Source organism: Saccoglossus kowalevskii, chromosome 15, assembly GCF_978046115.1.
Source record: "Saccoglossus kowalevskii chromosome 15, keSacKowa6.1, whole genome shotgun sequence".
Lineage (NCBI taxonomy): Eukaryota > Metazoa > Hemichordata > Enteropneusta > Harrimaniidae > Saccoglossus > Saccoglossus kowalevskii.
The window spans coordinates 11,478,002-11,601,326 of record NC_140655.1 but is presented as its reverse complement, the minus strand read 5'-3'; the positions used below and the strand labels follow the sequence as shown (position 1 = coordinate 11,601,326).

General features: G+C 36.1%; 6 protein-coding genes and 2 long non-coding RNA genes across 10 annotated transcripts; 5 read left to right on the top strand and 3 right to left on the bottom strand.

The window, feature by feature from the left end:
* The first annotated feature begins 2,761 nt into the window (after positions 1–2,761).
* Positions 2,762–6,746, top strand: LOC102801794 (uncharacterized). The gene is made up of 2 exons (XR_438443.2): positions 2,762–3,178; positions 6,280–6,746. It is a non-coding gene; the product is annotated as an uncharacterized LOC102801794 (long non-coding RNA).
* Positions 6,747–7,906: 1,160 nt separating this feature from the next.
* Positions 7,907–25,682, bottom strand: LOC100371123 (degenerin unc-8-like). Of its 3 annotated transcripts, XM_002737620.4 has the most exons (14): positions 25,494–25,682; positions 22,500–22,828; positions 20,666–20,785; positions 19,201–19,356; positions 18,451–18,585; positions 17,739–18,024; positions 16,943–17,031; positions 16,465–16,631; positions 15,720–15,782; positions 14,965–15,073; positions 14,683–14,755; positions 13,875–14,006; positions 12,320–12,395; positions 7,907–11,317 (listed from the first exon to the last, which is right to left on the bottom strand). In XM_002737620.4, exons 2-14 carry the CDS (start codon positions 22,798–22,800, stop codon positions 11,144–11,146), a joined length of 1,881 nt encoding a protein of 626 aa, XP_002737666.1. In that variant the 5' UTR covers positions 22,801–22,828; positions 25,494–25,682; the 3' UTR covers positions 7,907–11,143. The 3 variants fall into 3 exon arrangements, with proteins under 3 accessions (XP_002737666.1, XP_085346582.1, XP_085346581.1); XM_085490456.1 differs by lacking the exons at positions 22,500–22,828; positions 25,494–25,682 and adding an exon at positions 22,254–22,283; XM_085490455.1 differs by lacking the exons at positions 22,500–22,828; positions 25,494–25,682 and adding an exon at positions 21,518–21,535.
* Positions 25,683–28,585: 2,903 nt separating this feature from the next.
* On the top strand, positions 28,586–41,167 carry LOC100370077 (aspartate--tRNA ligase, cytoplasmic-like). The gene is made up of 15 exons (XM_002737613.4): positions 28,586–28,811; positions 29,771–29,864; positions 30,628–30,721; positions 31,045–31,137; positions 31,479–31,581; positions 31,769–31,865; positions 32,369–32,506; positions 33,634–33,745; positions 35,224–35,358; positions 36,212–36,303; positions 37,077–37,224; positions 38,493–38,547; positions 38,860–38,983; positions 39,429–39,540; positions 39,659–41,167. The coding sequence occupies exons 1-15, from the start codon at positions 28,774–28,776 to the stop codon at positions 39,820–39,822; spliced, it is 1,599 nt and encodes a 532-aa protein (XP_002737659.1). The 5' UTR covers positions 28,586–28,773; the 3' UTR covers positions 39,823–41,167.
* Positions 41,168–47,680: 6,513 nt separating this feature from the next.
* LOC100370971 (E3 ubiquitin-protein ligase TRAIP-like) lies at positions 47,681–59,913 on the bottom strand. The gene is made up of 11 exons (XM_006820005.3): positions 59,778–59,913; positions 55,641–55,748; positions 54,488–54,626; positions 52,656–52,823; positions 52,052–52,146; positions 51,515–51,628; positions 51,309–51,396; positions 50,808–50,986; positions 49,722–49,923; positions 49,163–49,315; positions 47,681–47,873 (listed from the first exon to the last, which is right to left on the bottom strand). Exons 2-11 carry the CDS (start codon positions 55,736–55,738, stop codon positions 47,763–47,765), a joined length of 1,347 nt encoding a protein of 448 aa, XP_006820068.2. The 5' UTR covers positions 55,739–55,748; positions 59,778–59,913; the 3' UTR covers positions 47,681–47,762.
* A 1,064-nt stretch (positions 59,914–60,977) lies between these two features.
* On the bottom strand, positions 60,978–89,604 carry LOC100370819 (28S rRNA (cytosine-C(5))-methyltransferase-like). The gene is made up of 17 exons (XM_006820004.3): positions 89,417–89,604; positions 85,169–85,211; positions 83,431–83,552; positions 81,544–81,923; positions 78,751–78,902; positions 77,971–78,056; positions 77,420–77,513; positions 75,162–75,267; positions 74,467–74,556; positions 73,930–74,017; positions 69,968–70,108; positions 68,582–68,721; positions 68,073–68,162; positions 65,490–65,612; positions 65,173–65,270; positions 63,761–63,888; positions 60,978–62,344 (listed from the first exon to the last, which is right to left on the bottom strand). Exons 1-17 carry the CDS (start codon positions 89,514–89,516, stop codon positions 62,253–62,255), a joined length of 2,073 nt encoding a protein of 690 aa, XP_006820067.2. The 5' UTR covers positions 89,517–89,604; the 3' UTR covers positions 60,978–62,252.
* Positions 80,174–81,145, top strand: LOC146733929 (uncharacterized). Its single transcript, XR_014926566.1, has 2 exons — positions 80,174–80,306; positions 80,889–81,145. It is a non-coding gene; the product is annotated as an uncharacterized LOC146733929 (long non-coding RNA).
* A 199-nt stretch (positions 89,605–89,803) lies between the features above and the next one.
* LOC100370672 (leucine-rich repeat-containing protein 47-like) lies at positions 89,804–98,372 on the top strand. The gene is made up of 5 exons (XM_002737617.4): positions 89,804–90,786; positions 91,332–91,448; positions 94,402–94,520; positions 95,001–95,103; positions 96,210–98,372. Exons 1-5 carry the CDS (start codon positions 89,818–89,820, stop codon positions 96,516–96,518), a joined length of 1,617 nt encoding a protein of 538 aa, XP_002737663.2. The 5' UTR covers positions 89,804–89,817; the 3' UTR covers positions 96,519–98,372.
* Positions 98,373–98,713: 341 nt separating this feature from the next.
* LOC100370521 (thrombospondin type-1 domain-containing protein 7A-like) lies at positions 98,714–114,471 on the top strand. The gene is made up of 26 exons (XM_085508423.1): positions 98,714–98,737; positions 100,622–100,646; positions 103,453–103,911; positions 104,227–104,546; positions 104,732–104,923; positions 105,292–105,477; positions 105,681–105,869; positions 106,181–106,369; positions 106,628–106,795; positions 107,063–107,242; positions 107,710–107,886; positions 108,030–108,206; positions 108,458–108,640; positions 109,074–109,256; positions 109,669–109,851; positions 110,003–110,179; positions 110,296–110,469; positions 110,581–110,766; positions 111,215–111,391; positions 111,621–111,797; positions 111,922–112,104; positions 112,268–112,444; positions 112,738–112,914; positions 113,241–113,426; positions 113,932–114,108; positions 114,265–114,471. Exons 1-26 carry the CDS (start codon positions 98,714–98,716, stop codon positions 114,469–114,471), a joined length of 4,833 nt encoding a protein of 1,610 aa, XP_085364549.1.
* Positions 114,472–123,325: the final 8,854 nt, after the last annotated feature.

Sequence of the window (123,325 nt, the reverse complement as noted above, 5' to 3'; positions counted from 1 at the left end):
TAAAAGAAATTTAGAGATTACCAAACCAGTAATGCTGTAGAAGGGAGAACTAATCAGGCTGCCAAATCACATGATTGGCCTTAGCAACTATTGTCACAGTAAGAATGACAATTTCTTGAATTTTCAAGATATATTGTTCCAGCTCACTTCGTTCACACTCCACTCGTGAAGAAATCCATGTCGTACGATTCGACAACTACGTTTAAATGTGTCGTCGTTTTTCATCTAAAATATTAGTAAAACCTCTACGAATATAATCTCAAATAATGGATGAATACAGATCACAATACCGACGCTTTGAACGGTCACGTTATTGAGACGTTTCGTCGTTTTAGAGCGCGTGGATATCTTCATATTTAATGTATGTCGACAACTGACTGACTTTAGTATAATTCTAAATTTTTTGTGATGACTTCTCGTTTGAAATACACTGAAATCACCGCTTGTGATGGGCTGATAGGTTTTTTTTTGTTCTTGTTCTGGTCTTTGACTTTTTATTCCGTTTTTGTGACTTGCACATCGAGTGTGAACAGTATTGAAGTGTAACCACGTGACTCCATGTTCAGTTTCTTCATGTTTTGAGCGCCATATTTTACCCAATTTTCTAATGTCGCGTTTTCAATTTCTTGAAGTATTCTACTATTTTACTGAACTTTGAACCAAATGAACACCATTTTTACCGGCTTGATCATTATTTGCTAATTACGAGGATGTATTTTGTTCAAAGTGACAACAGTTGATTTCATATCAAAAGGATCACGTGACATGTGCTGGCAACGACTGCAGCGTGTCACAGACCACGTGACAGACCACGATCATGTGTTCGTCGATATATGGAAATTAGTATGAGGATAACACACAACAGAAAATTGTTGTATTTATATATAAACTAATTCCGCAACTTCGTGTCATGTTTGCACGTTATAGCAATAAGCAGACCACATACTTTCCCTATCCGAGGCGTTGATCATAATAATGTCAAGTTCCAACATTGATATTATATAGGTGTCACACCATCATTAGAACGTACATCATGCCGCGGGTCACATGTACACGCCTATTTAATTAAAAAGAAATTGGTGCAAGCAATGACATGCTTTTATTTTAAACTATGTTATTTAATATGTTGCCATAATAACTAATCCTTGAATATTTGAGTGGAATTTTAGCCCAAACTATCTGATTTTAAAATGGCGAAGGCAGTGTAGTTGATTTAATCTCTGACAACTAATAATTAGTTGTCTGAGATTCAATCATGCTGTTTAATATTTGATCAAAAATAACAAAATACAACTCACTATTTTTACATTTTTGGTAGATAATATGTAAGGTAGGCCTCTTTTTCAAGTTTTCATAATATTAGGATTTGTATCAATCAGCGAGGAATGCAGTTATCACATGCCTAATATCAAATATCGCCCGCCTCTGTATCAATAGCTCACCATGGCCAAACACCCCCAATAGTCGTTTTAGCGAGGTTATGTTAAACCTCCACTCTAGGATAAACCGAGTCTAGGATAAACGCAAAATTGATTTTCCGTTCAACTGCGAGATCTCGTGAGTTGTGTGAAAGACGCGCGCCGAGCGTCTGCCGCAAAAATCGAACGATTTGATTTTGAACACGAATGTCTGTATTTCATAACTCACATCGAAAGGATTATCTTTGATAGGGGAATACTAGTATTGCGGTTGAATACGCTTACTTCATCGAAATTGAATATCATCAAACGCGTAAAGCACATTTGCCCCAAATATTTCCCCCTAAATACTTTCGCGTTTGTGGAATCCTACGTGATGTTTTTCACCACTACGACGTCCAATCTCCTTCCCATAGGTCTTTACGCTTTACGCAATAGTACATAACGCGCATCGAACGTGTAAATATCGATTTCGATTAAATCAATCGAATGCGATTGGTCTGTACAAACAATAGGTGTGGTTGACAAGGCGCGGGTCCAGGATGTTATTTGATGGGTGTTCCCCCAGGCTCTTGTAAACGAGTCAAGAGGTTATATATTTTAGCCAGTGTGATCTATTCTACTCAACCCTCAAAGATATGTCGATTATTTTTGATAAATATATAGGTGTCGTGACAAAAGCAAACAAAAAAGATTGTTTACGCCCACTAAGACTCAACGCATTTATGTTTTGTGTGCTCATTGGATTTGATTGTTAATAAGCCTTAGACCGCAAATGACCATCGAAATCTCGTTGAGCGCGAGAGAGCCACGAGACTTGTTTTTGATCCCTAATAGTTGTCCACTCTCTCCCATCATCGCGTCAACAGTTCCAATTACCATGGTTACACAGATAGTTAAACAGTGCACGTGATGACAGAAGTGAATGATACACTATTTGAGTGACATATATACAAGGTATTTGTAAGGGGTTGACCATTACCAACTCTGGGGGGGGGTAGATTTAGAGAATATAATCTGCACAGAGAATGTAAAGCAAATTAGTTAACATGTTTGCAGTTCACGCGATACAGTCCGGCATTGGATGCGTTTGTCCAAGGTACGTGTGTATATTTGCACATGTAGGTGTGTGTACGCATATTTAAGATTTCAAGATATGCAAATTACAAAAAAACGTTATTGTATAAATAAACTTATCCTTATATGTATACATGTGAAAACTTGAACAAATTAAATGATGATGGCTTGTTTGTTCAATATCACGACCTCAACACGTTGCCATGATGACGTGCATATATTCTGTGTACACTCGTAGTTGATGTGTACTAATTTAAAAGTGGTCTTCCGCCTTCAAAGTCATTATTCGCCAGTCCTCCGCGATTTAACGGCATCATAGCAGAATGGCAGCCCAACACTCTGCCGATTCAAACCAATGGACCAAGGGACTGTTTGGTTGTTTCAGCGATCTTGGTCTCTGTGTCTACACGTATTTCTGTCCGTGTCTGGTCGCTGGTCGAAACGCCGAGGTATTTGGGGAAAGCTGTGTGATTTACGGGCTCGCTGTGTTCATTCCCATTCTGAATTGCATATTTGGAGCTAAGACCCGTGAAAATATACGGGAGAAGTATTCTATCACGGGCACTAAGAACAGCGACTATCTGATACACTGTTTCTGCACGCTCTGTGCTTTGACACAAGAATCGACGGAGTTGAAGGAACACGGCGATGCCCCCAAACGAGACCTCATAGACCGAGATTAGGTGAGTACAATGAACTTACTCAAATGAACTTACTCACACACCGAAAGATAATCTGTTTAAACCTTCAGATATGCGATTGCTTTACAGTTAAATGTAAATCTATTATTCAAAACACCTGAAAATATCGATTATCTTATTGGATATACCCGTGTCCACGTCAGTAGCTTCTAATGTCGGGGTTGTTTCGCCGTGTACATTTACAATTTTTAAAAACAGTATATACGCACTAACATATTAACACATGACATCATCATCTTTCACAGTAACGCACATGTCCGCGAATTTTGTGGAGAAATTCGTCTTTGTCTTGGTTTACATGGATTTTACATGGATTAGTGACGTAAAATATTGTACTATTACACAAGTTCTAAAACTAATTTTGGCCAGTTTATACCGTCATGGCCAAAATTGGGGTGATAATCATCAAGGTACTACTAACTCTAGACACGCCTTAGTTTGTTTTGTGAGGAGGAATTGACAAGCATATATACATTTATACGCAATATATTTCAAGGATACTGCCGACTAATTCGGTTAATACTGTATTAACAGCTACATTTTAAATCACCACTATCAGAATTGGAGGTTTTGATGACGTCATGGCTTTACATTATCACACGCTAATGTAAATCTCTATTCGCAAGTAAATTCATTTCAACACAGAACACCAAAATTGAACAAAATGTGTTCTATTCTGAAAAGAAAAGAAAAAGGTCTACTCAGACGCGATACTGTGATTCTAAACCAATATTATGTCATTTTTATTTAAAAATTTAATAGATTCATTGGTACATGTTAATCAGAATTAACTTTTTATTTTTTATGGAATCTATAAGTATATCTAATTATTTTATTTAAGTTTCAGACCTTTCATAAATTAACAACCCGCATTGTAGTAATGACTAAATTTGCACATTCCCATGTCTAGTAAATAATTAGCAAATCATACAGTCAAGTATGCACTAGTTTTAAAACATCTTTAGTGCTTACCTATCATCTCTAATTTACTGGATGTCAAAACATTAGTGACATAAGTTTTTATGTTTATTTGAAAAAAAATAATCCCACCACTATTATGCTATTATTATGCAAATTGGTGTGTATATCTTTGTTTTAATTTTGACATCAAAATAATTAATCAAATAAGTACTACTTAGCAGATACTCAGCAGATCTTTACATTTTTTTCAGAGTTTGTAGATTTAATGTAGATTAACATAACAGTCACAGCGACTGTTATTAAATTCGCACATGTTATCGGACGAACAACATTTTCTGATGAAAGTGCAAAAATATAAATTTAAATTTAAAAAAAAAAGTTATCTAAAATCGCTGTGAATTTTACGTTTCTTGTTTTTATTCTACATGTTCCAAAACAGGTGGTATTCTTTTCAATTCATTCACAGTAATGATTTGCATCTTCAGTAAAAGATTTATTTACATAGCGGTCACATGACCACATGGATGTTGTATCTAATCACAGTCCCGATCTAACGTAACATCGATTTTTTAATTAGTGTGAATTACGAGATTTCATAAAATATGTAGTTGAGAACAATTCTTCTATGAAAATAATTAGTGTGAATTTATTTTTTCCGAAAACGTTGAAATGTAACAATTTGTTCAGATATAGCAGTTATATTATTACTCAAAACGAAAGGCTTCGACAGAGAAATAATTAATTGGTGCATTTATTAACCGGACACACCCTATACATAGATGTGTTCTCCTGGTGAGTTATCTTCACATGACAAACACAGTGTCAGTGGTTTTGACATGAATTACAACATCTGACAGTTTCAGTGACAATTATTTTATTGATTGATTTCCCGGGAAGTTATTTGTTTTACAGTGAATCTGATTACACTTCGGCATAGTGGTAGATCAATATTTGTTTTTTATTTTGCATCAGATGAAAACTTTTGTCTATATACAACAAAATAGCAACATTCAATTCAGTCATACGCATACCAAGAAAGCTTATTACAAATCTTAAGTTTTCTTTTGTCTAAGTTTTAAAAAATATAGTACATGAAATGTGTCTAATCTATGATTTTAAACTTTCGAAACACACAATTGTCTTCCATATTTATTTTGTCGAATGCTTGCCAACGACCATGCACACATCGTTTTTGTGTGTACAGGCCTTTATACTGTATTAGTAGAGACTGATAACATAGGGGTCTCTTCCTTATCAAATCATAGAGTCCAGAGCATTTCCTATAGATCGCACCCTCTATCGACGAAATATTTCCCTCCGTGACGTACTTAAATTGGGTGACGCAAAGGCCGTTCGAGTCGATATCGTGTGATCTCTAATCGTCCATGAATAAAAATTATATATTTGAGAGGTTTGACTATATTGTAGATGGTGAATGGATAGCCAAACACAGTTATCGATTTAAACGACATTTGGCTCGTCCATGTACGTCATTTTGACGTCAGAAAAACGCTCTGCCACTAGAGGGCGCGACTAATAAAATGATGTACTACTAACACGTACTCCAAAATACTTTAATTTTTTACTATTTTCACTGCAAGGATAATTCAGTTAAAATATAATCCTTTGAATATACATTTATTTCTATACATCCAACTCATGAAAAATCAGTAAACTTTATAAAATATAAAATAAACTTTATACACACCCAAAAAGTTTTTTTAGCGAAAAATTATCCCAGGTAAAATCAAGTATTTTACAGTATTGATCAATATATACTTAGTAGTCTAGTGGTTCGTATCACGTACTTTTGAAAGCGGTTAAACCTCGGCTATGTGTTACGAATTTCAAGGTTAAAAGAACATGCAAAGTTCAATGTTTGACCCCCGGGATAGACACCCGTACATAAACATAGTCACATTTTCGAGGTTTTGTGGCACCCCGTACACAGCTCGAAATGAAGTAACTCCGGACCCGGAGTGGAGAATGAGGTGAAGCATTTGACAAACATTTGACAAAGACGAGAAACAAAATAATTCCACATTCATTTAGCTGTGTGATGTAAAAAATGGAGAAAATGGCAATACAAGAAATGTGGCGTCATGCAGAGGTGCGGAAAACCCAAACAACATTTTTACATATTTTTATGAATTGTATTTCAGGTTTCTGAGTGAATGATGGAGTATCGATATATTGGTCAACACGCACTTAACTAGAAGATGAAATCGTTATCATGGTGACTTTACTTGGGTATGAAGAGCTGCTCGCATACAACTTTCTGTGTGACACACTGGCACGATACTGTAACGCTATCCATATTTACACTTCGGACTCTTCGTATAGTTACCAATGACTACGACTACTAACTCTTTCTATGTTCTTCAATTTTACTCACTTAGTTTTATACATTTCATTGACGAGATTTATTGTAACCATCGATCGAGGCGTATATTGCCGTAGAGATGACGATTTCAGTATGCTACGTCACGATTTCTGTATGCTACGTCACGATTTCATTATGCTACGTCACGATTTCAGTTTGCTACGTCACGATTTCAGTATGCTACGTTATTAAACACCGTGATTGAATGTAATTACACAAAATATAAACTATTATCACGTTCCATTATTCAACGAGTATTCCAATACCTTTTATTATTGTACATCTGTCACCGTAACGCCATAAGTTACAGCGTGCCGTAATTTCGGGGTATTTTACGGGGTATTTTCATCCTACCACATATGGAAATGCAAATTCCAAATATAGAATGATTACGCACGTAAGCGTCCTGTAATAAAAAAAAAAACATGACTGCCACCAGTGTTTGACCGGAATCCACACAAAGAAGTTCGCTGATTCTGTTCTAAACTTTTTGAATTTCGGCATTCCCATGATGTATCCTTGGAAGGAAAAGATTGTATAATAATAAGGTTATTACAAGGATACCTCAAAGTATGCACTCAGACAGTACGCCGTCGCATCGATCTCCGCTGCGCGACGGTCGATACTCCCGCTGTACTGTCTTCGTGCATACTTTGAGGTATTCTGTATGGCTGCTCCGAAGCACACTACTCATAACTTGAGCGTACTCACAGTATTTACGTCGTTGATACATTTTAAAATCAGCGCTGGTTCAACTGTAAATTTTGCTTTGTAGAAAAACAACTTACTCCCAAAAAGTACCAGGATGTGTGACCTTTAGGGGTCATTGACGTGTTCGCGGTGTGAAAAATAGATATTTAAAAATAAATATTTATTTCCACAGAGTAGTATGATCCAATTGTAGTGACATATTTACACCAGAACAAACACACATCCAGGCGTTATTAAACTAGTATGATAATCAACTATCAAGATCATGCAGGCATGTGACATGTATTCATTTACATACTAACTCAAAACGGGAAAATGAAATGGGATTTCATCCTAAAAGGTAATATTGAACAACTGACACTGAATGACCACAAATATACATAGGTTTAAAATATGATCGAATGCGATGCGAAAAAAAAAAGAAATGCCAAAGTTGTAGAACTGTTTTCGACGGTGAGTCTGTGCATCAATCACAGTGGCAGTGAGAATTATTGGAGTCGATGTGGATGCAATGTTCACTGCCAAATTCAAGTATCATTACGTTTGGCGATTTAAAACTTTTGTCTCCCTGTTCTCAAATTTCTAGATACCATTTTAGTAATAGAAAATTCAGAATTATATGGTTCGGACTGAACCGTGATATTACATGTACTTAATGTTTCGTCTCACTGCATATACAAAGTACACATCACCTGTTGTATTCACAAGCAGTTTATTTCAAATTATCAATAAACAGTAAAATGTGTACAGGTCGCAAATGTGAAGCAGGTCCATAGCAAAGAGTGTGACTTATAACTCACAATACACAAATTACCCAGGTGAGGTGTAATTTTCACGATTGTTTTTTTTTTTTTTAAATCAGCGGCTTTCTATCGTATGTTTTGTAATCCAAATGTTTCCGATACAGTGTAATTCGTGTGATACTACTGAAAAATATTACTAGTATTCAAAAATTCGAAACGTTTCCATTAAAAAAAATGTATATTTTATTACGCATACTAATATATTCCGAATGTGGCGTAAAACAAATACAATGCTTAAATGGATAACTGTAGTAAAAATAATTATTTTAATTCTGTTTTGTTATTGCAATAAAAAAGAATAAAAATTACAAACAAAGCTTAGAGTCTAAATAACATGTCAGAGTAATTATAAGAAGCGGGTGTATATAAAATAAGACTACTATATCTAATCTAAGTTATTTGACATATTCATAAGTCATAAGGGACGACCATTTATTATGTCTGGGGGAACAAAACAGGGGAGTCAGCATATTTTCCAACGGCACAAGGGGGCAGTGACTTTTTATCAAGGCTGAAGGGAGGCGAATATTTTTTCTTAAAGATTGAGACACAATATTTTTACTATACGCCTTTTTTGGAAATAAATATATATAGAGAAAGGGGGGTTACAAATTTTTAATTTTTTTCTAAAGGGGCACCCTCTTTTACAAAATGAATAATATTTTTTTAAAAAGCACCGAGAATTGCCCGACCCCCCTGAGGAATAATAAATGGTCATTCCCTAAGTAAAGCAAGATGTACTTTGTTTATTGTGTTAATGACCTTAAAGAGCAGTATAATGCGGAACTAAAAACGCATTTTTAGTTACACGGTTAGTATTAAACTAACTTATTAAACGTCTTGATAGTTTAGACTTTGAAAATGATCCTCACACTGCATAAATGCGTTTACATAAATTTGCATAGGATGTCACAACAGAATACTGCTGTAACGAAAATTCGTTTTCTATTGTTCTTACCAAAATCATAAATTATGAACCAGAAATAGAACTAGAAACAGAAGGGCAATATCACGTAAAGCTATCCGCGTTGTTTCTTTACGTGTATTCATTGTAACCTAGTTCATCGCAGCAAAACTAGTTCCATTTGTTCACAGTTTGTTTGTTTGTTTGTTTGTTTGTTCTTCTATGCAGTCGATGGTTCAGGTGGATATACATGAACAAGTCACGTGCGAAACACGTGTAGAAACAATGCATACAAGTCATGTTCTTTTCAAGAGGAACAGATATATTTAACTCGCCAAAAATAGTGAAAATAAACATCCATACACCCAAAAAGTCTTTTCAGCGAAAATTAATTCCAGCTAAAATAAAGTATTTTACAGTATTAGTATCAAATATGTACTCCCCGTTGTACAAAAATAATGCGGAAGACATCCGTGTTGTTAACTCCAGTTTAACAATACAAGTAATTTTTTTACTAAACACAAATGAAATTAGGGGAACGATACAATAAAAAAAATGAATACAAAAATTACACGAGAACGTAATTATATATAGCAGAAATCCATTACGATAACGGTAAATAACAAATTTTATATAAAAAATGATAGAATATAATAAAACACTACGACCAATATAAAATAATATCGATTTCGTTATACATATTTGACAACCGCATTGTAAACAAGAGTGTACTATATAACACAGTTGTTTCATCAGCTTATTTCAGTCATCAAAATATATAATAATTAAATTGTTTGCTGTTTTGATAATTCCATAAACTAAATTAAACCCTTCTCTGGCCCAAATTAATTTCAAGCTAAATGCATAATATTAGCATAATCATATGTCACGTTTATTTGGTTCGCTACTGTGCTTTTCGTTTGAATCGTACCCCGAATAAAAATACAATTAATGTGAACACAAACTTGATCCATGAGTTTATGGCAAAAGTTAGTATCCAAATTGGTCCCTGGTTCAGACTAGTAGACGTTGTTTTTGTGGTGTACACTAGATATTATTTTAGAGTTATGAGTACAAAGTTACAAATGTTTGAAAAAAGGCAAGAGTTTTCACAATACTCACACTCCAGGATCGGATAAGTAAATGAGGTTAAATCTGGTAGTTATTTTCTATAGTACATATATTCACAGTTATATGCCTCGTGATCACTGCTCTAAAGTGTGGTGCTTGCTTTTACCAAAAACAATACAATTTATTTCGGTATATTTCCAATATTCATGTTTACCTCTCATTTAGAATATTAATAGTTGTTATAATCGATTTCCCAAGTTTTTGGAGGTTTTCTACAAACGCCAACTTGGTTGAAGCATGCTATATTATTGTGTGCCGATGATCAGACAAGAAAAAAGTGACCCGGATGTACACAGCAAACCAGATACATACAAGTAGTAGAATCATTGGACACTTTTTGCATGGCCTCACACGTGACCAATATCTGCTTATATCACTGTCTCAGTTAGTACAGAGACCACTGTACAACTTTACTGCAGAAACATGGTTCAAGTCGTGAGTCTCTCCACTGTCACGCTCATCATGAGCGAACTAGAGTTTGAAACAGCTTTGACCAAAGAAACTCTGGTTTACTGGTTTACAAAAATGAAATTGACCACAATTCACAAATATACAAGTTCTAAAGTTGGCCTGTCTAAGACTGTATTATATACCTGCATTGATATTCATTTCGAATACGTTTACAAAATAATATTTGTCAACAATTGCATTGTAATTATGATTTCAATGGGCTCTACTATTGTTCACACACCCACTTCTCCTACTGGCCGATCAACGTTTTTTGGTCGAGTCATTGGGATGGGGTAAACTCGGTTCCAATATATTGCTGTTTACACTACTGTGATTTTGAGCCGAACCGTGAGCAGCGTAATGAAAAAATACCGCTGAGGGCAGTATAACAATCATGAACAACTAAAAATTACAGAAGGCGCGAGAAAAAGACAGAGACAGAAACTCGAGCCTACCGGAGATGCAACCCCCCCTAAAACTCGTCAAATTCGCGATATAACTTTCATAACGTTATCAATTCTTGTACGTTAACGGGAATTTTTGAAACCTCGGTCAGGTAACTAAAAGTCTAAGGTGCTTGTTGGGGTACGACAACGAGCAGTAAGACAAACAGTTGTGACGTCATCATTCTTCACATTGAGAATTTAAAAATTTGTCGTTGCATCGATGGAGTTCTTTTTGGAGGTTATTTCAACATCCTTCTTTTTCTGGGTATCACATTTTGGACCACAACAAACGTAAACCAATAACGCAATAATCATGAACAGTGACAAGTATATTGCTATGGAAACGCCGATATCTTTCATGAGCTTCTGCATCTGAAATAAATAAACAGATAAATTGTCATTACTGCGCTCTAAGAAAGTATTCTGGATTGATGTTCGGTACTTTCATGTTTGTTTTAACAAAACTGCTTGTGTTGGTGACGTTCACGCACACAAACGAAATTTAATAACAACATTGATGAAAATGAACAATTGGAATTTTACGGTATGTATACTGGACTCATTCAATTATCGTGACTTATTTTTGAAAATTGAATGTCAAATTTCACCAGACCGGCCGACGTGGATTTGGTATCGCTATTTTTGGAATTAATCATTAACATTTCCTCGTTTCTCTGCTCTGTCAAAATGAGTTACCTATGCCTTTTTCACGTAACTGTCTCATTAAAATAATAAAAAATATTACATCTAGAACAAGCACCCAAAACACGTCACAAGAGGTTTCAGTTCAAGTGCTTTCACGATACAAGTGTCACACAACTATTAGATTTGAAGTGTCGTTCAGAATTTAATAATAGTTAATACTAGTTGTATGTTCGCACTTTACTATCAAAACCACCATTCGACCACTCATGTGCCAGTGATCAGTGTTTGGGCGAGCGGTCGGTGTTTCAATGAGCGAGCGAGCGAATAAAAAAAAACGCGATTAAAATGCGGTCGGTTTCCGGTCGGACAAGACCGCATAACAAAAGAGTATACGGATCAGATGTTATCATTTAAACCCTTCCAAAGATAAACATATGCAAATATCCACGAAACGGTAGTTGTAGTCTTTTCCGCTAGCGTTTTGAAACACTAATTTAAGCAACGTTATTTCGCAATTTCGATCTTTTGTAAACCTGGGATGATGTATCAAGGTCTAATATAACCGTTTTATCAATTTTTGAAAAATCAAGAAAAAAGTGAAAATTTCCCTTCTCGCTACCTTAAGTCCGTCGACGAATCAAGTAATCTTCGAACCTATATTAATTTCAGTATGTGAGCTCACAACAACTAATCAAAGTTGCAATTACAGTGAATTACGAACTGCCTTACCGTGTATTCAGGAAAACTCGCAACGTTCTCAGAATCCATTGACCCATAGTAGGTTTCCAGTAGCAACAAGTTTCGCCTGAAAACAGTTAATATATAAAAGCATTGAAGACATTGTTGGTCACATGTATGGTGCATGGGATATGAAGTCTGGTTTATAATATGATATATGAATATGATGCGATTTATGATGCGATATATAATGCGACATATGATGCGATGTATAATGCGATATATGATGCGATATATGGTGATATATGATGCGATATATATGATATACAATGCGATATATGATGCGACATATAATGCTATATATGTGATATATGATGCGATATATGATGCGATATATATTGCGATATGTGATGCGATATATGTGATATATGATGCGATTTATAATGCGATATATGATGCGACAATGATACGACATATAATGCGATATATGTGATATATGATGCGATATATGATGCGATATATAATGCGATATATGTGATATATGATGCGATATATAATGCGATATATGATGCGACAATGATGCGATATATGTGATATATATCGATATATGATGCGATATATGGTGTGATATATAATGCGATATGTGATTTGATATATGGTGTGATATATGATGCGACATATGTCATATATATGTCCATTGACCCATAGTAGGTTTCCAGTAGCAACAAGTTTCGCCTGAAGCCAGTTAATATATAAAAGCATTAAACACATTGTTGGTCACATGTATGGTGCATGGGATATGAAGTCTGGTTTATAATATGATATATGAATATGATGCGATTTATGATGCGATATATGATGTGACATATGATGCGATGTATAATGCGATATATGATGCGGTATATGATGATATATGATGCGATATATATATATGATATATGATGCGATTTATAATGCGATATATGATGCGACAATGATGCGACATATAATGCGATATATGTGATAAATTATGCGATATATGATGCGATATATAATGCGACAATGATGCGATATATAATGCGATATATGATGCGATATGTGTGATATATGATGCGATTTATAATGCGATATATGATGCGACATATAATGCGATATATGTGATATATGATGCTATATATGATGCGATATATTATGCGATATATAATGCGACAATGATGCGATATATAATGCGATATATGTGATATATGATGCGATATATAATGCGATATATGATGCGACAATGATGCGATATATGTGATATATATCGATATATGATGCGATATATGGTGTGATACATAATTCGATATGTGATTTGATATATAGTGTGATATATGATGCAATATATGATGTGACATATGTTGCGATATACGAATTTATTTAATTGTGTGATTTTATGTAAGTGACCTAATGTGGCGTGCGTGACGTCATACTGTTTGAACTGCTTGAGAATCAAATTGATGCGGTTGTCAAGTTGATAGACCACTATGGTTCAATTAAAATTAACTATAAATCGGAATAACTTTGTAATACATAAAAGCGTCTTTTCTACATCTCTAAAAGAAGACCGATTTATCTATATCTAACTTACCGTATTGCTGTTTCGTCGTTGAGTACCTGTGACGTCACATTACTGTACCGCAATTCTTCTAACAGATGTGGAACATACGGTGATGACGGCCATGTTGCCTCTGATGTCATTTCCACCTTGTATTTAGTCTCACTGAAGAAATATAGTGAGAACATCGAATGAGATGGGGGTACATATTAGTATCCCTCAACTATCCACACAACTACGTGTAAGTGAGGCAGAAACAACATCATACACGACCATACAAACCAAACAACAAATTCATGACAATGAATACGGACCAATTAGTGAGACTGACCTCGAGAATTGACGTCTGCGGATTCGAAAAAAGTGAGGACATTCTGCTTCTCATGCGGAACCCGCCATACATCCATCTTAAATCATAATTCAACATTCCTACAAATCGCGCCCTCTGGCGGCATGGAATTTCTGAGACGTCTAAATGGTGTACTAGTGATGAAGGCAATGCCTTTCAAACCGACAACTGTATTTGGTCTAGAATTTAGTAAAATCTCTCAAAAATTCATTGATGAACAAGTACAGATCAAAACGCTATCGACGCTTTGTTATCCATTTACGTCATAGAAGCGGTTCACCGCTAGAGGGCGCAACTACATATTCGGTAACCGACAAGGAACATCATTGATATCGTTTTCATGTTTTTAACCAATGTCAAAATGTCGAGATTGTATTTTAGCTGGAAGCAAGCACGATATTTGTTCAAGGGATGTTTATTAAAATGTGATATAAAAAGCAGCGTACACCCAGAGTACACCCATGACGAGGTTGACTATGTATCCACACGTACCTGCACGGCAATGGACAGTCACATGTAACTACCCCTGTACGATGAATGTGACGAAGCAGCTGAAGACATAAATCTACATAATAATAAATAATATGCAGTTTTGGTATTAGTAACTAAATATCTGAACGATAGAAAATCTAAATCATGGGCGTCTGCCATTCATAATCTAGGATAGTTCACCACTGAGATTCACACTTCGTGTCCATACACAATTATCGACGCAATCATATTAATGAATCATAATATACCACGTGACTAAACTTATGCAAGGGACAAACTCACCTTGACGGATGTCGGTCACATCACATGGTGCAGTCTCATTAGCAATCAAGGAGTCCGTGCAACCGCAGTATTCAAGCATCTCGTATCGTAAACATTTTTCACGGCATTCCTGTGGGCCAATAAATCAGAATCTATCACACCTAGCGCCCTCTAACGACAGACGTAAGTGGGTGTAATGGTAAGCCATTCACAGGGTCGATATTTTGGTATGCTGTCTTCCGTCGGTAAAACTACTTTCTTGTAGTGAATTGTTATATTGTGAATAACGAACAACTTTACAGCCGAACAGAGCTGAATATGCTGAATGTCAGAAAACTGAACTCGAACTTGAGACAAACATCATTGTATACTGCACTATGATCTGAGGTTGATTATTATTACTGTTCTCTCACTTCCGGTTTTTAATCATATATAACACGAACGGCTGTGGACACATCCTTTTAACAACTCTGTTAGAAGACAGGATTTGCCATTTTTCTTTGCATGACATAGAAAATAAAATTAATACTCTTTCTTTTTGTATGTTCAAAATATAAAAAAAACGGCGCCGGTTTGTATGGAATTTATTTTCACTGATCTTTGACGAGTTGAAAATAAAATACAGGAAAAAAAGTATATTCGCTGGATTTTATTCTAACTGAAGCATTCCTTCGGCGAAAATAGCGAAAAAAAGTTGCAAGCGAAAATAAAGTATTTTACAGTAACTATTTTTAGTGTGAACGTGGTATTTTATATTTATCTTGGTGTATACTTACATTAACTGATGAATACTCGGCCGAACACCGCCCGAATGGTTCCGACAAACGTTTGATTTCAACCTGACAATAAAGAATAAACACACTTTAGGAAATATAACAATTATCACGTGAAATGACGATAGTTTGAAGATGGTCGGTTTGGATTGGGTGCAATCACCTCCCAGAGTTCCTTTCGGTAGGAACCGAAAAGTATCTCTGTCACAATACACCGCCATTTTGCGGTGACTGGAAACGCCACAAGATTTTTTGATTACGTGTATTCCCAACGTGTTTTTGTTATTAGAGATTTTGTTAAAATATGTTTCAGATAGCTGGCAAACAAAGGGTGAAATAAATTAATTTCATCGTGAAATAACGGTTACTAAGGTGTTACTCGGTTCTTCAAGTTGACCGTCCCGTCGATTGTCAGACGAAGAAATACATGTATAAACAAACGTAAATAACAAATGAGCTTTTTATTTTGAAAAAATACAGAATCTACAAACATCGAGTGACTGTTACATTATTACCCGTTATATGAATGTTCATTGAACATAGGTTTTATGAGAATAAAGTAATATTTGCATACGGCATTTGCGTCACTTTCCTCGTCTTTGCAAATACCTACTGCACGATTGTTTCGCCTTAATTTTCAAAAAAACATTTATTTTTTGTTATTCTAAGGCGTTTTTATTTTGTTCTACATGTTGCACTAAACACTTTTTTTTCCTTAGAAATTGTTCCAGGCATTAGGCCGGCTTACCCGTTTTATTTCTTTACTCGTTGAGACTCCAGAGCGGGCATAAAACCAGTCTGTTTCCGGAGATGGCTTTACATCCGGGTCATGGATCAATACTTTCACACCGACTTCACCGCTAGTGAACAAACCAAGGTATTCGTCTTGCTCCAGGGACAACGTCAATTTCAATCCTGCGTTATAAACGTATCATTGAGTTATTAGCCGAATGAGCGAGAACCTTCGGTTTTCATCTGGTATGTACAACGACCCATTACGAGACAGAATACTTCCGGTTGTACATCTGATGTTTACATAATTTGCATGATAATGTTAACAATTTTGAAAAAAAAAACGTGATCTTCGGAACTTGTCAATAACATGTCGATGTTTTTAGCAAAACTAGCATGCGAACGGAACAAAACACAGCATCCCGGCGACATGGGGCCATCTATAACAACAATTTAGTTTATTTTGAATGGGGAAAGAAATCAACAATTCATACCGTTTTGAGTGCCCGCCACGTTGACGGGAGATGGGCTGTTGAACGTAAAGCAGTTTCCAAGTTTATTGTCCTGGAAGACTGTAAAATCACTGAAATAAAAAACAGCACTAATAGTGAGTTGACCATCTTGGAAGTGAGACGATTAAAAAACCATGAAAGCTGTTATTTGACTGCACGTTTTTAGTTTGGGGCAACATTTTTTTCAAGGTGATGTTTGAATATTGTTTTTGTGATATTAATGATATGTGAATGATTTTAATAAATCATTTTTTCTACAATTTACCCTGTAGTAATTCTCTTTCCCACAAAAAATCCCCATAAATCCACTTTTCCCGAGTTTCTACAATGCCTCGTTCCCTATATCTTAGAGGAGATTGCGTCGTTCAAATCTTCTAGTGGATGAGTATCCCGAAATTATCATCTATCATTATTTTCGAAAATTACAAGCCACACCAACCCAGTAACTGCTCAGTTAGCAAAATATTTTTACACACTCCCATTATGTCATACGCTGTAATATGCAATTACAATTCTGCCCCCCCCCCCCACATAACTCTGGGTGGGGGAAATGTGAACTGCAACTATTCGCTTCTCGGTCGTAAACATTGTTAGGTGTTAGGTGTGTTACAGACATATGATGATGACGTATCCGAGAAAAGCGCCCTCCTACGGCGAGTCTACAACAATCAAAATAATATGGGCGAGTGTTAAGACACAGTCAAATTTTTTCTCTATTAAGTTTCCCCAACATTTGAAAAAAACATAATGACCCAACAAAATTAAATGTATATATTACCTATGTCCACACTTCCCTCCATTGTATTGACACTTTATCAGCATATCTTCAAATTGGTGACCCAAGGTCTTCAATTCTTCCGTGTTAAATTTCACCGTCTGCTCAATGACGTCATTCACGCGCGATGACCGACTTAATAACAGGGTATTAATTAGTGACAGTTTACCATCGTCGCCATAGACTGGTTCCCGATAAATGTTCTCACGAAAGTCTTCATAAAAATCATCCGAGTCGGTGAGATGCAAATAAGAATCTTCCCAGTTCGCCGAAAACAAATCGTTTGAACCTATGAAAAACATGTTTATATTTTGGATTCAGTTTGATGTGTCAGTCGAGTGGTGAGTAAAATGTCCGTATTAAGGAGGTTCAAATGGAACTGAAAGTATGTCATGTTAATTTTTCAATTGTTTATATGAGATTATTCCTTTATAACTCAAAATAAAATAATTATAAAAAGTTTTCTCCCATAATGCGAGCTAGCCTCTCTAGAGGGCGACGCCAGAGTCTATGACCCCCCCCCCCCCAGCTGAAATGATTACAGTGCAAGACACCGACAGCCCTAAATCTTGGGAGGCTGGCACCTGGCAGTAATGCAAAATTTAAATTTGGTTCAACCAGTCACAACTCCATCGCCCTCGGCGTTGAAAACTGGATAGGGTAACTGCGCCAACAGCCTTATTATGGTGAATACGTACATGAACGAGGTACTTACCAATGTCGGGATAATCACAGTTATTTTCATCTTCTCCGTTTGTTCTGCAATGTTTTATTCTATCGCACACCAAGTCCGCAGGAACACAATAGGATGTATCCGATTCAAAGCAGGTCACTCCATCACTGCCACAATCTGAAATTAAGATAGAATCCTACTCATAATTATCGAGAAAGTTGGTATGGTAAATTGTATGGTCAATGATCATTAGTGTATTGTGTACAATCATATAGCTACTGTCCCAAGACACCGTAAAATAGCATTCTTTTGCGTGTTACAGTGTCGTATATTCAAAAACTTGTCTTATATAAATTTCCTATGTCACCTGACTACAATTGAAGAATATCTCTGCCATGATAGAAACCTATGGTTAAAACAGTTATAATACTGCCAAAATAGCCACTATCGACTAAAATATATAATCATTTTATAATATAATATAATCATTTTCACGAACATTAAGCTGGTGACCCCCAATCTCAATAATAAGTCAATATTCATATATTTATTGGTAAATCAATAAATTCTGGGTATTTGCATTCATAAGTAGGCATCTACCTTGATGACATAAATTAGAAAATTTGCATTTTTTTGTAAACTGAACAATTCCTTGTGTCGCAATGCAGCTAGGAAGGCGTAAGCAAAATTAAAAACCAGTGCGCCCTCAACATCCGCATTACCACAACAACTCTATCGCTTGGTACTCTGGGAGATCCACGAGCACCAGAATTCAGTATATTTGATACTTACCCTGGTCGTAATATGTGCAGTTTCGTTCGTCACTTCCATCTCCACAGTTGTCAAAATAGTCGCATTGCTGTACAGATGAAACGCATTCTGAATTATCGCACGCAAATACGGCGTCACCACCGTCGCAGTTCAGACGACTACCACCATACGGAATAACTACAAACAAAAACAAACGTATTGCAAACATATAAACACGCACGACGAGATTCGAACGACCACGGACATTTACTGTGCCTTAAATACAGAAAATCGAATGAATAGTGTACATTTAATAGAAAACAGGGTGCACGCACCGCCATTGCTAGTTATTGCCTAGGTTGACGCGCCGGTCACCGTCGTCACACATTGTCGTGTGCAATATGGGTCCCATGCCACGTGTACAACGCGTGTACTTTAATTTATTCATCGCTGTTTTCGCTGAAGGAAAGTGAATATCACCTTCTTAAAAAACAGCCAAAATGTATTTTTATCGAAAAATAATTCCAGATAAAATAAAGTATTATACAGTATCCTATATTACGATTTTACATGTGGCGTGCGAATAAGGCGCTTCGAATAGAGCATTATGGTGATTTTACACGTGATTCGAATGATGCAGACTATACGAGAATAAAATGTTAAATATGTTTTCCTTTTTGTGTGAAACTTGCACTGCCCTTGAACGTTGTCTCCTTAACTGCGCATGTGCGTATTCTTCAGTTCTATGGCTACGTCACTGGACCATATACTAGTAGTTCAATTCTAATGCAATCTATCTAGCGTATCTAGTACAAAATTAATCTGATTAAAATCCGATGTACTTTTTTTAATTCAATTTTATATAGTTTTATTGTTCTTTTTGTTTATTTAAACACTGTTATTTTGTTTTACTTGGAGTTATTATCTCAGTCGCCTTAATTGAAGCCTATACATAAATCGGATTTTAATCAAATTGGTATCAAATCCTAACAACAGGCAGTGAATTGCAATTGACCCAATAGCATAATAGTACTTCTGGTGTCATTTACTTTGAAACACACGTGAAGCATGTCCAGACAGTGAGGATGACGAACGTCTCTAATATCATCGCCTAAGTTTAACCCCACGACAAAGACTTCCGTTTTCGATATTGTGAAATTCTTTTCTTTTATGGGGAAAAATATAGTATTTTTACCAACTAAAATCATATTTATTAAAGTCATTGTTCATACACGAGTTGTTGAACACATTACATAATTTGTAATTTAATTCAGCTTCTTTCAGTCATAATGCAAGGTATAAAGAATAAAACGATGTTTTTTTCTATGATCGGTAATTATGAAAATTATCATATGCATATGGAATACATTTCGTTATTATGAATTATTTTTAATATATTTCTGAATTTTCCTGTCAAAATCAGTTTTTTTCGCCTAAAAAGAATTTCACAATATCCAGAACAGAAAAATTTACTGTAGTATTCTTTCCGCATTGTCCCATTTCTCACCTGTGTCACTTGCACAATTTATTTCGTCTTCGCCGTTCCTACATTCCTCAACACCATTGCATTGCATGTACCATTTGACACACTCGCCACCACACTCGAAGTCGCCACTCAAACACGGACCTGTGTCATAAACAAATAAAATGTAATTATATAATAGACAGAAAAATATCATCTAATAGTCTATTTACAGATGTCTGGTGCGCGCGATACTATATCGGAGTACGTCATCAACGTCCGAAGGCTCGTTCGAAGCTGGTTCTGATGCGCACGGTCACAGCTTAATATATACAGAACAGCGTCAAAATGTATATAATTTTCTCGATTTCGCCTGTCATAAAGTGGCGTGATAAATAAATATCTGGAAGACTATTGGTTTATCTGCTATTGCATGAATAGATATACTAGACGAGTACAAAAACATGGCGGACTTAAATACGTACTCTGACAAAAAACATCACGCGACTTTGAAACCAACAAATATTCTAATTGTGGTCGTATATGTTGCATTTTCATCAGTTGCAGTGTTGAGATGTCTTCCTCTCATGGAGTGAATTTTATTATTACTTCATTAAAACATTTGCTGGGGGAGTGCCATATGATATTTTAATTTTGCTTCGTCCAAAATGTTGTTTTCAAATGTGGTTAGTTGGTGCACCTGAATATCGTGAAACGAATGAGCCTACACATAGCTGATGTAATGGACCAGTCTGAGTCCAGCCCAGACTCTCCAATGACTATATCTGTACGGAAGCCATGTCTGAGGTACTCACCCATATATGGCACCAAGTGCGAGATAGGGCCCAGGCTGTCCAATAACAATAGCTGTATGTAAGCCATGTCTGACGAACTCACCCATATATGGCATCAAGTGCGAGATAGGGCCCAGGCTGTCCAATAACAATAGCTGTATGTAAGCCATGTCTGACGAACTCACCCATATATGGCATCAAGTGCGAGATAACGCCCAGACTAGCCAATGACAATAGCTGTATGGGAGCCGTGTCTGACGTACCCACCCATATATGGCATCAAGTGCGAGATAGGGCCCAGACTGTCCAATAACAATAGCTGTATGTAAGCCATGTCTGACGTACTCACCCATATATGGCATCAAGTGCGAGATAAAGCCCAGACTAGCCAATGACAATAGCTGTATGTAAGCCGTGTCTGACGTACTCACCCATATATGGCACCAAGTGCGAGATAGGGCCCAGACTGTCCAATAACAATAGCTGTATGTAAGCCATGCCTGACGTACTCATCCATATATGGCATCAAGTGCAATATAGCCCAGACTGTCCAATAACAATAGCTGTACGGGAGCTATGCCTGACGAACTCACCCATATATGGCATCAAGTGCGAGATAAAGCTCAGACTCTCCAATGACTATATCTGTACGAGAGCCATGTCTGACGTACTCACCCGTATATGGCATCAAGTGCGAGATAGAGCCCAGACTGTCCAATAACAATAGCTGTATGTAAGCCATGTCTGACGTACTCACCCATATATGGCATCAAGTGCGAGATAGAGCCCAGACTGTCCAATAACAATAGCTGTATGTAAGCCATGTCTGACGTACTCACCCATATATGGCATCAAGTGCGAAATAGAGCCCAGACTGTCCAATAACAATAGCTGTATGTAAGCCATGTCTGACGTACTCACCCATATATGGCATCAAATGCAAAATAGAGCCCAGACTGTCCAATAACAATAGCTGTACGGGAGCTATGCCTGATGAACTCACCCATATATGGCATCAAGTGTGAAATAGAGCCCAGACTGTCCAATATCAAAAGCTGTATGGGAGCCATGTCTGACGTACTCACCCATATATGGCATCAAGTGCGAAATAGAGCCCAGACTATCCAATGACAATAGTTGCTCGTACTGGCTGTTAGCTACAGCAGACCTGCGTAATCTATTCACATTACAAACTGTAACAGATGGGAATGGTGCTTGTTCTCTTGTTACCATGACAACTTCAGTGCGACTTGGATAGCTAAGGTATGTCGTAACGATGAACACAATTTCAATAAGCGAAATAAGCGCAATGATGACCAAGAATACAGTCCAGAGTGCCCTGTAAAAGTGGTGAAAATGGTGGAATTTTCGTTCTCCGATGGCCATCTTGAAAACTATTTTTTCGCCTTTATAGCTGAAAAATATAAATATTACGTCATTCAGTATGTTAAAAATAAAGATGGTACCAAATTATGAATTATGTTCAAAATGTTACGGAATGTGATGTATCGGGGGATATCTTTAAAAAAGCAGTCCTACTACGATTAAACACGTTCCATGGCCGAATGAGGGCGCTGTAACGACCCAAAGTTCAGGGTCTCAGTTTGGAAAACCGATTTTATCGGAAAGTGATGATTGTAGAATACTTCAAATATGCTGACGGTATCGGCGATAACGTGCGTCACTGTGGATAACGAAAACATTCCCTACGGTATGAAGTGTTTTTCGATAGAGCGAGACCCACATAAGAGATTCATGAGTTACATTGATAACAGTACATGTAATTAATACTTTCATGAATCTTGTCGTGGTCTGATACATAGAAATGCCGCGACTTAGCAGAACGAACTTCTTATGGCATGACCCCCCGTGACCTCGTCACAGGGATGAAATCATCCTTCTCTATTGGATAATTTATGGTCACGTGATAAGCACGTCACAGATACGACCATTGTCCCTACAAAACATTCCAGATAGTGCCAAAATTAATGACGTCACATTTTCCTTCATGTTATTATTCAAGAAGACGGTCGAGAAACAATAAAAACTTAAACGCGTATTTCAGAGGTGTTGTACTTTGTTGGTCTTATTCGCGACGTAATTTATTAAAACCCAAGTGTAATTGTCTGATTCACAAATGACCGGGTCGAGTTACTGCTTTATGAAAGGCACTTAACGATTGGACAATATCACGATTGATATGTGCTATTTTGCTTCGGGTTGTATTTAAAGATTTACTAAACTTTTGTAATAATCTTTTAACTGGTTGCCATAGTGTTAGATCCAAAATAGCTCAGGGCAACTCGCCCGATAGAATAGCACATACACACGATGTTTTGATGTCTCGAGCTTTGATCAAATGAGCCTGCGAAAGGGCCAGTTTCAGCATTCGGTTATCAGATTACATTTTGCAAGTATGTGAAATTTCACCCCCGAACTGAGCTAAAACCATAAAATATGTTACAATTATGCTGTTTCAGTTAAAAAACGTAGGATATATTAAAGTTATATATCCTGGCTCCATTTCCCGCTTATTTTATTTTAGATTTGCTAATAGTAACCTCTGATGGGTGTTGATTATTGATCACTGTGGCAAACGTGCGTATATCCTACTTCTAGTGATAAATTATGTAAATCCAAACGCTTTTTTCGCCACATGTTCTGAAGTAGCGTCGGACATATTTATTTAAAGGGCGGTGGTCGTCGCGCCACGCATGCGCGAGAAATGGGACTCATATGAACAAAGATGGCGACTTTCACTGTTGCACAGTCCAACGAGTACAAACTGAGACGTTAATCAGCTTTAACCACGTAATTTCTTTGGTGATTGGAAGGCATCAAAGGGGTTACCGGTGGTAATTAGCGCACGTTGCGCCCAGGTCAAACACCTACTACTACATTAGAATAGCGCATTGGATTGTTGAAAAATCAATGTTTATCGACGCAAATGTCGCACATGCGCGGCGCGACGACTTCCGCCCTTTAATTTCCAAATCCCAAATTTGTACAGCGCGCGTTGAAATTTCAGATCAGTTTGGATGATGTTTCCTGTTCGCATGGGACCTATGATGAACATGACGCGACTCGACGACGACAGCCATTGTATCGTACATTCGCAAATCAAATATCCTATCACACTTTCTGACACTAGTTGATTTTTTACGATCCCCGCTCCAATGGAACATACATGTATCCAACACCATATTCGAGGTCGCCGTTTCTTGCCGAGCCTCGGCTACGCCTCTACGCGATGCAATTTGTTTACTTATCCGGACAGAGAGTTAAACACGTCCCTATTATATAGGTAGCGTATACACGCAATCGTTTGAACAATAGTCAATCATGTGAACTTGACAATAATTGGTAGATAATAAAGTTCAGCAATTATTTCGAATTTTCGGGGCAATTAAATTCTTTTACCGTGAAATTTGGTCGTGATATGGCAATGACGACCTTGAACAGTTTCGTGTAAATAGTCTATGACCACGAAATGGTCAAAGCAACCGCCACGACAACATCGTCTATTTTTAACGGGTTATCGTGAACAAATAACATGCTGGCACTTTCTCTTTAATAGCATGAAGGTTGTCTCCATGCTCATCGCGGCGACGTACGGTCTGTTAACGTGCCAGGAATAACAACACGTATAAACATGGCAAATATACTTGAAAGTGGAATACAGTTGCAGCACAGGCATCCATTGCAGTTTAGGCTGTCATTCCGAAAATTACTATCAGCGAACCGATACCAGTACCCGTTGACGAGCGATGACTGAGTCGAATTGTTTACATACATGCAAGTCTGTATTAAATCACGTGACGTCGGCCGCCCGCTTGTATGGGTACGGATCATGTAAAATAACTGCATGACTACGATAACGGAACGAGTTCCTTTTGCACCCCATCCCTAACCTTCACCTGAACCCTCCGATTCATTTGTGTATTTCCCCCCTTTAAATAACTATTGGCGTTCTTAGGTGGGGCATTCACAATTAAATTGGAGGTGCTGAACGGTAGGGGTGGGATTATAGTTGGGGTTAGGGGGTGAGCGCAAATGCAACTCTTTCCGCGATAACTTACCCAAAGTTGTGACCGAAGTGAAATTACCAATACGTTTAACTCTCGATAGCTGAACCAAATGGATCACACTTGCAACTGCAGTGTGTCCTTCAAACGACCGGGCGACTAACTCACTTAAGTATTCTGTTTGCATATGAATATAAAAACCACCTTTGCCATGCAAAACCACGTCTGAAAATAGATTACGATGTCACGTTTGTTGTTCACACTGCGCCACTTCACCCATGGGTAATTTGTATAGCAGCGCCACATTCGGTATGCAAACCCCGTAAACAAGAGTGCGCTGACCTCTACAGTGGTCGTAATAGGCTGAATAATGGATATGTGGTGAGGAAGATGAGAAAAGAGACAAGTATTTACTATTCATGACCACAGTGCGGTTTTAATGGATTTTATTCGTCTCGAATAATGTTCGTAAAGGCACCACGTGCAAAAAAAAAAAAATATACAATTTACATTTTGCAATTATGACTTTTCACGTTTCACAGCCACACTAAAGCAAATGACAGTTTTTTTATTTATATACTCAAACATGGCACTATTCATGACATATTAAAAGCTGACCACTGTTTACCCACAACTTACACACTTTATTACACATACGGTATATACCACAAGTAACATGTAGATGGACATTGTTTCCCAAAACGGGGACAATAACGTCACAGATGCGAATACAGGTTAGTATGACGTATGTCACAGAGGGACATTTTGTTAACACAAATAAATGAGGACAATGTCCGACTTTTAAAAAAAGGGTAGACATAGGATACAATTAGACTGGCCCAGTTGTGGCGACTTTTTCAGAGTAATTATAATAATAACAAACTTGGAGAAAAAAAAGTTTTGCGAAATTTGGGGTGAACGCGAGAAATTCGCGGTTTCACGGGATTTCACGTTAACACCTACAATTCGAGATATTTTTATTTAATTTAAAACTTTAAAAAGAAATGAATCGCCAATACTGTGAATATATCAAGGGTGGCACAGCAATCGGGATCCCAATATAATTATTATTTACAAAGTTACTGTTGTCTCCTTGCAGTTGTACATGTTGAGGAATGATTTCAGGTGATGACAGGTGATTTCAAGTTTTTGGCGCCAACGGCTGTCACCTCACTTTCTTTCGTCTGTGCCTGTCACCCCAAGAAACTTAACAAGTACTGCTCCCGGGGTGATTCTTAGGCTTAAAGAAAATATTTGGTGATTTTCAAGGATTGCAACTGCGTATTCAGAGGCGGGTTTTGAATGTAGACCGACCACTTTCCAGACTGCGAACAGAAAAGGTAGACATACACACTCTGTGGCTCGAAAAACTTCGGACCACTAATAATGGTCTAAGAAAAAACTGAGCTTAACAGGCCACACAAATATGGAAGTAGCTTCCGGACTTCGAACCTAACCCAATCGGCAGTTGTTCGGTAAATAATGGGCGAAGAACTCACATATCACAATTCAAATCTATTAGCTTATACTAGATACAATATAAGATGCATTCTTCATACATATAGTAACACGCGTGTCCGTTTGCAATCCCCGGATGATGATGATAATGTGTCCGTTTACAATCTTCATGTAATAGCATGTCCAATCACAACTTTCGTCTTATAACACGTGTGGCATTTTATAATCTCCAACCAATGTGTCCGTTTACAACCTCCAAATCATAAAAAAATATGGCCACTTACCATTTTCATACATTCAACAAATGTTCCATCTACGACCTCTGTATAATACACGTGTCCGTTTACAAGCTTCATACAATAACACGTATTCTCGTTTACAATCTGTGTCTACCTCTGTATAATACACGTGTCCGTTTACAATTTTCATACAATAACACGTATGCTCGTTTAGAATCTGTGTCTACATCTATATAATAGACGTGTTCGTTTACAATTTTCATACAATAACACGTATGCTCGTTTAGAATCTGTGTCTACCTCTATATAATACACGTGTCCGTTTACAATCTTCATACAATAACACGTATGCTCGTTTAGAATCTGTGTCTACCTCTATATAATAGACGTGTTCGTTTACAATTTTCATACAATAACACGTATGCTCGTTTAGAATCTGTGTCTACATCTATATAATAGACGTGTTCGTTTACAATTTTCATACAATAACACGTATGCTCGTTTAGAATCTGTGTCTACCTCCATATAATACACGTGTCCTGGCGTTTACAATATTCATGTATTTCGTCACCTGTGCATGCCAACATGCGTGTCATTGTTTACAAACAAGCGTCTACCCTTGAGCTTTTGCGTTTTAGCGTATGTTGTTATCGTCGCTTGGGACTCAATTCCCACGCGTGCGCAGGTGACGACCCTCTCGCTTTACCAATGTGAGCAAATGACTGGTAAATGTTGTATACATGTTTATAAATAATCCAGACACAATATAAATAAGTTTGTAGTTAGTCTGTTCGATCTATGGCGGTACTTGAACGCTTGGACATATATACTCTACCGTGATAGACCACAAACTACACGCTTATAAAACTAAGAGTTATGTTTCTGGTCAGTGTGCGCACCACCAAAAAAAATGGGGGCCGATCTGTTTTTTCTCCTACTGTAAACTAGTTAATATTAGCTAGAATTAATTTTCACTGAAAAGTGTTTTTTTTTTTGGAAATTTATTTTTACAAAATGTTGATGAGTTCAATATAGAAAACATATTAAATTCGCTGGATTTTACTTTCATTAAATCATCTCCTTAGCGAAAATGAATTCTAAGCAGAAATAAAGTATTTTACAGTAATTTGTCACCACACAGCGCCCTCTGTTTACGAATTGATCAAACTTACAAAGTATGTATCTTGTCAAATACATGTATAGACGTCGGGACTTCTTTATTGCTTTTTTAAAAAGTCCCGACTTTTCCAGTCTACATCGAACATTTTTGTAAATAAATAAAATACATAAACAAGAAATTTGAAAAGAAACACAATTATTACAATGATTATTATTATTTTTAATAACGTAAAATGATTGCAACAAATTCTCGACTGTCCACATTTTTGATTGGACAATAAAAACGTTGTTCATTTCTCGTAAACCAATCACAATGCTATACGGGGTCGCAGGTCAAAGAGTAACAACACAAAATAAACGAACGGTATTGTCATAATGGTCGTAGAAGGCAGTAATCACAGAAAGGTTAGAGGTCGCCATCATTGACACGCGTGCGTTGCAGTCTCCGGTTTTATCGGTTTGCACCGTAGTTTCGTCATTCTCGTTGTAGATCTAACGTCTGGCGAAGTCTGTGAGCGATGGAAGTGGAAAAAGTAGAGGTCCCAGCGCCACTAGGGTAAGTATGCAATCAGACAGAAGAGTTGTATTGAGTCGTGGAAGTGTTTTTAATTTCCATTGAAAGAGGTATCCAGACAACAGCATGTGCTTGGCTCTAGCTGCAGTTCTGCACGACCCCGGTAGTAGCTCTCGGTGTAATTTCGCGATCACCCCACGACGGAAAAACTTAACTACAGCGAATCAAAGAGATCAACGGAAATGCATCTGACTGTAAACGTAGAGTGTGTGTTTCGAAAAATAACATGACAAGGAGACTGAATAAGGGGTTCACTCATTCTGTGGGAATCGCCTTTAAATTTTTTATTTGTTTGTGATCTGAAACTGAAAGTGTTGTCAAGATGTGTATACATATTATCAATACATCAAAACAAGGTTGCTAACTTGTATTGATAAACTGGAAAAAAAGAAAGCTTTGTTTTTAACAAATCAAACAGTTACATGTACATTCCTTTTCAAGACAACTAAACATGACACATTAACAGCAGTCATTTTTTTAGATCTAATAGCGATACCGGGGGAATAGTAAATTCAAAATTGTCATCTGCTACTATAATAGTTTGCTATGGAACTCTTGGTATTTACTGTTGTTGTTCGTTTTCGTTACATTCTACATGAATAGAAAGACATTTATTTTTGTACATTTTTCTCATAAAACTGTATAATATAGACTGAGAGGAATCATATCTATTCTGTGTAGATAACACCAAATGTATCAGAAATTACTAAAATACCATCACAAAAAATAAAGGCTAACACAAGAAGAGCTATTAACCCCTTACCCACAGTCAATTAAATCAGTCCTTGAGCATTACATTTTAGGGTGATGAAATCTCAACAATATCTCATAATGTGTCTTTCACAAAGTATGTGAAATCACCTATAGAATAGAATAGAATAGGTAGGATCTCTATATACCCAGTTCATCGGTAATCGTTAAACTTTCTTATTACATTATAGCGCTGATGGGAAGCCAATTTCAAAAAAAGCGTTAAAAAAACAACAAAAAGAAGCAGAAAAAGCTGCAAAGAAAGCTGAGAGAGCTTCTGCTGCTGTAAGTATTGTTACTATCCTGATTTATATCATAATGAAACTTGTAATATCATTAATATTCAGTTCACATCACAAAGACAGAAGGGGTTCGTCCAGACATAGGACCAGGGGCCCAGTGCCTTCATATCACAGACTTGTGCCTTCTTACCTAAAGACTAAACAGTTCATAATGTCTTAATTTCTGAGGTTTCAGGACTTAAAATTACTCACTTCAGGGGTGTGCTAGAAAAAAACATGCAATTTGTTCTCAGAAATAATTATTCAGTAAATTATTATATTGATGTGATGAAAATAATAGACGTATGATGCTGTTACTGATAATATCTAGCAATACTATGTAACATGGTATTTATTGGTCATGCACATATGACAACTTCTTTAATCCTAATCTTACCAAATATAAAATCTCTGAGGGGCTAGTATAATTACACCCAGTGATCAATGTTAAAGTTTTGTTTAATTCATGAATTGTGGGATTATCTATTTGAAGATTTGCTCAAATTACTTCTTGTTGTTACTTCGAAACACCTTTCAAGAATATTGGCAAATGAAATATCAAAGAAACATTTAGATGAGAAGCTGAAATGCAGACATGATGGAAATCACTGAAACATGGTTTCCTGCACACAAATACCATGATTCAGGGAAAATGTTGTAGCTGTAAAAATTTCCCGGGGCTATGTGACTTTTACACAATTTTGTCATATTGTTTAATTTTCTAGCAGTGATGATGTAGTGTTTTAAAATTTTGTGTCTTCCACTAGGCTGCTGCGGCTGCCGAGAAAGAAAACCAGGAAGTGGACTATTCAGCCAATAAATATGCAGTATCTCCAATGATTCAGTCACAGCATAAAATGGGTATGAGTCACTTGCATTGGACTACTTACTAGAGTTATTCTGATTGGCTAATCAAGCCTAACTAATAACTGACAAACCAATCAGAGAAGATCTCTCTCACTCACTTACTTGTAACCATAGTGTATCGTAACCATGGTTATAGTTTTTTTCTCCATTTAACAAATCTGAACTCCCATTTCTGAACAATTTTGATCAAAATCTGTGAGCTTTGTTATCTTCTTTTTGATTTGTACACAATTGATTTTGAAATTACTGAATTTGTTGTTTGAAATTTAGATTTTCAAAATGAATAGTGATCGATTCTTTCAATGTTCATCCTGCAGATCGTGTAATGTTAAAGATTAAAGACTTGAACTCTACCCTAGCTGAGAAACGAGTCTGGTTACGAGCAAGGATACATACGAGCAGAAGTAAAGGTACGTGAACTCACACCGCTATAGTGAATAAAACAGTTTTTCATGCAAATCATACAAAATGCATTATCATTGTTCACAAAAACTAGTCTGGTTCAAAAAAAATTTTAATCATAGACAGAAAATTTAAAAACATAATTTTCTCCAAGAAATGCTATGACATTTTTGTTTAATTTTTTTTGGCAGGATGTGTGTGATAAAAAAATAAGTGTTGTCCACTATTGTACCAGTGCAATAATAGACAATTATAGGAGACTGTATTTAACTTTTTTTTTCATCCTGGGATGTAGCGTTTATGTGTATCGAGATATACCAGACAAAATGTGATCATTTTTCAATTGTAGGCAAGCAGTGTTTTGTGGTTCTACGTCAGCAAAGCTACAATGTGCAAGGCCTTGTAGCAGTCAGTCAGGTGGTCAGTAAAGCAATGGTCAAGTTTGCAGCCAAGTAAGTATTCACTTTTAACAAAGTTGAATGTCTAACACTGGCTAATAGGGCATTATCAAAGTTTTGATAAAAATGTGGAAAAAAGTTATGTGTGTTTTATTTTGTGAGTGGCCACAAAAGTAGATATTCATGCTCAAAGGATTGCTGCATTATAGTCATGGTATTTATGATAGTAATTCTATTTCAGCATTACCAAGGAGTCGATAGTTGATGTCGAAGGCATAGTGAAAGAAGCTAAAGTTGAAAGTTGTTCACAGAAAGACGTTGAAATACTTATAGAGCAAGTAAGTATTAAGTACGGTTGAGTGGTATGACACGCTTGATTTTTTTTCCAAAATTGATCCCACAAATATAAAATATTAAATGCTTGAATGTTTAATTAACAAATTGTAACGAAATAAATTAAATATTTCATGTATTGTGATCTTGGATTTCAGATGATGCTTTAACTTTGTTCGTTCGTACACCTTTGGTCACAATTCACAAAATACAGACAAATTTGAAAAATGTTGTGGCAAAATTATGGCAGAAAATTTTATGATCATCAGACTATTTATAAATATTTTGCTGAGACACTATTCTACCTTTTGATATTATAATACATGTAATTGATTATCATAAAATTATTGTTTCATTGTATCATTTTTTTTCTTCATCATTATAGAATGAAAAATAAAGAACATTAGATTTAACAAACAAACTTTATGTTAATAATTGTAAAAACAGGACTTTATCATTTTGTTGCTGTGAGTATACACTGCTAATATTATCCAATCATATTTTGCAGTTGTACGTTGTCAGTGCGTCTGAACCTCAATTACCTTTACAATTAGATGATGCCGTGCGGCCGGCAACTGAAGATGACGAAAGTAGACCAACAGTGCATCAAGATACCAGACTGGATAATCGTATAATTGATCTCAGGGTAAGTGTAAACGTATGTAATTGCATACAATATATTTCACTCTCTGATTATTGGCATTTGTTTATATCATTTGCCCACTGTTTGATGTGTAGAAGTCAGTGTATGTTTCCATGGACAGCAAAATACGGTAAAAAAAGCGACATGCAATTTTAGCGAATTGAGGTAAAATGACGTAATAGCAAAATGTTGATTTAGCGAATCTTTCTTGTCATTGTTGATTTCCTGTTTTCACAATACTTGTCTGTCTCGTGCCAAAACAAATGCGCAGTTATCACCTCCATAAAAACAAAGAAAAACTATACATCAGTATCACTTCATTTATTTATTTTCATTGAAATAATGACCACAATGAATACGTTTATTTTTTTGTGTCAATTTACTTTTCAATAAAGTGTATCTATCATGTCAGTACGTTTTTTTTTGTATTGTTTACAAAGTGTGTGTGGAGAAAAAAGACGTTGTTTGGTGGCCATTTTGAATTTATAATAAAGTCATTAGCGACATCTTAAATTAGCGAATCAGTTCTCTCACTAAATTCGCTAAAAAGACATGCTCGCCAAAAAAACATGTTTTACATGTATACTAGCTATGTATCGTATTATGATGTGAAAGTGAAGGTATGTAATTGTAATAATACTTACAAGTTCTAAGCAACGCAGATCAATGCAGTCTTAATAAGATGAGATAATTAGTTAATATGTTAACCATTATAAACTCTGCACAGAGAAAAAAAAGAAAGAAAAATGGAAAAAAAAATCTCATACATGTTTAATAAAGAAGAAAAATTATGGAGATATTTGTAATCATCTTAAAAAAATCTAGCCCAAAGCTAAGTCAAGGAAAAAAATAATAGCACAGAAGCTCCAGAAGTTTCTACAATGTGTGACAGAAAGTCATGGTCCTTATAACAATTTTATTAATTCAAAATGGCTTTTAGGATTTTAATTGGCCAATCCAGCAATAGTGTTGTGAGATCATAGTAAGTATATATGAATATTCATGAGTTACATTAATGTCATCCAATCAGCAGAACCTTTAATTTAAATACTAGTGTGAACAAACTTTCAGCACTATGCTAATCTTTTTATTTTTATGTATATTTTGAAAATGTTTGCATTTATTTACAGACCTCTACAAGTCAAGCTATATTTCGTTTGGAAGCGTCTGTTTGTCAGTTATTTCGAGAAGTATTAATGAAGCAAGGATTTGTTGAAATTCACACTCCTAAAATGATTGGCGGTAAGTATCTGCTCACTGCTGGTGACGTAACATATTGTCATCTTATTATGTAAACTACCGGTACCCCCTGTTTTACATAAAGGCTCAGTTCCCTGCAGAGGTCAAACCAAGTTGAAAGAGTCTGTGTGGCAATAATAGTGATTCAGGAAATGGTTTTCAAAATATATAATTGTTATGTCATAACAGCACAGATCAGTGGTTGGGCAGAGTTGATCTCGTACACATATTGATATTTGTTGACACAAGATGAATCTTTATGAGCAATAAGGACAATAATTCATATAAAATTAAATTTCAAAAAAACAAACATGGACATCATGTTGATAGTTAACAAGTCAGACTCACTTCCTGTGTGACCCCACTGTTACAATAACAATTTGTAGAGCTACATATGCAGATGGAATTCATATTTGAACTTCATTGGTAGTAAGGCCAGACTTTTATTATCCCTTGTTTCGAGAACCCGCCGAATGAACAGGAACCGAAAATGAAATCAAAATAAAATTTGATTTCAGCGTAATTTCTCGTGCCCGCCAACTTGTAAGCGCAAAAAATTGCTAAAAAAAATATTATTTTTATCTTAATTTTTTTTACACCCGCTGCATAAAAAATCCAAGTTGCATTTTCGTGGGAGTATCATGATCAAAGTACCGAAGTCTTGCGCAGATGAGAAACAAGGTTATAAATGGAATAAATTTTTATTTCATTAATCCTTTCCGATCAATGATCTCACTTACAATTCTTTGAGAATCACACAAATCTAATGGGAAAAAAAGAATTAATTTTATTTTTTTCCGCCCTCCTCAAAAAAATTGCCTTAAAAAAACTCGAGAAACAAGGAATAAAAAAAGTGTTACCTAATCCCTATTCTATGAGTTGTAGTCACTTTTGTCTCACTTGACAATGACATTGAAAAAGTATTTGTTTCGTGCAATTCAATGGTTTTTGAATTAATGATCAGTTAAACACACATTTAAATTGTACTTCTGTATCTAACTTATCAGACTTGTATTGAGTGCGACTCGATCATCACAGTGACTGCTGCTTTAAAGGGCGACGGTCTTCGCGCTGCGCATGTGCAACATATGTGTTGATAAACATTGATTTTCCCACAATCCAATGCATTTTTTAATGAAATCACTTGCACTAATTACCGCCAACGACTCTTTCGATGCCTTCATAAACACCAAAAAATACTTGGTAACGTCTCAGTAACAGTCTTTGTTTATACGAGACCCATATCTCGCACATTTGTGGTGTGACTACCACCCTTTAATATATATTGTAAAATACTTTATTCTCGCTTGGAATTTATTTTTGCTGAAGCGATGATTCCGTGAAAATAAAGACCAGCGAATATACTTTTTTTCCTATATTTCACATTAAACTCATCAAACATCAGTGAAAATAAATTCCATAGAAAACAACCAAAAAGCCTTCACAGCAAAAATTAATTAATTAATATTTTTCAATCTCAGCTGCTAGTGAAGGTGGCGCTAATGTGTTTACTGTTAGTTACTTCAAGACTAAAGCGTATTTAGCACAATCACCACAGCTGTATAAGCAGATGGTTTTAGCGGCTGATTTTGACCGTGTCTGGTCGATAGGCTCAGGTAAGTGTGTATCACCATTATTTCCCATTGTGTAGCCATTCACAAGTCATGCCAAGGGTGGATAATCAAGGGCTTGCAGATCGTGTAGCATGTTATTGCATGAACTTTGTTCTGTACTGTACTATCTGCTCTTACATACCTAAATTACAGAGGTGTTTCTATTGTCAAAATAAGTAATATTTTAATGAAACAGTATACGACAAATGCAACTTTTAGTTTATATGCACTTACCACACATTATATTCGCTATATTAGACACACTTGCACAGTAGAAAACAACATATTCAATTCCAACAGGATCATACATGTACTTCCACATTGCGTTACCAGAATTCCCCTAGAATTACGTCCATACAACACAGCAATTTTATTAGTTAATAACAGGCTAATAACACATTCAGCATTGTTCGGTTTACAACATTCTACCTACAATCGTGGGATTTAGAATTGTAAACGTACTCTGACATGTACAGTTTACTTCCCATAAGTCATTGCACCCCATTATGTCGGAATAAGACCCTTGTGACATATGTGAACACATCATGTGTCAAATACATTGTTTATTTTAAATACTAGAATTTTGAAAAGCGTCATGAGCGGGAAATTTTAATTGGTGTGACGTTAACTACTGTGAATCATAACATTTTTTCCTCAACACAATTTTGGTGCAACATTTTATGTATTTTTCTCAAATTTATTCGATAATTTTGAACCAAATAGAGCAAATAATTTTATGTTGCCTGTAAGTATATATCAAAATTTTCGAAAAGAAAAAAATATTTCTGACTACTTTTCTACAAATTTGTCTTTCATTATTGAAAGCACTCCAAAGATAATTTGTTTTGTTTTTCAGTATTCCGTGCAGAAGACTCTAATACTCATCGGCATCTTACAGAATTCATCGGACTGGATTTAGAAATGACGTTTTATTATCACTACCATGAGGTATAAACTGTTAATTTTATATTATCATAATTTACCATGGCTTTTATGATTCGGTACAACTCCTGATGAACAAAGTACAAGATCAGATTAATGCTTCACATAGATATGTGCATAATATTAAACCTAATTAGCTTATTCTTTTGTAATGTAAAATTTAAGATACAAATACTAATAATATGATGTTATTATGAGGATATCATAAAGTATGCACGCAGGCAGCACAGCAAGAGTATCGACTCCTCCCAAAGATATATCATGGGAATGCCGAAATCCCAAAAGTTTACAACAGATTTAGCGAACATCTTTGTGTGGGGTCCGGTCAAACTTCGGACTGGGGCTGCTATGTTTTTTATTATTATTAGAGGATGCTTACACATGTAATCATTCCATATTTGGAATTCGCTTTTTGTAATATGGTAGGATAAATATACCCCATAAAATACCGCAAAATTATGGCACGCTGTAATGTGACAGATTTATAATAATGCATATTATTATTGAAAGCAAATTTATTGTTTCAAAAATGCTATATCTGCACTGATTCCAATTTTCAAGTTTTATTTTACAGTACTCTACATCACACTAACATTGAATGTGTTAACTTTCCTTTGCTATGTGTTAGTTGATACAGTCTCCTCCGTTCATAAATTGTGGTTTTCCCTTGATAACCTTACATGATAAAATATAAAGTTACTTGTTAAGTTCTTTGCTTGATAATAATCTGATATATGTCCAGGTTGCCTGTCCTTAACTCATCTAACTTTTGATTTCAGGTGGTTGATTTGATTGGTGATATGTTTGTCCAAATATTCAGAGGACTACAGGAACGATGCAAAGAAGAGATTGATGTGGTCAATAAACAATATCCAATGGAACCATTCAAATTTCTAGATCCTTCATTGAGACTAGAATATCATGAAGGTACTTCTGGGGGAGGGGTATTGTTCTATAAAGATCGTACATCATGGTACTTCTGGGAAGGAAGTATTGTTTTATAAAGGTTGTACATCCTGGTATTTTGGAGGTATTGTTCTATAATGGCAATAATTTGCAATACCTCAAGTGTTGCTGTGTAAGGTTCTGAAATAAATAGGAAGTTAAAGGATGAGCTAATTGTGACATTCTTTTTTTTGGGGGGGGAGCGTCAAGCATAATTGGGTTACCGAAGTAACACTCTTAGAAGGGTGTGGGTAGAAAAATCGTGTCAGATGTATTCTAATTTACAGGGTGGTTACAAATCATTTCTTACTAAAACATTGTGTGATTATTTACTAATTGCATTTCATTTTTATTCTTTATTTGGACTAAGCAAATGAATTATTATTAATTAATTTATTCCAGAATAATTTCTTGGACATTGCCCAATTTCTGTTGTCCAACTTATTACAAAGACAATTTTGAAAGAATTCATACATACAAGTTCATTTTTTTATTTGATGAAATATGGCCAACAGATGGCCATTATTGAACTGTTTCCCGTAAGATAACTTGGCCGAAGTAAAAATAGGTACTCATAACGATACAATACATATGGGGTTTTAAGTGCATGTTATTTTTTGACTTTTAATTTTTGTTCAAGAAATATTGCTTCTAAACTCAGTTTAGTTATGTAATTTAGTTTATGTAGTGTTACCATAGTTACGCAATAGTATATCACTGGTGGCATTGTGATTGTTGTATCAGACTTGCTAAACTATGTTAAAATAATTATTGAAGTTTAAAACAAAAAAAGTGGTGATAGTTTCCTTGTATTTTTGGTTAATAGTATATAAAAAACTCAATGAGGTGGCCAAGGTCTCTGGCTGATATTCAGCAACTAACACATATCTTAGGCTCCATTCGTTGTAACAGTCTGTAGATATTTGACTGGCAGGGTTGGCAGCAGAAATTGATAGGAAGACCACACAGGCCCTGGCCTTTGTGGCAAAATATCGTCAGCATTTTGCAAACAAAAACAGTAACCTTCACTTTTGGGAATTGTTGCCTGGTATAAAACATTTAGTTGTTCAGTATTTAGTAATAAACTGTCAACAAATTTACACTAACTTACTAAATGATGGATGACATTTGTGCAAATAACATTTTGAGGACATGTTTTCTGATCTTTTATAAAGTCTGGCATTGTCTGATCTCTACTGATTTTACATTATTTTTTTTTTTAAATCAAATATCAATTTTTGCTTTTTAAGGAATCCGAATGTTAAAAGAAGCAGGATTTGATATAGGATTTCAAGACGATCTCAGGTGAGTCGTCTGAGTCACACAAACACACACGAAAAAAGAAAAACAAATTTGATGTGTATGATTTTTTTTAATTGTTAATCATCCTATTTTTACTTTAATTTCCATAAAAGTTAGAATTTTTAAATTATTTTTAAAAATAAAACAAAAAATCATAAACATGTTTAACTGGCAAGCATGATGGCCAGAAAGATGAATATTTTGTTTCTGGGCTTTATATTCATACAGTTGGTAAATCCTGGAATATGCCCTCTATAGTTAATATATTCAAATTCTTTCTTTCGATCTAACTTAGCATATTTTATGTATTTCAAGCACGCCTGCTGAGAAGTTACTTGGTAAACTGGTCAAGGCAAAATATGATACTGACTTCTTTATATTAGATAAATATCCTCTGGAGGTGCGGCCATTCTACACCATGCCTGATCCCAATGACCCAGTAAGTATTATAGAGCGCCCTCTATAGTTCAAGTACAGAGCACAAGCTTCTCTTGCTGGTCAAACACTCCATATACAGCGAGGCACTTTTCCTCCAAATGGTGATATTCTTAATTTAGTATCAAAAACAGTGCTTTATTGTTTTATAAATTGTTCGCAGCCGACCCTCAAAATGAATGTAGATTTTGTTGCTAGGCTACACTAAATACACACAGACTTCATAAATTGCATATTGTTTGGTTGTCAAAAATATCTCTGTATTGAGTGATTGTCTCTCATTCTTGTGAATTCTTCTGATTTGGAGTGTTCGCATAGGGACATTTTGTGAATTGATATTTTTTGCGAACACAACCAAAATTAATAATTTACAGTGTGCGTATGACATGACGTGAATAGATTCCAAGTTCAACAAATGTTTACATCTTGTCTTGCATACTTCGTTACAGAAATCGTCTAATTCTTATGACATGTTCATGCGTGGTGAAGAGATATTGTCGGGAGCTCAGCGAATACACGACCCAGAGTTATTGATAGAACGAGCAACGGAACACGGGATTGGTAAGTAATCTATAAATAACTATGAAAAATGCAGTCCCCAACAGGGACTATGCCATAAATATTGACTTGGTGGATAATTGAGTGGATTGACAAATGGTTTATTTTATTATGTTGGCAGGCATTGAAAGTATCAAGCCATATATTGATTCATTTCGATATGGTGCTCCTCCCCATGCTGGGGGCGGTATTGGACTTGAGAGAGTGACCATGCTGTTCCTGGGATTGGATAATATTAGGAAGACGTCTCTATTCCCACGTGATCCCAAACGGTTAGCACCATAAGTCAGAGTATACCCGTTCTTGGAGAAGTCGGATCTATAGTGACACATGTTGATAATAATCCTTGCCAAAGATATGTGTAATTATACCAGCTCTACAATACATCAGTCACTGATTGAATAAGTTGACAGCTTTTGTCATTTTCCTTAGTGAAGACTTTATTTTAGCTGGAATTAATGTTTGACTTTTCAGATGTTGAATGTGAAATATAGGAAAAAAGGTATATTTGCGGGATTTTATTTTCACTAAATTATTCTGTCAGTGAAAATAGCGAAAATTAATTCCAAGGTAAAATAAATTATTTTACAGTAATTTACTCTGCTTGATTTCATCGTGAATTAATTGAACTAATGTGATTTACTTTATTTTCATTTGAATTTCATTTTTCAAAACTTTTCAGCGCAAATAGCAAAAAATTATTCCAAGTGAAAATAAAGTATTTTACAATGTAAAATGTGTGTGGTTTGAATTTGTTGTATGTACCATGAATTCAAATTACACAAATTTTGAATTACTGATGTGTACCATAAATTAAAATTCCATGCATTCTGTATTATTGGTACTACAATAAATTCAAACCACACAAATTTTGATTTACTGTTGTGTGCCATAAAAAAATTCCATGCATCATGATTTACTGGCACGCACCATAACAATTAAAATCACGCAAATTTTGAATTACTGGTACACATCATGAATTCAAATTGAAAACAAATTTGAATTTCTGATGCGTGTTGTAAATTAAAATTCCAAGCATTCTGATTTATAGGTTCATACCATGAATTCAAATTGCAAGAATTTTGAATTACTGGTTTGTACCATGCATTCAGATTTGTTGCCAACAAATCACAAGTGGTTTGAATTACTAGTGAGCATCCTAGATTTGAATTCCACAAATTCTGAACTATTGGCACAGACTATAAAAATCACATAGCCATTCAGGATGACTGAATGGATTCTATTTTAAAGCTGAAAATTAATTAAAATCATGCATTTTTAACATCCCAGAATGAAATCAAACTTTACAGTTATACAGCATGTTCTGATTCAAAATGGCTGGTTTCAGTTTTGTTTTTTATTGCAAGACGAAAGCTGTATCATATTTATGCACAAATGTGTGCTCATTTGTTGCCAGTTATGAGGCTTGCATGTTATTTTACAGAATACATTTAAGGATGATATTTTGTTAATCCCTATACTAGTAGCTCATTTGCATACTGTTGTCATGACGTCTATGTACTTTAATATCTCAGACATATTTTTACATTGTAACTCAGACCAGACATCTTTAGATAAATAAACATTATAGTTATGTGTTGTCAATTAAAAGTAATAACAATGAAACAAAGTATGTCTTCTTTTCTAACATGCATTATACCCGTGATACCATGAGATTTTGTTGGTTGAACTTGGACTTGAAATGGATGAAATGTGAATTGTTAGCTGGTTTGCAACATACAGAATCTTGTAGCAATTATCCTGGCTAGTTTACAAGGTTTTCATCACTTTTTCAAACTTTCCATGACTGGTTACAAACATATAAACTCTAAGGTAAAACTTTCAAACAAATCTAATAACTTTGCATTCATTTTACACAGCTATTTACGCTATTTCTTAACATTATACTTTGAGCATGTATTACGGTCCTGTAACACATTTGGGCTTTTTGCTCTACTTTTAATTAATTTTTCCAACTTTTTACTGCGGGGTTCAGTTGGCCAACCACTTAGGTCAAATTTGCAAACAAATTAATTACTTTTCAATCCCTTTGCATGATCTTTCCAAAAGGTTAGAACCACAGTCAACAATATTACAAATTTAATCACACATTAAAGGCAATTTTCACGGTGTTATACAAAAAATGTTCATCGCCGTCACAAATTACACACATTAAAATATATATAATTTCAATAATAGTCACAAAATTTTAACAAAAAACTTGATTTGCTCAGGCAAGTATTTGCCTCTGCTGGTGAAGCTAAACGTTCCACATAAGCCAATCTCAAGATCACTCTGCTATAGGAGTCTGGAGAATTGGTGCAAATATTTAATGTTTGGAAATGTTTCAAAATTTCTATTGATAGCACTTGTATGTTTTGGACTTGACCTATGACCTCTACAATTTGTGATGACAATGAAATGAATTATGTAGGTTTGTTTTGTGAATGTTGGGAAGTTGATTTTTGCATTTGAGGGATTATTGTTTCAGTGGTGATAGTTTCCTTGTATTTTTGGTAAAGCCAAGGCAGACTTTAATACAATAGCTTCCATGTTTTGACCTACTGTGCTATTGTTTGCGAGACACGAGATACACTTCAAAATGTGTTACATTTTTGCAAAAGACAAATTAATTTATTGAAAAAATGCTTTAAAGTTAACAAAAATTACTTGACATTTCGATAAATTGATTAAAATTTAGAAAAGTAGGCTTGTATTAAAAAAGCAACCTTGAATACAGGGAAAGCTGTATGGGAATGTGCATAGAAAGTCGAAAAGTTTGTCTTGAATGTCTAAAACGATGATGTATTGAAAGTCAGAAAAGTTGTCAGGAAAGCCGAAAAAGTTGTTAAAGTGGGTATACTTGCCTGGAATCTAATCCTGGAGTGATTGTTTGTGAAGTCTGAACGGTTGAATGCAAAGTCAAAAGATGACTTGAAAGTCGAATAAGTTTACTAATTTGAAAATTGGTTGCAGGGGAAGTCAAAAAAGTAACCAAAAATATCTAGGATATTCAACAAAAATGCCTGGTTAACAGTTGTTTTGAATGTAAAGTTTTTTTGTAATGGCAAAAAAGTTGTATAAAAACTTGCAATAAATCGCATGGAAGAATGAAAAGTTGTATAGAAATTCTCAAACATTGACTTGAAAATCAAACACCTTGCATGGAAGGACAGAAGTAAGTTGTCTGTCAGAAGATTAGCCTGGAAAGTTATAAAAGTTGTATGGAAAGTCGGGGAAAAAATACAATATCGGGAAAGAAGCCTGGTTAGTACAACACATGCTGCTGGGAATGTAAAACAAGCAGCCTATCGGCTGAGATAGCTCCGCTGTTAGCAATGCACATTTCAAATAAAGAACTGAAGACATCATTAGAAAATGAACAATATGAATAGTATCAAAGCAATCGGACTTACAGTTTTTAACAAGAAGTCGAAAATATCACTTTTTACCAAAAAATTACAAAAATATTCACCAAAATAAATTAATTAGAGAATTGAAGATATCATCACAAAACGAACAAATCTGAGAGGTCCACATGTAGTACCTATATATGTAATACCAAAGCAATCGGACTTACAGTTTTCAACAAGAAATCGAAAATATCACTTTTTACCAAAAATGACAAAAATATTCACCAAAATTAGAGAACTGAAGATATCATCCAAAAATGAACAAATCTGAGAAAGGTCTACATGTAGTATCTATATATGTAATATCAAAGCAATTGAACTATTGGTTTTTAACAAGAAGTCGAAAATATCACTTTTTACCAAAAATTACAAAAATATTCACCAAAATTAGAGAATTGAAGATATCATCACAAAATAAACAAATCTGAGAGAGGTCCACATGTAGTACCTATATATGTAATATCAAAGCAATCGGACTTGCGGTTTTTAACAAGTCGAAAATATCACTTTTTACCAAAAATGACAAAAATATTCACCAAAATTAGAGAATTAAAGATATCATTACAAAATGAACAAATCTGAGAGAGGTCCACATGTAGTACCTATATATGTAATATCAAAGCATTTGCACTTGCGGTTTTTAACAAGAAGTCGAAAATATCACTTTTTACCAAAAATGACAAAAATATTCACCAAAATTAGAGAATTAAAGATATCATTACAAAATGAACAAATCTGAGAGAGGTCCACATGTAGTACCTATATATGTAATATCAAAGCATTTGCACTTGCGGTTTTTAACAAGAAGTCGAAAATATCACTTTTTACCAAAAATGACAAAAATATTCACCAAAATTAGAGAATTGAAGATATCAACATGAAATGAACAAACCTAAGAGAGGTCTACCCAAGGTACATATACACCAAGTATCAAAGCATTCAGGCTTGTAGTTTTCAAGAAGAAGTCGAAAAAGTAAAACATTGACACGGACGACGACGACGACGGACCATCACTCATATGATAAGCTCCGCTCGACAAAGTCGACAGCGGAGCTAAAAAGTGGGAAGTCAGGGAAACTATATGAAAGTTATGAAAAGGTGATGTAAAAGTCAGAAACATTGTATGCAGTGTTTTGGGGGATCCTAATTCAACTTTAATTTGAAGAATTTTGGGAGGTTGTCTTGAAAATTAACGAATTCGGAAATAAACAAGTTGTATGGAAATTTGGAAAAGTAGTGTTAAAAATCGAAAGTTGCCTTGAACATTGTGTTGAAATACTGAAGATAATATTTTTGTTATTTTCAACTTCTTAAAGACTACCAGATCAATTGCTTTTAAGTTGGTACCTTGGGTAAACCTCTTTCGGATTTATTCATTTTGTGATGATACTGGTTTATTTATCTGTCTATTGTTGGCAAATATTTTTGTCATTTTTGGTAAAAAAATTTTATTTTCATCTTCATTGCTTTGATACTTTATGTAGGTACATTGGGTGGACCTCAGTTAGATTTGTCTATTTGATGAAGAATCTAAAATTCTCTATTTTTGGTAAATATTTTTGACTTCTTGAAAACTACCAGCCCGATGCTTTAATATACCTGTATTATATGTACATGCAAGTGACGATATTGTTAATTTTTTATTGTTTACCAAATATTTTTGTCATTTTTTTTTAAGAATTATATTTTTGATTTCTTGAATGGAAAGTACCAGCCAGATTGCTTTGATTCAGTTCGATCAGAGCCGAAAGAAACAGTGCATTAAAATACTTATTTGAAAAAAACATGGCTGAAAACGATTTTGGTGTTGTGCTTGTGTTGTTTCTTTACATGGTGCGATGCTGGGAGAAAAAAAAGAAACAGTCATGAGTCTGTTATGATTTAGATATCTTGAATAAACAGGATACACGGCGGCTAAAATACGCTAAATGTGTTACAGCCTATCCGCTAAAGTTATTGTCATGTAAAATTACCATATTGTAATTGTTCAACTGTTGTGATATGTGTAACAGTTGTCAACCAAAACCTCGCAGGAACATGTTGCCGTACTGTGACCGCGTACCCCTTTTCAAGCCACAAATTATGTGAAATTACAAACGATGTCTCCGCCATAATTAAAATGAGAGGTTACTTGAAGAAACGATTGATTTCGGCTCTGATAGTTGGGACTGATATATACGTATATACGGTCAGGGCTCAACCCTATCGAAGATTCAACCTTGAGGGTTTATTGGGTTCATTTTTGCTGGCTCGAGCTGTTGGGCTCCGATAAAATGCTGTCGTGAAATGTAGCATATGATGTTCGTGTAACTGTATATGCCCTGTAAATTAGCTTCGGCTAAAAGGTGTTAACCAGAATAAATAAATTTTACAAATCAATTTACAATACAATTGCCTTGAGGGTGAAAAAAGTTAACTCAATATTTGTTCAAACCAATTTTGAAATTAATTTCATCATGAATTTGTGTGCATTTACTTGCAATGATGGAAATAAACATTGCTAAAAACAAATACGATTACCATAGAAAAAAAAGCAAAAAAAAGTTTAATGGAAATTTTGCTATCACATCCAAAACATTTCAGATTCTGAACTGTTTTCAAATTATTCATTTCTGTACCTTATTGGAAAAAAGAGTCTTCAATTCCGCTAAAACCCTCAAAAAAGATAAGGTTCAATTTTTTTCACAGCATGCAATTTTCCATCAAGTTGTGCCCCAGTAATGACGGAACACCATTTTGACATAGATTGCAAGGAGCAATGTTGTTCAAAGCAACAAGTTTGTTTGGTCAGGAAATCATAAGTCAACTTAGAATACAACAAATTTTTGAAATACAGTAAATTTCTTTTGACGAAATACAACAGATCAAAATATTGACGTTGTATTTTGCTGATATATTTGGCATGATGCCTCTGACCTTAGTAGCAATATGCATCATATTTTCTTATGCGACAGTTACGATAATCTAAGAAATGTCATGAATTGGTGAACCAGGATGAGTGATACAACACCAAATTTAAATGAAATCTGCTCAGGCATGCCGAAGAACACTTGCTTAAATGGTGTCTTTTTTTAAATGACAGAAAGTCAGTAAAATGTCAACAAAAGGAAAAGCAAATCAAAGAGCACATGTAAACCATTGAGACTTTTTATATAAACATTATCAAGGCACATCCAGTAACGGTTAAGAACGCATGAAAATAAAACCAACAACTCTACAAATTGGCCATTTAGAATCAAATCATAAAACAAAATTACTGCATACATGTAAGTGACCAAACATGTTCAATGAATCTGTCAAGGGCTGACAAACTTAAAATAAATTGAGAGGTATGTGTATTCAATTATGACTGATCTTTGTACCAACTTTGAATAAAATCAGTGAATTTGTACCTAAGAAACATTAAGAAAACAGTTGGCAATTTTGAATCAAATTGCAAAACAAAATTATGTGCATTAATAACATTGGAGGCATCAACAAACAAACAGGACATTTCAAAACAAATAAAACATAACCAGTCTCTCTTTTCATATACATATGTTTATTTTCGACTTGCTAACAAAAAAACAAACAAAATTAAATATCAAAATAAACAAAAATTTAATATTTAAAATAAAGTTTTTAGAAAGTTTCAAAATAAGTTTTCGGCTGAAGTATAAAATGTTATGTAAAATAAAATATGCTTTTATTTACATTAATGTTCTAAGTTGCTATGGCAACCAATATTACAAGTAAATTTCTTTACCCTTCCAAGTTGTGCTTGATACAATCAATAAAGAATTTTTCTACAACTACAGAAACCCAAATAAAAGTACTCCTTACAATTCTACTACTAAATTAGATTGTGCTAGTCTGAACCAGTCATTTGATTCACTGTAAATACTTTACATGTAATTATTCGCCGAGTTTTAATTTTACTATTTTCGCTAATAAGTAAAATCCGCTAAATTAAATACACAGGAACATGCAAATTAACAATACAACTACTTTGTTTTACTGGCAAATCTGTGAACTTTTTAAAAGTCAGTGAATATAGTGAAAATTAAATGTCAGTGAAAATAAATGGTTTTACAGTATCAATAATTAATGTCTCGTACAAACCTTGCTCATGAAATGACTCGCTTTCATGAATATACTACAAAACATATACTTTTCATTACTTCCTATATGAATCCCTCGATGCAATAACCCATACCGATAATGTCCGGCTATGTATTTTTACAAAGATACTCAATTTAAGTTTAGATGTAATGCATTATAGTAAATAGTAAAAAAAAAAGGCTTGTGTACGAAAATTTAACAAATTATAATAGATGACAGTAAAAGTAGAATGATGTCAGTTTTCATCTGATGTAAACATGAGAAGAATGGGTGAAGACGCAATGTTTAAAAGCTATTTTCTCAGGATCTGTGGCTGGTAGGTTTAATGCTGAACTACCCTCTGGAGAGTCAGACTCCAAGATGGACATCATCACTAGCAATTGAAAAAGAGGACAAAGAAAGTAGCATTGTCCAATTTTCACTTTTACATGTTCATTCAGGTCCAGCGCCGGTCCAGTGCAGTGCATAGAAAACGGATGTTCTCCAGTAACTGGCCATGTATAGAGAAATTCACCTTGATATTAAAGTACACCAGTATTTTGAAAATGAGAAAAGTCAACGAAACAGCAAAACAACCAAATGCAACATCCTAAATTGCCTGCATACACCTCTCTCTAAGACACAGTGACTTTTTAATCAAGCAGTTACTTGTATTAACCTTAAATCGTTGATCACGATAATATATGACATTATAAAAATCAAAACCAAGTATCACGAAACGAAACTATCAAGCGTTCTCATCGACGATCCTTTTGGTTTTGTAACCATCTTCTTTTTAGTTGTCCGCACTATTTTCCGCGATGACGGAGCCGAGAATTCAGTCTGGGAATTGTAGTCAAGGAAAGCGACAAAAAATCAAAACTTCATATTCTTACATTTAACAAGTATGTAGTGTTTCTGCAAAAAGATACATCAAGTACTTTTCATATTCTGATTTAGGGTTTCTATAATTTAGCTATCATGCAAAGCTATCTGTTGGTTCTAAAATAGGTATCACAAACGGTTGAATATTTAAGAAAAATTTAATTTTTCATATTTCAACAAAATTGTTACTGTCAGTCTGCTCAGGTGGTCTCACACACAAATAATTTACTTGTTTTCAAGATGATATCATTACTCAGTCATGATAATAACTGTAATGTATTTTTTTAAATTAACCCTTTAGTTAGCATACTAAGGTCAAACCCATATTTGCATACATGTAATTACTGAGATCAATCCCATTATTTGCATAGTTACTGAGGTCAAACGGACTGGTTTGCATAATTGGCAAAGTCAAACCCTTTAATTTCCATAGTTACAGAGGTCTAGGCCCTAATTTGCATAGTTAGCAAGGTCAAGTGCTAATTTGCATAGTTACCTAGGTCAAACCCCTAATTTGCATAATTAGATGTCAAGCCCCAATTTGCATAGTTACTGATGTCAAATGCCCAATTTGCATAATTACGGAGGTCAAGCCTCCAATTTGCATAGTTACTGAGGTCAAGCCCCCAATTTGCATAGTTACTGATGTCAAATTTGCATAATTACTGAGGTCAAGCCCCCAATTTGCATAGTTACTGAGGTCAAGCCCCCAATTTGCATAGTTACTGAGGTCAAATTTGCATAATTAATGAGGTCAAGCCCCCAATTTGCATAATTACTGAGGTCAAGCTCCCAATTTGCATAGTTACTGATGTCAAATGCCCAATTTGCATAGTTACTGAGGTCAAGCCTCCAATTTGAATAGTTACTGAGGTCAAGCCCCCAATTTGCATAGTTACTGAGGTCAAGCCTCCAATTTGCATAGTTACTGAGGTAAAGCCCCCAATTTGCATAGTTACTGAGGTCAAGCCTCCAATTTGCATAGTTACTGAGGTAAAGCCCCCAATTTGCATAGTTACTGAGGTAAAGCCCCCAATTTGCATAGTTACTGAGGTAAAGCCCCCAATTTGCATAGTTACTGAGGTAAAGCCCCCAATTTGCATAGTTACTGAGGTAAAGCCCCTAATTTTCATAGTTAGCAAGGTCACACACCAAATTTCCTTGGTTACTTAAGATCAAACTCAGGATTGAGATCAATTTTATTCAATAAATTGCCTGACTGCCCTCTGGTGTTAACAAAAGGATACAGTTTCAATAAAAGTATGATGTCCTCCAAATCCATTGTAGCCTCGCCTTATCTTACTCTCACTCTCCTTACTGTCTAATAGAGGGCGCTTTTTAAATAATGACGAATTACGATACATGTTACACATCAGTGCTTTATCTGCAGCCGCTTGTTTCTGTGAAGGACAGTAAGTATTATATTCATATATGAAACAATGTTGAGAACGCCACCTAACGATAAATCGATGAAGTGTCAAATGCAATAGAAGTAGCACAGTCGTGAAATCTTTGATATAGGTCCAATGAAATGTATATAAAGCATATATTATGCATTGTTTACATAACTGTGCAATAAGCGATGGTTCCCAAAACAAGTGAAGCTGTCTGAGTTGGGTAGCCATGTGAGCTATTTTACTGATACAGTATACATGTACAAATAAACCATTTTTGTTTAATGTTCGCTTCTAATAGAGTAAATATGGTAGATGTAATTTTACAAATTTTCTTTCTGTCATCTTCCACAAAAAACTTCAAAACTTCAAAACCTTTGCAGACATTACAAGAATTTAAAACTAATCTTACCTGTGCCATATTCTCCTTGGCGAGGGATGTAGTTTTGACATAATTCACACCAAACTCCTCACACTCAGATTTCATTTTAATGCTGGGACTTTCTTTCACTATTTCCGGTGTATCAGGGTTTCCTGGTATGAGATTGAATTCAATATCTCCAGAGTCGTGTGATCCTGACAGACGTGGTTTCTTCAAATGTTGAGGTGCTGGACTGAGAAATAATTAACATTTATACTCATCAGGTCAAATAAAAAAAATTCTAATGAAGTCTATATTGTGACATGTACTTTTCAATGATAAGTGTACTGAAAAGTCAACAGTACTTTCTAGAACCTAGGAACCCATTGTGGTTACCCTGTCAGTGTGTGTGTTGCTATTGAAGTCTGTACTATGAGATACATACATTTCCATAATAAGTCTACTGATGGCACCAGCCGTACCACTAGGAGAGTCAACAGCACTCTCTAGAACCTAGGAACCCATTGTGGTTACCCTGTCAGTGTGTGTGTTTCTATTGAAGTCTGTACTATGAGATACATACCTTTCCATAATAAGTCTACTGATGGCACCGGCCGTACCACTAGGAGAGGCAACAGCACTCTCTAGAACCTAGGAACCCATTGTGGTTACCCTGTCAGTGTGTGTGTTTCTATTGAAGTCTGTACTATGAGATACATACCTTTCCATAATAAGTCTACTGATAGCACCGGCCGTACCACTAGGAGAGTCAACAGCACTCTCTAGAACCTAGGAACCCATTGTGGTTACCTTGTCAGTGTGTGTGTTTCTATTGAAGTCTGTACTATGAGATACATACCTTTCCATAATAAGTCTACTGATGGCACCGGCCGTACCACTAGGAGAGTCAACAGCACTCTCTAGAACCTAGAGACCCATTGTGGTTACCCTGTCAGTGTGTGTGTTTCTATTGAAGTCTGTACTATGAGATACATACTTTTCCATAATAAGTCTACTGATAGCACCGGCCGTACCACTAGGAGAGACAACAGCACTCTCTAGAACCTAGGAACCCATTGTGGTTACCCTGTCAGTGTGTGTGTGTTTCTATTGAAGTCTGTACTATGAAATACATACCTTTCCATAATAAGTCTACTGATGGCACCGGCCGTACCACTAGGAGATTCAACAGCTCTTTCTAGAATACTGATCTTTTTCCTTAATCCTTTGTTTTCATTTTCTGAATGGGCAACATCTTCCTCCGCCAGAGCAAGTTGTCTTTGCAGACTACTCACTTCTTCAGTTTTTTCAATCAACTGAGAATGTTAAAAAATTCTTGAGTACATACATGTTTCATCTTAGCAAAGAAAGTGTTCTTTTCAGAATTTTGAATCAATGTGGTAGGAAAATTTGCATAGAATGCACACATTTGCATATAATTTGCAAGTCATTTACATATCATTAACATGATTAACAGTGTCACATTGGTTTATAGACGGAACAAATTGTGTCTCCAACAAGCAAAATTTCTTCTGCCAAATTGTTATTCAATCCAAGTTCAGAGCAAAACGATATACATGTAATAAAATGTATGAATTGTGATGTAACCAAGACAACCTTATAAACGTATCTACTTACTGCTTTATTTTTTACTTGTAAACATCTTTTAGTTTGCTCTAGCTCATCCCTCATAGTACGACGTAACTGCTTACTGTTATGAAATTCTCTAAATAAAATATACAATTCATTACTTCACGCTTCTAGTAAAAAATGCAATATAAACAGAACAGTTTATGATTATGCACAATTTTTATTGGTGGAAACATATCACATGACTGACTTACTTCTTCAAAGAGCAGCAATAAACTGCCAGATCCCTGACAGCGTGTGGTCCTGTGCCGTAATTGTGAAGCATATCGTCCACTTCCTGACACGTTTCATTCATAACCGCTTCAAATCTAAAACAATGATGTAAAACGATGATGCACAAAATGTATGCATTAATAAATTAGAAAATATTGTGCGAATTATTGAAAATTAAATTACGAGTCTCAGTACTAGTTGAATTATGGCCATAAGATGGGTATACACTGAGGGCGTAGCCGTAACTATAAGTTACCATGACTTAAATATTTTGGCACTGTTGTCACAAATAGAAGTAATCTGTACTTTGATCTTGCATACCCCTGGTACCATCCATAAATAGGTTACGACACATAATCACATCAATTCAAGAATGCCGTTTGATCAATATTCAATCCAGCCATGGCTAAATGGATATATTTTGTACATTCAAGAAGAAATATTCATTTTGGGCTGCCCCGAAGTACATTTGGTCTGATGAAGGATGTGACTAGTGCAATACATCACTATTATTATACCTTTCTAATCTCTGTAGCTTTATTCTCAATCCTTTTGCTTCTCTCCTTGCATGTTCAGCCTCATCTTGTTTATTGCAAAGTAACTGTAGTTGTTTCTGCAGAAGAAAGTCAATTTCGTTTGTATGTGACTGTTGTGATACGTGATTGGATTTGACATGATTACAAACAATTCAAAAGAACTTGTGAAAAAAATGTTCTGTGTTCGTTTCAGGCTGATTTTATTAGTGTCCTTGCTTTTTTTTTCTTTAAAACATGTACAGTTTGTTTTACAAATACCAGTACATGCATATTGCATTTTTGAATACTATGATTGATAACCTCGCAAAAATCTGTTTCAGACTATCAAAAGTGTCCAATGCATTTTTGAACTTTACTGGCAAGAAATATGTTTCATTAAAGTGAACATAAAATTCATGCAGAAAGGGATCTTCATCGCATGTAGCCTTGCAAAGATATCTTAAGTTTGTTTATCGTATCATATAAATCCTTTATGATTCAGAGTGTGCACACATGAAATACACCACTGCACAACTGCCAACAAAACCTTAAAAATGGTATATGTGGTATTTTTCTTCCAACTCAAATATTCATAATATACATGTACCTTCAAAGCACTATTAGTTATTTCTTCTTTATTTACTCTGTCTATCAAGTCACCAATCTGCGATGTTAATTTAGTAATTTCTTCACTCAGTGCATCTTTGGTCTTCTTGAAAGCAGACTTTTCTCTGTTTCTCTGGCTAAGCAAAGCCTTGGTTCTGTCTAATTCATTCTATGAACAAATAATAAATATTATAATTTAATGATTTGGATATCTACTGCGTGTTACCAGTAGTTTCACCGGGGTCTATAAAGACTGGAAATTGTAGCGAACAATCATTGAGGTTCCTGAGGCGGTGAGTCATAGTGAACATTTACTAGATTTCATGAGATAGGATTAGTTGTAGTGAATATTTAGTTTAACGATGTGTGTGCGAACGCTTAGCCCAGAGCTAAGCGCCCTCTGCGGCGACCTTTGGGTGTGAACATTATGCACGTAATCAAATATATCCAACTTTCTCATTCCCACAATGGCAACCAAGCTCAGTGTACACGCTTCCACACTGATCGGGTCGCTGTAGTAGAGCGTACAGCAGCACCAATCGTAGACAAAATAAATTTGGTTCGCTGTCTACGACATGCATTAATAAAACTCTGTATTCTGTTACGCCGTTGTATACTGTTTCTTTGCATCCAAATAAGTTGGGTCCGTCTTCTTTTGCGTTCCTGTGCACGTTGCTTCAAAATTAGAACGAAACATGTCAGCAGCAGAAATAGAACCTTGCGCGTGTCATCCATTTTTCGTTCGTAAATAGCAGCTTACACCTTAGCCCGTGCTAACGACTGGCCCTCCCTGTGCGTGGACGCAATTGGGTCTAGCCGAAATGCAAATATGCTAGATAAGCCTAAATCAGCTTAAATCTTAGCCCGTACTTTGTGTAACGTGAACACAACTATTAAAAGATGGGTGTAAAAAGTGTATTTCATTGTTTGGTTCATGCTTTTGTGAGAAAACTTGCATTAATTTCAGAGTGCATAGCAAATGTAAACAACACGGTTCGCACGTTTTCTATTTTGTTATTTACTCAGAATGAACCCCGATTCATACTAGTATTTCTTTGAGTAGTAAACCTGGTGATTGGTCATTGGACATCGTTTTATTTAATCGTGTCCATTAAGACTATCGTGAATGGGGTGTGAACAAGTAAACTATTCCTTGACGTGACCTGTTGGCAACCGTGATAGGTGTTTAAATACTTCCTCCACACTCAAGTTTATTTTTCTAAAACTGTGAATTACCAGTTTTTAGGGAAAACAAATTAACAATTTTTCTGTCAAAATCAGTGCTACAGATCACATTTTAATATCGAGGTAATTCACTTCCGCATTGCGTTAAAAAAATTACACCGTCAATAATCGGGAAATTTAATCACAATGGCACAGCATTTTCATTGGTTAATGAAAAACCTAACCTCTTAGATCAAAGGACGTTCTTTCAGTTCGAATCAGGCAAGAATTGCTTTGCATCTAAGTTTTTGTTTGATTTCCTCGAGACAGGCTTGGTGAACGAAAGACATAATTTGTCATGGGTGGTAATATTGTTACAAAGTTACCCCCCTGCCCTAAATCATCTTTTCTGAGGTGGTCCTCGAGTATAAGCCCACCCCTTACTTTTCCTGATTTTACATGTTCAGGCTCCTGGGCTAATGATCAAGGAAGTACAGAAATTCACTCACAATTAGATCATTGGAAATTTAGCTAAATTAAGATTTTGGTAATTTATGCATTGAGGAAAATTCGCTGAAATGGCATGTACATTGTGGCCATTTAAAAGTGTTTTACAATAATATGACCGAAATGAACGATTACAGACATTGAATGCAAACTGATTATTACCTTGAGTGATGAGGCATCTAACTCTGTGACAGCCTCCTCCTCGCTCTGATTGAAGTACAAGCGCTTGACGACATTCCGGGCAAAGCAATCAGCTCGACATTGCGGACAAGTCTTGGATTGGTTAAGCCATCTCTGTAAACTGAACATAAATATGGTTGATCTCCAGAACAATCACAGCTGATGTTTGTTGTAAAAAACCATCCTAAACAACTGTTTGCAGTATAGCTTTGCAGTTGAGTTGAAGTATTTAGTTTTTTTAGTGAAGACATGATTGAATTCATTTTGTGGAACCTGTCAACTAATAAGCTGCTTTTTGATTGGCTTGACTGTTAGATATTAAGGTTGTGTAGCCAATCAGGTACAATCTTTTAAGTCACTTGGTAAACACACGCTTAACTAGATGTTCTCTATTCATATGACATGTACTTTTTGGTCAAAATAAGTCATAATGTAATGATGCAGCATACAATAAATGCAATGGTTGGTTTATGCATAGACAGTCCTACTATATTGTCTATGGTTTATGTGCTGGAGATGGGCTTCTAATAGAGCAAATAAAGACTACAGTATCCCCAAAATGCAACAAAATCTGATTCAGAAGCAATTTTAGACCATACAGACAGTTTTAGATAATGGACTGGTTTTAGTGTTTGATCAAAAGGTTTGTCAATTTTTATCGACATTTCATGTAGGAAGAACCATACAAATAATTTTGTAGATGGCGCCAGAAGTTGACAATAGCACTCAAAGGGTAAAAAAAAAATTTTTTTGTTATTTGTATTTTTATTATATACATGTTTTTCTAGTTGGTTAACCTTTTCACCACCAGTTCCCTCTTTTCACATTCATGAAATAGTCCCTTTTATAGTCTGCTCTTTCCTTTATATGATTGGATCAAAAACAGTCACATTTTTTTTAGTAAAAAATTGAAAATTGGGGCTCATTTCCAGAAATATTGAAGAATATAAGAAAAAAAATGCATTAGGGTGAGAAAGTCTGGTGGTGAAAAGGTTGAATAAAATGGTATTGTTGGTAAATTTGTTTAGCTCAATGTTTTAACCAACTAGAGTTGTACATAATGTTTACAGCTCTCATCATACATGTACATGAGTGAAAATATTTTGTCAAAAGTTCCTAAGATGGTTACACTCACCAATGCTCATGGAAGACGTGTCCACAGTGTGTAGCGGATACATTACTTTCAACTTCAAATAAGTCAGAGCAGATGGTACAGCTGGCTTGTAACATCATTCATTCCCTCCTAGAATAAGAATTAAATTAATTTCTGTAAGATTTCATCCCAGTGCGTGATAACCACAATAAGAGTTATGTTTGTCTCAATTCAATTTGGAAATATTGTGTACAAAATCATGCAAACTACTGTAAAATGATTAATTTTCACTGGGTTTAAATTTCTCTGATTTACCATTTCAGGCATATTTGGTGGGTTTTAAATTTACAGTTTTATCATTTTAATAGATATTAATATACTAAATTTTACACATTCACTGGGTTTTAATCTAGCGCATTTTCCAGTCAGTGACATAAGTAAAATTAAAACCTGGTGAATAATTAATCGTTTTACAGTATAGAGTTTATTAATTAGTATACTGGAGAAGCAAGTTAGCTAACATGCTCACTAATTCACCAACCACTTTTGAATGTGTAAATTAAACAAAAATGATGATCAGAAATTGTTTATATACACCTGGACCACATCCACAATTTCTAAAAAAGTGCGGAAATCTGATGAGAGCCTGCTGAGTACGGTAGTACACATTTGATTAACCATTTATCTGAATGTGAATACACACAACATATAATGGTGAAAATGCATGTATGCATTAAACAAGCAGCCTATCGGCTGAGATAGCTCCGCTGTTAGCAATGCACATTTCAATTAAAGAACTGAAGACATCATTAGAAAATGAACAATATGAATAGTATCAAAGCAATCGGACTTACAGTTTTTAACAAGAAGTCACAAATATCACTTTTTACCAAAAATTACAAAAATATTCACCAAAATAAATTAATTAGAGAATTGAAGATATCATCACAAAATGAACAAATCTGAGAGAGGTCCACATGTAGTACCTATATATGTAATATCAAAGCAATCGGACTTGCGGTTTTTAACAAGAAGTCAAAAATATCACTTTTTACCAAAAATGACAAAAATATTCACCAAAATTAGAGAATTGAAGATATCATCACGAAATAAACAAATCTGAGAGAGGTCCACATGTAGTACCTATATATGTAGTATCAAAGCAATTGGACTTGCGGTTTTTAACAAGAAGTCGAAAATATCACTTTTCATTAAAAAATGACAAAAATATTCACCAAAATTAAAGAATTAAAGATATCATTACAAAATGAACAAATCTGAGAGAGGTCCACATGTAGTACCTATACATGTAATATCAAAGCATTTGCACTTGCGGTTTTTAACAAGAAGTCGAAAATATCAGTTTTTACCAAAAATGACAAAAATATTCACCAAAATTAGAGAATTAAAGATATCATTACAAAATGAACAAATCTGAGAGAGGTCCACATGTAGTACCTATATATGTAATATCAAAGCAATTGCACTTGCGGTTTTTAATAAGAAGTCGAAAATATCAGTTTTTACCAAAAATGACAAAAATATTCACCAAAATTAGAGAATTAAAGATATCATTACAAAATGAACAAATCTGAGAGAGGTCCACATGTAGTACCTATAGATGTAATATCAAAGCAATTGCACTTGCGGTTTTTAACAAGAAGTCGAAAATATCAGTTTTTACCAAAAATGACAAAAATATTCACCAAAATTAGAGAATTAAAGATATCATTACAAAATGAACAAATCTGAGAGAGGTCCACATGTAGTACCTATATATGTAATATCAAAGCAATTGCACTTGCGGTTTTTAACAAGAAGTCGAAAATATCAGTTTTTACCAAAAATGACAAAAATATTCACCAAAATTAGAGAATTAAAGATATCATTACAAAATGAACAAATCTGAGAGAGATCCACATGTAGTACCTATATATGTAATATCAAAGCAATTGCACTTGCGGTTTTTAACAAGAAGTCGAAAATATCAGTTTTTACCAAAAATGACAAAAATATTCACCAAAATTAGAGAATTGAAGATATCATCACGAAATGAACAAATCTGAGAGAGGTCCACATGTAGTACCTATATATGTAGTATCAAAGCAATTGCACTTGCGGTTTTTAACAAGAAGTCGAAAATATCACTTTTCATTAAAAAATGACAAAAATATTCACCAAAATTAAAGAATTAAAGATATCATTACAAAATGAACAAATCTGAGAGAGGTCCACATGTAGTACCTATATATGTAATATCAAAGCAATTGCACTTGCGGTTTTTAATAAGAAGTCGAAAATATCAGTTTTTACCAAAAATGACAAAAATATTCACCAAAATTAGAGAATTAAAGATATCATTACAAAATGAACAAATCTGAGAGAGGTCCACATGTAGTACCTATATATGTAATATCAAAGCAATTGCACTTGCGGTTTTTAACAAGAAGTCGAAAATATCAGTTTTTACCAAAAATGACAAAAATATTCACCAAAATTAGAGAATTAAAGATATCATTACAAAATGAACAAATCTGAGAGAGGTCCACATGTAGTACCTATATATGTAATATCAAAGCAATTGCACTTGCGGTTTTTAACAAGAAGTCGAAAATATCAGTTTTTACCAAAAATGACAAAAATATTCACCAAAATTAGAGAATTAAAGATATCATTACAAAATGAACAAATCTGAGAGAGATCCACATGTAGTACCTATATATGTAATATCAAAGCAATTGCACTTGCGGTTTTTAACAAGAAGTCGAAAATATCAGTTTTTACCAAAAATGACAAAAATATTCACCAAAATTAGAGAATTGAAGATATCATCACGAAATGAACAAATCTGAGAGAGGTCCACATGTAGTACCTATATATGTAGTATCAAAGCAATTGCACTTGCGGTTTTTAACAAGAAGTCGAAAATATCAGTTTTTACCAAAAATGACAAAAATATTTACCAAAATTAAAGAATTAAAGATATCATTACAAAATTAACAAATCTGAGAGAGGTCCACATGTAGTACCTATAGATGTAATATCAAAGCAATTGCACTTGCGGTTTTTAACAAGAAGTCGAAAATATCACTTTTTACCAAAAATGACAAAAATATTCACCAAAATTAGAGAATTGAAGATATGATCATGAAATGAACAAATCTGAGAGAGGTCTACCCAAGGTACATATACACCAAGTATCAAAGCATTTAGGCTTGTAGTTTTCAAGAAGAAGTCGAAAAAGTAAAACATTGACACGGACGACGACGACGGAGGACAATCACTCATATGATAAGCTCCGCTCGACAAAGTCGACAGCGGAGCTAAAAAAAAAGTTATGCAAAATCACTGTGATAAATGTCATTCTGCATTTTCAAGAAATAAAACTGTGATATTCCTTTAAATTTTTTCACAGTACTCATTTGAATCTTCAATGAAAGTTTTACCTGACATAACATTGATTTTTAATTAGTGTGAAACATGGAGGTATAAACAGAATGTGTGAATCAATGTATGAGCTTTCAAAAAATACTACTATATAGTTTCATTTAGTTTAAAACACTCTGTCCATGAAAATAATTACTGTGAATTTTACTTCCTGAAAAACCTTTACTACGTATATATTTTCTTTGAACCATATTTATTCTGAATAAACAAGTAAATAAACGAGGTACGATCATACACCGTCCTGTGTTGAGGGACGGTGGATCATATCATTGTGTATTATAATAAATCACCGTACATTTATCTTTTTATTTGCCTTTTTAGATTATGAATTATTATCAATTTTAAATATTAAATAATATTGTAAATAATTTTTAATTGTTTTTCGTTTTTGTGAATAATAAACTTACTATATACATGTACAGACCCTGGGGTACAGACAGTGTAGTAGGTACATGCTCAAACATGAACACAACAATACACAACTATGTTTTTTTTACTAGTATTTGTTTTTGAACTGACGCATAATTGAAGATCGCCTTGTCATTTTGACCAGAGAGGATCAGTTTTCAACAGAATATAGCGATGTTGTTGCAATCAATAACAATAAAGGTCCGATCGAGGATGCGACAAAAATGATTTAAATTTTTCATTGTTATGAAATGGACATGGTGTGAACTTCCTAAGATCAAAAGACGAAACACCCATTAATTGACTCACAGAAACATGACGTACCGTTGTTATTATCGAGTTCTTCTAAAATCACGGCGTAAATTGTAGTGTCCCTTACACGAATGTATAATTTACGTAGCGCATTGTGTCCTTTGTAAAGTTTGTTTCAAAATTGCCGAAAACAACTGATTCGGTCGAGCTGATCTTTTTTGAAGATGGCGCCGATATCATCAAAATCTCGCGGTGTTTCACGGACCTCCGATTTGTAGCAACAGAACATTGAGGGCGCTATAGCTGAAACAGTTTCGGGACTCGTACCACTAATTTAGTACTCCTTAGACGACAATATTATAGGGCGGGAGTCGTCGTGCCGCGACCTACTCGATATGGGACTCATAGCGACATATACAACGCGTGTAAAATACATTGTTTATTTACATGAAATTCGAACACGCGCTGCGCGACGACCACCGCGCTTTAATGTTAGCGTATGGGTGAATCCCCCCCCCCCAAAAAAGCAACAGGTTACAAAGATCAAAATATTATTTTAATTTGTTGAAACCACATGTATGTAATAGAATTCTGACCAGAAAAACAAGTGTTCGCCAGCTCATACTCAGTCTTACACAATGAATGGACTTTTCGTAAGGGGGGGGGGGGTACTACAAAAGAGGTTTTGATTCTCATCCGAGGGAAAATTGAAAAATGGTTTAGTGCTGCTATTTTATTTGTACGAGTTGCTACACAGTGAGTGGCTTATGCGGTGAGTGGATTTTGTTGCTGGTAGCTTTCACAGGGAGTAGGGCTTTGTCGCAGTAACTGGTCGTTTTGTTTTTGTTAAGAATTAAAATTGTATGCGTCTCTCAAACTAATATTAATATTTGTTAGTTGTCCGAGTGTGTCTTTAACAACTGGTGTTAATCTGGGAATACCATCCTTAGAAGCTGTTAATTTGCCCCTATGATTTGTGCAGTTGCTTTGCCAGGATTTCCTAAATAAGATGAATCCTCTGATAATGCCCCTAATTTTTTAGACCAAGAAACATTTGACCATTTATAGAATGGGCTTTGCATCATGCATTCTTGTTATACTGCTTAGTGACTTACTATAAGTGATGATCTTATTGGTGTTGCAGAAGGATAGTTGAATGTTGTTTATTGAAATTAATCATCCCTATATATATTAATATACTCAGTAGATAAGAAATTATAGTATGAAACAAATGTAAAACTCAGTCTCAGCAATGAAATAAGGGAATGTATATATATTTTAATTATTACTGATTTATTGCATACAACTAATTAAAATTGAAAGAAGTTTCAAAATAAAATATTCCATCAGTGAACTTCTTCCTTAAAGGGTGTATTCTGTCTTATTTACAAAAATATATGTTCATGATTTTATAAACTGGCTTCCCAATTCCCACCACCAATTAGACAAAATGTGTACATACAATTTTAATACATACAGGCACACTAAACAAAAATGAAATATTAATTAGAGAATTTATTGTACAACCTGTACAAAGAAATCAATATTTTTCCTTGCCATAATGATGCATTTTTCCTGTGTAACTTCATGCGGAAATCCCAATAAATGAGATTTCGAAGTTCACAACTGGCGATTCAGAGTCCCCTTTAATTCTGAGTTTCGTTTACTAGTACTTACTAGTCAGTGTCTTAATGGTATAAGCAAAATGCGACCAAGAACAGAATAGTAAAATACAGCTAATGGTCAGTTGTCTTTGCAGAGAGAGCAGCAGAACCGAAACAATTTGACGGTCGTCGCCGTCCACAGCAGCAATATGATTTTACATTGCACAGAAATGAACACTAAATGCAGCTATCCGTGGGCATGCACTTGCACAAAAGATTCTACGTGCCGGGCCACAGACGAGTAGAACAGACTGGACCAAAAGCTGCTTTTCGTATTGGTTGACACTTTCACTCATTAGCATATTTATTACGACAAAATTGTGATGACAACTACAGAGGGCGTAGCAGAACAGACCAGTCGTGGTAATTTTGTGTCCAAGCGAGAGGTTCTACAGACTCTTTCTATCCTATAATTATCATATAATATAAAATTATCACGACTGGGCTAGTCTACCGAATTAGACATGGTGGAAATCTGCTACTTGTTGCCATAAAAAAAGTGTGAATGTTTTCATTTGCCAGGAAGATGATCAACTTATTGAACAAATACTACCATCCGGCATTGTTCTCTCAAACAGAATAGTCAAAACATAATTTTTTTTTGTTTAATACCAAGTGAACAGCAAATAGCTGAAGTCACAATAACTATTACCTCACACATTAATTAGGTCCATACATACAGGTTAAATAAAAATTAAACAATATTTTTTCACGGAAATGTTAAAATAACATTTTTTTATTCTCTCTCCACGAGTACACAACAGGAAGAGATCAAATTCTATTTGCTGCCATGGATGGCAGTATATTTTACATAAAAGCTTTCAGAAAGTAAATTATATTTGGTTATAATTGATTGTTTCTAATTTGCTGATTATGAACAAATTCATTTGTTTTTCTTGGGTTTCTTATTATTCTTTTGTTTTTTCACTTTTTCGTCTTTTTCTTCTGTTTCTTCTGTCTCTTGTTGAGTTTTATCTGAAAAATATAATTCAAACAAATAAAGAGCATTAACATCAGTAATTGAAAAAGTGAAAAATTTATAGATTTTTATAAATATATAGTGTTTTTAGCGTGTGTTGTTATCGTCGCTTGGGACTCAACTCCTGCATGAATATTTTCACCAGATCGCTTTATTCTGTATCTCAGAACAGCGTCATCAATGGCTGAATTGAGCATAGTGTTCATTATGTTCTTCAACAATTTTACAAGTGATGATTTCACTAAAAGATTTATGTTTTTTGTCTGATTCAACATTGCAGAAATGTTACAGGAGAAAACAGATGATTACTTAGACTTACTATATATGTAAACACTCAAGCATAGAAGAACATTTGCATAATAATACCATCTAATTGAATTTTTATTACGCTAAAAATAATTACTGCGTTCAGCCGTAAATTCACCCTGGGCAGTTAAACGACAGTTTGAATTTAAAAAAATAATAAAATGACGCCTAAAATAGAGCCTAATTTAAGTTTTACTGTAGTCATTGATGCCTAAAAGTATGTTTATTGTGACTAGCATGAATGGGTAAGCTTCGTTTGACAATGAGCTGTTATCACTGTAAACAATGTTAAATTATTCAAATGCTCCAATTATTATTTGAAAACAACTAATTTTTTTGATTTTAAAAAAATCATGCAGTTTCCCCATCAAAATCCAAGCCAAAAGATCGTATTACATCAACTAATCTCTTCCGTGTTTCGTTGAATAACATTAACATATTTAAATGAGCTATGGTGATTTGAACACATTGGCTTCATCCATTATTTTGATTGGTTAATTAGTGATTTGACCTATCAGGTCAAAGAAGACCATCCCAGGTCAAAACATGGCGGTATTCTCCTGCATCAAGCTTTTAATATGCGGCCGGAACCATTCACTTACGATGAAATTAAGTTGAAAATTATTTGCATGATACTAATAAATTAAACACAAAAAAATAATTTTGCGTACCAGGTTCGTTAATGTGATTTTTTTTGGGGGGGGGGAGAAAGATGACACTGGGTGACATTGTAATGAAATTTTAGGCGGTCTACTTTTTAATTCAGCAAGAAAGATTAGCTTCGGCAATATTTTCTTTTGTCTTGGATGGTCCAACTGTCAGTGTTGAAAGTCGGCATAGTATATTTTTCAAAAATATTTGATGATCTGTTTTTTGACATTTTGAGCCCCAAATAAGGGCCCACCAGCCGTGAAATCGGGATTACGACAGAATCTGGTAATATATAAACCTTTATTGTGTTATTGAAATTTAAAACAAAGGACAAGTAGTTCTGTGACCATGTATGATAAATCAACTATGCTTTAAACAAACTGAGAAGCAAACTGATAACCAATCACTTTAATGATGACTGTGATAACCTTTTTGATAATATCACTTCCACAAACCTTTTGACTTTGGCAATTCGTTATCCATCTTTTTCAACTTAGCAACAAAAAAACCATCCATATTGTGAGTATGTGGGTAGAATCTTCTTGTTTTTTCCAGCGTTGGATGAAATCTTCTTTCACGGAATCTGAAACATGAAACAGTGATCATAGTATAGAGGTTTAGCATTTGACATCAGCTGACCTTTCTTGCATTATGCAAGATCGCGGTGAACGCAGTAGAAACAAGTATATTTGGTTATTACAAGGATACTGCAAAGTATACACAAAAACAGTACAGCTTGAGTATCAACTGATGCGCAGCATCTTTTCCTTCCAAGGATACATCATGGGAATGCCGAAATCCAAATAGTTTAGAGGAGAACAAGTCATTGTCAATGACACGTCCCCGTTTCGTTCATATTTGAGTGACATATACATTCAAAGCAGATCATGACCGAAATCTCAGACCACTTTCAGTGGTCTGATCCGAAATGCACCTGCATATGTACAACACATTGTACTAAATCTGAACAAAATCCATCTATGCATGACTGAGATCCGGTTCCGGAATTGTGAAAATATGTGATTTTTATGCATTTTCGGCGTTAAAATGGCCATCATTCAGCTATTGTTAAGTGGATCATGAAACAAATGCACATATCTATTTGTGACATGATGTACCATGTGTGTGTGAAGTTTGAACTTGATCAATCCAGACATGTCTCGGATACGGATCCAGAACTGAATTCTTTAAAACAAAATGGCCGCCAGTCGGCCATTTCAAACCCGATCCAAAAAAAAAAAAATGACGTGCATCAAGGTCCTATTATGTTTAATGTATGTACCAAATTTGAACAAAATCCGTCCATGCATAACTGAGATTTGGGTTCGAAATGGTGAAAATTTGCGATTTTGATGCATTTTCGGATCATTAATCGGATCATGAAAAAAATGCATGTGCATATGTCCCATATAATGTGTGATGTATGAGTGAAGTTTGAACTTATTCGGTCCATGCATGTTCGAGATACAGGTGATCACGGATGCACGGATGCACACAGGGCAAACCATAAGTCCTCGTTTTCGGACTACGTCAGTGAACGGGGACTAATCAGTGAACTTCTTTGTGTCCGATCAAACCCAGGTGGCAGCCATGTTAGTTTTTATCATTGGACAATGCTTACGCACATAATTAATAATTCCATATTTGGAATTCACATTTCCTAGTATGGTTGGATGAAAATACCCCGTAAAATACCGCCAGACAGAGTATATGTATCACCCCAAAAAATCCATATGAATGCATGCACATTAGCAATGAGTCTAAGCTGTTTTTTTCCCCTTTACCAACTGGTACATTTCTAAATAGTACATGAAAAATCAAAGAGCAGAACATTTTAATATCATTATTGGCACAGAGAGTGACTTACCGTTTAAATCCAGGTCTACCAAAGTCTAATCCCGCTGAAACTAATTTCACATTCCTCTTTTTCAGTGCATAGTCTATCACCCATTCATTCTCGTCCACCTTGCAATGAAATCAGTGAAAGAAACTTTATTATGTTCACTATTGACACACACATGAACATTAATATTATGACACAGTGATACACATTTTTCAAACTGAAATACTTTTTGAACACTGTAATAAACTTCTAAACATTGTGAACACTTAAATAAACATCATGAACAGTGAAATAAACACTGTGAATAAATATTGTGAACATCACTAGAAAACATAACCTACCAAAATAGAACATGTCGAATACACAATATATCCACCAGTTTTTGATTTGGCGTCTACAGAATCTATTGCTGATAATAATAGTTCTTTTTGTATTGTGACAATTCTCTGTACATCTAACATATCCTAGGAAACAAAAAAAACATCATGGTTAACCTCCTTGAAAGTTGATTCATGCGAGATACTGTAAAATATATTTAGCTGGAATAAATTTTCGCTGAAAAGGCTTTTTGGGTGTTTTGTATGGAATTCATTTTCACTGATTTATGACGAGTTCAATGTAAAATATAGGCGAAAATGTATATTTGCTGGATTTTATTTTTACTGAATTATCCCTTCAGCGAAAATAGCAAAAACGAATTCTAAGCAGAAATAAAGTATTTTACAGTATCACACAACTTTCACAACCCTTGTCTTATAAATCCTTGACATTTTCTTATTGACTTTCAATAGGAATTATCCAAAAGACTGAATGTCTCCGCTTCTCACATCAATTTAATTTTGCAAGCACACATTGCAATTCAATTTCACACAACTCCCATTTATTTTGGCTATCTTTGTGGGCTTTTATCGAGCGATACAGTTTATGTCATTAAAGTTTGAGCAAAAGATTTGAGTCATATATACTGTTATTCTTTTAACCTTTTCACCACCAGTTACCTCTTTTCATCACAAATTCACAAAATAGGCAAAATTGATAGTACCGTTAAAATCCTATTATAAACCGCATACGTAATAGTAACCGCACCCCCGATTTCGGCTTCAGTGTTAAAGAGTTCTCAACAAAAATTGAAAACATGAAAAGTACCTATTACTAACCGCACCCCCAATTCAACAAGACCGTGACTCACTTTGTTTCAACCAGCTGGTACATTGTTCCTAATCCTATTCATTTGTTTCAACAACATGCCTAAAAATATTCACACCTCTTTATTGTTCAGTAGTGTTAGGATGTCAAACACGCAGTGAAACTGATTTTGTTCTTGCGACAACTTTTTTCAATACTCCTTATGAATACGTCCGTGTGTCGCAAGTTTTCGACAATGAGCTGTTCTCACCGAAAAACTGTTAAATTCTTTTTCAATGCTCAGTTTATCTTTCGAAAACAACTAATTTCTTGATTTAAAAAAAGTCATGTCGTTTTCCCATGGAAATCAAAGCCATCGCACTACATTATCGGTAAATCTTTTCCGGGTTTCGTTCACCATGAAGTCGGTGACCTGTCATTAACATATTTAAATGAACTAAGGTAATTTGAACACGTGGGCACCATCCAGCATTTTGATTGGTTAATTAGCGACTTGACCTACCCGGTCAAGTAATGTCTCGTGTGCTTTCAAACTACATGGCGGATGTCGCATCGATCGTTTACATGTGACCGAAATAATTCGCTTACGGTGAAACTAAGTTGAATTTTACTTGCATTTGATAACAATTCAACGAATTTATTTTTCGTGCGTTGTTATAATCACTACTAGGTAATAATCAACAATTTCAACAGTTCGAAAACAAGTAAGTTATTCACTTGTGAGCCGAAGCATGGCCGGATTGCGTTACCGTACACACGGTACCATACTTTTTTAGTGCCGTACCATGATCATTTTCTACTAAGCAATGCATCAATGTTTGTTTTTATTTGAAACTCCTGTCAGAATATACTTTCCGTTACGAAGAAAATAAAAAAAAATACATATTACATTAAATATACTGAGTATTTTTTTTTTCATGTGAACAGTTTTTTTTGTGACGTGAGGCTTATCACTCTTCCCTGACATCTAAATTGGAGTTACGCTTATATTCAAAAGATTGTACGGTGTGTTTGTTTTGTGCGAGTGATGTGGAAAAAAAAATGACCACGCCCATTTAGTGATTGCAATATGTCCCTAATATAAACCGCACCCCGAACTTGAGCTGTTGATCCCAATTTTTTATTTGATACATTGTAATATAAACCGCGGTTTATAATAGGATTTTAACGGTATGCGCTTTCCTTCAGAAGATTGGGACAAAAATAGCCAATGTTTTTGAGTAATAACTGAAAATTGACTCAAATTTTGTCCATTGGCTCCAAAATTAGGGTTCATTTCCAGAAATACTGTAAAACATACTATTTTAGCGAATTGTGGTAAAATGACGTAATAGCGAAATGTTGATTTAGCAAATCACTTTTGTTTTTGTTGATTTCCTGTTTTCACAATACAAATGCGCAGATATCACCTCCATAAAAACAAAGAAAAACTGTCAAGTGTGATAAGGAAGCGCTCCAGATTATTACATTTTCTGTGTTGTTTACAAAGTGTGTGTCTGGAGAGAAAGACGTTATTTGGCCGCCATTTTGAATTTATAATGAAGTCATTAGCGACATCTTTAATTAGCAAATTAGTTCTCTTGCTAAAATCGCTAAAAAGACATGCTCACAAAAAAAGACATGTTTTACAGTATTGAAGGATATAAGAAAAAAGTGCAGAAAAATTTGAGCGAGAAAGTCTGGTGGCTAAAAGGTTAAAAAGGATTTAAATTATGCAACTAAAGGTTGAAGCATATACACTGTTATTCTTCTAAACACTGTAATTTCTATTTTCTTACCTTGTTTGTTTTGACAGAGGGGTCTTTTGATATAACACCAGTACCTGTACAAGGGGCATCTAGTAACACACGATCAAAATTACCAATGACCTAAATTTGGGGATAAACAAAATAAATTCATTGGATTCAGTTTTAGCATGTGTTTTCCACGAATGGTTTCTTACGATGTGTTGATCACAACTGGATTTAAGGAGTAACATGAAAAAATGCTTAAATTTTAAAAACTGCAGAAAAAAATCACTAAACTTTGCACATACAAAAAAAAATCAGGAAAGACAACAGTGATATCCAATGTCCGGAACTGTCGCCTGGCACAAAAAACTATTTAAAAAAAAAAAAAAACTTTGTAGAAGTGAATTTTTTTTTACTGATGTCATCAAAACGATAATGACACTCTGCATCACCTTGTTCTTGTAACTCAAGAAATGACATTTCCCATCATTCTGTGTTACCACAGACATAACCTACCCACGAGTAGTACATACATGTATCCCACAATCCTCTCTTACCTTGGGAAATGATCTACCATCTTCATTACATATCACTGTATTCGTGATACCCATTCTGTGAATATTTCCCACAATGCTTTTCACCCTCTCCTTGTTTGCATCATTTGCAAATAACATACCAGTATTTTTCATCAGGGAAGCTACGGTTAAAAAAATAAACAGAGAAATGAAGCTCCAAATATGTAAAATTTCAGTTCTCACTTTCGAAGCGTGTGTCAGATATATCGAAGTGCACTTAGTTTACATTTCCATGGCAACCAGAGTACTAAAACGATTTAACATTTAATCTTTTGTTACCTAAAATAGTGATCACCACCGGTAGGCTACAGAAATTGAAATATATTTAGTGAAATACATAAAATATTGCAACAAAAATTTGACATGGAAAAAATACGGCATCCAAATAAGTTAACCAACATTTTTTTTCTTTACATTTTCTGTAATTTTCACTGAATTCAATCTTAATTTTCAACTAAACAGTCTAAATGTGATATCACTTCTAGTTTTTGATAAAAAAATTCCACATACAATTACGCATGTACGATCACGGACACGTTGCGTTTTCACACGTTGTTTTGGAAGAAAAAAAGGAATCTGCTATCTTCTCAAAATATTCAACATAAAAAATAGATAAATTGAAATAAGTACGTGGGAAAAGATAACTAAAATATGTATTCAATTACAAATACTCGCGGTAAACTAATCCGGCAGCCATGTTTGATGTTTTTTACTGATTTCTGAATTCAGTACACGAACACCCAGAATGCGCTGTTCCTCTATGAAACTTAGATACTAAATCAATACAGCGCCAACAGCGGTGGGTGGCCGATGGCAGCTGAATGGGGTAGGCAAAAAGGTCATCAGTTTGCCTTCTCCATGCTGTTTTCACGATGAAAATCGAGTGAACGTTGTAAATACGGCTAGAATTTTTTTTCGAGTTTACATGCAATCTGCTAATATATTTTTTGTGCATATACCTTTCGTTTGTATTTACTTCTTTCTTTCGTGATCGGAAGGCAATTATTAAAAATACAGCTGTAAATTTAAATCACTGTAGTTGCGTATTGTGAGCAATAAGTGGCAACAATGTCGGGCAACAATGAATTCAGGCGATTGACACATTGCCACGAATACACTTGATAACTGCTTGCAGACTTCCAGTGGTCATTGTTTATGTCTGGACTCTTGAAGAAATAGCAAAATAAAGGGATGGGCAACTTCTCTTTTGTTTAGGCTTGGGAAGAACAATGTAAGCTTTTTACAAATAATTTCAGCTGGATGTACGTTGATGGGCGGGTGTTGAGAGTAACTAGGCGGCCGTAAAACTTGATGCCCACCTAAGACCCATTGTGGAGAACACTGATGAATGGAACTATTTTGTCTTACCAATGTATGATGTTTTTCCTCCTGGAGCAGCACACATATCCAATATCCTTTCATTTTCCTGTGGTGCTAGCGCCATAACTGGAAGGAAACTGGATGCACCTTGCATCATGTAATGGCCGGCTAAGTATTCTGGAGTAGCACCTAATAATGGACACAATTGGTTTTTATTGGTTGATAGCAAAATATAGAATAAACAACCATGCAGGCACTTTTGTTGAATTTTTTTATTTTACCTAAATGTAAAAACTAATGTCTTTTAACCTTTGCATTAATGTATATTGTAATTATCAATAAAAATAAGCTTAAGTTTAATTAACAATTGTTCAAACTTTCTAGATCAAAGTCATCAAAACCACCAGAAGTTCTAAAGTATAAAAGTGCATAATGCCAGGATGAGGGAAGTTGAAAGGTCAATAATGCCGGGATGTGAGAAGTAGAAATGTCAATAATGCCAGAATGTGAGAAGTTGAATAATGCCAGGGTGTAGGAAGCTGAAAGGTGAATAATGCCAGGATGTGGGAAGTTGAAAGGTCAATAATGCCAGGATGTGGGAAGTTGAAAGGTCAATAATGCCAGGATGTGGGAAGTTGAAAGGTGAATAATGCCAGGATGTGGGAAGTTGAAAGGTCAATAATGCCAGGATGTGGGAAGTTGAAAGGTCAATAATGCCAGGATGTGGGAAGTTGAAAGGTCAATAATGCCAGGATGTGAGAAGTAGAAATGTTAATAATGCCAGGATGTGAGAAGTAGAAATGTCAATAATGCCAGGATGTGGGAAGTTGAATAATGCCAGGATGTAGGAAGCTGAAAGGTTAATAATGTCAGGATGTAGGAAGTTGAAAGGTCAACAAGTCATTGTCAATGACACGTCCCCGTTCCGTTCATATTTGAGTGACATATACATTCAAAGCAGATCATGACCGAAATGCACCTGCATACCGGTATGTACAACACATTGTGCTAAATCTGAACAAAATCCATCCATGCATGACTGAGATCCAGTTCTGGAATTGTGAAAATACGTGATTTTGATGCATTTTCGGCCTTAAAATGGCCATCATTCCACTATTGTTAAGCAGATCATGAAACAAATGCACATATCTATTTGTGACATGATGTACCATGTGTGTGTGAAGTTTGAACTTGATCAATTCAGACATGTCTTGGATACGGATCCAGAACTGAATTCTTTAACAAAATGGCCGCCAGTCGGCCATTTCGAACTTGATACGAAAAAAAAAAAAGACGTGCATCAAGGTCCTATTATGTTTAATGTATGTTCCAAATTTGAACAAAATCCATCCATGCATAACTGAGATACGAGTCCGGAATGGTGAAAATGTGCGATTTCAATGCATTTTCGGCCTTAAAGCGGCCGCCATTTGGCTATCGTTAATGAGATCATAAAACAAATGCACATACATATTTGTGACATGATGTACCTTGTGTGTGTGAAGTTTGAACTTAATCAATCCAGACATGTCTCGGATACGGATCCAGAACTGAATTCTTTAAAACAAAATGGCCGCTAGTCATCCATTTCGAACTTGATCCGAAAAAAAAAAATGACGTGCATCAAGGTCCTATTATGTTTAATGTATGTACCAAATTTTAATGAAATCCGTCCATGCATAACTGAGATCCGGGTCCGGAATGGTGAAAATGTGCGATTTCAATGCATTTTCGGCCTTAAAGCGGCCGCCATTTGGCTATCGTTAATGAGATAATGAAACAAATGCACATACATATTTGTGACATGATGTACCTTGTGTGTGTGAAGTTTGAACTCGATCAATCCAAGCATGTCTCAGATACGGATCCAGAACTGAATTCTTTAAAACAAAATGGCCGCCAGTCGGCCATTTCGAACCCGATCCAAAAAAAACAAGTCATTGTCAATGACACGTCCCCGTTCCGTTCATATTTGAGTGACATATACATTCAAAGCAGATCATGACCGAAATGCACCTGCATATGTACAACACATTGTGCTAAATCTGAACAAAATCCATCCATGCATGACTGAGATCCGGTTCTGGAATTGTGAAAATACGTGATTTTGATGCATTTTCGGCCTTAAAATGGCCATCATTTCGCTATTGTTAAGCAGATCATGAAACAAAGGCACATATCTATTTGTGACATGATGTACCATGTGTGTGTGAAGTTTGAACTTGATCAATCCAGACATGTCTTGGATACGGATCCAGAACTGAATTCTTTAACAAAATGGCCGCCAGTCGGCCATTTCGAACTTGATCCGAAAAAAAAGAAAGACGTGCATCAAGGTCCTATTATGTTTAATGTATGTACCAAATTTGAACAAAATCCATCCATGCATAACTGAGATACGGGTCCGGAATGGTGAAAATGTGCGATTTCAATGCATTTTCGGCCTTAAAGCGGCCGCCATTTGGCTATCGTTAATGAGATCATGAAACAAATGCACATACATATTTGTGACATGATGTACCTTGTGTGTGTGAAGTTTGAACTCGGTCAATCCAAGCATGTCTCGGATACGGATCCAGAACTGAATTCTTTAAAACAAAATGGCCGCCAGTCGGCCATTTCAAACTTGATCCGAAAAAAAAAATGACGTGCATCAAGGTCCTATTATGTTTAATGTATGTACCAAATTTGAATGAAATCCGTCCATGCATAACTGAGATCCGGGTCCGGAATGGTGAAAATGTGCGATTTCAATGCATTTTCGGCCTTAAAGCGGCCGCCATTTGGCTATCGTTAATGAGATCATGAAACAAATGCACATACATATTTGTGACATGATGTACCTTGTGTGTGTGAAGTTTGAACTCGATCAATCCAAGCATGTCTCAGATACGGATCCAGAACTGAATTCTTTAAAACAAAATGGCCGCCAGTCGGCCATTTCGAACCCGATCCAAAAAAAAAAATGACGTGCATCAAGGTCCTATTATGTTTAATGTATGTACCAAATTTGAACAAAATCCGTCCATGCATAACAGAGATCCGGGTCCGGAATGGTGAAAATGTGCGATTTTGATGCATTTTCGGCCTTAAAATGGCCGCTATTCGGCTATCGTTAATCGGATCATGAAAAAAATGCATGTGCATATGTCCCATATAATGTGTGATGTATGAGTGAAGTTTGAACTCAATCGGTCCATGCATGTTCGAGATACAGGTGATCACGGACGCACGGACGGACGCACACAGGGCAAAACATAAGTCCCCGTTTTCGGACTGCGTCCGAACGGGGACTAAAAATGACGTGCATCAAGGTCCTATTATGTTTAATGTATGTACCAAATTTGAACAAAATCCGTCCATGCATAACAGAGATCCGGGTCCGGAATGGTGAAAATGTGCGATTTTGATGCATTTTCGGCCTTAAAATGGCCGCTATTCGGCTATCGTTAATCGGATCATGAAAAAAATGCATGTGCATATGTCCCATATAATGTGTGATGTATGAGTGAAGTTTGAACTCAATCGGTCCATGCATGTTCGAGATACAGGTGATCACGGACGCACGGACGGACGGACGCACGGACGGACGCACACAGGGCAAAACATAAGTCCCCGTTTTCGGACTGCGTCCGAACGGGGACTAAAAATGACGTGCATCAAGGTCCTATTATGTTTAATGTATGTACCAAATTTGAACAAAATCCGTCCATGCATAACTGAGATCCGGGTCCGGAATGGTGAAAATGTGCGATTTTGATGCATTTTCGGCCTTAAAATGGCCGCTATTCGGCTATCGTTAATCAGATCATGAAAAAAATGCATGTGCATATGTCCCATATAATGTGTGATGTATGAGTGAAGTTTGAACTTAATCGGTCCATGCATGTTCGAGATACAGGTGATCACGGACGCACGGACGGACGCACACAGGGCAAAACATAAATCCCCGTTTTCGGACTGCGTCCGAACGGGGACTAATAATGCCAGGATGTGTGATCTTAACTTACCAATAGGTACAGAAGATTCATAGATAACGAGTCCAACTTTAGACCACTTTCCAACTGGATCAAGATTAACACCACGATTTATAAGAGCCTACAAAAATATTGATATCTCATATGATAATTGGTAGTAGAAAACAAAATCATCTCTAACAATCTACTGTAAAATACTTTATTTTAATTAATTTCCACTGAAAAGACTTTTTGGGTGACAATTTTTAATTTCTTGTATGATTTTAATCAACTCGAATAAATGCATTTTGTTCCAACAGTACCATCTCATTTTCTGAACAAATTTGTCAAATGAGCTGGAGATTCATAAAAAATAATTCAACATCCATATAAAGACCATACAGATCTTTTTAATGGAGTCCCTTTGGTGGTCGCTATACACAGGTTTGAATGTGTATTTTACCATGTACATTACATTTGTATATTTATTTGGTACCAAAAATATATGGTGGACAAGAATGAATAATTCCATCCTTTACAAAACAGAAGTCGTTTGGAGGTTAAGCCGTCCAAATAAGGGAAAAGTCCTACCTGTGCCAAATCTCTCCGTCTTGTCTTTAATGTATTTGTTCTAATTGTTATAGGCCGTTGTACTTCATTGGCTTCAAGAAATTCTATTAACTGTAGATAATATAAATAATCTTATATTATTAGCACCCAAGACGCACACTTTTTACACAGGAATATTCAAAATTCTGTTGAACAATTCCTTTGAAAGTTGATTGAAAATACTTACTGAACTAGCTTTTTTTGTCAGGAATTTCAAATAATATATTTTGAACAATTTTCAGTAGGGTTACAAAATGACCACCTGAGAAAGGTTTAAAATGACCACCCGAATGGGGTTCAAAATGGTCATCAGAGTGAGATTCAAAATGGCCACCAGAGCAGAATGACCTTATAAGTACACTAAAATGATTGCATAATATACGATTAATACAAGAAGATATATATACAACTTTGCTATTTTATTATTACTTTTATTCATTGAGTTAGGGTTACATTATCACACATCATGGCCATGACTTTATTAGGTAATCTCAATGCGAAATATATGTTGACCATGCGCTGATCACTAGTTTAATAATAAAACGTCACTTCAACGTTGGCTTTCAACTAAAGAAGTTGTGTGCATCTCCTTGTGTGCGAGTCTTGGTATCTGGAATTTTGAATACTTTTAGAGTTCTCCAGAACATTATAGCGACAAGATACAAAAGCACACATACCTCGGTAATTGCAAATAATTCAACTATTTTTCCAATAAGGTAATCATTGTAACTATAATAGGACGCCAAATCTTTTTTAAGCTGGAAAAGGTATTCACGTCTAGATCTGTAAAAAACAAAAAATCAAAGAAAGCTTAGAAAGAACTCCCGTGTGCTGAGAGTATTGGAGACACATTCAAAATTAATTAAAAATTACTTGAACTTGAGATGTTGATGGAAACGCAGAAAACTAATTATGCAAATTAGGTAACTAATATGAACAGATTTAAGTGTAAAACTAATAAGGTCTGCGCAATGTAACAAGTTTCATTGAAATGTGATTAGAACCAAAATAATATTAATTATTATGCTAATTAGAGAATTAATATGAACAGATTTTAACCCAAAATTAATCAGGCTGTCTATTGTCCTAGAGCACTTATGTACCAAGTTTTATTCAAATGTGATGATCAATACTTGAGATATCAGTATTAATTAATTATATTAATTAGGTGATTAAGAAGCATAAATATTTACCAAAAACTAATATGGTGTATAGTCCTAGATTCATTGAAATGTGATGGGTACTCTTTAAAAGTTTCATTGAAATCCAATGAGTGGCTTTTAGACATCAGTGCAACAGCCATAGAACAGCAAAAAATTAACTAATTATGCAAATTAGGTAATTAATAGGCACAATTATTTATCCCAAAATTAATCAGGTCTCTGCAGTCCTAGAATATCTATGTAACAAGTCTCAATGAAATGTGATGATTAGTACTTGAGATATCAAAAGCTGAAAATTAACTAATTATGCTAATAAGGTGATTAATATGCACAAATATTTACCCAAAAACTATCAGGTCTGTGCAGTGTCATATGACATCTATGTCCCAAGTTTTATTGACATGTTATGATTAGTACTTGAGATATCAGTGGAAAAGCCGAAAATTGATTAATCATTATGTAAATTAGGTAATTAATAATATTAACAGATTTTTACCCAAAAATAATCAAATCTGCGCATTAGTTCAGAGCATCCATGTGCCAAGTTTCATTGAAATCCAATGAGTGGTTCTTCAAAAATCAGTGAAACAGTCATAGAACAGCTTAAAATCAGTTAATTATCATGCAAATTAGGTAATTATTATTCATAGATTTTTACCCAAAACTAATCAAATCTGCGTACTAGTTCAGAGCATCCATGTGCCAAGTTTCATCAAAATCCAATGAGTGGTTCTTCAGATATCAGAGGAACAGTCTTGGAACAGCTAAAAATCAGTTAATTATCATGCAAATTAGGTAATTATTATTCATAGATTTTTACCCAAAACTAATCAAATCTGCGTATTGGTTCAGAGCATCCATGTGCCAAGTTTCATCAAAATCCAATGAGTGGTTCTTCAAATATCAGTGGAACAGTCATGGAACAGCTTGAAATCAGTTAATTATCATTCAAATTAGGTAATTAATATTCATAGATTTTTACCCAAAACTAATCAAATCTGCGTACTAGTTCAGAGCATCCATGTGCCAAGTTTCATCAAAATCCAATGAGTGGTTCTTCAGATATCAGAGGAACAGTCTTGGAACAGCTAAAAATCAGCTAATTATCATGCAAATTAAGTAATTAATATTCATAGATTTTTACCAAAACCTAATCAACTCTGCGCATCATCCCAGAGCATCTATGTACCAAGTTTCACGAAAATTTGATTAGTGGTTCTTGAGATAACGATGGAACAAAAAAAGTGACATACATACATACAGACAGGGTAACTGCAAAGACTCCCTTTTGTGCTTCGCACACGGGAGTCAACGAGCAAATACTTAATTTAATTTTGACATGAGTGACTTCTAATCAATTTTACTTTTTAATGTTGTTCTTAAAGAATAATTATGAAACAGTTTATCCGAGGGAAAGAACTGGTTTTTTTTTTAACCAAAATGATAACTGAACGACTGGTTGCTAGGCACTACTGAGCATGCCTGTGTAATTAATTACAAGACTAGACTAGACTAGGGGTGATGTGCAAATACAGTATAATTTAAATAAGCTTTCTAAAAATAAATAACTTGATGGAATTCAAAGAATATGTTACTTCAGAAATGTGCTATGCAATTGCAATAACATTTCAGAAGGCATGGACAAAGAATACCATGCAGAAGTGAATCTATATAGATTTGAGCAACAACTTTGTAATGAAACTTTCACACTGACATGTCTCAAGTGGAAATGTGATTGTAACAAATATAGCATATGGAATCTCTAAGCTTACCTGTCTTCTTGTCTTCTATTATTAAAATCTCCCAAAACTTCTAATACATCTTTAATTCGTTGATGGAGTAAAGTTAGGTCAGGCGGTTCAATAAGTACGCGCAGTCAAGGAAACAAACACTCATCAGGAGCTTGTCTTAAGTAGGATTTCAATTTCAGAAAACATTGAATTTTTAAATAAATTTGTTTACAATTTACTTAAACAAACAGTTACCTACACACAAGAATCCTTCTACAAAGAAGCATCTTTAATGCACAGTGACATGTTTTCCCATAACATATCCATTTCCTGAGGCCAGTTCTCTGTCGGTGCTCTTTTGTAACAAACCTGCAGGGTGCTAGTTCATTATAGAAATGGACCTCAATTTGTCAGTAGAACTCATAGACGTTATAATGTACAGAAAACCAAATGCCAGATTTGGCCCAAACGATTCACTTATACCGTTTTTTTGGGGAACTTGTATACTGGAAATAAAAAGATATTCAACATTTTTGCAGTACAGGATTTGACGTGAGAACAGATTTGACCGTATTCCCGTAATAAAAGGATATCTTCTCGTTCTATTTCCTGTCCACTTGGTAGTTCATATGTTTCCTTTTGTGAAATATTCATTTGTAATTCTGCTTCGGCTAACTTTCTGTTAATAGAAAAAATAAATCTTGTGTGACAAAGAAGTTCTGATCTTCTGATTTTAAAAAGATATGCCTTAAGGATGACCATGAAAATGATCACCAGTGTGGGGTTAACTTTTTCACTACCGAACTTCCTCACCCAAATTTGTCAGCACTTGTACTTGTATTCATCAATATTTCTGGAAATGAACCCTAATTTTGGAACCAACTGACAAAATCTAAATCAATTTTCAGTTTTTATTCAAAAAAATGTGGCTACTCTTGTCCCAATCTTCTGAAGTAAAGTGCAGACTATAAACGGGACTATTTTGAGGATTTTTGATGAAGAGGGACTGGTGGTGAAAAAGTTAAGCAGGCTAGTTTCCTATCATTTTGTGGGTACACTTCACAATGAATTGAGCGTCCACACTTTTGAGCACTGAGAATAGAAACAGTACATGTGACTGACAGCTTTACGTTCCCTCAAAAATGACATCATTCTCCCAAATATGAATGCAAATGCCCAGAATATACTATTGCACTGCTGAGGAGATTCATAGGGTCTAGGGAAGTAGTGATATAAGATTTACAATTTGGCAGATTTGAAAAGGTGTAATTATTTTTCGCATAAAACTGAAACTTGATTTCATCACAAATCATGATCTATCAATTTGTTGAAAGCAGTTTGGGTAAAAAACAAGATAAGGATTAATAACCTACTTATCTCTCTTCAACTTTTTGTCCAGTTTTTTCGCAGCTCGCTCAACTGGAAGTAAATCATCATCATCACCATCACTACCATCCTCATCATCACTATCTGAATCTTCATCACTCTCCTCATCGGATGAAGAATCACCAGCAAAGTCGTCAGGCTGGAAAGAAAATATAATTTGCCAAATACATATACTGTAAAATACTTTATTTTCGCTTGGAATTAATTTTCACTGAAGGAATGATTCAGTGAAAATAAAATCCAGCGAATATACCTTTTTTCCTATATTTTATATTCAACTCATCAAAAATCAGGGAAAATAAATTCTGTACAAACAACCAAAAGTCTTTTCAGCGAAAATTAATTCCATCTAAAATAAAGTATTTTAAAGTACATGTAACTCAAGTATATGCAAATGAACAGGAAGTTGTGCTTTTGTAACTAAGATGCATCATGGGAACACCACCATAAATACTGTAAATGCATTAGCTATTCACTGGTTTTTAGTTTAGCTATTATCACCGATCGGTATAATTCGCTAAACTAAATTCACATGAACATTTATAATAACAAAAGCACTTGATCTTTCCCTGTGAACTAAAAACCCAGTGAAATTGCCCAAAGCAACAAAAAAATAGTAAAATTTAATGCCAGTGAAAATAAATGGTTTTACTGTACATTAATTTAATACAGACTGTTATTGAATTAGGTAAAGATACCAACATTTTCTTTTTCCAGTTCTGCTCAGTTTTAAAAAAATAAAAAAAGTATATGTACGCCAAGAAAATGTCAGTATATAAAATTGCAAACTTTATTGGTATATAACATAACAATTTGTCAGCACTCGTAACAGTTTTTTATTGGATAGTATGAATCAACCAACAACAAAAACACCCACATTTGGACCAAGACATTTTTGCAACATGAAATTAGCTCCAAAATTTAACATTTTTGTTAAAAGATTTGAAACATGTTGCACCACAACTGTGGCAGGATAAATAATAGCATTCAATTACTAGGTGAAAGCAGGGTTACCATAGTAATTTGGGATTTTTCAAACACTTTTCCCATCACATTCTCAGTAGACAATACCATCAAACTCAGTGTTCTCCCCACATAGAACAAAGCATGGCGGCACCGCCATGCTTGGCGACCCGGCCGCCACGCTTGGGCTTGGACCGCCATGCTTACAACTTCACCGCCATGCTAATAGGATGCATTGTTTACGTCCATTTGACCCGCTCACACGTAGCACTGCATAAATTATCACCGTCTACGTCACGGCGGTTTGAACTTGCCGGGACAAATTAAACAGTCCCATTGTTAAACACGTGTGAAGTACAGACGCTGTCAATGGGGAACAAATTGTCACTCAAGTTGCAAACACCGAGATGCTATATGACAAAACATGTAAAGGAAAAAAGGTGATGCCGCCCGGCTAAAACGTACAATCACCGCTAGCACAGCACAGAAACGGAAGCGTGTAGAAACACAGAAACGGCGTGAGGCTGGTTTTGATGAGTCGTGGAAAAAGACATTTCCCTGGTTAAGGTCAATTGTTCAGGTAAGATTTCGTAATTTTAGAAATAAAATGCCAGTGTATGTATGTTTTGCCGATCGTAAGAACACCGAACATGGTAGGCCTACACCGAATTCAATCAACATCTTAGACACGAGGCTGGTATAGACACGACATGAAAAAAAAACATCACTCGTTACTGTCAACTTTTTTTAGATTATTTATGGATATCTTCATAGATTAATGGGTACGCGTATGTTATAATTTGTCCAAGCAAAAAAAAAATCGAATTTTGTAATCTTCTGGTCACATGTTGACCTGTGTAGGTATTTCCAAGATGGCGGCCTGTCAACGTCTTGCGAACGACAGCTGCTATCATCATGCGCTATGATCGATGGAATCCCGATTTGTATACATAATTCTATTGTTACGTTTTAATTTTAATTGAATAGTGACCTCATGTTTTTTTTCCTCGAAATTCCCGAGTCTCCTTGTCGTTGACCTGACAAAACCAACATGTAAACAACATGTTTTGCAGACGAAATGCTATCCATACGGCACTGGGTTCCCGACCGTGGCACAATAGATTCAATCGTTATGTTTACATTTATCATTTTTTCCCACTAGGAATGTTGTGCAGTTAATGCTCAAAGCACAACATGATTGCAAAGAGTGGATCTTCTTTATGGAACAAAGTCCCGTGCAAGTCTATGACGATCGAGTTTAACTACAGTAAGGCAGCCAATGTTTGGAGCACAACAAAGTCAGAAGGATTAGTTTAGACTAAGTTTTATGGAACAGTTCACATTAAATGACGATCTTGTCAAATTATGGTATATTATGTAAAGTATTATGTAATTTAAATAAAGTCTCATACATTTTAATACTGTCTTGTATGTTTGTTTTTGTGAGAGTGAATCCTGAAAAATATGCAAATTAGTATGCAAATTAGCATGCAAATTAGACCGCCATGCTTGCCTCTGAGCCTGGGGAGAACACTGAAACTGAAACCATATTTGCTTTGTTAGCATGATGTTTTTTTTCAATGTTACAAATGGTACACTGTAAAAATGTTCCAAAGCAAACCAGGCGTAAAAAGTTACCTGTCTATTGGACTAGTTGGAGAATAAAAGTACTTGTCCTAAGTGGTGTAGAGGTTTTAATTTCCACCCCTACAAACACATTCATATTCAAGCTACAAATAATTGTTAAAATATGAATAGGTTTATAAGCAGCGTGAAGTGAATAGACACACTTATTTTCTATGTCAGAATTTACTTACTAAAACATCATCATCACTTTCTTCTAACTTCTTCTTTTCTGACTTCAGCGTTAACCATGCCTTGTTTTCATCAGTAAAACCTTTTATTTCATCTGCATCATCACTCCCACTTTCTTCATCATCATTATCCTCCTCATCATTATCATCTTCCTCATCATTATCATTATCATCTTCCCCTTCACTATCATCCTCCTCTTCGCTATCATCCTCCTCATCACTATCATCCTCCTCATCACTATCATCCTCTTCTTCTTCACTATCTTCATCACTCTGTTCTTCAGCATCACTGTCAACGGAATCTGAATCTACAACTTGCTTCAAATTCTTTTTCTTTGGAGATGCAGATTCTTCGTCGTACCCAGAACTGTCCATTTCTTTTCCTGATAAAAACAAAATGTATTGACAACCCACAGGTTAATGTGCAAATACCACAGGAGTAGACAAACAAACAGAACCTACTGTATCGTCAGATCACATACGTTATATAATTATTATATACCTGGTACTACATATGCAATTCAAATACAATGCAATCATTTTCTATATCGATCCTGCTCTGTTCTGGAAACAATTGTATCCATTCAGCGTAGTAATAAGAAATGGTCTTGTTTTGTTACAGAAGCTAAGAAAATTTAATTTTTGGGAGAGGGGGAGGTTTAGCGTATATTATTTTCTGAACTTCAATATTGCACTTGTCGCTAATATGAAAATGTACAACAGTGAATACACAGTTACGTGTATGGAAAAATAACAATTGGAATTTAACATTTTTGCGGCAATGACAATACATGAAGGACCGCTGAATGATTTCAGACTGGTGTTTAGTGTTAAATATACCGTACTGGACCGCGTTAGCGCCCACCCCCCACTTTTGCACATTTTTTATATTCGGGGTCACATTTGGCAAAGCGCCCACCCCTTTGAAATGCCACTTGATCTTTGATCATTGCTCAACGAATACTGGTAATCATTTTTATGATACAGCGTGGATATCAACTGCCGAGAATATGTTGTAAGTACGTAGACACGATAATCGTGCATAAACTATACTTCAACATTGACCTGTTAAAAAAAGTAAAATGTGGTGAAAATTACATGCCATATTCTGTTTCATCCTTGTAAAAGTCAATAACAAGGCAACTAATTTTGTAATTTTATTTCCCCTCAAAGATATAATATTCATCTCAATGTGTCACATGATGAATTAAAATCGTCATTTTCACTCTTTTCCAAGGGGGTTGCTCGGGTAAGCGCCCACCCCCCATGATTTTCTGAGTTGAGCACCCTGGGTGCTAACGTGGTCGAGTACAGTAGTGCTATATGATTAGATTGATTCAATAATAATATAAGATTATCACAAAGGTACATGATGATTATATCAACCAACACACGGTAGAGAACTTGAACATAAATATAAACTATCCAGTCAAATTATAATAACCATATTACATTCAAACCTGTGATTGTGACCACTTTTAGGCAGTCCCAAGGCATAACATATATAAGCAACATGTGAATAAAGACCATCTAACTTGTGTGATCATTCTTTCAGTAATATTTTTCGCAAATTTATCTTTGTTTAGAGACAAAATTCATAATTAGCATTTCGTTTATAAAACAATTTCTAATTTCCAACTTGGTCAAAACAGAACTATTTCATTATTTTCTGAAAAAATTTATATAAAATGTTGGCAATTCATCAAAAAAAAAAAAAAAAAAAAAAAAAAAAAAACCTGTCTATAAAAACCATCTCTAGCATGTTTACTTTACACAGACTTGACTGACTATATTATACATTTCTGCCAGCTTGTAATTACTAATTATTTATGAATAATGTAGATGTCATGAATAATTAATAATTTGTGACATCATTCGATGTACTCCTACCTTCTCCATCGCTGCCTAGCGATAACTCATCATCATCTTCATCCTTTCTTGTGATCTTTTTAACTTTTTTAGGAATCTGCGACTGAGAAGCGATGTCTTTACGTAATTTTCTTTTTATTAACCTAAGCAAATAATAAAAATATTATTAACAACACTTTCAGCATAAAGTAAGCAGTTTGTGGAAGCGAAGATTACAAAGATTCAAAGTTTGTGTAACGAAGTGAAAGGGTAACCAATGACAGTGTAGGAAATTTGTCCAGATTACATACCAGACATCAGGGCTAGTAACTTTCAAAAGTTACAAGCCCTGCTAAAATGTTACCAGTCCCGCACATTTTTTTCAATTATTTTCGCACACACACACACAAATAAACACAAGTTGTATACAATATACTATGCACGGTTTATTTTAACAACAAAGTAGCTGTAGAGAACATGCATATTCAGAACATGATATATCAGATGTCTGTGTCACTGTTGCTCTCGGCTAGATCAGAAAAATCTGAACCCTAGTCAGAATTTAATCCAGCTACCAAATGAGCATTACCATCTGTTACAGCCTCGGAATAGATTGTCTAACCTGTCAACACTTTTACCATTCAACATTTCGATGATTCTATCAGCAGGAAGTTGCTTTGGTGGTGGAGCATTCTTTGCTTCGAATATCGATTTGGCTCGTTTATGACCAATTGACATTTCATGGCATGTAAGGGCATCATGTTTTAAGTTGGTACATCCCTTTCCGTACTTACGGAGTTTGTCTGGTATTTTGCGGTTTGATAACGGCCCGTAAATAGCCCGGCAGATACGGCAATACATCGTATGATTACCGGTGTCATCGGTGACCAGCCATTCTTTGAACACCGACTTCCAGCTTGGAACTATTTTGCGAGTACGTTTTGACTGGTCATACTCCTTATTTGCCGCAATTCTATCGATGCTCGACTTCTGTTTCTTTGTTGGAGGGTCTATCCCCAAAAAACGATACATGTTGTACGCGAAATGAAAACTTTGTAAACAAACTACGCAACGATAGAACTGGTCAGGGGTCACCGGAAGTCTCACTGCACCATGGGAGATAGGACCTGACCCGAGGTCACGTACCTATTATTATGTTAATAAGTCAATGGATTCCGTGTTGTGGGTTGAGAATGCGTGTCGGCAAGTCGCGATGTGAGACGGCAATGCAATATTTTCATAGTTTTGGCTGATCACGTTTCTGTTTAAAATGTTTAGAGCACATATAAAGAATGGTAGCTTGTTTTTATTTTAATTTCGGCGGAAGAATGTGGTAACATGTTACCTGACCACCGGACAGGGAAGTTTGAAATTCAACCAGTCCGATATGAAAGTTAGCCGTCTCGGGCGTGCGGACGGGCAGGAATTTCCTACACTGCCAATGAGCTTACAAATTCTAATATAAAGTACAAAATATCCTTGAATATTTTTATGGAGATGTACATTGTGTCATTAGTGTCTTTCTGGTAACCCAACGTTGTCTTTATTTTGCAAAATCTTAAATCAAAAATAGTAACCAATACATGTATATCATTGTGTATTGGGAAAATTTCTTTGAAAAAATGCCTCTGTACGGACCAACGGTAGATGCAGGTACACAATATGTTCAGATTAATCCCCTGAAATTTCACGATTTTCATTTCACAAAGAAACAAACCAAATAAAAATAAGTTATTTTTTAATTTACAAGAAATGCCCTGTTTATTATATTCAATCTTACCTTTGTTTCTGTCTTCTACTGAACTTTTTTGCTTCTTCAGGTTCTGGTGATAATAAAGAAATAAGTTTAGAATATATACCGGTAGTACACACATGATGTATTGAAATTCGGTGACAGAAATTTGCAGATATACAGTATGTAATTCAGTGATTACACTGTACCTACTAGTAGTCCTAGTGTTCTCGGAAAATATTAATATATACATGTACAGTTACAGACTATCCATGGATGTACCGATAGTTCACATTATTTTTGTTATAAATATTTAATAATGGAGATCCAAATACAAATGAGGCTGTAATTCACATTTTGTAAGAAAAGTGCATACATTACACTTAATCAAGTGTCGCCATGGATACTGATGGTTGCATTGACTTGCTTGCACAATGACAGGGGTGCCGTATTCACCTCACTGTCATGAAGTGACTACATGTACAACAACATGTGCAGGGTAACCACTTTTACACTGATGAGATTTTCAATCTACCCATATTATACTTAAGGTAGAGATGCAGTTTATTTGTGAATTTCAATCAAAAATAGTTTTTTTCGTTTTTTATATAGATTTTTATCTAAAGAACATTCTGTGAAAATTTGACCAATGAATTCTTATTGGAACACCGTTAAAATTGCTGTTTATTTTCTGGTTAAAAATAAAAAACACTCACACGTGGCAATGTTTATGTCCAATTGCCTAATTTGCATGAGTAACCAAATAACAGGACCTTTGATTGACAATATGCAAATCGAAATTGTACGGGTCATAGTTCATTCAATTCACGCACATGTGCAATTATTCTCAAATCAGTTCTCGCTCGCTAGCAAACCAAACATTATATTTCCTCAGCGTTTTTTCCTAATTTTTATCAATACATTATGCATGGTGTGAAAAGAAAGAGGGGTAGAAAGAAGATTCAGATGATTTCTATGTCGGAAGAGGCAAAAGCTACACTGAAGGCATCAGCCCACCGAACGAAAAACAAAATCGATGTGAGCGTCCGGTGAGCGTCCAAACATGGCTTTCCCTGAAGGCATGAATCCGAGTTTCTGATTGACTGAGAGATTTTATTTTTAAATAATTGTTCTCAAAAAATAAACTGAGCATGTGAAGAATAATTTAACATTGTTTACAGTGATAACTGCTCATTGTCGAAACGAAGCTTACCCATTCACGTTAGTCACAATAAACATCATACTCTTGAATAGGCGTCAATGACTACGGTAAAACTTAGACTCTATTTTAGGCATCAGGAATGATTGAAATGTCCGAAAATGACGCCAAAATACACCTTAAAAGTCCCATTTTATTGTTTTTCTAAATCTCATCCCGAATTTACGGCAGAATCTGGTCCCTCAAATAAGGGACATGTGAGCTTTGATTCTAACCGGATATATTGCTCTGGGTCGGGGAGATACAAACCTGTACTTCGATCATTCGCAAGTTTGGTGGTGGTGGTGCGAGACAGCTTTGTTTGCAACCGGACGAACTCCGTTTAATTCAATGAAGCAAACAACTGACAATGCTAAAATAAATTGCAGAGGTACGCTAAAATTAATTGAAAACAACCAAATAATTTCAATGAAAAATAAATCACAGAGAGAGGTAACTTGATACATTACGGTAACAACTCTTTTGACGCGCTGACCGCTTCTCCGCGTCTGATGTTTTTTTTCCTTGTCATAATACTTACTGATTGATGATTTTGTTTTGATTTTTGAGTTTTTTAGCCTGCAACTCGGCCACGACCTTTGCTTTTTCCGTGAAAAATGGGTAAGTTTACGTCAATTTGACGGACATTCCATTTTTTTTAAACTAACGAAGCACACTGTTTCGCACTCCTATTTTTTTCATTTGCCGATTTTTATTCAGAAAAATTCGACCGCTCGAAAATGCACCTTCATTTTGCACTCTTAAAACATGTCAGATTTCCAACACTAATTATTTAAAACCGGTCGAAATTTTAGAACTTTTACGTTAGGAACTGGAGCTCTCTTCTTGCAGGCGACCGTCGCCGGTAGTACAACATCATGTTTTGTACGACTGTCTTAGAAAATCCCTGAATAAGGCGTTGCCAAAATCGGAAAAAATAAAAAAATGCCTCCTTAAAAAACGAGCAGAATTCAAATATTTCTTTTAACAAATATGTTGCACTGGGAAAAATGGGATTGGAAACGATGAACAAAACTTCTGTGCCTCGTGTTTCGATTCTAGGATTACGCGATTATTCATTATTGTGCGTTCGCTTCCTGGAGTTGGTTCTCAATACTACATACAAATCATCAAGGATAAATAATTTAATATCCCACTTTGTACTCTTCACGGTAAACCATAGGCTCTGAAATACTCGTAGATTTTTTATTGAAAATACATCGAAGAGAAGCCATGATATTTTGATCGTGTGAAAAGGTCACCTTCCTAGGACCGCCCCCTGTTTAATAATTCATGAGATTACGTCATATTTACTGGGCATTGCCACGTGTTTTTACCGACCCCATCAAAACACTGGTATGAATGACGTGTTTCTGATTTATAAATTCAAGAGCAGTTGTTCTGGTCCAACGATTTTACATAAAATGTCTATGTCTATACGTTAACTTTCAATATCAATAGTCTAGAAAGTATGACAAAGTATGACAAAGCAGTAATTCCCGGTTTAACGCGCAAATATGCAAATCAGCCTTTTTCTCGTCTTCTATTTTTGGTGAATTCTTGGGTTTTAAATTAAAATAGCTGATAGACGCTTTGGCCATTTGCCTCGAAATTTTCACACATTATTGACAAGGTGTTCCCCCTTCAAAATGCGTCCGGACAGTTTATTACGGCGAGTGGAACAAAAATAACAAGTCCGCGATTAACATGGATATATAAATTATGCAAAAATAGAAAAAAAGTGAACTTTGAGGTCATGCTGTGCAACTTTGAAAGCCGTTAGAGAGATGAGTGGACGCATTTGAATTAGTAGTATACCAAGGTATCCAGTGATGTAATTTTACCCACAAACGGACTTGAAGTTTTTAAGCTAATTGTTTTTAAACCACTTTTGCCCAAAAAAGCATATTTTTGACCCAAAATCAAAAACGCATTCTGGATATTTAAAATAAAGACAAGTTTTACAAAGTTTGTATAATAAGCTTTCAGAAAATATATAACATGTTGGATATATAATACCATCTTCATTGTCTAATTACTCAATTAAAAAGCAAGCCAAATAAACTGCATCTCTACCTTAAAATGATAAAACTACCTTGTTACTCATCACAAAACTGACAGTGTACTACTGCCATTAAATCTAAGAGAGTTGCATTACATTTTAAATATGTCGAATAAATGTGGCACCCCTCTGTTAGTATTGTTACCATAATCACTCTCACTCATGAGTGTTTGAATATCTGCTTTGAGGTGCCAAGGCATATGTAGTGTTTGGGGTATGTAAGTCCATAACAACACAACCTGGCTATTAGTCACTGCCAGTCCAAAACAATTCAACTTTCAAGTTCATGAAAATGTAGATGGTTTTGGATATATTTAGGTAAAATTATCAAAGAACAATAGGAAAAAACAGAAAAATAGGAAAAAATTGCCAGTCCCAAATCAAAGTTGCCAGTCCATTTGTTGGGTGGACTGGTGGCTGGCTAAAAATCTGAACAACAACACAACACAAATGAATTTCAATACATGAAGAAACGCACAACTCCACAGCAGTGGAGCTGTCAGATGACTATACATGCCACCCCAACTATTATTTTCAATAAAAATAGGATAAATATCTCCTTGTACAGTATTGATGTCCAAGAGAGCGAGGACATTCAAATCACCACACAGTTATGACAAATTATTAACTGTAAGCTTTGAGATATAATAAGATTGTCTCTATGATGTGACAATTATTCCCCTCGGCTTGCTTCTGTATATAATTGTCACAGTGGCAGACAATTTTTCATATACATTTACCTTCCATGATTTACCCTTCAGTTGTAGCAATAAAGGATTGTTTCATACATGTATATGTACATGTATTACCCTCAACAATTGACTGAGGTGCCACATACACCCTCCCCTCCACCAACACATACAACAACAATTAGTCCAATAATGAGATCGTTCAAACTGAAATAGAGAGGGCAGTGAGTCCATTGAGTACACACTTAGATATTCGACTTAAATTTCTAATGACATGCTGCATTTAAAAAACACACGTTGTGGCGTAAACACGGAGGCATGACAAGACAACGAGCCAACAATCTCACCTTCCACTGATTTTGGTACCTCAGGAGGTGCTTGTTTCCTGGATTTTTTGCCTGGTCCCCTTCTAGTCCTCAATTCGATAAGGTTTTTCACTCTCCCCATAGTGATTGTTCCACAAAAATGAAATGAACAGACGCTGTAAACAAATTAGGTCAGTAGTGCTACAACCATGTGTTGTCGCAAGTGGGTATAATTTAAATGTCGTGAAAAGTTATTGGCCGTGGTTATGATCTAATTTTAATTTTTGATATCTACCTAAATAGCATTATATCTAATATAATATAATATTGAAAAAAATACATGTTCAACTTTTTTTAAATAAACTATTTATATTACTAACTCAAATACTTGTCTTAACGTCGCGCTTGCCGCAAAGCAGTATAATTACAGTCAATTTCTCAATATGGCGACAGCGTGGCAAGAGGTCCAAGTCGCCGGGGCGGAAAACAGAAGAGAATTAGTTCTTTCTGGTAGTGATGTTGCAAAGAGAATAGAAGAAAATGGCTTAGACGAAAAGATTTACTCTCTAAATTTACTAAACTTTTTAGAAATTTCTGACGCTCGTCTGGAAACTTTATCAGAAGGCATCGGCGACCTATCCAACTTAACGAGTTTAATTTTGAGAGGTAATCGACTCGAAGAAGTGCCTGCTTCTATCGGGAAACTGAAAAACCTGAAGACCCTGGATCTCTCAAGAAATGAGCTCGATATGCTGCCGGGTGAACTGACAGAATTAGTTGGCTTGCACACACTCAATGTCAATAACAATATTTTGAACGAACTACCAGAAAAGATTGGAGAAATGGAAAGTTTGTCCATAATTGATGTTTCCCAAAATCGACTGGAAGAATTCCCATCGGATTTCTTCAATCCTGGCATGGTACATCTGAGCAGCATTTTAGCAAATGACAATAATATCACTTTATTAAGCCCCAATATTGCTCAACTGCGCATGCTGAAAGTGCTAAATCTGGCTAACAACAAACTCACAAGTCTTCCATCTGAAATATCCGACTGCATGAAACTCAAAGATACCAACTTTAAAGGAAATTCCTTTAGCGATCGTCGCTTAGGTAAAATGGTCGAGCAGTGCGCTACTAAGTCAGTACTGGACTACATACGCACACACAGCCAGAAGGGCAAAGGAGGTGGTAAGGGGGGTAAGGGAAAGAAGGGTAAAAAGAGCAAGAACGTGGAGGTTGATTCAGGAAGTCCGACTATCCGAGTCTTGCATGCTACAGAAGATGAAACAGCTGTGGAAGTTAACCTGACGGACAATGTGGGAGATGTACGGCCACATATTGTATGTTGTATTGTGAAAGATTATGATTTGGAATCTGGTGATGTGTTCAAGAAGTTCATCTCTGCACAGGTAAGCTACTTACAATATTGTGTCTGATTGGCTATTCATTACTAACACGTAACAGTAAGACCAATCAGAGAACAGCTATAAAGATTGTATCCGATTGGCTACCCAACCCCAACACCTAATAGTCAGACCAATCAGAGAGCAGCTTATTTGTTGACAGGCTTTTACAATACATCATATTCTACTTTGCAAATATGTTTTGACTCAACTGAAAATACATATAAAAAAAAACACTAACATGAGCCTATGCTAGCATGTTTATTTTGAATATAATAAAAAATTTGAGTTATGAAACTGTGTGACTTGAGTGAAGTTACAATGTTTAGCATACTCACATCGCATCGCAACCATTCAGGCTACAGTCTGCTATTCTTTTCAAAAGCATTTTGTTTAGACTTAGAACCCAGCACGTGCAATTACATTATTGCGTTTTTGTCTGGCACAAAAATATAGGGACTACAGTAGCTATGTTCTTCTGTTTAATGACTGGCTGAATTTCCCTGTATGATACAGACATGTTCATCTAACTTTTTTTTTCTTTTTACCAGACTAAATTACATGAAACATTAGGTCAGAAGAGAACCGTGGCTACCATAGCAACCCATGATCTATCATCTGTCAAATCACCACTTCAATATGATGCTATAATGCCTTCACAAATAATGGTAAGTACCATATATTTGCATTTTTCTTTTATCAATCACAAATAAGACTTAAACTTCATAAGAGATTCATATTAGTGGTGTTCACGTTAGAGATCTCGGCACGTGCTGAGACTCGGGACCGAGTCGACACGTGCCGAAAATTGTGTGTGAACGGTCGGGACCGAGTCGGCACGTGCCGAAAATTGTGTGTGAACGGTCGGGACCGAGTCGGCCGGTGCCGAAAAGAACTCGATCTCGGTCCCGATGGATGCTTGGGACCGAAACTCGGCACGTGCCGAGATTTGCTGCCTGAACGCTCGGCACGAGTCGAAATCACGCTCTCGGTGGTAAATTTAAGAAAAACATAAGTTGATTGATACTAGCATGAAATTACGATGACAGGAAATTCGGATATACTAGTAGATGGTCGGATGCTGTAGTAATGAATGCAAACCGTCATCAGCGACGCATATTTATGTGCTGCTACAACCTCTATTTTCTTGCACATTTTACATTGACATGAAAAAAATAATTATGTTTCGAATCTTCTTTGCCGTTCATGTGCACGATGGCTCGTAATAAACACCATTGCAACAAATGGATATAATTTCACTATAACAATTATTATTATCATCATATGCGTATCGTTTGGGCCAACAGATCGACGAATGAGAGCGTGATTTCGGCACGAGCCCAGTCGGTCCTAAGTGGGTCCTGAATAACGTGAACACAACTGCTGTAATCCCTCTGCAAACACAACTGATTAAAAATTTCGACACGTACCGAGATCCCGTAACGTGAACGTAGTAATTGAGCATAAATTTTGCTTGATTTGGTGTTTAACATAATCCAGTTGACTTAAGTCACCATCCATAAGATAGCCCTATTTAAAGTCTGTTCTTTTTAAACATAAAAAGTTTTTTTGGATCAAAGACTAGCAGTGATGCCATATTTAGACTGTTTTGTCCAAAATTGAAACTAAATTCAGTGAAAATTACAGAAAATGTGAAAAAATTTACACCAATTTTGAGCATGACAAACATTTTGCACTCAAAGAGTTAAAATTTTAATTTTTAGCTCCGCTGTCGACTTTGTCGAGCGGAGCTTATCATATGAGTGATTGTCCGTCGTCGTCCGTGTCAATGTTTTACTTTTTCGACTTCTTCTTGAAAACTACAAGTCTGAATGCTTTGATACTTGGTGTATATGTACCTTGGGTAGACCTCTCTCAGATTTGTTCATTTCATGATCATATCTTCAATTCTCTAATTTTGGTGAATATTTTTGTCATTTTGTGTAAAAAGTGATATTTTCGACTTCTTGTTAAAAACCAAAAGTCCAATTGCTTTGATATTACATATATAGGTACTACATGTGGTCCACTCTCAAATTTGTTGATTTCATGATGATATCTTTAATTTTCTAATTTTGGTGAATATTTTTGGTAAAAAGTGATATTTTCAACTTCTTGTTAAAAACTGCAAGTCCAATTGCTTTGATATTACATACTGTGGAATACTTTATTTTCGCTGGAATTAATTTTCGCTGAAAAGGCATTTTGGGCGTTTTGTATGGAATTTATTTTCACTGATTTTTGATGAGTTTAATGTGAAATATAGGAAAAAAAGTATATTCGCTGGATTTTGATTTCACGGAATCATTCCTTCAGCGAAAATAGCGTAAAATAAATTCCAAGCGAAAATAAAGTATTCCACAATATATAGGTACTACCGTACTCGACCGCGTTAGCGCCCATGCCCGGGCAAGCGCCCATCCCCCACTTTTGCGCAATTTTTATATTTGGGGTCACATTCGGCAAAGCGCCCACCCCTTCAAAATACAACTAATTTAAAACTTGGTCTTGCGTAACGAATCGTGGTAATCATTTTTATATGATACAGCTGGGATATTGACCGCTGTGAACATGTTGTGAATGCGTAGAACGCGGTAACTGTAAAATACAAGTAAAATGCGGTAAATATTTCATGCCATATTCAGTTTACCTCTCAAAAATGGCTAGTTACTAGTTTTTTGGAAAAAACCATGTCGTTTATTCGCTGAAATTAATTCCAACAGATCGTACTTCGACATCGATAATTCACTTCCGCATTGCGTTACCGGAAAGTCTTCGGGATTTTGCGAAGAATTGCGTCAGTACAACACAGCATTGTGATTGGTTAATAACCAACTTGACCCATTAGGTCAAAGGACGCCGCTGCAGGTGAAATCTGCAAATGCATCATGGCGGAAAGTGATTTTGTTCGAGAGTTTGCGTACGATCCAACACCTTCGTCAGTGGAGATAATTTTGACTTCGACTGTGTTCCAACAGACTTAAATGTTTTTAATTTCGTAAATTCTGGTGGTACTTAATTAATATTGTAATAAAATGTGCATATTTTTTGTGATCATTTCTGTTTCTTCGTTGTGAAAATCAATGACGACTCAACTAATTTTGTAATTTGATTTCCCTCAAAGACGTAATCTGTCACTTAATGAATCAAATTTGTCATTTGCACTCTTTTTCGAGGGGGGTGCTCGGGTAAGCGCCCACCCCTAAAAAATCGTGATTTTCTGAGTTGAGGCTCCTGGGCGATAACGCGGTCGAGTACGGTACATGTGGACCACTCTCAAATTTGTTCATTTCATGATGATATCTTCAATTCTCTAATTTTGATGAATACTTTTGTCATTTTTGGTAAAAAGTGATATTTTCTTCTTGTTAAAAACCACAATCATTTATGGTGAAAAATGATATTTTTGAATTCTTGTTGAAAACAGCAAGTCCCATTGCATTGATACAATGCATATTGTTCATTTTCTAATGATATCTTCTGTTCTTTAATTGAAATGTGAATTGCTAACAGTGGAGCTATCTCAGCCGAGAGGCTGCTTGTTTTTGTACTGTAATCTTAATCGTATATCAAACTACACTTCCCAATTTTACACCGACTGCTCGTTGTTTTTGTCTGAAGATTACTCCACTTGGTAAAACTAAGGAGATTGCTGCAAACCTATTGGTCCATAGTTTATGGCAAGAAGCTGAAGCAGTTCGTAAAGAGAAGAAGAGAAGTGCTGTCAGCGGGATACACAAGTAAGAGGGCAATAAACATTGGACCATAACACCTGACAAAACATGTGAGAAATACATGCCTTGCCTTGGGACTATCATCTTCACCAGCCCTGGTTGATTTATTCACCCATTGAATTCCCACAATAAAACCTTTATTCACTTTTTACAAATTAAACACAACTGCGCATGCTAAATAGAATAGAATAGAATTGAATAGAATAGAATATTGCTTTATTACAACGTTAAAGAAAATTTGACAATTCTTTTTTGGTTTCTACACATGTAGAAGGTAATAAAGTTAAAAAAAATGTTTTATAAATATTTGACTTTCCATAGAAAACATTCTTACCCTTATGAAATTCACTGTTACAGTAGTATTAATGAAGGTGTCTGTCAAAATGATGTAAAAAGTAAGATTAAAAAAAATTGCATCCACGAAAAACATCTCCAAACCAGAAACCTTATGCTTTTGTTTTATTTCTTGATGTGTATTCACTTCAGGTACCTGGAACTGGTGAGAGGCTGTCCTAAATACGCTTGCTTACTGGATAAGGATGGCATGGTAATCAGTTTTCCGCCAATCACAAACTGTGAACAGACCAAGGTAAGATGTACACATGTTCAAAAAGAGCCACCTAACTGTGGTAATTAGTAACAAGGTAAGATGGTATGCAACGCGTAAAAGGGATGTTATTTAGTTATTTGACGCGTATACATGTGTAACGTGTTTAAGGTCGCATATTTCAAAATAACATGTCCTGAACATGAACAATTACCAAAAAATAAGGGTTGATACTATGGCCGGACATCCCCTGCAAAAAAAAACCCGAAAATTTGAGAAAATTTAGTAGATCAAACTGCGACAGGGAATAGAATGGTAAATAAAAACATGCAAAAGAAATAAACGAACAATATGCAACATTAAAAGTAAAACGAAATAATGTATGTGACAAATAAGCCAGAAATAACGGTGAACAATCATTCAAATTTAGGATACGCATAAACTAAAATGTCAGGGGTTGAACAGCGTAAAATTATTTCCGGTTTTGACAAATATCGGATGAACAGTCATACACTAACATTAATAATTTACGAATTTACAAAGTGAAAATTATGAAAGGGATCCAGATCAACAGACTGCTCTCTTTCTTCCTGTCCATTTTGAAAACCACACTAGTAAAATGAACAAGGCATGCAGGAGTGAAACGAATTACAGTTAAAAGCTGACACAAAGAGACCTGACAACGTGGTTGAATGCGTCATCTGAGTTTTTTTTAACACAAAAATAGACATAGGCCCCAAAATAAGAAAATCTTATCCTACCAGCCACTACGTCTACTGTTACGAATGGTTTACAGCTTCTTCAGAAAACTCAGTTGAAAAAATGGAGACTGAATCACATTGTTTTTGCTACGACGCACATTCAGTGCGGAGAAAAACAGAAGTGATCATAAGGCAAGATGCGTCGCTCGCCATGCTATGGTCACATAGAAGAAAGAAGCTCATGGGGCTTTCCCTGACCTAGATTTCTCTCCGTCATTGGCTGAATCGCAGATTAATTAATGCCTACTTCAAAATAGTCATTTTGACAGACCGGAGTCTATGGTGGGTATGAACAATGTGAATTACCGGTAGGCGGGTTGAAAGTTTAAATTACAAAAAAATTTAATTGAAAATTTGACTGTACCATATCTTTATCTTGCTTTTCAGATTTCAAAATCCACTCGTAATTTACTGATTGAGGTGACGAGTTCTAAAAGTCAGGACACATGTAAAATCGTCCTTGATGCACTGCTGATGAAGATGTTGGAGTTGAAGATGAGCGTTGAGAGTGAAGACCTCTCACTTCAAGACATGCATATATCAGAAGGGGCTGAAGGTGGCGGTGATGGCGTCGGGCGTAAAGAGCTACTGGTACAACAAGTTAAAGTTCTCAACAGTACTGGCAACCTGAAAGTTGTATATCCCTCTCGAGTTGACCTCAGTTCTAGTTCAGTTACTGTTGTACACAGTGCTTAGATACTGTAAATGCATTAATTGTTTATTGGGTTTTAATTTCGCTATTTTTCGCTGATGCATAAAATCCATTAAATTAAATCTACATGAATTTGTAAATTGAAAATGAAACAAATTTGTGAAATTAAAACAAAGTGAACTTTTCTGGTTTTTAGGACCTCTCTGACTAATAGGGTTAAAGTATTAATCAGTTTACAGCTATGCATTAATCATCATCACCCTAATGATTCACAGTTTGCAGTCATTAGTAAATTTATACAGTTTCAAAATTTCAGTCGATGGATGCAATTTGAATCAGCAATTGCACTGTTTCGTGAACATTGCATAATGTTTCTTTGCAAAATAAATACATTGTTTACAGGAAATACACAAGTTTTCTCAATTCACCCTTTTTTCAGAATTACAAATCCAGGTTAACAAATCAGACTCGTGTCACTTTGTATATGTAATATTATTATACATCTGTCACCTTAACGCCATAAGTTACAGCATGTCGTAATTTTGTGGTATTGCACTGGGTATTTTCATCCTACCATATTAGGAAACGCGAGTTTCAAATATGGAACAATTACACGCGTAAGCGTCCTCCAATAATAAAAAAACAAACATGGCTGCCTTTAGGGTTTGACCGGACCCCAAACAAAGAAGTTCGCTAAATCTGTTAAACTTTTTGGATTTCGGCATTCCCATGATGTATTCCTGGGAGGAAAAGATGTATAATAATAAGGTTATTACGAGGATACTGCAAAGTATGCACTCCGACAGTACGTGGTCGCACCTCCACTGAATGCAGTTTCAAGTCTTTGTCAGACACATGTCAGACCTCTATATAAAGAACGCGTCAGTAAACAGAACAATTTTATCACTCTTAGGGTGTTTCTTTTGACAGGTTTAACTGACTCATCTTTCCTCCTATGCACACGTGAATGAACATTGTTGTATTGGATGAAATGTACTGTAAATTCGTATAAGAAGCTGCGACTTTATTAAAATGGTACAGTGCAACAGAAGAGATGCAATTTCTATTAGAACATCTACACATATGAGAAATTGTGATTTTTTTCATTCTCAATTATTTAAAAAGAATGGGTGCGGCTTCTAATACAGATTTTAAGGTACTACTTTTAGAAATTTTCAAATGTAACTTCTTTTCAATTCCAAGCCAATTGCCCCGTTTATGTACTTAATGTTTTTTTCTGATAAAAATGTGAAATTATAACTAATAAGGCCACTGGTTCTCATTTATCTACATTTGTAACACTTTATAATATCATCTAGAATCAGATATAATGTTAAAGCGGGGGGGTCGTCACCTGCGCACGCATGGGAATTGAGTCCCAAGCGACGATAACACACACTAAAAACACAAAGGCTCATGGTAGACGCTTGTTTGTAAACAAAGACACGTTATGGCCATCTGACGCATGCGCATTTGACGACTCCCCTGCTTTAGTAGTGGTGCGTGTCATTGAATATTATGTGTTGTATTTGCTCTATAAATAATTCATACATTAATGTAGAATGTAGCGCTATGTCGATGATCAAAATGTAATATTTTAATGATCCAGTGTAAAATTCTATTAGAGATGGGCTTCTAATAGAGCAAATATGCTTATGTGCAATTCATGCTCACATTCTCCCCCCTGACTCCAGTGCAAACATACTCCGTCAGGACCTGTACCTAGAAACTATGATTTGAATATTCTCATGAATATGTTAAATAAGCAAACAACCAATCAGCAAGCATCTGCTTAAAGTATTTTGATTGGTTCCTTCTAATGATAAAGAAGCCTGCTGATTGGCTTTTGCAAACTACTGAACGCTAATGAAATAAAAAAATTAAAATAAAACATTAAATTGCTTAATTTCTTGACTGATGCAGAAATCTTTTACAAAGAATCCAAATTGCATTCAGCCATGTATGATTGGGAATAGAAATTTCTTCAGTCTATTGCGTGTCTATTTATTACGTATTGGGACCTTCCATAAGAGTACAAACATGACGAATAGCTAAGCCACTTTAAAATTACCTTCTATTCTTCACTCTTCAGCATAAACTTCTACAATGTATGACACGCATAATGCAAAGTCCATACCTTCAATCTCAATGCAAAATAGTTTTGGTGTATTTGAAGACTGGATTTATTTTTATGTGATTATATAAATCGGTTGAGTGGAAAGCCAGGAAAACATTAAACATGTCGAGAATCACTGAACCCAAGGTAAAGGCTGTATTATAAGTGTACCATACTAATTCAGTGAAAATTGATTAAATAAAATAAAAACATCAAACAGAATTAAACAGGAACATGGCAGACCCCGATTTGTCAACGTCGTCTAAACTCTTTCTAAGCATATTTTGGATTGGTTTCTCAAATTGCAGAACAAAAATTTGTGCTCAAAATGTAATCTTTATATTTAGCTTTGTGCAAAAGACAGTATATCGATCATTTTCCGTTCACTCCGAGATCCCGCGTTATGCGTGAAATCGAACATAGCGTCGCAGTAGCGATGGTTTGATGATAGTCAATTTTTACAAAGTAAGAGCATTCTAAGGTCATAGATCACCATTTGGAAATTGCACGATTAAAAAGTTTCAAGTCCTATTACAAGCATTCGATTTTCCCGACAAACGTTCTGTCACGCAGTACATGAGATCTCGGAGTTGAACGGGTAATCACATATATGCTGATTATTAAAGCGTGGTGGTCGTCGCGCAGCGCGTGTTCGAATTTAATGTAAATAAACAATGTATTTTACACGCGTTGTAAACGTCGCTATGAGTCCCATATCGAACAGGACGCGGCACGACGACTTCTGCCCTTTAAACTGCCCTTTCGTCAGGTTCAACACTTGCAGAATTACTCATAATACTTTTTCTGGTTAATTCATAGTTTCTCTCAGAAAATCGATGCGGTGAAGTGATTTTATTTTCATTTGTTTTTAACATAAAAAAGTGGATCTGCGCATGCGTGAACAGGATATTGCGTCACCAACGGCAGGCACATTCCAATTTGTTAGCTACGAGAATATATCAATATTTTTCAATCGACAGTTCGTCTATTTCCTTCACCATGTTAGCAAATATATGTGGATAAATCATGTGGGTGCAGTGATTATAATACTTTGGCAGTTTTCCCTTGCACAACAGTTTTGTGAAATGTGCCAACCATTATCGACGTGATAGGCTGACCCACAGCCTCCTGGAGTCAGGTGAAAACGGTGACGCTTGTAGCTAAGACAGAAAATGTTGTCAATTGCGTAATAGCACAATGTATGATTGAGTTACGCAATTATATTATTGTAATTGACTGCCAGTATATGAGAGTTGTGAACGTGCTTTTATTAGTGTATTGGCGTGATCCATTTAGTCCATTGGCACCGGGGATTATCAGTTCCCAGGGACTTTAAACAATTGTGAGTCAGTCGTGTCAATCTGTAAATCCTGATTGCATTTCACACGTCGGGGGGTGGTGTCGTCGCGGGTAATTTCTGTACGGTATTGGTGATATGTGCGGCGGTGCCGAATCGCATGCATAATGATTTCAAAGTGGCTGTTGACTCTGTCAGTTCGCTTATATAAGTGGTTCATCGTATTGATCAGATCCCGTTACGTCAGCAGACGTTCCATTTCGACACTAACGCGTAAACATATATAACAAAATGTATAAATAACTCAAGTCGTGGGCCAGAGTTCCAGATTTAGCATTCCGACGTGTACTGTACTACTATTAGTACGTCATGTGGTGAAATTTCATTACGTAACTAGGTATAGGAAAATTAACAATAAGGCGTCCAAGCGAATGTACCAGTTTTGACCGTCCTGTCTTTTTCTTTCTTTTTTTTGGCAAATTTTAGTTGTCCTGGTTTCATGGCTCACGGTTTTACGAACATATTGGTCTGCCTCATATAGGGGGGGGGGTTCTCTGAAAAAGATATGGTACGCAAGCTGAAGTAAAAAGTAAAAAAAAAAAAAACGCGTGAAAGGAGTATTATTTGACGCGTGTGCCGTGTTTAGGGTCGAATATTTTAAAATGTATAAATAAGTGTGAAAAGACAATCTCATGAATTCATATTACCTCAACTTGGAAACAGTATGATTTTAGTATGTATATAGGGTATCTATTTTAAGTTTCTGTACTTGAAAAGCGGTATAATTTCACAAAAATAAGTACGTGTTTAGAGGCTTTTTTGAAAAAGCTATACTTCAGCATGGGTACAAGGCCTGACTTGGAGTAACACCCCTGCTGGGGTCTGGCTGATATTTGACAGCGAGAATCCATTGTGTACTTTTTTACTGGAAATTCTTAATTTACATCAGTAAAAATCTTGTAAAATATATATGTTGTCTGGACGAGTTGAAATTCGGAGCAACAGATGATTTAGTGTACCGAAGTGCACGGTTACTAACTTGTTTAGTAACCATGTGAAGTGTGAGCGCCGCTAAATCACTATTACTATCGCCATGTGTATTCGCTGTGTATTCATCCCACATAGAACCCCTAACAATTCGAATCAAACCCAACACGCCCATAACACGCATGGTTCGGTGTTCCGTTAACAAAAATGTGGAACTCAGAATAAGGCTGAGAGAATTATTAGAAATTGTGATCTATAATGAACAGGATAACTATTCCTTGTTTTTTCGACGCGGGGACGTATTCCACGAAACCGTCCATAGTACGTTCACACCTCCGTTCATAGTACCATCGCAACCATACAACGTGAGAACAGGTGGAGAAAAAGTAATGGTTTTAAGATACGTGGGAATCGCAGTTGAAACAAAACTCGTTAATTTGCATACGAATGAAGAAGAGACTTGATTAGTTCTGAAACGGATAACAAGTGTCAGATCAACGGACTGACTCTGAACTGCGGGTTGCTCATTTCATCCCCTGGTCATTAAAGTCGTCCAGTGTTCATTTCACGATTTGTTGAAATTGCTGGTCACTATTCCAGTAGGTAAGATCACTTACTATTTTACCCTGTGATGTAATTCGAAACTTCGTCGATATTATTTTACATGTGTCTGTTAGAATATGAGACATAAACGTATTTCAAATGATTGCAACTTCTCTCGAGATCAAAAATATCAGTAACTTCATTAACCAGTTTCAACGTTTCGGATTATACATTTATGTGTGCCATAATTGAGAAAATTCCGAATGAAAAAACAAATTTGAAACCAAATTGAGCCAACTTTTCGCCAAATAGTTTTCAACAATTACATAGTGTGTTAAATTCCAAAAATAGGATGTACCTGCTACAATGACAGTACATACATATGTATTATCAGAGGTACATTACTTGGGGTTTGTAACTACGGTGACATGATACCAAGATCCCGTCACAATCTCGCTCTCGCATAAGCGTTCCAACTCAGAAAAATGCGAATGCGCATGCCCGAGGTAACTCGGATACTGGGATGTCCAGGTGGATCAAAATAGCTGCCCACGATATGACGGATTACGAGAACTATATTTTCTGTACATTTTCGATGTATTACATTTTTCACTATGATAGTGACAATAAAAGTTTTATTTTTTCATTACAAACCTTGAACATTGATATGTGTCATGTCAGAAGGTCGTAGTCTCAGTCTCGCTATCTACGAGAAGGGACTTGAATGGGATCTTGACATGATGTCACCATACAGTACTATGCGAGTTGCAAACCCCAAGTAATGTATCTCTGGTATTATACTGTTGATAAAGCTCACAAAAGTCTCTCAAATTTGTTTCGTACGAGTAACGTTTTATGCAATTGTGCGTAATATTTACGCAGCAATAAGGCGGATAGTCGCATGTGAAGTGTCGTACCTGAATTCAATAATGTTATTTGTATATAAATGACTGAAATTGAGCGATTCCGGAATGATCGCAGATCGGTCGACAATTGTTTGACTATTATGCCCCATCTAAACCACATTGTCCGTGCATATTTGTTCTTTTGACCGAAAATCCACAATATAAGCGTCCATCCACTACAGGGACGCGATTAATTCGATGATTGAACATAACTTCCATTGTACAGAAACGTTGACGCCGTCATAAACTTCTTTTTTATTTCCCTTTCCCGCGATATATTCTCTATTGTCTCTGAGTTCTCGCATCCTACTTGCGAGAAAACTACCTTCTGACACATCTGTGTTTATTTCAATGGCCTTTTGTTTTATAGAAATCTCAGTCGTCACTTCTGCATTACATGAAAGTGTAATTAACACCGCATTTCCCCCGCTTTAGATTTCAATTTGAATACGTTGTTTTGGTCTGAACTGGCTGTTTTGCTTGACGTGCGCGTAAAATTAAACCTTTTCCTATATTTTAGAAGCATTTTTATATACAGTATACAAGTTCACCTTTTCTCCGAGATTTCCGTAGTTCAGAGTTTACTATCCCCTTTCTCATGTATTCTACAATTATTTTGTATATTTTGCACGAGATGGAATAACTTCTTATTGGTAAGAGATAGTTCACAAATCAAAGTGCGCTTACCCGCTGAAACACCACATAGTTCTGCACGTTGTCATAAAGCTGGCACCACGTGTGAAACCTTTATCTACTTGCGTATTACACATGTATGCATGTATAATTGTATAACAGAGTAAAGCATTTGTTTTTTCTGTGCTATAGTCTTCTTGCTGACTGTTATTGGGCGCATTATTATACAAATATTTGTAGACATTGTATAGGTTATGCATGTACATTTCTCAATGGGTCAATGGCAACAAGAAACGAAACTGTTTTGTTTGTGTTTATCGTATCAAATGCACGACACAGTTAAACAAAGTAAATAAAGAATTTTCTTTTGCATATAAAAGCCCACAACATCTAATAATTTCTTTTTATAATTCATTTTTGATAGGTTCCGGTGTGACGTCAGCCGAGCAAGATGCGGCTACATTTGTTTATAACGTTTGTCCTATTTCTGAACAAAGTACACGGTTTGACGGACTTTGAACTTCATCAGTTCCGATCAAATGCAACTGTAGAATCCAACACCAACGAGACTGGCAACATCACCATAACAACAGAAACTGTCAGCTCTCAAAATTATTACGTCATCGTTAGTAACGGAATCCCCGACCACCAAACTGGGGTTTTCCCACAGCAGCCAAACTTTCCTGACGCTCTTCAACCCCAGACATACGAAATGCGAATTCCACAATATCCGCAGGTCGCTGTTTTACCTGGCTGTCTCCCAGATGGTCCCGTTGCTATGGCAATTAATGGCGTGCCCATGTACAGTCCATTTGATAGCAATGGGCGGGAGGCAGTAACTGGGCAGTGGCGACAAGAGGTCGACTTGTGTAAGGGCCGTGTCGATTTCCAGGGAAGGTATTTTTATCGTACCTACCCAGAATGCATCCCTGGGCTAAATGAGAGTGAAATAATTGGTAAGTAGTAAAAGTGTTCAGATAATTAACATAAAATTGATGCAACATTTGCGATAGAGGGCAGTGTTTATAATCAATATGATGCTTCCCTGGATGCTTCAGTCTACCGACCAAGTTTTGATTTTGGTTTGATAATTTTTCACTCGTTTTTGTAATAAGATTTTCATTCTACCATTTCATTTTGTCGTAGGACTAATTAAGAAGAAAAACTTGTTCTCATTGTGTAAATTTTGTTAATTATTATTATCTCCATATTTTCCGATAATTCAGTAGGAGTTTTTTTAATTAAGTGGATAAATACTTTTCTATTTGCAGGCGTGGCCCTTGACGGGTTTGCCATCTACGGTAATATTGACGAGATGGGAAATGTCTTGACATCTGTCGACCTCGATGAGTGTCACGGTCGAATAAACAGCGAGGGGGTATACCAGTATCACGTGACCGATGACTACCCCTATATTATGGGATGCCTGAAAGGCACTCCTCTCTCTTCAAGCGATATGGATAGTTCAAGCAATTGTTATCTCGCCTTGAACGTGGAGATGGCTAACTTCACATCAGTGTGGCCACAGTTTTCATCCACGCAGGTTGGAATTTCTACACAATTTGAATGGTCTACCGGTGTATATGGCCAGGTATGTCTAATATTTGATTTTATGAAATGTTTATATACAAAGTTGAACATTTTAAGGTTTCTGGAAAGAACAGTTCATTTCCTCATTCATGCGTGGTTTTGATTTTTTAGTTTTTCTGATTGTTAATTTTAGGTAACGGTTTACGCACAATTGTTTATAATATGTTATGTATGAATTTGTTCCAGTGTTCTGTGACATGTGGCACAGGTACAAGGTCACGTGACGTGAGGTGCACAAACTTGGTAACTGGCAACGAAATGGAAGCCAACTATTGCGGTATTTGGAAATTTCCAGATTCCGTTGAAATCTGTGTTTTATCCAATGCGTGCCCCACAACTTTAAACACATACACGTACAGTGTTGGGGCATGGAGTTTGGTAATTATTTTTGTTTTATCCACATAGTCCATTGTGTACTAGTTCATTGATCGGTGACCATTGCGGGCGCTATAATATCAGTGAGTGCAATAGCGCCACCGCGGCTCATTTGACTATCGAATAATCGTAACGGGAGATGACGCTAACACTATGAGCACTTTCGCTTTTATCGTAACACTGTGCTGTGCACTGGACGACCTAACTTGTAATTGAATATTAAACACGCGTGTATCAATTTGATCAATCGATATTCTGTAATTAACCGTGCTTGACAATTGTCTAAAACGTCAACATAGGTCTATGTTTGGTCGTTGAAATCAGAAGTGACTTATCATTGCTGATTTGCTGTGTATGTCATTTGTTTTTAGTGTACTGCGACTTGTGGCAATGCCATGAGATACCGATCAGTGACTTGCCTCGATACCAACAACGTAGCAGTGAGCTACGATTCGTGTACCTCTGCTGGTCTCGTCACACCAACCACATCAGAGCCCTGTGTTCTATCAGAATGTCCAACATCCACTTATTCCTACTTTTCAACCAGCTTTGGACAGGTAAGTGAACGTAACAGATCTATGTGACGAGGCGCAAGGTGAGGGAGGGGGGTCTTAAATTGACATATACCGGTGTAACAAATACACGTTTAGTTGAATGTAGTCCGAGTATTACTACTCCTTGTAACTTGTATATTCTTTAATCTTTTTAACTTTTGTACGGTCGAAAGTTCTAACAGTTTGACCTCTCTTTCCTTGTGCAGTGTTCGGTATCTTGTGGTACCGGTGTTCGAACCCGTCTCGTGCTGTGCTACGACTCGTCTACTCGAACACAAGTCGATGTCTCGAACTGCGTGAATAGTGGACTCGGCGAGAGGGCTGTGACAGAAGTCTGCGTTCTGCAGGATTGCGTCACAGTCGCCTATAGTTACGTCACTGGGTCTTGGAGTACTGTAAGTCAATATCCCCAATTTTCTCATCCGTTATAAACTGAAGGATTTATCCTCCCTTGCGATAATGGCTATATGAATACACCAAACTATTTTGTGCAAATGTAATTGGTCGATGGATAACATGACGGAATTTTAATTTGTATACGCAATCAGAAATTATGTTATTCTTTACCTGGCGTCACGAATGAGGCACATATTGTTTTTTTATTAAAATATTTAATAAATAACATCATATAGAGCAGCATCATTCAATTTCACACCAGTCTTTCCAAAACCCCGGAAATTATAAGATACCAATAATTATTTTTCAGTGTCTTGCTACTTGTGGAACTACCGTGACAAGATCGAGAACCGTGCAGTGTACTAGTGCGACTGGTAACTCTGTCGACGACAGTCTGTGTCAAAACTCAAGTGTAGTGAAACCCGAAACTATTCAGTCATGTGGACTGTCGGCTTGTCCATCCGTGGCGTATACGTATAATGTCAATCAATGGGGATCGGTGAGTACGGTTTCCATGGTAAAATAAATGCTCGTGTGCCTGTTATCATACACATATAAAACTGCTTATATCTTCCACCATGACAAAGCAGGAGTATTTTTGCATCCTAGTTTCGCTACTTCTGGGAAAGTGGTCTATAAATTGCGCGATCATTCTCGCACGGAACCGACTGATGGCGCTATAACTCGAAACTGGTCTATTATAGCTACACACACCTAATGGTGTAAATTAATCAGTGTAACATGTTCGTTATTTCAGTGCTCTGCAAGTTGCGGTTCATCAATTAGATCCAGGTCAGTGACATGTACATCTTCATCCGGTTTCATCGTAGATAACAGTCTATGTGCCGGTATTGAACTGCCGGCTTCAGTCGAAACGTGTAACGTACCTGAGTGTTTGCAGTACTCTGTGGGTGCATGGGGTGACGTAAGTAAATTGATTATTATATCATTATATATATAATTTAGATAGAACGGACAGACCTGTAATGTGTCGTGTGATAGTCTGTCTGAGTAAGTTATCAAACCGCAATTTTGTTCATCCTCGTTCGTTGTAAATCTTCATGCTAATTTAGACATTGATTCAATCACAACATGGTTTGAATATTCGTTTATTGAGATAGTTATATCATGAAGTTATTAATTCCACAACGTGAAAAACTTGAATCACACCGAATTATCTCACGTCTTGCAGTGCTCGGTTACCTGTGGAAGTTCCTACCGAACGAGGACGGTTTCGTGTATCTCTACCTCGGGGGTAACCGTGAACCTTAACCAATGTGCGTCACTGGGAATTACTATGCCAGTCGGTTTGGAAGTGTGCAGTGTTCCATCCTGCGTTATTTATGTGTACACAACGGGTATCTGGGAACAGGTGAATAAAATCATGTGAAACTGTACAGTTAAACCACTTTAAATACGGCGCTGTGCTTCGGGCGATTTTAGGTCTTCATTCACACAGATATATGGGACATTTTTGGCTTTAATCTCCACATACTCGTATAGATATCGCATATTTATACATAAATTACTCATTTAGTTGTTGTGGTTTGTTTTCAGTGTTCGGCAACATGTGGAACATCCATCAGAATACGATCTGTGACTTGCGTTGAGTCGGCTAGCCAGGACGTGGTTAACGATGCATTCTGCGCTTCTAGGAGCCTGACCAAACCAAACACACAAGAAACGTGTAGCGTGTGCAAAGCTATTTTTTCGACACAACTTCCTGGGGAACGGTAACTATTTTTGTACTCGTGCAATGTTAGTATATCTCGGGCAAATAAACGCAATTTGTGAAATACATAAGAACTAACTATGCTTTATAAAATCTATCATATCCAGTGTACAGCAACATGTGGTACCTCCTACCGATTTCGCACGGTCACCTGCGTCGCGTCCACCAACGGTTTCACTGTTGCAGATGACTTGTGTCTAGGGAATGGTCTTCAGAAACCTACAACGACGGAAGAATGCTTCACACCGCCTTGTGTTGAGTATATCGTGGGAGAATGGACAGACGTAAGTCATTGCCATTAGCGTTTACTCTCTAACACGTGTGATAACTACTCTAAGACAGTAACTTTCATTTCAATCGTATTCTGTTAATACAATACTGCTCGGATGTTGATTTTTTTCATTCCATGTTGTATAATCCCTTACAGTGTTCCACAACCTGTGGCACAGCATTCCGTACGAGGACACTAACATGTGTGACTGTCGGGACGACCATTGCGTTAGCACAGTCACAGTGCCAGTCAGCTGGTCTCGAGTACCCTTCCACTGTTGAATCTTGTTCATTGCCCGCCTGTTATTCTTATTACACTGGGGCGTGGGGAGAGGTAAGTAGAATTGGCGACCTACCTGTAAAATGGTATTGAACCGTAACGTATATAATACACTTCTCAAAGGCTAACGCTGATAGGTCGAAAAATAGAATGTTGGGTTAGAATCGGTAACGATCTTGTAAGCAACTTCGCATCGACTAAAAAAACGTGGGAAACTTTTTCCGGGTACATTTTCGTAAAATGGCGGCACATGTTCACTTCAGCGTTAAAATTGTTACTTTACGATTACTTGATCCGTTTTTCAGTGTTCTGCCACATGTGGTTCTGCAATCCGAACAAGAAGTGTGTATTGTGCTGCAAGTGGAAGCACTAGCCAAGTTGACACGAACAACTGTATTGGCGCCGGACTTGAAGTTCCCACAGCAACTGACATTTGTGTCGTACCTGCATGTCAAGTGTATGCCTTTACTGTCGGCGAATGGAGTTCCGTAAGTAGAAATCGTTTACACGTGTGCAACTGCACACCATCTTTCGACGCCGACATCACAATATCAAAACATTACTTAAATTAACTCGTGAGGTGAACTACAACCCCATTAGTTTTTATGCTGATATATTCAAACCAGAAAGTTTGAATTAAAGAAAGGTGTACATTCTACACGCGTGAACTGAATCTGATTGGTTCAGCTCACACACGTGAATCGTTGAACAGTATCCAATCAATATCGTCATTACACATTGCGGTCGATGGTTGTCGTTTGCTAGACTTAACTGTCATTTGAATTTATAATTATTTACTTGAAAACAAAACATAAGGGTTTGTTTTATCAAAAACAAATAATGCAAATGCTAACATTTTAGTAAATATTTTCTTTGATAACCTGGATGTAATTATTTATTCGTATTCTCTCCTTTCTGTAGTGTTCTTCTACTTGCGGAAGCTCTTATCGCACAAGAAGTGTGACGTGTGTCGATCAATCCAGTGATGTCACTGTGTCAGATTCATTGTGTTCCACCCTCGGCGTGTCCAAACCATCGACGCAAGAAGATTGCGCTGTCCAACAATGCACCACGTTCATCTTTACTGTGGGCGACTGGGGAGAGGTACAGTAATTTCACACACTTCGTACATCGTTTTACTATATGTGTTATGTATTCGTAATCATATACTGCGGTAATTCTGGAAAAACAGTTTCTAAAGAAAATTTTTCATTTTTTCCAGTGTTCCGCATCATGTGATCAAGCATACAGGATCCGATCAGTGAGCTGCATCGTGGTCGGTACTAATACAACTGTTTATCGTCGGAGTGTACAAACGCCGGTCTACAGCAGCCGACCTTTTTCGAAATGTGCGATGTCCCTGCATGTTCTTGTATCTACTACGTCGGCGTATGGAGCGAGGTATGTATCATAAAGTTTCAAAATTGTGTATTGTAAGAAATGTGGAAGCAAACACAAGATTGCACACAAACGTGAATGAATTAAATTCTGAGACTCGTATTTTTTTCCGTTTCAGTGTTCTGCTACATGTGGTTCTTCGTTCCGAAGCAGAGATGTGTATTGTACACACTCGGGTACTACCGAGAACGTTGCCGACAGCGTCTGTCAAAATATTGGTCAAACTCTCCCATCGAGCATCGAGGAGTGCGTTGTCCCACAATGCCTCAGTTACGCGTTTACATCTACTGACTGGAGCGAGGTAAGTTTCGTCTTAAGGCAGTTTGAAAACTAAAAAAAAAGTGTGTGAATAAACCAATGCACGAAATGTTCACCGTATATGCCATTTATATCAGATGGGCAAGGTTCCTTTGCGAAAATAACCGGGTCTATATACGTGTCTTTTTTTTCAGTGTTCTGCCTCTTGTGGTGAATCAGTTCGCGCGAGGATTGTCACATGTGTGGAACAGAGTAGTGGCGCTGTTGTATCAGATGACGTGTGTACCGGGCAAGGACAGACAAAGCCATCAACTCAGGAAGATTGTTCTGTTCCACAGTGTGTAGAATTCACGACCGGAATATGGGGACAGGTACACTAATGTACAATTTTATATAACTACTCGACGTCACCGTCACGAGTTTGATATTATATTTTATTTATTATTTGATTTAAAATTGACACTTTTTTTAATTTTACTGTTTGCAGTGTTCCACAACGTGCGGCTCGTCGTATCGCGTAAGAGATGTCACGTGTGTAGGTGAAGACAACACTGAGGTCGCTCTCGATCTCTGTTTGACCGCCGGGTTAACTACGCCCTCTACAGTGGAGACATGTTCTGTGGGCGATTGTGTTACGTTTTATACCGGTCCTTGGGGCGACGTAAGTAACATTTGTTTTTAAGAGTGATCAGCATTTTTTTTCGGAGTGGACGAATGGTGGTGTCTGAAAGTTGTGAACATAATTCTATGTGACGTATACTTCTCGTTACAGTGCTCGGTTACTTGTGGTTCGGCATACCGATTGAGGGACGTCTACTGCAATGCTGTTGGTTCCAATGGTCATATGACTGACAATGAGTGCATTAACGCCGGTCTTAGCAAACCATCTGTGATAGAAATATGCCCTGACAACCCACCATGTCTCAGCTACACTTACTTAACTACTGAATGGAGCACAGTAAGTCGATTTTTTTTTCTGCTGAAACCGCATCAAATCAGTCGATTCACGGGTCACGCCCTCTATAGATGAAAATATTCCGTGACGTAATAATGGTGTATATTGATGAATGGCGTTCTAAGCTTCGATTACTTAGTCTGTTGCTCAAATAACAAAATAACATAGCGAAACTGCATTCTTTTCAATATTACAGTATATACACGATGTGTTATCTATCGACACCATGAACCAATTCTGATTTTGTTCTCGTAAATATTTATCAAAATCAGAATTCAAATTGAAACGAGGGGTTACTGTTGACAGATAGAATAATAAGACATTTTCATCCGCAATTAACTCTTATAAATATTTATAAAAGTCAAGGGAATGGGTTTATGGTGTCTATAGTATTAGCCCTTTAAACACTTTTTCTGTAATTCTTCAACGTATAAATGCAATTTTATTGCAGTGCTCGGCAACGTGTGGAAGATCACTTCGTACAAGAACAGTTACTTGTGTAGTACAGAACAGCAGTGTCTCTGTGTCAGACTCGTTCTGCACTGGTATTGGTCTCGTTCAACCGCCATCTCAGGAGGAGTGTACAGTACAGGAATGTTTTGCTTACCAAATTGGTAACTGGGGTGATGTAAGTACAAAGCTTTGTCCATTTCAAAATTTCCCGCCAAAATTATGATACAATGTTTTGCACATTTGTGTGTTTTCAATTTTGTCAAAATTACTAACAATCGAATTCGTTGTCCAGTATTTTCATGATCCGCGCATAGCATTTATTTTTCAAACTTTATATTTGTTGATCTACGATCTCTTGAATCATATTTCTTGCACACATAACTATTTTTCTCCTCTCTTAACAGTGTACAGCGACGTGTGGAATATCGTACCGCACACGAACAGTTGAATGCATCGTTGAGGGAACCGACACACAACTTGCCAAGGCGATCTGCGTAAACTACGGGCTGCAACCCCCTAGCACCGTGGAGATGTGCACCGTTCCTCAATGTTACGCGTATTTCACCGGCACATGGGGAGAGGTATGTAATATTTTAATAAACAAAATATTTTTTGATACGAAAAAAAAATACACAAACACATGCAGGCGTACATATTTACATAATGATTATATATTATTGATATCACAGTTTCTTTATCTTCCAGTGTTCAGCTACATGTGGTTCTGCCATTAGAACGAGAGATGTCTATTGTACTTCTGATAGGACGTCAAACGATGTGGATAATAGCAACTGCGTCGAAATAGGGTTAAACGTTCCATCAAGTGTTGAGGATTGCAATCTACAATCGTGTGATGTCTATGCCTTTGTAACTACTGGCTGGAGCGAGGTTGTGTCCTATGACAGCTATGATTAATTGTTATAGAAATCGAACTGTTCACCGCAAATATTATTTAAAATGGCAGTGAAGAATCACCTTTTCAACCTAATTTGCCTAACTATTTGTTTAAATATTGCTTGCTAAATTGACTTAAAATTCGATCGTCTTCCAGTGTTCTGCTACATGTGGTACAGCTATTCGTGTACGAAGTGTAACCTGCGTTGAACAAGGCAGTGGCAGCACTGTGGCGGACATCTTCTGTACAGAGCAAGGTTTATCCGCTCCACAGTTACAAGAAAACTGTACAGTGCAAGATTGTGTTCAATACCTAATCGGAAGTTGGGGAGAGGTACTTATGAACAATTACTATACCTCGTGTTCAAGATCGTCACGTGGATTGAGCGTCTTCTTTATACGCCAATGTTTATGTTTATTTATTCGATATAATAAAACTCACTGTCGGCCAATATTCAGTTATAATGACCCTCAGAGGAATTATTGGCTTCGCCTTTCTTATAATTATAATAAATTATAATTTAATATTGTTCTTTACTTCTGAACTATTTATTGGTTTCTGGTCATCATAGAACACGTTTGACATTTATTCAATCCTCATCTATGCATTTTCGTTATATCTTGCAGTGTTCAGCTTCCTGTGGCTTTTCTTACCGTATTCGTTCTGTTACATGCGTCATCGAGGGAACTAGTAACTTGGTTAACGCCAATCTGTGTTCCAACCCTGACGAGTCATCACCTGTTACTGTTGAGATATGCAACGTACCCACGTGTTACATCTTCTATATTGGTGAATGGGGACAGGTATGTACGGTTGTTGATAAGTTTGAGTTATTCAGCAAACTGCTTGGAGTTTTTCTAGCCACTTGCTGTTTCTTTCTCGATCAGGATTTCGGTTGAGAATAGTAAAACCTAGCCGACGTGTGTCGTTATGTAGTTAACTCAATTCCTTTATTGAAGTGATAAGATATGCAAATAAAGTCCGAACATAGTTGAAAAATGTGACATTTACCAGACTTTAAACAAAAGACAAACACAGTATAAGTATGACGAATTCTAATTGCAGTATGCACAACTCTTATTGTTCTTGCAATTATTGAATAATCGACTAATAATTTGTTTTTTAACAGTGTTCAGCCACGTGTGGATCTGCCATTAAAACAAGAACAGTTTACTGTATATCTAGCGACTCTCTGAGTAACCAAGTTGACGACAGTTATTGTACGGGTACTGGTCTATCGCTTCCTATAAACACCGACACCTGTGATGTACCAGTATGCTCTGTATACGCATTCATCACCGCTCAATGGAGTGCAGTAAGTACATAGTACAGCCTTGAAACGGCATACACTGTAGCCTCGTTATAACGAACTCTTTGGGAGACATACAATTAGTTTGTTATAGTGAAATGTTCACTATATTGAAGCACATACAAAATGTAATACATTGGGTTTGTTGTAAGCGGGAGACATGTTATGTGTTCATTATATCAGAAAATTCATTATAAAGGTGTTCATTATATTGAGGTTACAGTACCTTGTTATACTATCACTTCTTGGTTACATGCTCGAGTTCCATATACTGGTAAATTTCTTCTCGCTAATTGCACTGTAATGCTGTGTTATGTTTAACATTACATGTTAAAGCGGGAGGGTTACCTGCGCACGTGACAATAACAACACACGCTAAAAACGCAAAGGCTCATGGGTAGACGCTTGTTTGTAAACACACTATGGCAGTCTGACGCATGCGCAGGTGACGACTTCCCTGTTTTAAGTTTGAGTTTATTTTTGTTGAAATGTATATTTTGTTTTGTTTCAGTGTTCCGCTACCTGTGGTTCATCTGCACGTGTTAGAGACGTCACATGTGTGAAACAAGGCAGCGGTACTACCGTGGACGACACACTCTGCACGGAACTAGGTTTATCCACACCAAAGGCGTACGAAGACTGCACTGTACCGCAATGTGTACAGTTTCTCATCGGTACCTGGGGAGAGGTAATATGCTTCGATTTTGTTTTCAATTACATAATGAATAGAAATGAATGTTATAAATATAAACTGTCCAGACGTAGCAAAACCACTAATAAGCAAACATTTCGACCACAAGTAGCTTAGTTCGAAAGCTAACCTCCCGTGTGTTTACCATTCCAGTGTTCTGCGTCCTGTGGCCAATCCTATCGCGTACGATTTGTCACGTGCGTCATTGGGGGAACTGACACAGAAGTGTCTGCAACACTGTGTGCAAATGCTGGTTTAGTCACTCCTACCACCGTGGAGATCTGCAGTGTGTCAGAATGCGTTACATACTACGTCGGTACCTGGAGCGGGGTAAGTTGTGTCTGCCGTCGTCGACAATAATTTTACGATTAAATCACACAATTGTTTGCAAATGACATGTGTCCTCTACTGACATTTAAACGCTTGAACTTTAATCTTTTCCATTCTCTCACAGTGTTCTGCCACGTGTGGACCAGCATCTCGTGCTCGAGAAGTTTACTGCGCATCGTTCGGAACCAATGACGAAGTCGACGATAACAATTGTGTGAACGCCGCCCTCATTCGCCCAGCAACGACGGAAGCGTGCAGTGTCCCTGCCTGCGTGGTGTATGCATTTGTGACTGGCCAATGGGGAGAGGTGCGTGGATGGACAATGATTATTTATAATTATCTATTTCAAGAAATTAACTGTATTCATATGTGAACACATTGTGTAACAATAATTTACTTAGATTGTATACATGTATTCAATTAGCCTGTTACTCTGTGCAATGCCCGGTATATAACCTTACTTATGCCTAGATGCGCTGCTAGTAACATCTCATTATTATACATCTGTCACCGTAGCGCCATAAGTTACAGCGTGCCGTAAATTTGTGGTATATTACGGGGTATTTTCATCTTACTATATTAGGAAATGCGAATTCTAAATATAGAACGATTACGCTCATAAGCGTCCTCTAATAATGAAAGCAAACATGGCTGCCCTCAGGGCTTGAGCATCGACCTCCGCTGCACGTACAGGGATAATAGGACACAACAGGCAATTAGTCAAATATTCAATCAGTCATATTTAGGTAATGGCAATGACTGTTTCTAATGCAGATTTTAGATTAATTAATACTCACTCCGTATTTACAGGATGCTGAATATTTTTTTAATAATGAAATCCCACAATGTTCAAATTATTTACAGTGTTCCGCAACGTGTGGTCAGTCCTACCATATACGATCAGTTACGTGTGTCATCGAAGGAACCGACACAGAAGTATCTGCTACACTTTGTGTTGACGCAGATTTATACATCCCTTCCACCGTGGAGCTCTGTGACGTACAACACTGCGTTACTTACTACGTTGGTGTCTGGGGCGAGGTATGAAACACAACTTTCCAAGTTTCGTTGCGATTTGTTGATGTCGCACCCTGTTTTCTTTGTTTTCTATGTAGTTCTTAATTTCATCGATTAACTTTACACGTTATTCTGTCTTTCGCAGTGCTCTGCCACATGTGGAACAGCGGCTCGTACCAGGGATGTTTACTGCACAACTCTTGGAACTGACAACCAAGTTGATGATAACAATTGCGTAAATGCCGCCCTCAATCGTCCGCAAAGTATCGAAGAGTGCAGCCTTCCCGTTTGTGTGGGGTATTCATTTGTGATTGGTCAATGGGGAGAGGTGAGTTGACACATTTCATTATAATACCGTGCGCTGCTTATTGAAAAGCTGCATTCTCATCGGTCGATTGGTACCACGTGAGATAATAGTTCAATGCATTTCTCACGTTAGCATGGCTCCTTGAAACAACAAACCCTCCGTTATTTGTCCAGGAAATAAAATGTTCATTTTTATCTGGAAATTTACCTACTAGTATTTTCGCAGGTCGTTTGCTTGTTAACTTTTCGGCGTAATTGACGCGCTGACGCGTTTTTTTTTTTTTTTTTATTAAGCTACCAATGCGCATACTTTTTAATTGAAATAACTGACTCCGTCGAACTGCCAATCATTGCGTGACAAGATGGATCGGACGTGGACTACGTCTCGTTATATCTCATTACATTATTGCACACAATGTCGTCCCGTTGTTTAAACAACAAATCCTCTACAATGCCATATTAAACGAAAATGGTTTATGGAAACGTAATACTAGTATGAGGCGAAGCCGAACACATTCTCGCTAGACCTTATCCGAATCTAATATGACGCTGTGGTGTATTCGTATAAAACACCACAATCAAAGTTTAGTTTAATTAAATTTAGTTTAATTTTGGGACATTTTATTGTAATGAATCGACTTGCGAATTGTGTGATGAGAAGCCATGACGCCATCAAAACATTTAATTCTGATAGTAGCTAGGTAAAACTCGAAATAATTGGCATCGTTGAGTTACTTATACCTTAATTATCATGTTTCTGTGTATACAATTATGAATTTGTGCCTAAGCTAATTATAATTTCCTTTTTTCTAGTGTACAACCACCTGTGGCCAAGGTACTCGCTATCGTACGATCACGTGTTTTGATTCAACCAATAGTGTAGAAGTACCAGATGCGTTATGTTCGTTGTTAACACGTTCTGTTACGTCAGAGCAGTGCGACTTACCAACTTGCTCGTCATCATTGTAAGTACTTATTGCATTTTTTCCTCGTTTAATTATTAGTGTCACGTGCCGCGTCCTTCTTGCATTTAATGCGACTTCGATGTGATATTCCATCTGACTCGTTTGTTTTTATTCATTTTTTTGTGTATATAGATTCGTATTCATTACGAGTGAATATTGTAAATGTGACTGCGATACAAACACCCAGGAGAGAACTGCACGTTGCATGATGATATATGGCACAAGTGTAACCATAGCAAATGATACTGATTGCTATGGTAACGGTCTCACTAAACCAATCACCGTACGTTCGTGTCAACCCATTGGTTGCGTTGGAGTGTGGACATTAGGAGAATATGGACAGGTATAATTTTTTTTAAAATTAATATGACCCAATTGTAGGGAATCTTCGACATTTTTTTCATGTCTAATGTAGAATCCTGGTAAAAAAATGTACTCTTGAAATTGCTGTACAACTTCCGATCATAATTAACCGAAAAAGTTCGGTGTAAATATGGCATATGCTGCGCATCTAACATTCAAAATTTAAATTTACAGAATAAAAAAAAACACTTTTATACAGCCCACAATCACATTTATTACTTTTTTTAATTTTGGTTATATTATATTATTTATCAGTGTTCTGTCAGCTGCGGTTCGGGTATCAGGACACGTAGCCTATTTTGTCGTAGAAGCTTGAATGACGTCACGGTTGTCCCGGATACCGCGTGTATGCCTGAATTGAGACCAGAAACGACTGAAATGTGCACACTAGCCGACTGTCCCGCGTACTGGTACACGCATGATTGGTCACAGGTAAGTGTAAATATTCAAAATAAGGGGTGTGTGACGGGGTGGTTAGGTAACAATTTTTCGATTCCCTATATTTTTACCTGGTAATGACCATTTTTGTTCAGAGGCTTTGCGTGATATGTTTCCATTTCATGCAAATATTTAGTCTTATTTTTCGTCTGCATATCTTGTACAGATAACCTAGCGACCCCCCCCCCCCCACGAAGTCATAACCCACGCCATATTGATGATTTCTGCGTGGTACAAACTCTGAATGACGCATTTGAACTTCGTACAATATTACACCTTGGATTTTATAACGTTTCCCGCCTAAATTGTGATTTTTCTTCGGTGTTGTTCGGACCAAATGGGCATAATTTCAATTCGGCAATACGTATCGATTAAAATTTTAAACAGATTGGCAACAAATTACGCAGATTTTTTTTTTTTATGACTAATAAGTAAACGTATTATTTCCTTCTAGTGTACGGTTTCCTGTGGTTGTGGTACGCAGACAAGAGTCATTGAATGTCGTACTGACAAGGACAATCCTGACTCGAGAGTTGACGAGTGGCGTTGCCATGCCGATGAAACCCCAACCTCCCAACAAGAATGTTACATGGACGAATGCCCAGAACGCTATGGTGAGTTTATGTTTTGTATATTCCCGTTATGAATGTTTTTGATGTATGATGTGATTTTCATGGCGGAAGATTCCTCTAAACTCTGAAGTGTTTAAACCCTTGGCACAATTTAGTTTGCTGGTAGTCACGCCGACTTACGTCACTTCCTCCAATAATTCACTTCGTTTCCTCCCCAGGCTGTGGACGCATCTACGATACACTGTCCGGTCAAATGGACTCTCCACTATATCCCGATTCGCAATATCCAAGCGAATTAGACTGTACGACCACTATTCAGCTGCCGAACAACTCCAGTACCAAGGTCCACGTGGTCGTCAATATTTTGATCTTGGATCTTGAAAACAGTGACAACTGCACGTTTGATCACTTAAAGGTAGGCATTTTTTACGTCAGATATTTGCTTTTTTAAGTATTATCGAATACCGAAATGTGTATCGAATACAAAGTAAGAATCCTAGTACCGCCAGAACCGCTGAATAGACCACGACCATAGAAGCAAATGCCACAGAGGTCTCGTTTAGGAGCGAGACAACAACGAGACGAGACTTGTTTTCGGTATCTTGAAAATTCAATTCTCAAACACTGAGTTATTTGCTGAGCCGTATTTATCGATGTTTTTTTCCCGCGTTCTTTATACAGATCACAGACCGAATAACTGGTAGTTCTGAGACGTACTGTGGAACTACCGACCAACCAATACTATTCAGATCGTCGGGTCGCACTGTAGATGTATATTTTCACACAGACAGCAGTATCGAAGGAACGGGATACGTCCTAACATGGACAACCGTACCTAATGAAACCGATGACCTACCACCACTACATTTTAGTAACCACACGGACATCACCGGAGGAAATCTTGCTGGCTCAATTGCTTGATAGTACGAAGATTAACGCAAAACAAAACAGTTGTTTTACGGTTTTAAACTAATTTACAGTTCATGTTTTTTACCTGGCATTTCTGAAGGTGTATATAGTGAATTAAGGAATATCAATTTTACGGTTATTTCTTGTTTTTAAGTGTGATCAATCATGACATTTTAACAAATATTAATTATCTTCGCCTCTTTTTTACAAAAAATATCGAATTTTGACGCTTTTTTATATTTGTTTGTGTTTCTATAACTAAATGCGCATTTTGTGTACTGTTATGTTGATGTTTGAAATAAATCTGACGGCGTGCTATGTTCAACGTCTGAACATAATCGTTGAGGTATGTTTTAGCGAAGTGTTTGGACACCATGGAGTCCTTAATAACCTTGAGCTCAGTCGTGTACAAGTGTGGTATGGTCGCGAAACTTAAATAATGAACAATGGTTCAATGACCTGTAGAAATCGCACCTGATTCATGTACATATCATAGTAACTACATGTTGCTTTCAAACCACCGGCTTAATTCATTCATCAGAGTGTATTTAATAATGCACATCGATCTGAAGATCGTTAGTTCAAATCAAGTGTATTGCTGCTTAACAAATGCACCATTTATTAATTAATAGCGAGGAGGGTGGGGGGAGGGTATTCTTCACTTTAGTCATGTGGAACAAACAAGGTCCGGAAAACGGTCCTCTCCCGGTAAATGGGTATTGTTAAGAATAAAGAAACAAGTAAACAGGTACTGTTTCCTAGTAAATTCTGAACAAAAACCACCCGCTATAGAAGTTTGGAACAAAAACCATGAGTCAACGTACTGTTATCACGATAGTATTCGTTTCGATGACAAAATGCGCGTTATTTGTATGTATACCATAAAATCTATTCACCAACATATAATATCAAACAATATTGCACAATTTTCTCATCCATATTTAAATGTAATTTTCTGCAGCTGTCCGAAATCAGAAGCTTGATTCGCATATCCAGTCTTTCAAAACTAAACTGTATTCCCCGGCGGCCCAAAATAATCCATTCCACTTGTTTTTGCATATCAAGAACTTAACGAATGGGGTGCAACACTGAACACTCCACCGCCACATTGGCCCAAGCATAGGCTTGAGGGACGCGACTTCAGATCAAACAGATATCAACGCTTTCTTTGATCGGACCCAGTACGTGGTATAAGTGTTCTGGCATCTACAGAGAGAGAGAGAGGGGGGGGGGGTTTACATGAGGACACGTTTCATCGCCAAGCATGTATTATCGTAGGAAAACTGAAACTGTCGTATATTTCATTGAAACGCTCACGTTCGCTTATTTCCCGTATAGTCATATACATTAGGTATGTAATAGACGTGACGTAACATATTTATCTACAACAAAATCGTGGTCCGTGCCCCAAATAAACATGTTTAAATAGTAATATGCTATCTATTCTAATTCATAAAAAAAATGGGGGTGGGCAACATGGATGACTACGAGTAGTTTAAATAATTCTAAGTGTTAACCGACAAAGATACGATATTCTTGATCGCGGGTTGTTCTCACCAGGCATGTCTATGGGGGTTTTCAAGTATTTAGGAGAGCGCGGTGAAAGCCGCTGGTGAAACACTAGTTGCTATTTTCTTTACTCTACACATTCAAATTGTATGACATCATCATCACTAACAATACGCTGTTCATTTGTGCATTTTACGACACCCTGGGGACAAAATCAGTCAACGTATCCAGAGTTTGAAATTGATTTGTATTCACACGTTTTTAGATATTTACTTTAGACAAGAGCCGACCCCGAAATATGTTTTTTTTTAACTAAACAACTGTTTAATAATAAGATTGATAGTTTCCTTGTGAAGCCATCGTGATTGATGATTGTCAGTAATGAATTAGTTATTCATTTGCATAGTATTTATTGTTATCGTGAGTGGGCACCCACGTGACATTGTGAATAAGCAACTAAATATAAATTGAATCATAACGAAGATCGATAGTGTTTTTTGCGGCTGGTTGGAGAACTAGTAATTGGTTTTTACTACCCCGCTTATAATATAGAAAATTGAAAATATAACTATTTAGGAAGAGACACTCGAACCGTAAGTACTGTATTATCAATTTGGTTATCGTGTATTTCCTCTTATTCTCATGATCTTGGTGTTAATTGTACGGGCTCGAGTAAGTTTACAATTCCAAACTTGACTTGGATAAAATGTTGTAAATCTCACGAAATGAAAAAAATCATATTTGTTTTTGTCCGAAACAGATTGTATTCAGTGAGTTGCATTTAGCTCAAGGTTGAGAAATTGAGGCTAAAGTGTGTCACTCGATCTGAAACAAGGAGTATTATTATGTTGGTGTTTCCTCTACCGGCACCACACAGACACTGTGTACGCAGCGTATGGAACGTCGTAACTGACTAACAAAGGCACGCCCTCGCCTACAGGAGTACAATACGCGCTCATTATAACAAACATACAGGCGGACTAGACATTTTGTATAGGGTGGGGGTAACTTTTCGTCACCTGCTTCTATGGCAACGAGCCACAGTGGTCGTTGTTTGCAAACAAGCGTCTACCTATGCGTTTTAGCGTGCGTAACTTTTAAAGCGGAGGGATGGAGGAACTGAGTCCTAACCGAAGATAACAACGCGCACTTAAAACGCAACGTCCTATGGGTAGACTTCTGTTTCACATACGACTCATCCAGCTTTAAACATTACTGATAATAATATATATATATATATATATATATATATATATATATATATATATATATATATATATATATATTCGTATATATATATATATATATATATATATATATATATATATATATATATATATATATATATATTCGTATATATATATATATATATATATATATATATATATATATATATATATATATATATATATATATATATATATATATATATATATATATATATATATATATTCGTATATATTCATGGTATAAATATCCATAGCAACATGATCTGGCAGAAAATGTTTAAAATAAATTTATTATTTTTTTGTTCATATAAAATCTTATAAATTTGTTTAGAAAGAATTCTCCTGAAATTGACCTCATTTATATTGTTTATCTTAAATGAACTGAAAGCTCGATCCGGAGGTGAAATAAGATTTCCTAATGGGTAGAAAAATTGAAAACTGGGTAAAGTTAACCCATTATTGAATAGTGATTGTGAAAAGACAATTTCGGTGTGCCAATCAATGAAGAAGGGGGAATTATTGAAAGAGGGTTACAAACTCAAAGATTGGTGTAAAGCAAATAATCAACTCGTCTACGAAATAAGACACGTGCAAGGCTGTTGTGGCGAGATATTAAACATATTAATGGGTATTTCTGTAGTTATTGTCTCGTCGGTTGTAAATTGTCAACGCATATGTACGCACTCCATGAAATAACAGTGGAATAGCTTCTCGTTCCGATTTGAATGAAACTCATTTGTATAAAAAATATTATCAAAGTTTAATGAGAATGGCAACATGATTTCCTTCGAGCATAACTCGTATATACTAATATTATAAATATTGCTTAGTGTGTGAAACAGATTTTGACGTCACGTGAAAACAAAGACATGCATGCAGGATCTATGGTCGCATTAAATGGGATTCAGTTCAGTGTTGCGCGCATGAGCTTAGCCGTCTCGTCACGATTTGATATGAATGACACGTGTGATTTTTTCCAATCCGAAAGTGCCACTTAATGGGGTCCGTTTTATGAGTCGCATAGTCTAAAACGTGTCTAGTTGATACATATTTCAGTCTGAAACGGGGTCCACACTGTAGCTGAACAAACTCCTAGAAAATCAACAAAAGAAGCCCTGTCAGTGAGAAGGGTGAAAGTATAAATTTTGACATTTTGGCTGTATGGAAAATGGTGTATGACCCTTACTTCCAATACATTGATAAATATCTCTGATCGTAGTGGGCCGATGGGCAGGTGATGATACTGCTGGATAGCGCAAGTCTTGCCGATGACCGACAAATCAAAACTCAGAGAGCATCGCAGCTAACACGTGCAACATACACTAAACGGTGACTGGCGCTTATGATGTGACACGCGACACGCGACACGCGCGGCCGCCGTTTCGAACCCGTGGAACGCAAACAAGCTTGATCGCCGATAGATTGCTGGTCAAATGAGTAAGGTACCACTACAACGAAGGGCGATTTTTCCTTTATGTTTCCCAGGTAGGTTATATCATTTTAATTACACGTCAGGCCACGACTCTGTTTCTCGGAAATGGGATACGTGCTATGTAACAGTGGCAACATTCATCGT

Coding starts and splice junctions, on each gene's coding strand:
- LOC100371123 (XM_002737620.4), bottom strand. CDS start 22,800: ATGGCCATCGGAGAACGAAAATTCCACCATTTTCACCACTTTTACAGG. Junction 14,756..14,964: donor TGTGACCGACATCCGTCAAG/GTGAGTTTGTCC, acceptor ATTATTATGTAG/ATTTATGTCTTCAGCTGCTT. Junction 12,396..13,874: donor AACGACGAAACAGCAATACG/GTAAGTTAGATA, acceptor AACTGTTTTCAG/GCGAAACTTGTTGCTACTGG.
- LOC100370077 (XM_002737613.4), top strand. CDS start 28,774: ATGGAAGTGGAAAAAGTAGAGGTCCCAGCGCCACTAGG. Junction 31,866..32,368: donor TTGAAATACTTATAGAGCAA/GTAAGTATTAAG, acceptor CATATTTTGCAG/TTGTACGTTGTCAGTGCGTC. Junction 35,359..36,211: donor TGTCTGGTCGATAGGCTCAG/GTAAGTGTGTAT, acceptor TTTGTTTTTCAG/TATTCCGTGCAGAAGACTCT.
- LOC100370971 (XM_006820005.3), bottom strand. CDS start 55,738: ATGATGTTACAAGCCAGCTGTACCATCTGCTCTGACTTATTTGAAGTT. Junction 52,147..52,655: donor TAACTAATAGTGCTTTGAAG/GTACATGTATAT, acceptor TTTCTTCTGCAG/AAACAACTACAGTTACTTTG. Junction 49,316..49,721: donor CCAAGGAGAATATGGCACAG/GTAAGATTAGTT, acceptor TGTCCTTCACAG/AAACAAGCGGCTGCAGATAA.
- LOC100370819 (XM_006820004.3), bottom strand. CDS start 89,516: ATGGGGAGAGTGAAAAACCTTATCGAATTGAGGACTAGAAGGGGACCA. Junction 85,212..89,416: donor GGTACCAAAATCAGTGGAAG/GTGAGATTGTTG, acceptor TATTATCACCAG/AACCTGAAGAAGCAAAAAAG. Junction 74,557..75,161: donor AATTATTTGCAATTACCGAG/GTATGTGTGCTT, acceptor TATTATCTACAG/TTAATAGAATTTCTTGAAGC.
- LOC100370672 (XM_002737617.4), top strand. CDS start 89,818: ATGGCGACAGCGTGGCAAGAGGTCCAAGTCGCCGGGGCGGAAAACAGA. Junction 91,449..94,401: donor TAATGCCTTCACAAATAATG/GTAAGTACCATA, acceptor TTTTGTCTGAAG/ATTACTCCACTTGGTAAAAC. Junction 94,521..95,000: donor GCTGTCAGCGGGATACACAA/GTAAGAGGGCAA, acceptor TATTCACTTCAG/GTACCTGGAACTGGTGAGAG.
- LOC100370521 (XM_085508423.1), top strand. CDS start 98,714: ATGTCGAGAATCACTGAACCCAAG. Junction 104,547..104,731: donor CTACCGGTGTATATGGCCAG/GTATGTCTAATA, acceptor AATTTGTTCCAG/TGTTCTGTGACATGTGGCAC. Junction 109,257..109,668: donor CTGTGGGCGACTGGGGAGAG/GTACAGTAATTT, acceptor TTTCCGTTTCAG/TGTTCTGCTACATGTGGTTC.